The sequence below is a fragment of the Crinia signifera genome, chromosome 7 (assembly GCF_055691185.1).
Source record: "Crinia signifera chromosome 7, ASM5569118v1, whole genome shotgun sequence".
In the NCBI taxonomy this organism is placed as follows: Eukaryota; Metazoa; Chordata; class Amphibia; order Anura; family Myobatrachidae; genus Crinia; species Crinia signifera.
In genome coordinates this window covers 126593406-126704038 of record NC_139223.1, presented here as the reverse complement: position 1 = coordinate 126704038, position 110633 = coordinate 126593406, and the positions used below count along the sequence as shown (strand labels likewise).

Below are 110633 nucleotides of genomic sequence, written 5' to 3'. Positions count from 1 at the left end.
TGCCCTGAGACCAGATCACCACTCCCCCGCCAGAGTGAAATCCCACCCTGTGAAATTCTTGCAGGTCCATGATTAGCTGCAAAATGATTCACAAATCATTTATCATCTAATGATTTTTCTGTGCTTAATCCAGGACCTACTTGCTCTGTGCAATAGAAGCAGGCTGACTGGGGCTGGAGCTAAAGTCGCGCTTCTTCCCCACAAGCGCCTGCGATTGCCCTGACACTCCCAGAAAATGGCTGTTTACCACCCCCAACTGCCGGCTCCCTGTCAATCAACTTGGGAACGGCTAGTGATTAAAAAATATGCTGCATTTTATAGCTGAAGGGCCTTGCGCATGCCTGCTATGATCTGTAGTGCAGTGGTGGCGTGTAAATTAGCAGCCCAGCGATCTGGTCTGAATAACCTCTTTAGTCAGCATCACAATGTTTAAACTGCACAGAAGACCCCATTATTATTACCACATGAGGCAGGGGCATATCAAGAGAGGAAGAGTGCAGTAGGAAAATGGCGCAGCAGCCATTTTTATGGAAACCTGCTAATTAGCATTAGACTTTGAGGGGTATATATTGCAGTGCAAACCCTGAACCCATTATATAAACACCAGTGCCATGAGGTATTCTACCCAACTGAATCTCCTCTACAAAAATGAATCTCATCTACAACTCCCTTCTACCCAATTATCTCCATGAATTACTTTGCATACCGTATGTTCTCTTTCTAGAATCACACGACCCTCTGGCCCCAGGCCAACATTGCTGTTTGACTGGATCATATAGCCCACCACAAATCTCTTCAACCTGAAATACGTTGCCGGTACGCCGAACCACCCCGCATCCCCTGCTGAGCTTCTCCCACCCCTCCGGCGGCTGATGCCGCTGAGAGGCTCCCCCCACCCCTCCGGTGCCTCCAATGCTGCCACTGAGAGACTAGAAGAGTGAAGCGCGCAGGAGGCTTCCCTCACCCCTCCGGCGGCTCGCAGGCATTTCAAATACGGCGTGGCTCCTGAACCCAATCAGAGCTCGCGTACAAGCAGCCATGGTGATTGGCTCACAAATCGGCGCCATATTTGAAATGGTCGAGGGCCGCTGGAGGGGTGAGGAAAGCCTGCAGAGCTGCGTAGCCTGGGGTCGGGGCCCGGGAGTCACTGCCAGTGAAATCTGCACATGACAGTGCTGCTGTGTGGGGAGAGGGGCATGATCTGGCATGGTTGGAGGGAGCCCCCTGGGCAATGAGCATGTAAACCCCTATTCCAACAAGCACAAATCTTTCAAATTCCATCGAGCACGCAGCTCCTGGCAACTATCATGTAGGTAAGCGGCACATAAGTGACATAATATGTAATGGGCATTATGGCATGTGGTATAATAAGTAATGGGCATTATCGCGTGGGGCATAATGTGTAATGGGCATTACGGCGTGTGGTATAATGTGTAAGATTCATTACGGTGTGTGGCATAATATGGCCATGCCCCTATTGTCATGAAACTACTCGTCTAGTTTCATATGACCACGCCCCCTCATGACAAATGGTCACGCCTACAGCGTGCAATTATAGTACCACTAATAAACAATTTCTACTTCCGCCACTGTCCCTCTAAGGCTGGTGCCATCTACAACATACAGTGGGGTGACATCTGCAGAAAAGACTGCTTCGTGGAAGAGTGGGGTATAATGTAAAATGCTGATTTTTCGTTTCAAACAGCAGTGGCGAAAGAACCTGACAATGGATTCATTCGCAACAGAGTGCCTGTTCTGAAGTGTGCCCGCCTCCTGACAGCCCTGCTGCCCGTCTTCCACATAGACATGCCCAATCATAATCTAATAGGTATATGCCTATAAAATTAAGGGGTATATGTATCATATCCACAGGACTGATTAGTTGTCTACAGTCAAAATGGCAATTGGCAGATAGTCTTTACTGTTGCTAGCATGTCACAAGTAAGTTTAATATCAAAGCCAGTAATGAACGGCATCCCACTCTCTAGTAAGGAGGTGGGAGTGGGGGGGGGGGGATTGGGGGGCGGTGGAGTAAGGCATTTTTATTTTATCTTTAGAGGCCTAGTATGAACTTACGCCCCTCTCACGAACAGAGAGTTATGGGGCCAGATTCTCTAAGCTTCAAAAGTGATAAAGTGGAGAGTGATAAACAGCCAGCCAATCAGCTCCTACCTGTTATTTTTCAAACCCAGCCTGTGACATGGCAGGTAGGAGCTGATTGGCTGGCTGTTTATCACTCTCCATTTTATCACTTTTAAAGCTTAGAGAATCTGGCCTATGGTCTTTTGGTTTGGCAGAAACTTTGAGGGCAGTGCCTGTAAAGATGGCTAAAGCCAGACAGAAGTTGGATAATGAGTGAGTGGGAGGAAAGATGCAAAATGTTTGTACTTGCCACACATTGGTGTCCACAATTCATATCACAACACACAGCTGTAGCATTACATCCAAAAATGTGCCCTCCACATTGCTCAGCACCCTGCCCTGGCTGCCAAAAAGCCTTTACTGGGTAATATACTAGGAAATGGCCCAACTATGCCCAAGCAATATTTAGTCAAAATCCATCCTAAATCTAATCGCATATTATTTGCAAAGCAATGCATATTAGGGCCGATTCAGACTGGCATGTGCATTTATGCGCATGTGCAAACTACGGGAGTCAACAGCTTCAGGTAGTTACACAATCGCCGGGCCGTTCGCGCCAGAGGGGGTAGGCGGGGGCTGGAGCAGGGGAACGCCCAACGTTTTATGGGTGTCCCCATAAAAACGCTGGGCATTCTGGTAATGCAGGCGTGGTGTCGTTCGCCCCATATTTGGCGATCAGCAGCTGAAACAAAAGTTACTTTAGACTGGCTTATTTCCCAAGGGGAGAAAAGTCATTCAATGGTCGGCGACTATCAAGTGATTTTCAGCCACAGGTCTGAATCAGACTCATATGAATTTAACTCCATATAACGTTATGAGAGGCATCTGGGACCCAGAGTGAGAATTTTATACCAGTGCGGGATACCCTTTGCTATAACCAGGTCTGAATCAGGCCCTATGTTAGAACTACTTGAGGGTGAGTAATAAAATGAAACGGCCAATCAACTGTGCCCCAGGGAGAAAGTGGCAGAGAAAAAAATACCTGTGGCTTAGCTCCGTTTGACCTGGATACTGAGCACTTCACTGAAGGAAATTGGAGTTCATATAAATCACTAGGTCTACAAGCATTAGGTCAACCACTGAAGGTCGACATGGGTTAGGTTGATGGGGTCATTAGTTAGACAGTCAAAAGGTCGACAGTCAAAAGGTCGACATGGGGTTTATCACTTTTTTTGAGCCAACATGCTCACAGGCGGTATTTCATGCCCTACCATCCACTAGGGCGTGATGGAAGAATAAAATAGTGTGCTGAGCGTAGCGAGGCACCGTGCCCAAAGCAAGGCGTGCACAGCGAGCCATTTTGAAGGACGCAGTGCATCAATACGGTGTCTGTGTTGACATTTGGGACAAAATGGTATCTAGAGGAATGGCAGCAGGGAGGGCAGCAATTTGGCCAGGTGGTGGGCGGCTTCTCTTGCACTCGGTAAGCTGCCATGTTCAATTGTGATATAACCACAGCACAAACCACGCAGCACTACCTACCTGTAGATAGTGCTGCGTGGTTTGTGCTGTGGTTATATTACGATTGATGTGCATGGAGTAATTCTCCTGATGATTGGTCCTGAGAGGACGGAAACCTTGAGATAAACACAATATATTCATCTATGAAGGTTTGAATAAATACCCAGCATTTTTATTGCATATTTGAGACTGGTGAGTGCCTCTTATCCTTTTATATATAAATATATATATATATATATATATATATATATACACACATACATACATACATACATACATACATACATACATAGCTATATTTTCGACTGTTATTCGGAAATGTAAATTCCAACTTGAGGCATAGACCACTCAACGTGTCCTTAAGGACGCTTTAACATTCAATCTTGGGATCTCTAAAAAGAGTGTGACTTGAACCTCAATTCTGAATCATTGCTTTATTTGTGTATAAAAACCCCTGATGAAGTCTTTCTAAAGACGAAACGCGTAGGGTTTTATCATCTTGAAAGAAAGAAATGGATGCAAACCATGGAGTTTTCAATGAAGATTTTTAATAAAATACATACTGTTTTACTAACAATTGTACATATTGTACATACAGCGCTCTCTATAATTCCTTTTTTCTACATGCTTTTCGTCCCCACTGATGGGGGATTTATAGGCAGGTATTCAATGCTGTTTGCGAGTGGTGACAGGGAGCAGGGCTTCCTGCTCGCTGTCACCACTCACCCTGACAGTATTCAACACACCCTCCGCATCCGCCAATTCCCCCTCGCTCCGTTTTTTGAGCGAGGGAGAATTGGTGTATGAGGCTCCAGAAGCAGCGAGACTCGCGGCTAAAAACAGCGAGTTTTCTGCAGTAGCCGCAGGTCTCGCTGTTTTGGGGAATTCTCGCCGTCCTGTGACGGCGAGGATTTCCCCAGAACGTTGAATAGAGCGAGCGGCCGGTGTGGGGGTTAAACAGCGAGGATCGCTGGTTTTCTGCAATCCTTGCTGTATAACCCCCTCGCCGGCCGCTCGCTGCAGCATTGAATACCCCCCATAGAGAAGCTGCTCTTACTCGTTGGGCGCACTTGGGGACACTGTTCATTTCTCTCTCTCTCTCTATATAAAAGCAATATTGGGGCAGCACGGCCACATAACCATCAATACTTTATGGGTATAGGAATGGCCAGTGAGATCTTACAAATATCCACTTGAAGAGTCCCCCTACCACGTTTTTTGGATGAGATCTACAATGTTTTTTTAAACAATGTTTTTATTGTTTTTTTTTCCTGTGATATACCCCATACAAGTGTGTATTCAATTTTTAGGCATTTTAAGAAATATAAAATTTTGTAAAGTCAATCCAACGTAATTGTTACATTTTTTAAATCAGTGCTGCATACCTGTTCTTTTGTTAATACTTTATGGGTGCCTCCCAGGTTCCAAGCGCTGGTCCCAAAGCAGTATGGTGGCACTCCTAATAAATAAACGTCAGGATGCAGGTATATGATAATATGAAACAACGTTTCGAGGTTTATTTTCTCTTCACCAGGTCACTGATCAAACTAATGTAGCATTTAGTGAAAAGTAACAATTTTTAAGACAATTTGCTCTGTGTAGTTTTCATTATGGAGTAACATTTGGTTACCATGGCATTGTAAAAACTAACACAAGCAGCCATAGCCCCAGAAGCTTCTGAATACAGTGATATTAAAAGCATCAAACGCTGTTTGGCAGCAGAACAAGATAAGTGCCGAGAGTGAGATATGACGTCATAGTCCGACGTCACTGGCTGCAGGAACTTATCCCTAAAGTAAACAAATTATGTCATCATGGCGGGATCCTCCTCTGTCCCCTCCCAGTGTCGTCACGGTCAGATCCCGGAAACCTAGTGCACGGAACGGCCTAGAGCGGGCCAGAGACGGCCAGGCCCTGTATGATCAGCGCCCGCACAGTGATCGCGACTGTGCGTGTTAGGCCGGTGTAGCACCTCTGAGCTCCGGGCTCAGTTCCCCAGCAGGCCGCCATGGCACGCAGTCGGATGCCTGGCCTATTGCGTGGTTTCCCACCGCAGGATGAGAACGGCTTCCAGATACCCGGATCTGACTTTAAGGACTTTCATGTGAGTGACATGGAGAAATATGTGTACCATATATATGTGTGTGTATGATGAACGGTGTGTGTGTGTATGTATGTATGTATGTATGTATGTGTGTGTGTGTATGTGTGTGTGTATATATATATATATATATATATATATATATATATATATATATATATATATATATATATATATATATATATATATTAGTGTATTTAAAGCTGCTGTATCACTTACTGTAAATTGTTACCAGTACTCTCTTAAGCCCCATACATAAGCAATGGGGGTCATGGCCGTAATTAACAATATCGGCTGCAGGTCCCAATATTGCATGTACACACTGAACGATATCATTGGGACCCGCTGAACAGGAAGGTTGTTTGTCTATATAGTGTACTGATGGGCGGTGAGTGAGCGCTGGGAGGGGGCAGAGGGAGCAAGCGGGATGAGACTGGACTCAGCCAGCGGCAGGGGAGAGGAAGAGGGGGTTTATGCTGCCCATACATGGTGCGTTTTGGGCTGCAGATGTCATGTGCGCTCCCGTCACACATCACATCGTACAGTCCAAAAAGTATGTGCTGCACTTAATTTTTGAACTAGATTGTATAGCATCTAGCCCATTGCATGCATTTTGAACTAGATGCAATGCAATCAACTTTGAAACGCATGGTGAGCATTGCACCATGTATGGGTGGCATAAATCAGCTGGTGGCGAGTGTGCTAGAGTGCGCACCACTACACAGCAGATCTTCAGCAAGCAAGTTTCCTGATGTTGATGAATGAGGTCCTGGGGGCTTGGTGTTTTCAGGCGGGGGGGAATTTTTTCAAGACTGATCGCATTGTTTTAACCCAACTACTTCAAAAATGCCACAGTTTGGTAATTATTTTGTCTTAAGGGCGCCTTGAAAAAGTCATGGAGATCCAAAGCAAGCCTTGGACTGAAAAAGTTTGGGAACCACTGCCCTAGTGTGTATGGGGCTTTATCTGGAGCCCTTGGGGTCCTATTGTTTTTTTCCCAGGGATTTGCTAGCTGTGTAATACAAGGGCTAGATGTATCAAGCATACAAAAGTGATAAACAACCAGCACCTGTCAATTTTCCAACAGTCTCTAACATGACCGGAGCTGATTGGCTGGTTGTTTCTCACTCTCCATTTTATAACCTTTTGAAGCTTGAAAAATGTAGCCCAGAATCTTCAAATCTGCTCTCTGTCACTTAAAGTGAGCTGGTGTTATGAGTTGCCTGTAATCCCAGTCAATGTATATTCTGGCATATATCATTGTCTCTATTTACATCCCAGTGCTTTGCGTGCTTCCTGTATACAGCTGAATAAGCTAAAAATGTTCCTTTTCCTTTAAAGTTTTTACCTGGGCATCCTCAGCTCAGCAAAAGGGTTCGTAAGCGACTGTACTATGGCTGGGAGGCTGATTGCCCCATGGAAGACTTGTCTAGCCCAGTGGCCGGTGAGTACAAATTATGCAGAATACTTAAATGTCAAATATTGGACTGAAATATATATTGTGGGTATTAATTAAATTGATTTTTTTTTTTTATACTAAAAATGTAGATATTGAGGGCAATCCTATCCAGGGCAAAGGCAGCACCTGAGTTTGCACAAAATTGTTCAGAGCCCTTTGGTGGCAGAGATTTCTTTCATGCAAATCCTGGGCGCTGTCGCGATGACTTGCACCAGCGAGCACATTGCAGAGAATAAGATTGACCCCTAGGTAGAAATAAAGGGTACTTACTTTCAGATAGTGTGCTGTTATAAAGAGATCCATGATTTGTGTTTCCAGTTTTTGATCTTACTTATTTTAACTTCAAATAGGGGTTTTCTCCTACGTTTCGCCTGCTCAGGGGCTGTGAACAAAAAGCTGCAATAAATCCCATTGAGAACTGGTTCTAGTTAACACTTAAGTTGTATCTGAATAGCTAATATACTGTACTATGGAGTAGATGTATGAGTAGTCCCTATAGGGGTGAAGTGGTGATACCGCTTCTCCCCCATGTATGAAGGAGGAGATGTGATTGGAGGGGGAAGGCGAGAGAGCACAGACTGGCTGGGATCACCGGAGGGAGGAGTTTTCACTCTGGCATCTTTGATGTTCATTTAACTTGTCGCTAGTGCTTACTGCAAAGTAGGAAATATTATATCGGCCCGGTGTGTGCTAGTATGATCCATCTACCCCTAGGTCCTCCATAATTGGTAAGTCAGAAGACTGCTTATATGTTAACGTAAGAAATAATTTTATGTGACATTACAATAGTCAATGGTCTTCATTTTGTTGAATACGTAGGAATTTATGTAATTTTTCCCATCTCCCAGACATAGCTGTGGAATTGCTGCAGAAAGCCGCACCTAGCCCTATTCGCCGTCTGCAGAAAAAATATGCAGCACGTGTGTCCCGGTGAGTATGATATATATAATGGTGCCGCACCACAGCCGTCCTGTGAGCATATAGTGCATTATCTGTGCATGAACTCTCTTCTGTATCCCATATGTGATCTTATAATTTTGTGGGCCAAATACTGATGTACAATATGGCTCTGCTCTCACCACATTGTATAGGAAAAATAGCTTTAAAGTCCAATATTGTCCATAAAAGAACAGGGAAAAAGCAGAAGTACAACACAAGTGTTTAGTGACACCGTGCTCCTACAGTATGTTTATAAGAGGTTTTGTGGTGATTTTGAAGGCAACACATTCATGGTGGACGAGAGGTCCAGAGGGGCTGATTAGTTAGTTCTCTGGAGCTCCTGGGTAAGCCTGTAATGTTTCTTTATAAGAATGCAGTATGAAATTTCATAATGCGGGTTGGGATATTCTAATGGACTCTGAGAGAAGTAAAGCAGTATTTTGGTGGCCTTTCCAATGTAGCATGGTTTCTACACCAACTTGTAGATTTGTGTGTAAATTTAGTCTTTTACTTGATCTAATACCATACCATACCATTAATCCCTAATTAAAGGTAAATAGGTGTATGTCCAAATTAAATTAAGAGCAGTGTCTCTACGCTGTTTTCTGAGTTGATAATTCCACTCATAGGGGTATTTACTAAATCTTTTAGAGAGAGGATACAATGAAACGCTTGTGAGAACTTGTGCCTTTTATTAGGACTTATGCACCCTAAAATTAGATAAATCAAATTAAGTCTTTAGCCTTCCTTTTGATGTACAGGTTAAGTATCCCTTATCAAAATATCCTTTATCTAAAAACCTACGGGGTACATCTGTAACTGGCACTAAATATGTGCAAGAAAATGATTTATTGACATTAAAATTCAGTGCCTGAGATTTCCGCTTTGTTTATGTGTTAAAACCTTGTTTTATGAACAAATAAAATATATTTGTGTGTATTTCATGTTTTTGATGCGCTTGTACATCATAAATGCAAGATACCTCATTGAAATATAAAAATCAAAATCCAAAATACGGAATAATCTATTATCCAAAATGCTTCTGGTCCCGAACATTTTGGATAAAGGATACTCCACCTGTCTCATGGAAATTCCTCAGAAACATTATTGTCCTTGTCCAGTTTGGGAATACCTTATCCTATATATCAGTTATTCATCCGTGTTGTGTGAGGTTTACTTTATTGCCATTGCACTTTTATATCTTGTTACTAATGGTGTGTACACACGGTAGATATGCCGTGCTATGCGAGTCCCGACGCGATCAGATCGTATCAGGACTCGCACGGCATTCATGCAGCGGCACAATTTTGACTATATAGTGCAGATCTGCACTATATAGGCAATGCAGTCAAGACTACGCGCATTGGGATCACAAGGGTTAAAATCCTTGCGATCTGCATGCGATGCCGAATATCGTCAACATTGGAAGGCATAGCTTAAGGCCCATACACACACAAAGATGTGTCAGTAACGACCCATCATTAACTACCATCTTTCATTTTCACCCTTGAAGTGAAAATGAACGACCTCAGCATTGCAGGTGATCACTGGTGCACGACGGCTGACAAACGACCACAAACGATGCAGGACCTTTTCTATTGAAAAAACAAACAATGTTAACGACCATAGCCAAATTGACCTGCATGCATTGACGATGGCTATGGTCTTTAACGACCCACGGGTACGCGCATCGTTGGTAGTCGTCCATCGTTCACAGCATAAACAGTAGACGATGTAAAAAGATTCACCTCCTAAACGACCCTGAACGATGTCGTCCTGGGTTGTTCAGGAGGTGATTTATAATGGGGTCGTTCATCATCATTAAGAAGACATCGTAGTGTGTGTATGGGCCTTTACTGTGTGTACACACTATAACTTGGGACTCCTTTCAGTATTCGTTTACTATTGTTATAATAAAAGTAAACGTTGAAATATAAAATATAAATTGCTCTCGTGTGAGTAAATACCTCTTGCATAGTTATAGTATACTAGTAAGCGCGCTCGAAGCTAATGCTTCGAAAGCTAGTATATGTAGTTTCACTTGCTGCCAACAGATGGCAGTGTTTCGGAGACACACGGACAATAGACATACTGTATATATTATAAATATTTTCATTTTAAATGTTTTAAGGAAGGTTAAAGGATTAGTCTGTGATAGAAGACAATGTTGTAGAGTTGGAGTATGAAGTTTGTAGCTCCAGGCATTGCTAATAATGAATCTATTTGTGTACACTAGGGAGGCCTGCATCTCTCCCTGCTCTATGATGCTGGCCTTGGTTTACATAGAGAGACTTCGTCACCGCAATCCTGAATACCTGCAGCAGATTTCATCATCTGATCTTTTTCTCATATCAATGGTGAGTGGTAAATAACCTTGGAATAATGGTCCTGTGACTATCATACAGTGCTGCATTCCAGCACCACAGTCACAGTGTCTCAGCACTGAATGTGCTGCACAATCTACTAATACAGCTGGAAATGCTCTGTGCTTCTAACATGTGACATCCTGCTCAGGACTAACCATGTGACCGGATGTATGACAGGACCTGGGAAAACATAGTGTTCTGGATCTAAACATGAAAAGTTCCCAAGCTGCCAAAATAAATGTATTTCTTTTTTGTATACATATAAAGTTTCATGGATGCAGGTCATTTAAAGTAAATACCACATAAGGATGAATGTCATACTGTACAGCCTCATACGTTGAGTCGTTTGGATTTGATGCTCCTCTATAAACATATTGTTATGTAATGTTGTTAAAATTCTCTGGGAACTGTCTGTAGGCATAATCCTATCAGTGTGACTGCAAACATGCAGCACAATAGCTGGCAGCTATGTTATGTTCCCTACAGAATCAGAAACTTGTACTTACATGTCTGCTAGTTCACTAACTGCTCTGAACCCTTTAAGTCCCAAGTAAATTTGTCAAAATAGGTGTGACAATTGGCAAGCACACATTTGTATTCATCATAATGACCTGCAGTGGTTACCTTGTATAGGAATTATCTTTTTTTTTACACAACATTTTTTATTTGACTTCCTATAACAAATGTGAGCAACACTGTAATTTTTAGCCGATATTTTAAACCTCTCACAGATGTTGGCAGTCAGTGTCTGTTTATTAGACTTTATGGTTCTTGAATTTATTATGTAAAGCATTATCCTCTCTTACCGATCTCTGCTTTTTACCTTTTTGCTTTGGTTAAGATATTGATAAGAATGTGTTATGTTGTAGATGGTCGCCAGTAAGTATCTGTATGATGAAGGTGAGGAGGAAGAGGTTTTTAATGACGAATGGGGAGCAGCCGGAAGACTAGATGTTCAAATTGTGAACACTCTGGAGATGAATTTCCTCCGAGCTATAGTAGGTTCCATGCTATTTTCTTTTTGATTATGTAAAACAATACCTAGTTGCTGCACAGTGTTTACTCATTAATGAGATTCCATTCTCAAACTGTTGGTGTGCATGTTGTCTATTTTGCAACAACATCTAATATGATCCAATCAATCCAGTTGTACACACTTCAGTCTCATCTTTTGTGGCTGAAGAGGTGGTAAGGAGTGTATACACATATCCTGACATGCAAATGGAGTTTGTCTGCAGAGTTTTGTCTATAAGTAAATACACCTGTTTTCTGACTGATCTTCTACTCTAGTTATTGAGATGGTGTAATTGTGCACTGATAAACGATTGTTCTAATTTAAGCATATGTATGAGATTAGGGATGCCAATTCCTGGCCATTTTTATCAATCCTGGGATTGAAGTATGGATTGCTGCTGGGAGTATTTGAAATACAGCTGGCCTTGTCTGTGTCCCTAAGGCTGTCCACCTAAGTGCCATACACACTGATTCCACACAGCCTGGTGACCCCTGTGCCCTCGCATCTCCTCCTCACCCCTCCGGCGACCCGGCAGCCAATTTGAGCTAGCGGACCAGCAGCCAATCAGGATCAACTGCTGCAGCCGTTTCCCTGATTGGCTGGCGGCCAGTGCTACATTCAAAATGTCGCTTTCTGTGTGTCTATAGTTGCCATAGGCACCAGTGAACCACTGCAATATCTCCTGTTTTAGTTACTGGCTCAGAAGGGAGCATAGCATATAGGGAGCATAGCATATTAGCTATTGTCTCCTGAGAACCATCTACTAAAAACAATGTTTAGCGTGCATGTAATCAAACTATGAAAATGGTGTAAATTTCTCTGATGCATCAGCAAATGAAAGAGGGTGCTTGGGCCAGGCAACATGTCTAGGAATGGACAAATGTTGATTTAGACCTTCCTGGTATATTGATCAGAAATATACCAGGACAGAAGGTGTAATGGTTAGCCTTACAGCGCTGAGGTCATGGGTTCAATTCCTACCATGGCCCTAACTGTGTGGTGTTTGCATATTCTCTGGGTACTCAGATTTCCTCCCACAATCCAAAAATATACTGGTAAGTTAATTGGTTCCCAACAAATCAACCCTAGAATGTGTGTGTGTGTGTGTGTGTGTGTGTGTGTGTGTGTACAGGTGGTAGGGAATATAGATTGTAAGATCCATGGGGCTGGGACTGATGTTCAAATATTCTCTGTACAGCGCTGTAGAATGTGTGCGCTATATAAATAACTGATAATATATTTTATGTTCAATCAAAGTAGACTGATGCTTTGTGTGTTTCTGATACCAATTTATTGCATTAAATATGTCCTTTCTACTGTATATTAATATACATTTGTGAAGGTATCACACCATTGTAAAATGTTTGGTGTAGAGACTGCACATCCATGGTTTACAGGCAGCCATACTGTAAGTGGTTTCTTCTCCTTCCCATTTCCAGCATCCTTGTGTACAACCTCTTGCACCTTTCTCCGGTATAGAAGAGGAAATTATTTTCCTCATTTGTGGGCTTTTCTTTTGTTTTTTTAAGGCATTCAGATCAACTTTTATTTACAATTTGTACTCCCTCTTGCCCAATACAGGACTGGAGTCTATACACACATCCAAGAGATTTCTTTGAAGTATTGCGATGGCTGGAAGGGAGGTAAATATATTTAACCATGAATTTAATTACTTTTTATTGTATTTATATTTAACATGGATATTATTGTGTGCTGTTTTTAGAATAATGGTCAGAGCAGTTGCTGGGGACTGCACCCAGGTGTCACCCTCTGAGTGGATGACACCAAAATGCTGTCTCCTCCTTAGTGACCAGTAAATTTGAATTTTTTGAAAACTGATGTTGTAATCCAGCTAATTGCCCACTGTCACAGGGTGGCCGAGCAGCAGGGTATGAAGCGGGGCTGGTTCACCTACACAGACCTGTCTGTTCTCCTTGAACAGGACCTCTGGCAGAAAATCTTCAGTGATTTGTGCCAGCAAGTAAGCAAGGTGAGTGATGCACTATACTCGTGAATAGGCTACCTCATTAGTTTTCTCATCAGAATTGTCAAACGTGTTTTAGGTGGTTTTGTCATTAAGATCTGTTACTTTATAGTGCTCTAATTATTCCAGCCATTTGCCAGTATTCAATGCTGCGGGCGAGCTGTGATAGCTCGCAGGGTTAGTATTTAACTGACCCTCCTGCATACGCAGAATCCCCCTCGCTCCGTTTATGAAGCGAGGGGGAATCGGCGTATGCGGCCGCTAAAACAGCGAGACTTGCGGCTAAATGCAGCGGGCTCCCTGCATTAGCTGTGAGCCTCGCTGTTTGGGGGGAATCAATTCCCCCAGAACATTGAATTGAGTGAGTGGCCGCCACGGGGGAGCGCTCGCACGCCCCGTGGCAACGGAGCTTCCACATAACTTGCTGTTATTTATTAAGAACACTTTATGAATTAACCAGCTTGAATAAAATATGTACATGTTTGTAAAATGGTCTGTTTTCTCTTCCCCAGCTGGCCTGTGTCCTTGGGTTGGTGTACTTAACAGGAGTTGCCACCATATTTGCATCTGTTGCTGTGTTGCACAAGGCTACCTGGGAAATGAATGGCACAGCCCTGCTTCCCTCTGTTACAGATCATACTTCAGACGTGTCTGTGCCACTTTTTGTTCCATTTCCTCCAGAGGAGAACCCCAGCACTAATCCGACTGTTCTCCCACGTTCCATGGAAGAGGAGTGCTTGGAGAGCAGGCCAAGTGTCACTGCTACAGCACTCTATCTTTGGGGCTCCGTTCTGACAGCACTTACTTACAGCGATACAGGGGGCAGTGCGAGTGAGGAATTACGACCACCTGACGGGTATTGTCCTTATTGCTCTAAACCAAAATTGTCCACATGGCCTAAAACCAGCAGTCCCAAAAACGCCACCCAGTGTGGCTCCAACCAACCACTCATCCGTGCCTTTCCCGAACTGCATCACTACGGCTTCCCTCACACACTGCTTTGTTCTGGCTACCCAAACTCATGTACTGTGAAACAACACGACCCCATCCTTTCACCGAGCCGCATGTCAGAGGGAGACTTGTCCAATAACTTGGAGTTAAAAACTTTTATTGTCCCAGGTTAGCCAGAATTCAAGGTACACTTGCTCATTTGGACTCGAGTGCTCTCTCCCTGTATGTTTCGCTTTTGCTTTTATAGGACTTCATCTGCAAATTAAAAACTACTGTAGTTTTTTATTTTCTATATGAATAATAATTTCTGGGTTTAAATGATTTAGGGCTATTTTTTGGGAACTTGTGATGAGCAATATAAGGGACTGTTTTGCAGTAGTAAAGTTAATATATATGCCCTGCATTTGTGCAAAACTAAACCCAATGCAAAGTAGATGATCAATGTTTATAAAAAATATATTCACCAAGCAGTTTAGGTGATTGCTATAAAGGTTTTAACATGCACAAAAATCGGAGTATTTTACACAGCTTTTGAGTTGTAGCAGAAATTTTTGTAATGTAATATTTAGTGCATACGGTCTATAACTTGGGCTTCACTATGTTAACACTAGGGTTATTGTTTTCACCATCGCTCTAAAGATTATCCTGTAGGATCAAATATTTATTTATTATAAAGCGTAGCATGTTAGTTGGGGCAATATAGAATAGGTGGCAGACTAATTCACTGAAATCTATGCGGATCGATACGGCAAGCTTAAACCTGAATAACCGAAATGGGGCTAAAGGTGATAGCCTTCAAGTTCCGGAGGTGCAGGACGTTTGTGCGCATCTGACTGTTTATTTTTTTGTTTTATTTTTTTTTAAAGCAGCAATTACAAGGTTGGTTTGATTGCCACTTTAAAAAAAATGTCCCAGAACACGGAGGCGGTTACATTTAGCCCATGCTATCTTTTTGCACAACTCCTCTGTGCTGGACAAAAGATGTAGAACACTTTACTTTTTGCAGTGGAATGTCATTGGATATTATCACATACGCACTTAAATCATATTGTGAATATACATTTTATGGGTTTGCACCCAGATCCTCACTGTTAATTAGCATGTTGTATGTCATTACTATGCTACTTCTATAAGGCGCAAGTTTTGCATGATGTACATGTTACACAATGACATTGTAACACTGCGCTTTGTGCCTGGTTGCTGATTAGTCAGCCTGGGAGCTGTAAACCTTTGTTATAGTTGAAAGTGATGGTGTGGTGGATGCATGGTAAAGGGTTAAGTGGGTATTCATGTCACAGAAACTATTTGTTGAAAACGTTCCTTGAGGCGTAATCTAATCTATTAGTGAACGTCCCACCACATTTTTATTGAATGCTTAATTGTACCAACTACAATACCTGAAGAAACTGGTATTGGATGTATGTGAAACACACTAGGTGGAATCTAATACTGACAAGTCTTACCATGAAAGACTGGTTATCACACCCGTTTGTCCAGGTGTAAGTACTTGGATCTCACTCCATGCATTTATGTATATTGCCACAGTTTGAAGCATTTTACATGGGATTCTATAACTGAAACACATAGCCAAGGATATAACCAACCTACAGGTGATGACACGGCCATGTCACTATGGGAACATTACACTGGTGCTTTAGAACTTATTCTAAAGTGATGACTTTCTGCAGTGTGACCTCAGAGAATGGGGAAAGCTGGTCCTCAGTCACACCAGAATGATTATGCCGCGGCAGCACAGCCTTTTTAGACCACTGGAATGTCTTTAGTGGCCACAGTAGCCATTTCTGTTTTAAATCCTTTGAGTGAATTTGTCAAAATAGGTAATAGGAAATTGCCAAACATTTTTTTATTCATCATAATGACCTGTAATGTTTACTTTATATAGGAAATATCTTTTTTTAACATAGTTTTTTTCATTTACATTTATATAACAAATGTGAGCGACGCTGGCATTTGTAGCGGATATTTTGAACATCTCTCACAGATGTTGGCACTCAAAGGGTTAATGTCAGGGTGTGCGAGTGATTCATCTCACGCTGGAAAGTCTTGGTTCGGAAACGGCAACCTACCAAACACTCCTTTCCTATACTACCTATGCTGTTTTCTTTTTCCACACTTCTTCTTTTTTTTTATTTTTTTACAAGTATTTTTATTTATGTATTACTATTCTTTTATATTTAGCCTAATTTAAACTAGTCTAATATACAATTAGGGACTGTGATCAGAAAAATGTGTTCATGTTTTTTTACCAGAATGATTGTCCAAAATTGGGCTTCTCTTTCTTAGATAGACTGTGCAGTGCCACTTCCCTCCAGGTCCATCATAACTCTATTACAGGCTAGAAAAAATAGAGCTGATCACATTATTCTAACACCAATGGGAGGATTTATGGGGGAAATAGTAAAGTAACCCTCGGCAACCAACTAAATTCTTTCATTTTTCCTGTTGCCCAGTTTAAGAGATGCATGTGTATTTGTGGTGGAGGTCCCACATCAAACAGGCCAGAAACAATACTGGTCGAAAGTTTGGTTTATAGCGTATGGTGTTTTTACCCCCAAAGAATAACCAATGCTGCAGGTAGCTAACAACTCAGTAACTACATTTGATAATGACATTAGACTTGGTGCAAGTTTGTCAAAGAAAGTGACTGACAGCTAACAACTCAGTAACTACATTTGATAATGACATTAGACTTGGTGCAAGTTTGACAAAGAAAGTGACTGACTGCTATGAGTATTGTATGTGGTGGTTATGTAAATAGGACTTCCTTAAAAGGGCTGTACCTCAACTAATGCCAGGTGTATGATAACCTACCCTTTAAAATCGGCTACCCCATACTCCTCTGGTGTACTTAAGTTGTACCCAATGGATGTAAACTGTAGAGCAGCCGAATAATATCTTCCAAAAACTAATGAGCTCGCTAAGGAATGAGGCACCTTCATAGCTAAGTTATGTCACTAATTTCCTGTGAATTGATAAGGATTCACAAGACATTAGCTGCCATCACCGTGAGTATGGCAGCTAATGTCTTGTTAGGCCTGTTAGGGAGGTTTTGAGAGATTAACCAATGTTGCAATGGAGTCCAGGTATAAATAAGTCGGCAGCAATCGTACGTTAATTATGTATAGAAATAAAGAATATTCTTGCTGCAGAAGTAGATTTCTGTTGCTGAGACTGCATCATGCCTCGGATTAGATTAAATAGAAACTGCAACAATGCTTGTTTTAAACTCTTTGCTTCTGTTACCTTTTTAGTCTTCCATCCTTAACTTCAAAGGGACCATTGTTTTCAAAATTATTCTATTTTAAAACCTCCTCCTTCTTGTCCCTTCTGATTTTGTATTTTGCACTTTTTTTACTTAGAAACTTAAGATTTCACTACCTAGTCCATTCTGGGCATGGCAATTGACAATAGATGGTTGTCCATCATTGATGGAGGGGATAAAATTGTTCTATATTGATGGCTGGGAGGCAGCAATGTTTTTTTCCCCCTAGATACAAGGGGCATCTTGCTTAGCCCTACCCATTAAGCAGTGCCTCCTTCCCTGATTTGCCCATTGACCTGTGCATACCATGGATTGTTTCTGATTGATGTTACACACCAATGGCCATTCCTAGTTCATTTCTTCCTATGTCCCTCCTTAATTCACATTTAACTAAATTTTATTTTCTAATTCTATTGTATATTGATAAATTACCCCACCCAGTGTGTTCTGAAACCTTCTCATTACCTGGTGTTCTTATGCTGGCCATGTACTAGAACAGTGGTCAGGGAACTCTGTCCTCATTACCCCACACAGTGCATGTTTTGCTGGTAACCCAGCAGGTGCACAGGTGTACTAATTACTCAGACATTTTATAAGGTCCGCAGGTGGAGTTAATTATTTCACTTGTGATTCTGTGAGGAGACCTGCAAAACATGCACTCTGTGGGGTATTGAGGACCGAGTTTCCTGACCACTTTTCTAGACCAACTTTCATTCAACTAGTTGGTTGGTTGAACTGAAAATCTGTTATTGTATGGGAGCAATTTGCTCACAAACTCAGGAAAATGGACAAAATATTCTGTCAAATTATTTAAATCAGGCTCAACCACAGTACCTTGTTTGTACGTTTCCAGATTTTGGGAGCAAATTACTGAATTACAAACTACATTTGTTCCCATCTAGTACCAGATTTTTAATCCATCTAACCAGCTAGTTGGATGCAAGTTGGTCTATTGTATGTATGGCAGCATTACTTATTTTTATATTTGTTATTCCTGGTAAAATGACTTTAATTATGGCCTGGTTTAATTTTATTTCTTTGTAATAGTAAAATATTTTTCACTGTTTGCAAAAAAAGCCTCATGTCCACTGTATTACAATAAAAGCAGCATTTATTCTCTCTGCAACACGTAATTTTCTTATTAGTTGTGCATGGAATAGACTGGAAGGGGTGTGGTATAGGGTTCCAACAGTCAGGATCCCGACAGTCATTATCGCAACGTCAGTATCCTGACTGGCCGGACTCAGACAGCATGGTGAGCACAACGAAGCCGCTTGCAGGCTCGCCACGCTGCGGGCACGGTGGCTCGCTGCGCTTGCCACCTATTCTATTTTCCCTCTATGGGTGTCGTGGACCCCCACGAGGGAGAATAGCCGGTGGCCGTCGGGAACCCGTCTGTCGGTGTTTTAACAGTCGGGATCCCAATGTCGGGTAAATGACTGTCGGGATCCCGATTGTCGGTACCCCGTCCGACACACACTGGAAGAGACTGCGTTTATCTTACACTGATGTGGATGTTTTTTGAATGTTGTCTTGCAGGTCTGCATGTACACAGTGTTACTGTACCACTGAACTGAAACCGGTGTATAAAGTTACTGATCTCACTAAAATGCCTGTTACATTTAGTTATTATTTAATAATACAAAACATTATTTAGCTAACATGGAGAACCATTCCTCATTGGTATAAGAAAGGATGGCTCTATTTTAATGGTTATCAAACTCTGTCATCAAGACCCAAACCAGCTTACAGGTGAAGTTAATTACACTGGCCAACAAATAAAAAAATACAAAAATTGGAATCATAAAATTTAAGGTGCGGAAAAAGAAAATAAGGTACTTGTTTCCTAGCACAGCGCAACCGATTTTAATTGTATGAAATCGGGTCGCAAAAATCGTGGTCGCATGCGATGTGATCGACCCGATTTTTACATTGGAACCAATGTTAAATGCCCCCCAGACCCCATTTTTCATTGTATGCCTCCCCCATTGTTAACGCCATGATTAAAGTCAACCCGAAGCGTGGCAATCGCAGCGAGCCCGCGAGGGGCGGCGGTGGTACGCATCCTCTGACCTTTTCATACCCCCACTATCCACGTCGGCGTGGAGTTGATTTTATATAGTATGGCGAGTGGACGTGCATTACTTCAGATGTATTACGTGTCCCCTCGCGGGGCTCACCACGCTATATAAAATCAACTCCACACCGACGTGGATAGTGGGTGTATGAAAAGGTCGGAGGACGCGTACTGCTGCGCTCGCCACGCTTTGAGTTGACGATTGTGGCGTTGCATTAACAATGGGGGGGGGGGGGGGGGGCATTTGACATAATTAACCATCAGGGTGGGTTTACAATTAAAAATCGGGTCTGGGGGGCATTTAACATTGGGTCCAATGTAAAATCAGGTCTCGGGGACCATTTTTGCATTGGGTCCAATGTAAAAATCGGGTCGGTCGCATCGCATGCCATTTTAATGGCATGCAATGCGACCGGTTCTCAAAGTGCGTTAAGAACGTCTTTAAAGCCCGAAAATCGGGTCGGTCAGGTCCTATCGCATACCTTAACTTAAGGTATGCGATGGGAGCCAAGCTAGGAAACAAGTACCGAAAATAATGAGATTTAAAGAGTTGTTACCGTTTTCCAAAACAAATGGCATACATACATACATACACAAAATCAACAATAATACAATTCATTGCTTTTAATGCTGCTTTTGTTGTGCAAGTCACTTATACACTAATTCCGGGGCATCTCTGACAAGTGTTCAACTATTGTTTTCATGCCCCTGGTTTAGCTCTTCCCCTTCTCCTCCATTTCTGTTGTATCAGACTCTTGTTACGCGCCACCTTCTTATTGATTACTATCTCACAGCTGCTGGACTTACAAGAACCCCTGTTGGATGGGGGAGAAGAGAATGTGGACAACAGTTTGTAAGTTGGCGCCCTTTTTTAAACCTTTAGTGATTGTTCTATAATAGCCTTTAGTTAATTCCAAAGTAAATCAAAGTAAATTTATAAACATTTATTAAAAAGTCTCTTATTCCACTCAGTAGTAGTGGTTTTCCAGACCATAAAAAACTTCAATAGTATATTTCAGATCCAACGCGTTTCGTCCCACCAAGGACTTCATCAGGGGTTTGCTACAAACATAAGAATATAAACTTTAAAAACACATAATGACAATACATACATTTTTCATTATAACATGGGTCTTCAAACTGTGGCCCTCCAGATGTTGTGAAACTACAAATCTCAGCATGCCTTGCCACAGTTTTAACACTCCCTTAAAGCAAAACTGTGGCCAGGCATGCTGGGGATTTGTAGTTTCACAACATCTGGAGGGCCACAGTTTGAAGACCCATGCAGTATAACAATAACAAAACAATCCAAGGACTTCACTTTTATGATTACAATTTGATTGGCTTAGTCATCTGAGTAAATCAACTTTTCAATTGTCAAGTACACGGAAGAACAGGTGAAGGAAAATAACAAATTCCTACGGAGGTTGATGGAGGATTGTTTAAATAATTCAGGTAACATACCAAATAACTTTGAAACAATTTCCACGAATCTTTCAAACAGGATGAATCTCGCGTGGCGAGCGTACCGTCCTCCAACCTTTTCATACCCCCATTATCCACGTCGGCGTGGAGTTGATTTTATATAGTGTGGCGAGCCACCGAGCCCGAAGCGTGGCGAGTAGGGAAGCCAATCCCGGGGCATTTTTTCAATCCCGAATCCCGGGATTGAAAAATGCTCAATCCCGGGATTTCCGGAATCCCGGGATTGGCTTTCCTAATAAAAAGACACCCTAGCTGCCCCACATTTACCTTTATTTGAGGGTGCAGCAGGGTTGCCAGGAGCCCGGTTGCTGGGTGGGGGGGACGGGTTGTCCATGGTGCGGGCTGGCATGCTGTCTGGCTTCGCGCTGGCTGGGCGGGCGGGTAGGCTTGCTGGCTGGGCGGTCGAGTGGGCTTGCTGGGCGGGTTCATAGCTGGCTGGGCGGGTGGGCTTGCTGGCTGGGCGGGCGAGTGGGCTTGCTGGGCGGGTTCATGGCTGGGTGGGCTTGCTGGCTGGGTGGCGCGGCATCACATTGCCGGGCGCGACCTCTGCCTGCGCAGCGTGACCTCTGATCTCGTCACGCTGCGCAGTGCTGCCGGGAGAAGTCGGGCAGCGTCTGAGCGATGCTCAGACGCTACCCGGCATTAGACTGCGCGCATGCGCAATCTAATCCCGACATCCCGGGATTGGAAACTCCAATCCCGGGATTGAATTCCCGGCGTTTTGGGGGCCAAATCCCTGGATCCTGCCGATCTCGATCCCGGGATTGGCCACCCTAGTGGCGAGCCCTGCGAGGAGACGCGTAATACTTGTGAAGTTATGCGCGTGCGCTCGCCACGCTTCAGGCTCGGTGGCTCGCCACACTATATAATGTCAAATTCACGCCGACGTGGATAGTGGGGGTATGAAAAGGTCGGAGGACCCGTACCGCCACCCCTCGCAGGGTCGCTGCGCTCGCCACGCTTTGGGTTGGTGTTGATAGTGGGGTGGCGTTAACAATGGGGGGGGGGCATTTCACATACTTATTACCCATCAGGGTGGGGATACAATTAAAAATCGGGTCTGGCTGGGCATTAAACATTGAAATCGCATCGCATGCCATTATAATGGCATGCGATGCGTCGCGATATTAACATTGTACACTCTGCCCGGGAAAAGCCTCAAATCGGTCCCATCGCATACCTTAATTAGTGGTATGCAATGCGATGGGTGCCGTGATAATACACAAGTACCCAAATTTGTACTGTGATCAGATCTGAATAAGGGCCATAGGGCCGGTATATCGCACGCACCCAGCATATGCACATGCGTAGAAATAAGCGACGTTATGTGACCTATTTAAATTGTATTGCTTTTCTCAGTTATTGGTTGAACAATGCAGGGCGCCAGTAAATCACCCTCTCCCTCCGGGTGTGGTATGAATCACCGACAGTTGAGTGATTTATGTATACGAATATTTTTTTTCCGCTTTTCAGTCCTATGCATGCTGAATTAGGCCCATGATGCCTCAATGACTGCTTATTTATTTGTCACCCCTAAGCAATAAAAGCCTTAAGCTTAAAGCGATGCATAAGTCCCATATAAAACACAATTTTTCAAGATCCCCTAATTCCCCAAAACACGCCAATTATTTTCCTTTCACAATGACCCCTTGTGTATGCATATTGTACACCCTAGACCAGGCATTCCCAACCACAGTCCTCAAGGCACACCAACAGTGCAGGTTTAAGCAGGGGCGAATTTAGAGGTCAGTCCGCCCCTAGGCACAACATTTTTTGTGCCCCCCCCCCCCCCTATTTTAATGTAATCATATATGTATAAACATTGTTATTTATATATTTCATTAAAATTTAACTGTAGCCCACCTTAATATTTTTTTAAGCACTCTGGACTGCTCACTGTATGGAGGATCCGGAGGCACTTATTAGTACAGTGATTAGCAGCACAGTGTCTCCATCAGTCTCTCTCACACTGTGACTGACTGAGCGCAGGGAGAATCTGCGCGCTGCTCAGCTCAGCTGCTAGATAGACAGCAGCCAATAGACTGTGTGTGTGTAGAGTAGCCAATGAGCGGGCGTCGGCAGCAGTGAGCCTGAGCCATTTCCGGATGCGCAGGCGGACCGTCGGACCCAGCCTCTAAGCGGTGATGTAATGTGCATGGCAGAGTGGGTGGGCAGTGGCGGGTGACGAGTGGCGCTGCCGCCTACATATGATTATTCATGTCTGCAGTGGCGGCGCTCGTCACTGCTCACCCGCTGTCCAATGCTGCTATTTAACAGAATGTCAGCATGCCTGCCACCCTTAATTGGTGCCGCCCTGAGGCCGATGCCTCATGGGCCTAGGCACAAATCCGGCCCTGGGTTTAAGTGATATCCAGGCTTCAGCACAGATGGTTTAATCAGAATCACTCAGGTACTAATTAAGTCACCTGTGCTCATGCCTGGATATCACTAAAATCTGCACTGTTGGTGTGCCTTGGGAATGCCTGCCCTAGAGGCTGCACACAGCCATCCTTCGCTCATATCCCAGCCTCAGCACCAGCCAGAACGTGTCATCCACGTGGCCAGGAGTTAGGACCGCAGCACACACACACACACACACACACACACACACACACACACACACACACACACACACGGCGCCTGACGCGTCCCCAGCATTCTCTGCCACATTATTAACACACGGTATGTTAGATGCACCAACATGGCAGCTTCCTGACTGTGTCTGTGTCTCGACTCTCTGGTTTAGACGCGAGCCTCCCTCCCCTGGCCCTGTCTCGCCCGTGGCACCGCCCATTGCTTGGTGTAGCAAGATGGCTCCCGACCTGTCCTGTGCCGCATAGTCGCAAACCACACCCCACAGAGGCCAGCGTTTGGCGGGGATTGGCTGGCGGGGAGGGATCAGGAAGCGCTGTAACGCACAGCTTTCCTAAATTGCGTGGTTGCTAGGAGAAAGAGGCCGCCAAGCCCGGGAGCGGCGGGTGGAGGCTGGAGCAGACACGGGGAGGGGGAGACATTGCCGCCATCGAACCACGCTGTCCGGGGTGAGTACTAGACTCCATGAGGATGTTCCGTACGGGGCCGTGACTCGAGCACATGTGTCTGTCTCCCGCCTGAGGAGAAGGATGGGAGGTGTAAACACATCTGGCGTGTGCGGGTTACTGCTGTTTCTTGGAGTAAGATGGTCTCCTGGGCCACTGTATGCGGTTTCCTACCCTCATATGGCATTAAACCCACACCTCCTGATCCACAGTTTGGACTGTGACATTTCCTGATTGGAGTGGGACGCCACAGCAGCGGGGGGGCCTGGTGTGGGTGATGCTTTGTCACTGGCTACGACTCTATACGAAGTGTATAGAGTCGTAGCCAGTGATAACTGTTATAACTGTTTTTGACAGGTTGTTGCTGACAATAAATACAGTATTTAGACTTTCAGACACTAGTACAGAAAGTGTGGGGAAGATGGGAGTATTAATGGTGCTGCTGGGTCCTGTAGTTTGGTTCAGTGTGGCTCTCTTGCTGGCATGGAAGTATAGTATTACAGGTTGAGTATCCCTTATCCAAAATGCTCGGGAGCAGAAGAATTTTGGATTATGGATTCTGTATTTCAGAATATTTTCATATTTCATTGAGGTATCTTGCATTTATGTTGTATAAACACATGAAATACACACAAATATATTTTATTTGTGCATAAAACAAGGTTTCAGTACACAAACTTTGTTTCATCTGAGATACTGAATTTAAATGCCAAGCAATCATTGTCTTGCACATATTTAGTGCCAGTTACATATCATGCCCTCAGTAGTGCTGTAACACACCGACAGTCGGGATTCCGACAGTTAATAGCCCGACGTCGGAACCCCGACTGCATAGGTGGAGCGCAATGAAGCCCTTGCGGGCTCGCTGCGCTCTCCACCTATGTTGTTCTCCTTTTTCCGACGTCGGGGTAAGGACTGTCAGAATCCCGACTGTCGGTAAGTCATCAACAATCACAATTTCATGTGATTCATTACCACAATCGCATGAAAAGAGCCCAAACTGCATGTAAATTGACTAATGTATGGCCAATCCACACGATTTCGATGGATCATGTGCACATTGTGAGGAATGTCATTATGATGTGCAGTCCCATGGGTTGAGAGGTGGGCCCTCAGATCATGCGTGCTGTATGTATGGTCTGTCAGCGTTCATTGCGATTGTAAGCAAAATGATTGCACTTACGACCTGCATACGATTGTTCAGGTGTAGGGCCACCTTAAGTTTTTTTTCTGTTACAAAATTACAGTAATGCTCTTATTTCATCTCGCTTAACAATGTTGCTCTTGGTTTTTGGATTGTCACATGGGACTACAGGTTGAACACTGATATTTCCGGAACCTATTTTAATCCGGACACATCAGGTACCAGAGAAAATAGGATTTGGTGGGATAAGAGCCAGCAGGAAGGCTCAGTAAGGTGGCGAAAGGGGAGAGATTTGCACAGCTGCGGAAGTTTATGCTGCGGACGGGAATCAGCAACAGGTGGCGATCAGCGGCTTTGGTGGCTGTGCAAAGGATACCAAGGGTGACTAGGAAGGTGAATTCTCTCTTGCCTTGAAAAAGACCACGGATGTGGTCGAAACACGTCGGCACCTTTTAAAGACCTTGTGGAACCACTTCAACCCAGAAGCGGCGGATGGAAAGTGCTGCCCGGGACTGACTGCAGAGGTCCAGGATAGGCGAATTGCCGCAATTTTCAGATGCCTTTCTGAAGTCCATCTTTAGTTCTCCACAACTCCTGGTAATTATGGATTCTCTCCCTTGTCTGTTGTTTGGGGTGGACCACTTTCTACTTGTTGTGCTTATTGGAGAACTTACTACAGGTTGAGTATCCTGTATCCGTGCATCCATTATCCGAATTATTACAAAAACCGTGGTTTTTACCCCCCTAACCCTGTTTTCATACTTACCAAGTCCCAGGGCGTCCACAGCAGGCCGCCAGCATCTTCTCCAGGGCCTCCAGCGGTCCCAGGAATGCATTGCGCGAGTGTGCGAGCACGCCGGTAACGTCACCGGTGCATGCGCACACCCACGCAATGCATACCTGGGACCGCTGGAGACCCAGAGAAGATGCCGGAGGCCTGCTGTAGACGCCAAGGGACCACCGGACACCATCGGGGGACAGGTAAGTAAGCCTAAAAAAAAAATATTCTAAAAACCGATAAATTCCCCTATCCGGAATGCTCGTGGTCCTGAGCATTTCGGATAGGGGATACTCAACCTGTACAAATAAGATCTCAAAGCCATGTGGTAATTGTGTTTTACCTTTTTATTGCACCTGAAAGGATTTCCTTCCTTTTTTTTATATACTGTATTAAAACTTGATTACGCTATGGATGTTTTTATATTCTCTTTTTGCGTGATACATATTGACTAAATTTGGAACAAGGATTGACATACTTCATTGCAAAGTGGAATAAGATGAGCTTCTTTTATATTTGTGTATGCACATGTGGAAGGGTTAAAGCGCTCAAGTGTTGGGGTTTTTATTCTTTTTCCTATTGTACTTATCATGGAGGGATTGTGGAAAAACCTCCTTAATTTCCCCTAAACACATCTGCTGCCTACCCGTAAGTGCACTCTGTGGGTCCAAACCCATTTTGTATTACCAATATTCCTGTATTCCTACATATGCAGTCACACTCTGGCCACTTAGTACAAGCTGTCTAATTTCTAATACTTTATCTATCTCTATTAATGGGTTTGTGACATACACATTTGTCATAAGCTCAGGTTGTCTAGACCATAAATCTTGCCCAAAGTATGCAATCCATTTTTAGGCCAGGGTTCATTCAGTACAGTGCACAGTTTATGCTTCTGAGTGCTGAAAGTGGTCTGGAACAACCTTGATACAGATTGATGGAGCAGATGTTTAATTTGTTGTGTGCGAATGTGTTGCCTGTTCATAAATGAAGAGCATTATACCTGGTGAACATTTCAAAAAAATCTGGATAATAATTCAGAGACCCCCACTGTCTAGTTTAGGGTTGAGGAGTGTATAAAATGCACACTGTATCTATATCTAATACAATCTAAATGAAGCAGTAGATCCCCTTCAGACGTGTTCTGAAATTAGGAGAAGCTTAAAAAAATTCTGTAACCCTATTCCAACAAGTAGGCAAAGTGCATTTTAACAAGTCTGTTACTTGTGAAGTTTGTATACTGCATATATTAAATGCATTAGTTATGTGCATAATAACTTTGAACATTGTGCTCTGTACATATGAAGCAGCCTTGTCTTTTTCAAGAAGCTCGTTGACTGAAAGTGCTGTTCTTCTGTTGAATTTACCCAGTATCCATGGTGTGTATTCTCAGTCATAATCCCCAACTTTTGTTACTGTTCGGGTTTTTTTTTTTTTATAATCCTTTTACATTGCTAGATGGGGTTTAAGTGCTCCTTCTGTTCTCATTGTTGCTATTCTAAAGCTGGCCATACACTACTGCTATCTCTCACCGCTGGGAGGGAGGTCGGACTTGCAAGCTGTTCCGACCTCCGACTCCAGTCCAATGTGCACTGGACTGCACATCGGACCTGAGGGACATCACACTCACTCGGTTTGGGCCGATTTCTAGATCTGTTCTGTTGGGAACTAGTGATATCGGCCCAAATTGCAGTAGGGGGCCTTAAGGCTTTTCGGTGCCATTGACTTTATCTTTTTGGTCTTCCCACCTCCATTAACCATTCTTTCAGGTCATTGAGTTATGGTTATTACAGTTCGTTAAATTCTTCATCCAAATCCATCCAGTGTAAGGCCCAGAACAGGCTACCCACATCAAAATTTTGCCGAGTGTTTACCAACGGGCAGTCTAACCTTAACCCAATAAATGAATTGGCATTTATGCATCATATTGATGAAGTCTGTATACACTTCCCCTATATTCTCTAGTCACATGATCATATGAGTGAATCTGGATTCAGTATTGAATCCCGGCGGTCGGGATCCCGACGCCGGAATCCTGACAGCCGAAATGCCGACAAGGGGGGGACGTGGATCGCCCCCCCCCCCCCCTTGCGGGCTTGCTGCGCTCGCCACGCAGCGGCCCGGTGCCTCGCTACGCTCGGCACACTAATTTATTCTCCCTCCAGGGGTGTCGTGGACACCCCAGGAGGGAGAAAGTGTCGGGATTCTGAACGCCAGGATCCCGACCGCCGGGATTGTAACTGCATCCCGTGAATCTGTCCAGATCAGTACTGTAAAATAGAAGCCCACACTCCCAAGCAGTATGAATTTAGAGTGTTCGTGCCTGGGGTTATTGTGTCTTACTTGTGTGGCCATTGGAGCTGGATGTGTGCCGTAAGTGGGAAAACTGTTCTGAATGGCTGCGAGTATCCTGGTCTCCCTTAAGCCGTATAGATAGCAAATACTGGCTTGCTTTTAAGATCCTGAAAAGGTGTCCAAGGGATATACATCTGACTCCTACACAGATCTTTATCAAAGAGTACAAACATTCCAAACGTAAGTATGCTGGGAAGAGGTTATATTTAAGCAGTATAGGGGAGGTTAGGTTTCAGCACCAATGGGGTATGGTTAGGGTAAGGCTGTGGGAAGCATGTTTATTGTAGGGGGTGCCGGGTTCATGCACTGGGTGAATACTATTATGCACAAGCACATAATATTACATTCATTATAGTGTACCATTAAATATGCAAAAGAAAAAAGTTTGGTACCGTGTTAGCCAGTTGATAAGAAAAGTTTTATTGTTCCTTGAACTTCGGATTATAATATTTTTCAGGTTTGCAGGTTGTCGGTAACATAGTAGTGGAGGGTCTCACTGAGGAACAATAAAACTTTTCTTATTAAATATGCATCTACATTAACACTGCAGCACTGTATATTCTATATGCAGAGTATAAGTACTGTTCCTGCCACTGTCATTTTGAAACTTGCAGAAAGTTTCCCATTGAGACACTTGCATCAATGTACAGTGATGGGTGGAATGGGGAGGGATATTGAGGCCCTCAATAAACTGAATAGACCTTTATGGTAACAGAACTGTATTGCCTTGTTCAGTTGTCTAGTGACTGGGTCACATTGTGTGTTGTAACATGATACAGGTATTTGCGTGTTCCTTCAGCCTGATATCAAGTGTAAATATTGCTAAGCAAATGATCAGTTCACTGTCCCTAAAGCAGCTGATATCGATTTATGCACAAAGCCTATTTTCCAAGTGAACAGAATATAGGAAGAAGTTTCTTTATTTGAACAAAGATAACATGGACTGCCTGGAAACCAATAACAGAAAAACAATGGGACTGTGTATGAAATGCCACATCGGTTAATGTTGACTACCCAGCCCTTATAGCTCCTTCACACAAATGTGTGTGTGTGTCTCAATATCTCTATCATCTATATGTTTCTAATGACTACATTATTATATAAAATGTGTGCAGAAAAAAACTAGAGTGAACACTAGTACAGGTATTATATAAAATCAGATTTTCTCATAACTGGAAAGCAGTAGTACCCCTGGAGATGACCAGCATGTGGTTTATCGGAAGGTTATTGCTTGGGGTGCAGTCAAAATACCGCCATATAGAACGTGCAGGTGAAACTGTCAACATGACTGTCGACAAGTCGCAAGGTCGACATGTATTTTTTTTTTTTTTTCATTTTTTTTTTTTTTTTTTTTACCCGAATGTCGACATGTTCACAGTTGGAGGTGAACCGCAGCCCCTTGCATCGCTTTCTTAACTCGCCATGCTTTGGGCACACTATTTTATTTTCCCACCATGCCCTAGTGGATGGTAGGGCATGAAATACCACCTGTCGGGTCAAAAAAACAGTGAAAAAACCCATGTCGACCTGTCGACCCAAAGTCATGTTGACAGTTTCACCTGTACATTCTATATGTCGGTATTTTGACTGCACCCCAAGCAATAACCTTCAGATAAACCATATGCTTGTCATCTCCATGGGTACTACTGCTTTCCAGTTATAAGAAAATCTGATTTTATATAATACTGTACTAGTGTTCACTCTAGCTTTTTGGTCAGGTGGGTGGGCCGTAGGTGCCGTGATGCCATCACTACAGGGGCGAAGGTGCTGGGGAAGCGCCGGGCACCGCTGTCTAAGGCGGCGCTGGACTTCCCCGTGCAAGCAGACGGGGCAAGCACAGGCTGTTTTAGCGGAGCGCTGCGCCCTGCCCGTTTTTTATGGGCAAAATGCGCCCTGCCCTGCTAAAACAGCCTAGCGGGAACACTACTGTACTTTATCTGTAAAACAAACCCCATAGCATAATATTTATACAAGATGGTAATATGTACTATAATAATGTATCCCAATTAATGAACAAAGCTCACCCACAGCCAGATTGTATTCCTCTACAGTCAGCAGGCCTGCCAGTCCTCCGCCCGGTGGGGCATGCGCTGTTGTGCTTCCAGTTTTGCACAACAGTATACGCTGCTGGGTGCAGGCTAGGCTGCCTTCAGCAATTTTAGGGCACAGGACTGCCCTCAATTCATAATACTGCACACACACAAATATGGAGTGCATTCTATGGATGGACATGTTACCAGTGGAGTACCCCAGGGATCTGTACTTGGACCAGTGCTCTTTAATATCTTTGTTAGTGACACTGCAAATGGTATTGAAGGGAAAGTATGCCTTTTTGCAGATGACACAAAGATATGCAACAGAGTAGACACACCAGGAGGGGTAAATCAAATGACTGATTATCTAGGTAAACTTGAGAATTGCTAGATCCTCACAGACGTAAACATCAGTTAGAATACATTACCTAAACCATCTTTGGAACCAATGTTAGACTACTTCCAATAAATTTTTGTAGTCCTTGATTTGGTGGTGCGCCCTACACATTCAGTTATTGTGACTGAATACAAATGGGGTTTGTTTGCAAAGATGCAAACGGAAAGACAAATGTGCCTTTTTGGGCGCACTCTTTTGTATATTAGTTGCTTGATATGATTATTAATTTAAAACATAACTTTTGACTCTTCATATAAAAGAAAGGGAGCATTATCGATGCTGTTTGGATTGGTAATCACTCACATATCTTGATTGTTTTAGCATTTCATGTTCAATAAATTTGGCCAGGTGGCCCCACACTTATTTGGTCTGTCTATTGATACTCTATATCACTCAATACATTTTTGCTATCTTTAGCATCAAAAGATTGTTGTCTATTGGTCATACAAATTCACCCGCGTGTACATGTGCTACCACAACCGGTGGCTCCTATGTATCTGCTGTTTGAGCACCACACCTGTGATACCATGCCAGTTCTTTACCAGGAGTCTCCTCTCTGGTTATTAGGCTGGCCCAACATTGGTGCTGCTGGAATCTAGCCCGAGTTGGGCTAAAGGTAACTGTTCGGAAGTGGTGTCAAATGAGAGTACCCGGTTGGTTGTATATGGGAGCTAAGGTACACATCACTTCTGCTTTCCAGCCCAGTGCAGTATGTCTCCCTGGTGCTTTTCAGTATTGCAGGGATATCATTAATGACTGGGTGGATGAGAGAGTGTTGGATGAGAGAGTGTTGGATGGTGTATCACAGCTGTAGTGTCAGATCGCCAGTAATTGGACTTCTGCTTTCAAGGATCTGCCGTTAGGCATCGAATCCTTGATGAGAGTCTTGTGTTATCTGGTTTTTGTTCTGAAAAGAAATATAGATTCAAGGCAAGTTAGAAACCGAGAAAAAAGGAGCTGATGGTTAAACTCTTATGTGATTAAACATGTGGCGTGAATCACATCTATCATGCAGGTTTAGGGGAAAGCTCCCTCCACTGTAGAAGATATTACATTGAGGTGGTGATATCTGACAGATTGTACAGTGTGTTATCTGTGGGGAAGATTGTTAGCTATTTTCAGTTTGTCAGACCACAAGTGATACCACAATGCCTGGTTCTGTCTTAAACCAATCTTTATTCTGAAAGCTGCCTACACACCATCAACATATGTCTGCACATAACCTCATATATCAGGGAACCGATTTTGCTAGCACTCTAATAATCAGACAAATTTCACTGAGCTGTTTGCAAACTATAATCTGGTCATCGACATAGATGCACAATTTATACACATAATTTGAAGTACCTCTGCTCAGTTATGGTTAATACATAGTGAAATCTCAGTCCCATTGGGGATTGGCTGTGTGAAGTTGCATCAAACTGCTACTGGTTGGAATTACAATCTGTTTTATCTTCTGACATACATCACAATGTTAATATATTTATCAGTGCAGATGATGCAGGCACCCCTGCAGATCCCTCATTGACAAAGTCAGGCAGTACCGCTGGAGATTGGCTATGTAAGACTGTATCAAACAGCTGCTGGTCAGAATAATAATCTGTTTAATATCTGGCATATGCTTAGTGATTAATGTCGCTGCAGTGTTTGCTACTTTCATACACTTGTCATGACTCTGCCACTAATTCCGTATACAATATTCACTGTGTAAATGATATACACATGCAAATCTCCATTTGCTGCACAATAATCTCAGTCACACTGAAAACCTGACTCTGTGAGGCTGCACAAGGCAGCTGCTGATTTCACGTTTCAATCTGTTTGTACTTAGAAAAACTTCTACATGGGTCTCCCCTCAATGCCTGGTAATCTTATGAGTCATTCTATATAACTCCGTTGGTGATTCTAAATAGTTACAACAATATGTTTGTAAATACAATAATATAGGAATTGTGTATCAGACCAAGTGCGGGACACAACAGTGCATACCGCTCGCACGCTCCAATTGAGCTGCGGCGGGTGTTACCTTCCTGGGGCTGCGCTACTATCAATGCCAGTCCTTGGTTTACTGTTGGCGGCTCCGGTGGTGTTAGTGGATATCTCTCTGCTGCACTGCACCCGGGGAATTGCGGTGGCTGGATACGCGTTTCACCAGTTGGCTTCGACAGTCCGCCATCTTCCTCATGGGCACCTGCCCACTTCTTATCCTCTCGCTAATTGTACCTCGTACCTCTTGAGAATTGGTCAAGACCATGGCAACTACAGTTTAATGCTAAAAAAATGCAAAATTATGCACTTGGGACTCAAAAACCCAAAAAGCTCAATATAGTACCAAGGGTACTATAATGGAAACTACTGAGGAGGAAAGGGATCTAGGAGTCACTATTTCAAGTGACTTAAAGGCAGGAAAGCAATGAGGAAGGCTAGTCAGATGCTTGGTTGCATAGGGAGAGGAATCATTAGCAGAAAAAAAAAGTAATAATGCCACTGTATAGGTCATTGGTACGGCCTCATCTGGCATACTGTGTCCAGTTCTGGAGGCCATATATTCAGAAGGATATAAATACATGGGAGAGTGTACAAAGAAGGGCAACTAAATTGGTGCATGGTCTATATCACAAAACTTACCTGGAAAGACTAAAAGATCTTAACATGTATAGTTTGGAGCAGAGAAGGGAAAGGGGGGACATGATAGAAATCTTCAAATATATCAAGGGTTTTAACATGGTACAGGAGGGATTTTCTTCAAAGGAAAAAAAAAATTATAGAACACGAGACAGTAGAACAATTTAAACATGCTTGGGATAGGCATATGAATATCCTTACAAAGAAATGAGGATTAAAAAGGGTTGAGATTACCTAAAGGATAAAGGGGCAGACTAGATGGCCCAAATGGTTCTTATATGCCATATATGTATGTTTCTATATAGAAAAAATATTGAAATGTAGAGAACGTGATGAAAGGTGAATAATGAAACAAAATGTTCAAGAACTGCGTAACCTTAAAAGTATTCAATCAATATGAAAAGATAGATAACGCAGTGGACAACACTCCAATATACACAGATAAACTGTTCTCCGGTGCCATCAAGGTACATATCACCCGGAGTCAATAATCACACATAAACGCCGAGTTCAGTGAGCTAACATTTTCAATGTATTAAACATCTTCATCAGTATAGAAGATATTCTATACTGATAAAGATGTTTAATGCATTGAAATCGTTAGATCACTGAATTTATAATACAGCCAAACTAAAGTTTTAATCCAAGGGGCATTTAGTTTTGCACCATAACCTACAATACAACGCTGAGGTAGCTGCTGAAAACCGATCAGTGGGCACTGTTAACGGAATCCACATGATGTCAAGTTCTTAGAAAAATGCTGTACTCACAGCTGGATCTGTGCCAGGGAACAACATGAATGCAGTGTGCTGAGTCAGAGTACATGCTGTTATTCACTGCACTGTTTGCTATTCTTCAACTGTGACCTAAAACGTCTAATTGTCTATTTCTAACAGGCATTGTGCAAGCTTTCTAATATTAGTCTGTCTATGCAAGTTATTTATATGAGAAAACCCAGTGCCCACACTTTCTGAGGAGGCACTAGAAGCAGCGATTGTGTGATGTGCACTAATATGTAGTACATGACGATGCAGCCTATTCTAAATAGACAAGAAACCAATAGAACGGAGGCATTGAGCACAATAATGTCTGGCGAGTTGATAGACTGTGTGAACATTTAGTGTTCATTCTAGCACCTGCTATCTTTGAAAACCCATGCAGTTCCTCTTCCCTGCTTGGGGTGTCGCTGTCTGCTGGAGTGCTTTTAGCACAGTGTGGTCTGTATATCAGCACTGAGAGACACCCCAGGCAGGGAAGAGGAACTGCATGGGTTTTCAAAGATAATGGGTGCTAGAATGAACACTTAATGCCCATACACACTGGGCGGCTTTGAGCTGAAAGCCGCCCAGTGTGTATGCCCCAGTGATGAGCGCTGCTGCGCACTCCCGCATCCTCGCCGGGAAAGCCGTTCATCTGCTGGTATTACCAGCAGATGAGGATGGCTTTCCATAGCTATGCAAAGCCACCCCCCCCCCCTTTGTCGGCGCTGTGCAGGGGGAATGCCGCTCAGTGTGTATGCATCATCGCTGGGCATAGTCGTCCAGTGTGTATGGACCTTAACAGTGGCTCAGGCCACAGAATTGGTGGCTTGTGACTTGTGCATTTAAATGATCTTCTGCTTCTGTGGAAGATCATTTAAATATGACATCTCCATACAGAATAACTTATGAATGGCTTATTATGAATCTCTCTGCATATTGGATCACTGATCCTTATGACAGAAATAAGTTCATCTGATAAAGGTTAAGCTTATTGCTATAGTAATTCTGCTTCTAATTTCTTGTGGGGTCCTTTAACCTAATGAGACTGAATCCATGGCCTATGTACTATAAAGATGATTGGGTTTCTGCTGACGCATTGTAACTTTTCTGGAAATTTATTGCAGTGACGTTTCCTGTTGATGTATAGCAGCGTTCTCAAACCTGACCTACAGTATGGGGTTGTGACCATCAGGCTGATGACTTTTCAAATCTCAATTGGTTCAGTTGTCTGTTACTTTTAGACTCCACACATAATTTTGTGCCTCCATAATGCTGCCATACATGTGCTGACTACATGAATGCTTTGAAAAACTTCTGTAGTAACTTGCTGGGATCCTGTAATTATTTTAATTGTCTGATGGGGTTCCAGAGCAAAATAGTTAAAGGACCCCTGATGTATAGAAATGGGTGACACTGGGCTCCAATCAGTTTAACAGCCATTTAAGCTTGCTTCTTGAAATTGTATGTTGAACCCTACTTTGTAGAAGCTCTTCCAACTACTACATTTCTCTCTCTTCACCAGGGGGACCTTTCCCTTCATGCACTGGGTCCACATTGTGCCCAGAGTGTTGTGAGCATATGAGGGTATAATGCATCATCGTGGAGATGGTGTTCATCTTTTTAATCTCCTGTAGTTCCAGAGTTTGGACTATATTTGATGTATATGCTAATGTGTCCTACTTTCCCTTGGCCTTCAAGCGTGTTAATAACCATGCCTCCTTTCTATCTGTTTTAGGTGGCATGATCCATTCGAGAACAAGAGCTGCAATGAGGCACTTGAACTGCTTTTTGTGGATGAAGATCTAGTGAAATGGCCACTCATGGCATCTGTCACAACGTTGGAGCATGATGCAGAGTTTAGATGTGACCGCTATCAGAAAAGTCCTCCCACATCCAGAAAAACACAAAGAATCCAAAAGCAATAACCCTGCCTCAAAGGTCACACCCATTTTGAAGTTGGAGGGAAGGAATGTTAATTTGGCCCATTCTCCTCGACCTGTTGACTATGTGGTTCCTCATGCCTACTGTTATCTCTGTGAGCCCAGAAAGAAGACATCCCTGACTAAGTCTGAGCCAAAATGGATGAACGGCACGCTTGAGAGAAAGTGGGCTTTCCATAGAACTTATAAAAACATTGGTGCTTCTGGTATAAGTCCAAAGACAGAAGGTCAAAAGCCGTGCTTCACTTCTTACAGGTACCTGCCAGTTGGGACTTTTATTAAACTTTCCAAAACTGATGGTGCCATGACCACCTCATTGATAGATCAGTTCCGTCTCCGTAGTGCATCAGGGGAGCTCCCTGATAGTATTAGAAGACCTACCACTCCAGTGGCAAAACCAACTTTTGATATTTCCAAGCCAACCCTGATCACAAATGCTTTTCTACGTCCCAGCAGTGCTAAAGTGCCTTTACATCCCCATCGAGATAATACACTGAGCCCCCATCGTGCTGGAGCAAAGTCTGCTTCTTGGACTGTTGAGAAAGGTGATCTTGGTCAGTCCTGTGAGATTGTCCCAGTTATCAATGATATTGGGACAAAAAATATTTCCTGCAGAGCCTCCTCATCCAGTGTATTTCATGGGACAGCCAAAACAGAGGATCCTGCATTACAGATGCCTAACCATAATAAAGTTGGCAGCACCAATTACAGAGGATCCCATGTAACTGAAGCTGTAAGAAGTATTAAAGTAAGCAAAGATATTTTGTCTGCTGGCTCCGAAAATTCTAAACCAGTCTGCCAAAAAGACGAAGTAGCCAACGTTGTTAAAACGGTGCCATCCAGTTCATATCCAGTACACCAAAAAGACACTGTACCTTGCGAACTGCCAACCGATGGCCCTTGCCTTATTGGTAACATAGGTATCTCCAGCACTCATAGTGCCAATGTCTGCACCAAACGAATTCGCACCAGCCTGATTGCCATGGGAGGGAACGCGTGTCAGTCTGTTCAGGCTCCAGATTTGAAAAGTGCTCCTCAGCTCTCTGACATTGGTGAGATGACTCAGAGAGTGAATATAACAGTCATGGCATCTCAGATCTCAACTATCCATCTTAATAAAACGTCTGATTCGGCTGTAAGCACCCAAGAGTAAGTACTTCTTCTTCTTTAGCATAATGGCAGAGATTTTGTAGCTCTCATTTAACATGTCAGTTGTAGCCTCGGCTCCTTCCTGTCATTGGGGGTATTCAATGTTGCCGACCCGTGGAAATACGGCAACATTGCAGCAGTTCTCTCGGAATAGATGGAATTGACATTCTATCTATTCAATTTTGTGTTTTTTTTTTTTTGTTTTTTTTTTTTCTTGTTACTCAGGGGAAGACACCTTGCTGCTTTTTAGGTTGTTGGGAAAGTTTGCTGCACAATAAAATGTATTGCTTTAATATATATATTTTTATTTTATTCCCCCTTCTCCAACATAGCCTGAATGTTGTGCCAGATGGTGCTGAGAAACAGCTTCCTGAAGGCTTGGATGATAGCCAGGAAGAAGAAGAAGAGGATGATGAGGAGGACGATGAAGGTTTGTTTTGACTGATTACCCTTTTAATCTTGCATAATACAATGATCTAAAAGTGTGAAGATGTATAAATCCATAACTGAGGATTATTGTTACTTAATCTATCTGTCTTAATGCTGCAGATGCTGATGACATGTCTATTGTCCCAACGCCATCCACTACTTTGTCAGACATATCCAGGTAATCTGTTCTACTTTGTTTTGTTTATTCAATTGACTGCCCTAATCAGAGAGAGAGAGACTGTTTCTAGGAAACCCTGCCATCTGTTGGCAGTGAGAGAAACTACATCTTTCTCTCACACATGCACAAACACAGAGGTAAGTGTTTGTGCATGTTTGAAAGGTAGCAGACTAGCTTTCAAAGCATTAGCTGCGAGCGGGCTTAATAATTATCAATATGTAAGAATTGGTGACCACTGTCAGGATCTGGTTTATATAGACTGCTGAAAGTTGAGCATGGTAAATACCCAGCTCGCGGATGTTGTATATTATACACTTGGAACTTTTTTTTACAGTTTTTATTGGTTTGACATGCCAACATATTAATGTACTAGTGAGCCCGTTTGAAGCAAATGCTTCCTAAGGTAGTTAATGTGAGAAAGATGTAGTTTCGCTTGCTGCCAACAGACGGCAGTGTTTAGGTGACACAGGCTCTAGAGAGGTATATAGGGGGCTATTCAATGTTGGGTCACGGCTGTCTGGCTGGCCCGACAGCCGTGACCCTGTCCCATTAATTTGCAGGCGGGATATAATGTCCTGCCTGCAGCGAGACGAGGGCATGGCCGCAAGCTGCGGCCGGGAATTGGCGAGCTGCAGCCGGGAGCTCATCAATTCCTGCCCATTTTTGGCAGAACGAGCCTGACTTCTTGTGAAGTTAGGCTTGTTCTGGCAAGATCCCCTGTTCAATGCTTTCAGGGAAGACAGCAATGAATAGGAACCCACAGCCATCTCTCCCATCATGAGATGGTTGCAGGAGATTGAATTTCCCCCATAGATAGATAGATAGATAGAGCTATCTCTACAGTATATCTAATTCAGATGAATTATGAAACTTAAATCTACGGAATTCTAAATTGTAAAACATTTTTTATTTGTTTTTTCCAAAAAGGGTGCAATACAGATAAGTCGTCTTAAACAGATATGCAAATACACAATGAGGGCATTTAAGCATATTGGTGGCAGTACAATGAAACATTTTGAAAATTAACATTTGCAATGTGAGTGTTTTATAGTAACAAATGTCACAGTATTATCAATGAAGTTTGTTTGGCCCTATTTGTTCAATTGTGACCAGCAGGATTTGCCCATCCTAAGACAAGTCCACTATCAATATCTGTTTGCAAAGCAAGAAAAACATACAACAATTACACACTTAGACGGAGACCTAGTGGGGTGAGGGGAAGGGGGGGGGGGGGGGGGGTTATTCAATTAGCAATTGGTCTTTGGGATCAATGCATACAGTATATCTCAGATCTCTGTTTACTTGGTTACTAATTGATATTTTAGGAGTATATGTATATATGAGGTTGTGTTATTAGAAAGAGGGGGGATTAATTAGATATATAATATATAATAGTATTTAGGGTAGACCTCGTACAGCCTTAGAGGGTGTTTGTTCTAAACACTCCTGTGGTGTAGAGTAGGCTCTTATGAGTAGAACCCAGTGTGCCGTTGAAGTAAGTGCAGTTAATCTCAATAATGGTAATACTGTATGCATAGGTGACACAGAATATGGTACATTCAGCATCCAAGAATTACAGAATCAATAATAGGGTTTAACTTTTTAGGCCATAGGTATCTGTCGAAATAGTTCAACACCTGGTGTTTTGAGGTATCATCCAGCGATCGAATGAAGGAGCTGAATAAGTTTGAGTTTTAAGGTCTTGTAGGGGAGGAAGCTGTTTTCTTAATCCAGTGCTGGAGAATCATCTTCTTGGCCACGGTAAAAACTGTGACCAGGAGAGGAATATGTTTATGACCCTGGGAGCAGTGGCGCCGGAACGGGGGGGGCGAGGGGGCAGCTTGCCCCCCCCAAAATTACTGAGGCGCCATATTACAGCCGCCTGTATTAAAGAGTTATCATCCGCCCGGCCGCCTATATTTCATACCAGGCGCCGGGGATGGCTGCTGCTGCTGCCGCCGCCGGGGAGATGTGCAGAAGACGCGCCAGCCAATCACTGCCGGCGCATCCCCTCCACATACACTGTGATTGGCGGGCGCGTCTTCTACACATCTCCCCGACGGCAGCAGCAGCAGCAGCCATCCACGCCACGGCGCCTGGTATGTAATATAGGAGGGGGGGCGGATGATAATACCAGAGGCGTAGCCATCACGCCCAAGTCAGTGCGGCTCCCCCGCCGGCTGCCCGCTGCCCGCTGCCCCCAGGAGACGTGGTATATTTAAAAGTCACTCACATCTCCCTCTGGACCGCGCTAGCCAATAGGCGCTCGCGGTCCAGTAGCCACCAGTTGATTGCCTGCTGGACCGCAAGCGCCTATTGGCTAGCGAGGTCCAGCGGGAGATGTGAGTGACTTTTGAATAGCAGCACTGTGCACAGCAGGGAGCCGGGAGCGGACAACCCCGGCGACAGGGGGGAGGGGGTGCGCGGAAAGCACCGCTGCTGCTTTGCCGATTGTGGGTGGGGTGGGGTGCACTAATCTCTGCACTATCCTCGCCCACCCACCCACCCTGCTGTGCACTATCCTCGCCCACCCACCCTGCTGTGCACTATCCTCCAACACCCACCCACCCATGCACTATCCTCACCCACCCACCCTGCTGTGCACTATCCTCACCCACCTGTGCACTATCCTCACCCACCTACCCTGCTGTGTACTATCCTCACTCACCCTGCTGTGCACTATCCTCACCCACCCTGCTGTGCACTATCCTCACCCACCCACCCACCCTGCTGTGCACTATCCTCACCCACCCTGCTGTGCACTCTATCCTCACTCACCCACCCTGCTGTGCACTATCACTCCCACCCTCCCTGCTCTGCACTATCATTTACTCACACCTTCCCGCCCTGCGAGCAAATTTCAGTCCCCCTTGGCAACGAGCAATTTCAGTCCCCCTTGGCATCGAGCATGAAGCCCATGGCATCGAGCATGAAGCCCCTGGCACCGAGCATGTAGGTAAGTGGCACTTATGTGTTAAATGTGTAATGGACATTACGATTTGTTAAATAGTGTGCGATGGGCATTGCGGTGTGTTAGTATGCGACGGGCATTGCGGTGTGTTAGTATGCGACGGGCATTACGGTGTGTTCTATAGTATGCAATTGGCATCATGTGTGGCCTTATGTGTAATTGTCATTATGGCATGTGGCTTTATGTGTAATTGGTATTACAAAGTTTGCTAAAATGTGCAATGGGCATTACGGTGTGTGGTATAATGTTGGGCCGTGCCCACTTTTCACGGAGCAGGAGCCTCACCTACTACAAATTGGGGGGGGGGGGGGTCGCGAAACATGCCTGGCGGGCGGGTGGGCAGCTGATTAATCAGTAATATAGCCGGGCGGGTGGCAGGGAAGATGTGCGCCCGCCAATGCTGCTTCTCTCACCCTCCCTTCCCCAGTGACTGACACATCCAGGGGTTGTCATTTACCCCTGGATTCACACCCAAACAGGTTTATGTAATTATGTCTGATTATCATAATCAGACATAATCACATAAATCTGTTTGGGGGTGACACTGCCACTTTTTCCACTTTTTACGAGTAAATGACAACCCCTGGATTAATGTCAGTCCTGGTGTCTCTGGCCACATGTATATGCCGCTGCCCGGTGTATAATGCCCACGTGTATATGCCGCTGCCCTGTGTATAATGCCCATGCGTAAATGCCGCTGCCTTGTGTATAATGCCCACGCATATATGCCGCTGCCCTGTGTATAATGCCCATGCATATATGCCGCTGCCAGTGTGTATAGTGCCCGGGGGTAACATATAGCAATTTAGGGGGCGCCAAAATGAGATTATATCTTGCCCCCCCCCAACCTAAAAACGTTCCAGCGCCTCTGCCTGGGAGCCTAGGTCCCAATTATCAAAATGTAACAGCAGGCAAACCTCTGGCATCGGCATGACCGTTGTATTTAGGGTAGTGTTTAGGAAACCTACAACTTTGTTTTGTTGCAACTCCAGAAGCAATGGAGATATTTGGTGTTGGCCATTAAGCATTTATAACAGTGTCCTGGTTCGTCTGGGACCATATGTTCTCGTTGATCAGGAGAAATGTAAAGTCTGAAGAGATTTCAAGTGTCTCTTGAAGGTAGGCCGATTGCAAGTATTTTGAGTAAGAGCAATATTTTTACACTGTTTTCTCTGGGACACAAATCAAGCCCGGGGTGTCGTCTTTCCATTTTGAGGTGATTTGATGAGTGATTCCCGAGGTTTGTTTTAGCTTCCATCAGCACAGGATATAGTAGGTTTAATTTACATTTCTTAGTTCTTAAATTCAGTAAGGTGAGGATATGGTGCGGTTCTCTGCCCATGAGTAGCATATTTGGGAGACCTTGAGCAAAGTGACGAACCTGGAGGTATAAATAGAAGTGGGTGCGAGGAATAGCATAGTCTCTACTGAGTGTGACTAAGGACAAAATTGCTCCTCCTGGGTCAAAGACCTTGCTGACCAGTGCCAGACCCTTTTGTCTCCATTCTGGTTGTGTAGAGAGGGCGGGAAGTCCGGATTACCCCACAAGGGTAGGTATGGGGAGTATCTGGAGTCCTTTTTTAACATCTTGTGGAGGCTTATCCAAATGAAGTAAGTGTCTCTGAATAGGACATTGGACATGATGACTGTAGGTATGTCACTCTTTTTCATATGTAGTAAAGCAGAGGGGGAGTATGGTGCAAAGTATGCTACGTCTAATATACAGTCCGTGCAGACAGACCGTTCCAACAACCAGTCACTAGCGTATCTGAAGAAAACTGAACTAGTATAGATTTTAAAATAAGGGATGTTAAGTCTGTCTTGTGTCTTAGGAAGCATTAGTTTCGAGAGCGCAATCCTAGGTCTATGGCATTTCCCCCCCCCAAAAAAATTTAATTGCAGAGTTGATGCTAATCAAATCTGTTATTGATCGAAATATGTAGCATTTGTATAAATTAAAACCGCATCGGGAATATTATAGATTTAATCGCCGCTGCCCTTCCTAGTAGGGAGATAGTAAGGGGGTTTATGTTGCCATCAAAGAAGTCAGTTTGGTAATAGCGGGGGAGAAATTTGCTCTATACAGGTGTTCTGTTTTTATTTGTAATGTTCACTCCCAAATATTTTACTTGGGAGTGGGCGATCTTAAAATTTGTGAGAATGGGGATTGTGGCTATATCTAATTTACTATTCCCTAATATTAATATTTCTGATTTTGTCTAAATTCATTTTATATCCAGATTCTTTTCCAAAGATATTTATTAGGGTAAGCATATTAGGAATGGAAGTTTTGGGCTCTGCGATGAACAAGATCAGCGAAGAGTGATACTTTTAACTCGTATTGGGCAATTTTTAACCCTTGAAAGTCCCTGGATTGGCGTAATAGAATTGCTAGTGGTTCGATCGCAATTGCGAAAAAAAGGGGAGATAATGGGCATCCCTATCTCGTCCCCTTCAGAGGAAAATAATCAGAGGTCTGGCCATTACAGATAATTTGGGAAACTGGGTTGTGATAAATAATTGAACATAAGATATATATTCAGGGGGAAAGCCAAATCTAGCCATAGTTTTAAAAAGGTTGGGCCATAGAACGAGGTCGAAGGCCTTTTCCGCATCTAATGTTAGAATAAAGCTTAGAGGTAGTAGGCCAGGGATGTCTTGTAGGTGTTGTACAGCCGATATCACTTTTCTGACACTGGTGACTGATTGTCGCCCTGTTATAAAGCCCGTCTGATCAGGGTGTATGATAATGGGCATAAGAGATTTAATTATCTCTGTTAATATTTTCGTCAGGATCTTATAGTCCGAATTGAATAATAAAATCTGCCTATACGAACGCGGTAGTGCCAAATGTCTTCCTGATTTAGGCAGTGTCTTTGCTGCATTAAAATGGGTAGGAAGTTTTGTTTTGAAGAATGTGGTTAAAGGCCTTGGTTAACGGATCTAGGAGATGTGGAAGCCTTAGTTTATAAAAGTTGCTTCCAGAGCCATCCGGGCCAGGGGCTTTGCCTTTTTTTAATGATTTTATTGTAAGGGATACCTCATCAGGGGTTATAAGGTAGTTAACTTTTCTACCTTATCTGGAGGAAGTTTGGGGAAGGATACTTTGGAATATAATTGTTCAATGTCTATTTGCGTGGTTCCGTCTGCTGGTTGCGATATTTCAGTATGTGAATGTAGTGTTGAATAAAATGCTTTCATGACCTCAGCAATTTGTTTATTGGAAGTTTGTATATGAACCATCTGATTGTCTTAGAGGGTGTACTACAGCGAAGGCCTAGTGCCATTTAACAGGTTCGTAAGCAATTTGCCTGACTTATTACCGAAACGGTGATATCTGAAATCTATGTTATACAAGTACTTCTTTCCTCTGTTGTTCGGATATTCATTAAAGTGTGTTTTTAATAATAGGTCATTTTGTTTATTGGATTGAGAGGGGTTTTGTAGATAATGTGAGTATGCAATTGAAAGGGCTTTTTGCAGTTCCAGGTACAGTACGACTCCGAGTACCTTTTTGTTTAGTTTTGCTACATAGGATAGAATGTCTCCTCTTAGGATGGCCTTGGCAGCCTGCCAGTACAAAGAGGGATCCGAGATAACGTGTAACTCGTTGTTGGAACAATAATCCCCCATCTATCAATAATATAATTTTTAAATTCAGATGATAAAAGATGACTTGGGAATCGCCATTGGATTTTTTGTGACTCTTCTTCAGTTAGACATTTTAAACCATAGCAGGGCATGATCGCAGACAGAAAGAAGTTCAATCTCCGATCATGCCAGAACTTTCGTAAACCGGGTTTCAGAGATCGGTAAATCTATTCTTGAAAACGAGCGGTGGGCCGCTGAAAGACAGGTAAATTCTTTAGATGTGGAGTTTAAAACCCTCCAAATATCCACTAATTTTAATTGGGAAACAAACTGTGGGATCCCCAATTTAGGCAATTAGAAGGTGCGAGAATGGTGTGATGATCTATCTAGGCATATATCTGAAATTAAATTAAGGTGTCCGCATACCACTAGAGCTCCATCCATGAGCGGTGTCAGGTCCCGGAGCAGATTCTGAAAAAAATTCATATACTAAGTACTTTGTGAAAGCGTGACGTCGGGTATGGTATCAATAGGAAACGCATCCCTTTAATTAACAATTAACCAGTCAACTAAACATCCGGAGCCTAGCTCCTTCCAGAGCCGGCCAAGGTTACTCATAATAGAGCCAGGTATCACCTTTAACACATGTAAGATTTAGCCTTTGTCTTGTGTTCCGCTTACAGGTGACTTGTAATAATTTCAATTGTATCATTATTGATGGAATAAAGAAGGAGGCCATAAAGGCTCCTTGGCTAGAAATGTCCTTTGTAAAGATCACTTTGCGTCTGCTATATCCTGGGTAAGCGCCTCCGATGGGGAGGTAAAATCATAATACGTGCCATTACGAAAGACTCGTAGCTTTGCAGGCTAGATTAAGGCTAATTTCAGTTTTTAATCTATCAAAATGGTGCAGACAGGGGGAAAAGGCTCTATGTGCCTTGATAAACTGAAGCTGAAAAATCTTGGAATAATCTTATATTATTACCTTCCCACTTGATAATTGGGATCTTCCTGGAGGCTCTCCAGATAGCCAATTTGTGCGTATAACTGAACTCAGTCATTTAAAAAATGGTGACTCTGGGGCGGGAGTAATTAGGTTGGGGGGTCGGGCCAATTCTATGTACCCTCTCCACCGTCATATTGCTGCACTTTTTGGATGCCAAGAATCTGTGGTAATGTTTGCAACAAATTTTTGCAAGGCAGGAACTTTTATAGCTGCTGGAAGGCCTATTATCCTAATATTATTCCTTCTGGAATGATTTTCAATTTCCTCTATTTTATTTGTGAGAGAATAGTTCTTTCTGAAGCCTTTTTATTTCACACTGAGCGTTAGCTAGATTATGAGTTCTTGCTCCAATCCTTTTTTCTGTGGTGTCCATACGCAGTGTTAAATTTTGTAGCTGTAATGAGATGTCACTCACCACTTTTGCTAACCATGGCGCCATCAACGCTGTTATGGCATCTACCATGTTCTCATATGTGATGGGGCTGGAGTGTTGCTGCTGTGAGAGGTCCAGTTCCTCACCGTAAGCTGCATCTCCGGAGGACGGCGCCATGTTGGGTGCAGGGCCGCGCTTCACCTGTTTCCCGGTTTGCTGGGAGCGCGACGGCTGCTGAGCGGTGACTAATTTATCCATCCTCGCTGTCTGGCAGTGCCGTGTGTTTCCGCGTGGCTCTTGGAGGCTCAAAGCCTTGTAAAGTAGCTTCTTTTGGCCAGTGTCTGGACGGAGCTGCGGGGCTAAGCTGCTCTCCCCATGCACCCGGAACCAGGAGAAATTGTAAAACGTATTTAAGGATCTGTTTATTGGTAGTGATTAAGCCCTGTACACACTAGAAGATGTTTCACAATATTTTCTAGTGTGTACACTCCATATCGTTAATGATGCGCACTTTTGCGCATGCGTAAACCCGCACCATCGAAAATGGGTCCTAATTCTGACTTGTCCGAATGCGTCTGAATCAGCCCTTCAGTTGCCAGACAAGGAAGTCACACTAGACCTAGTCAGTGTCTGCTAATGAAGATCATGTACTGTACATGCATAAACCAACTTTCCATAAAAAGGGCAGAAATGATGGATATAGGGTTAGAGATAAACAAATATATTAGATGACTTGTAAAGTAGAATATATTTTATAGAGAAACATGCATAAATGAACAATAAATGCCCAGAATTAACATAATGTATGCCGATTGAGACAAAGAATGGCGTACAGTCCTAATAAAGGATAAATACTGAATAGTTAAGATGTTTTTAGAAAATTGCAGAGCTAAAGCCAAACTAAGAACAAAGTCCAATCCTTAGCATCAGCGAGTTTGCCTTTTTTTAGATTCAGCAGAGATGTTGCAACAAGTCTTGTGGTCTTGTGAGATTACATATGGTTTGCTTGGCAGAATCTATGTATAGTACAACTCTTGCCCACCAGCCAAAAAATCCATGTGTGTAGTAGAGGTAGAAATATATGTTCTTGGGATGTTTTCAATGGCTGTGTTTGGTGATTTTGTCAGGATTGTTATGAAACATTTCTTGGAACAATCTGGTCTTTATTTCTAGGCAATGTTCTGTTAATATGGATCTGACACCCACAGATACGGTTCTGATTGTGAAACCAGCCTTAACTCCCAGTCTGTTCCCCAACATACCTCCGACAGTATACTTTGGCACTCAGGATGAAAAGGGTAAGTAAGATTCGTGCGATTCACTCTTTTTTTTCTTCTTCTATGCTTCTAGTATATGGGCATAGGCCCTTATTCTGATTGAGTCGGACGGCTGCGTGTTCGGTTGGACGGCCGATGTAGTGTTTGCGCTTGTGTGGACGCCGCACACGTTCGAATATGCCGTGAATTCCGTAAGAAAATGATCGTTCGGAACAATCCGAGCAGGGGTTGGAGAGGGACGTGAAGGGCTGTTTGGGCTCATTACCATATGCGTACTCCTTGCGTTTCATGGGCATTCCCATGAAAATGCTCGAGTTACGTATGGTAATCCGGCCGTGATGCACGTGTGGGGGGCGGACAGCTCACATAGCCGGATGTCAGCCGGATATCCCTGCTTTCGCACGGAGAAATGTCTGAGTGGTCTGGAGCACTCGGAGCGGTCTGACCGCTCTGTCCATCATTCGATCATCGAAGGATGGGGGAGGTTCCCACAGATGGGGGAGTTTGTTCGCTCGGCATCTTACCTCATTCGGACGGTGTGAGCGATCCATACGGTAGGAGGGGCTAAGAACACTCTGTGGCCGTCCGAAATACGCATCCGTTCGAGTCAACTACAATAAGGGCCATAGTGAGCATACCGTGACTGACTCCAGGAATGGATCAGTGCAAAGTGTCAGTTTATTTATTTAGTAAGTTTCTTAGGTACTTGTTTCCTATCTGGGCGCCTATCGCGGGTACATCGTATGCCATTATAATGACATGCGATGCGACCGACGCGATTACCGCGATTTTACATAGGGACCAATGTTAAATGTCCCAATTTACCCGCGATGACCGCGATTTACCATAGGAAATAATGTTAAATGGATCAATTTCCCCAAATTATCATATGGAACAATGGGAAATGGGGCAAAAACACCCCTGAACATAAAAATGTCCCCCCAAAAGTAGTTGACGCCACCCCGCCATCAACGTGAACCCGAAGCGTGGCGAGCGCAGCGAGCCCGCGAGGGGCGGCGGTACGCGTCCTCCGACCTTTTCATGCCCTACTATCCACTAGGGCGTGGAGTGAGAATAGAATAGTGTGGCGAGCGCAGCGAGCCACCGAGCCCGAAGCGTGGCGAGCGGATACCTTCACAGTTATACGCGTCCCCTCGCGGGCTTCCCAGGTGTCCATGGCGACGCGGACACCTGGGAAGCCCGCGAAGGGACGCGTTTACCTGTGAAGGTATCCGCGTCCCCTCGCGGGGCTCGCTGCGCTCGCCACGCTTCGGGCTCGGTGGCTCGCTGCGCTCGCCACACTATTCTATTCTCTCTCCACGCCCTAGTGGATAGTAGGGCATGAAAAGGTCGGAGGACGCGTACCGCCGCCCCTCACGGGCTCGCTGCGCTTGCCACGCTTCGGGTTCACGTTGATGGCGGGGTGGCGTCAACTACTTTTGGGGGGACATTTTTTATGTTCAGGGGTGTTTTTGCCCCATTTCCCATTGTTCCCTATGATAATTTGGGGAAATTGATCCATTTAACATTGTTTCCTATGGTAAATCGCGGTCATCGCGGGTAAATTGAGGCATTTAACATTGTTCTCTATGGGAAAATCGCGGGCATCGCGTCTGGCCCATCGCAGCCGATTTTTTTTATCGGCCGCGATGGCCCAGATTTTACCCCCGATGCCCGCGATTAAAATCGTGGCCGCCCAGATAGGAAACAAGTACCGTTTCTTATATAGCACATACATATTCCGCAGCGCTTTACAGAGAATATTTGAACATTCACATCAGTCCCTGCCCCAGTGGAGCTTACAATCTATATTCCCTACCACATGTACACGCACACACAGACATTCTAGGGTTAATTTTGTTGGAAACCAATTAACCTACCAGTATATTTTTGGATTTTGGGAGGAAGCCGGAGTACTCGGACGAAACCCACGCAAGTACTGGGAGAATATACAAACTCCGCACAGTTAGAGCCATGGTGGGAATCGAACCCATGACCTCAGTGCTGTGAGGCAGTAATGCTAACCATTAAACCATCCTTAAGCAGCCCATACACGCTGCTTTATGGGCGTGCTTTCCGTGCTGTACTAGCATCGATCAAATCGCATTGCATTGCATGTGCACACGTTGTGCATGCAATGCGATGCGATTTGATGAGAACTAGGTACAAAACGTATGTGCAAGCACATACTTTTTGTACTGTGCGATGAGGTGCGCGGGAGCGCGCACCTCAAAGCACACATCGGGTCAGCTCACATAGCAGCGTGTCTGGGCTGCTTTACTGCCCCAGTTTGTCACAATCCTAGGCACAGCGATTTCCCAGATAAGTCAATCTGCGAATCCTTGCCCCGTGACACCGTTACTGGATACCCAAGTGTGTGTCTCTTTCAACACTATTTTCTGCTTGCCACCAACAAAAGTACCTTTTGGACCTAGTCCACGGCAGCTCTGGTTCTTCAGACACCAAAACTTATCAATATTATGGTAGCGTGCTTTCAAATATTTCTGAGGCTTGAGCTGTATAGCAACAGACACCGAAACTAAAATGTAAGAATATTTAATTTAAGTTGTAAACTCATGTTACAGAGAAAAGTACACAAGAAAGTTACAAGATATATTGCTAAAAGTTAGTTACAAGTAAAAAACATTTCAAAGAAATTTAAAAATAGGGAAATAAAAACCCAACAATCCCATTATGCATAGCAGGAGACAGTGGGACGAAGTAGAATTTCTCTGGGTTATTGGAACATCAGAGACCGGTCCTAGACCTGTCCCACTCCACGATAATGGGAATATGGAATATTTATTTATAAAGTTACAATTGATGCTCCAGTAAAAACGTATTATAACAGCCTCCTGGGCAATGGCTAAATTTACATAGCCAATTATACATTACCATAAGCATAATGCTGATCACTCTTACAGTGGGTCCACACGGGAGCGCGCATTGGGATTGATATAGATTGTAAACTTGCGAGCAGGGACCTCCTTCCTCTATTTAAAGCTGCTACATCTTAAGGCAATGTGAGGTTGATCCGGTCAGTAGTGTTCAGATCACAATTATATTGTATGCATAAATATGTTTAGAAGATAATGTGGTCTGTATCTACAATTATTTTCCAGACCTGTTTTTAAGTTTGGAGTTTGGTATAGCATTGCCCTACGTGCCCAAATGCTGTGGCTGTTTAATTCCCTCTGTATAACATCCACTACGTGGCAGATATGACTTCTGTAGTAGTAAGGTCTCTTCCTTCTGTAGCTGAAGGACATTAGCGTTTGGAGGCTTCCCTAGAGTTTGCAATTCATATTCAGACTATTGCTTTCACATCGCACAAATAACCAAGTCCGACCTGGGTTTTTGCCAGGTCGACCTGGGTCACTCTGCAGTGTGAAAGAGCCTTTTGAAAAATCCCGGATCCAGCAACCCGGCACACGGGATAAAAGAAAGTTTAATCCTGGGTTACGGTGCTGTTTGAACAGGTACCCTGGGTCCAGCAACCCTGGTCACGTTCACACTATAGGGAGGAGACCGTGTCAGCTCAAATCGCTGCATCCGCCCCCACCACCTGATGACATCATCGACCCGGCTTAATGCTGGGTCGCTGTGGGAGCTTCACCTCGCAAATGTCTGGTCACTTCTGGGTCGAACCAGTGTCCAAATCTCGGGTGGGACACGGCATTTTCTATGTGAAAGGGTATTAGTAGGCTATTTCAATAATCTTGATGTTAAATACATTTTGGTGACTGTTGACCAGCTTATGGTATGATTGACTAGCACATGGGTAAGGGGAAAACTACCACTATATGAGGGGAGCGTTTGATATCGACATACTGCACAATACAAATAGAAGGCCAGATACCTTGTAAGGACAGCAGCTCCACAACATATGAGCGCAGTGCGACCCACCAATCTATGGTAGCTGCTAACTTACATTTCTTGTGATGAGTGCAGATATACACACAGAGCATGGTAAGGAGCCTTAGAAGGCTGGCAGATGGGTAGATCTTGCAGCATCCTAGATGTATCTACTTACCTTGTGCATTGTGTGCTATGAATGAGTGTGACCCTTTAATCTGCTTGTAATGTAGGATTCCTTTTTCGCTTAACAAAATCTTTTGTTTTTAGTTGAGCCGCTGCCTTGGGCCCAACGGAAGCTGATGAAATGGAAAATGAGCACTGTGACGCCGATTGTAGTGAAACAAACTATTGCAAGGTCTCACTTTCGTGTCACCAAAAGTGAGTATGTAACAGAAATGGAGTTCTTCATAATTTAAAGAAAGGAATGTAATTATATCGAGCCTCTATCAGTTCGGTTTCTAGATTGGGCTACGTTGGGAGTGGTTGCCATAAATGACCCCCCCCCCCCCCCCTAAACAGGGGGATTTAAGCTTTATTAAAAGCTGGAATCCATGTACTGGCACCTCGTTTTCTATATTTGGCCGTGTCTGTCTGACATGTCCTTATTTAGTAAAGACCTGGCACTTAATGATTAGGTTTGGTTAAAAATCAAGCCTTTTAAATATCTGTCTTTATATTGATTCAATAGCTTGCACTGAACATCCCGTGGTCCCGTTTTGACAAACAGTGTGGTATTTGCCATCAGAAATTGGATTGAGTCTCCTAAAGCATCTATATTTCACTTCCATCAGTCCCCTTTCCCATAGTGCGTGATTTTCTCCCGATACTCCTTTGCCATCACTTAACACGTAATGGTAGGAGCTGATGCCAGCTCTTACATTGATGTATACATTGAAGGGAAGGCACTAGAGCAAAACTGGTAAATAGCGCAGGTCTTGCCCTGATATTCATTATTAGATGCAAAGTTTGACAAGGATTGCATAAACCAGGAAAGAGTACAACAGCGCTCTTTATTTTCTACACAGCAGTCAGGATATTAACCAATATAGCGCAAAGCAGCATACAGGTAATCAGCAGCACAGTTCCCAAGCTTCTCACAAGTTGGTACAGCCTTCCAATGGCCACAATGCCCACACCCCAGCCTATCACTTGGGCTGCTATTTCATCGTCCAGAGCATTGGATTGGTCTCCAGGGCCCATTTTTAAAAGCCCCTCACAGGTCAGCTTGACAGAGCTGCAACCAAAACCTGGACTGGATCCCTGCTTAACTGCTGTAGTGTGACAAACATTACAAACCTATTAATGCTGTCACAATAGCAATAAGCATACAGTGTTCACAAACTATGTAGTATCAAGCTAAGATTAAGGCAGATGATGTGAACTAAAGGTGCGTACACACTAAACTAAATTGTGATTATCTTAACCATATATTGTAAACACTAGATATTTTGTGTGTGTGGAGTCATGCGACTGGCTGCGTTCTTTGGCATTCCCTTGCAATCCATATCTTGGCAGAGTGCAGCTAGCAAGCAGCAGGAGTGTGCCTGGGTATATGGGTACAGTAGACGATGTATCCAATGTTGCTCCAATCGGCTGGATCATGCGATCGATCTATAGTCTAGTCTAGTGCAGACCTGACCAAACTGGGGCCCTCCAGCTGTTGTGAACCTACATATCCCAGCATGCCTTGCTATAGTTTTAGCATTCCCTAATGGCAAAACTGTGGCAAGGCATGAAGGGCCATAGTTTAGCCACGCCTGTTTAGTTTGTACCCAGCTTTAGACTATTGGACTGGTTTTGACATGACCTTAAGTTTGTATCTAATTTTTGTAGCTTTGGTATTATGGGTGGGAATTGGATTTTTTCATGTGTTGTTTTTTTTTTTTTTGGTAATTGCTTTTTTTGTTGTTGCAGAAAATCATGATTGGTTGGGTTGTTGGGGTCATCACATGAAGTCTACAGCCTTCAAAAATATCAGAGCTTACCAGAAGGTAACCAATATTCTTTCGTAGAGTGCTTTTTCTAGATTTATTGTAAAATACTGTTACGTGGCGTTCACTCTTTGTTTTATTCTCCCCCTCCCTGGACCAGCTGAATCATTTTCCGGGGTCCTTCCAGATTGGCAGGAAAGATCGCCTGTGGAGAAACCTGTCAAAGATGCAGGCTCGATATGGAAGGAAAGAGTTTAACTTCTTCCCCCAGTCTTTTGTTCTGTCTCAAGACATTAAGCTGCTGAGGAAAGCCTGGGAGGAGGGTGGCACACGACAGAAATGGATTGTAAAACCGGTACGTTCCGTATCCCTTGAGGCTGCCCCAGTGGTAGCGGTCTCACTTTCTTGCCTAGCAAACCATTATGTGCAGAGATAATACAAAAGAATTAGCATTTCCTATTGCAGTCAGTGGCTGATTCGCCTTGCCTTGTGTCTTTAGCCAGCATCGGCCAGAGGAATGGGGATCCAGGTTATACACAAATGGAGCCAGCTTCCAAAGAAGAGACCGCTGCTGGTACAGCGGTAAGTTACATGTCCAGGCTTCACAACCATGGGTTATATTTCAGGAGAAGATTCATATTGCTATTTATTGATTTAAAATAAGAAACCTCAGGTGCATTTTTAATTTAATGTATAGTAAATGCCTGAATCACTTCTTACAAATGATGGATAGATTTTTTTTATTTTTTTTAAAGAAAGTGGAGTGTGCAGACATAAGGTTCTTATTGTGGTTTATTGGGGATGTAACAGTGCAGACCAAAGCAATGTAGTAACACTGGTGCCGATAGAATGGGCAGATTGGATTCTGCATTGCACAGCCTGAACTAATAGAATGTACAGTGTGTTGGAGAAACATTCAGTCTGGACCATCTCTTCCTACAGATACCTGCACAAACCCTACCTCATCAGTGGGAGCAAGTTTGACTTGCGAATTTATGTTTACGTGACTTCATATGACCCCCTCAGAGTGTACCTGTTTACTGATGGCCTGGTGCGATTTGCTAGCTGCAAGTATGTGTCTTATACTTTTTTTTTTTGTCTTTCCAGACTTTGTTTCATTCAATAACTTCTGTGTCGGTGCGCGCTCTGTGTATTTTTAGAGCCCTCAAATTGTTCTTCAGTTTGGATCCGCTGAATCAAACCCTGAATTGGGTCTGATTCAGCTTGGGTTGTAGTTGAGAGTATTCCCAAGACCACAACAAAGTGATGGACTGCAGGGGGCACCCAACACCGGGCAAGGGTGCCCTGCATGCCAGGTCCCGCCCTGCAAGTCACACTACCCCTGTCTGTGCAACCTTGCTGCAAAGCCAGATGCAGTATGTCCATGTTGTGGGTTGCAGCAGCTGTGTGTGATATCATGTGGTCTCTACAACCCCCCCCAAATAGTCTGGACACTCCTGCTTTGGGACCACGTTGCAGTCTTTGCAGTGGTCCGCTGCTGCCCCTGTAGCGCATTGCAACTACAGCCTTGCACACGTGCAGATCTGCCAAAATCTCTGTCTGTTGGGTGGTAGATCTGCGCTGCTTGCTGAATCGGGCCTGCTAGATTGATCTACGCTGCTTGCTGAATATCCGATTGCCAGCGATAAATTAATGCGCAGCAAAATGGGCTAATATTGTGATTTTAGGCCAATGATATGGTTGGGCTATCCAGTTATAGCCCATTGTTAGATCTTGCATTGGACCTGGGGATGGTTCTGGACTTGTGGTCCGCTCAAGTATCGGATATTCTGGCACATGGGGCATAAACTCAATAATTGCCCGCAGTTAGGGCTGATTACATTGGCTCCAGGGATATGTGGTGAGTTACTTTTGGCTAATAGGATACTCCCCTAAATCTCATATGTGCATACACACTAAGCGCATACAGACCCATTACTAAGCGATCAGAGTGCAAGGAGAAACATAGAAACAGCAGGCAGATAAGAACCACTTGGCCCATCTAGTCTGCCCTTTTTTTAAACCTGTTACCTCAAACCATATTTGATCCTTATTTCTTTGTAAGAATATCAATATGCCTATCCCAAGCATGTTTACATTGTTCTACTGTCGATCCGTGTGTGTGTGTGTGGCCCCGGGCCATACCTATTGTGGCAGAGGGTATCCTCCATAATTGGGGAGGCACTTGTATGTAGCTGATCCTAATAATAATATCAGTTGGGGATGTTTGGCTCAGAACATCTAGGACAGTGATGGCTAACCTTGACACTCCAGATGTTATTGAACTACACACCCCAGAATGCCCTGCATCTGTTTTATTGATGGTGGTAAATCCTCTGCAAGCTCACCTGTATGTTTATCTTCTCTTTTGATCAGATATTCATTATTTTTTTTTTTTTTTTTTTTTTTTTTATACAGGTATTCCATGTCCATGAAAAGCCTAAGTAATAAGTTTATGCACTTGACAAACTACAGTGTGAATAAAAAAAATGCGGATTACAAGGCCAACACGGATGAGACTGCTTGTCAGGGGCACAAATGGTACAAAGATAGCCTTGTGTTTTAAAGTGTCTGTGTATGTTGCTGTACAAAATACTATATATAAATATACACTCGTAGTTGACATATACATTCCTGAGACTTCATTTCATGGAGTGGAAGCGAATGGGTGTTGGAGTACAGAGACCCAGCATTAATGTGTTGTCACTAATCAGACCTTTGTTTGTTTCCCCCATTGTGCAGGGCACTAAAGGCATTGTGGGCCTACCTCAACCAGAAGGGTTTCAGCAGTGACAAGATCTGGGAGCAGATCAAAGAGATGGTTGTGAAGACTATTATTGCGTAAGTCTACTAACACTTGGCACACATGAGTCTTCTGTCTGTAGCATTAACCCCTTCCTGACAGAGCCAGTTTTTGCGTTCCTGACAGAGCCCTTTTTTTCAAATCTGACAGGTATCACTTAAGTGGGGATAACTTTTTTTTGCTTTTGCTTATCCCAGTGATTTTGAGATTGTTTTTTTCGTGACACATTGTACTTCAAGTTAGTGGTAAATTTTCGTCGATACAGTCTGTGTTTTTTTGTGAAAAATACCAAAATGTCGGAAAAAAATGGAAAATTTAGCAATTTGCAAAATGTTAAATTTTCTGCTTGTGAGACAAATAATCATACCATTAAAAATAGTTAATAACTAACATAGACCATATGTCTACTTTATGTATCCATCATTATTTCAACTTCCTTTTAATTTTTTTTGGACACTAGGAGGCTTACAATATGAATAGCAAATTCTCAAATTTTCAAGAAAATTTCAAACACTGATTTTTTTAGGGACCAGTTCAGTTCTGATGTGACTTTGAGGGACTTGTAGTCCGGGTCATGGCCATACGGTAAAGTGGGGTGCTGTACAGAACATCTGTACTCCAATATTGCCTAATTTCTGGCTTTTTTACTATGCCCATATGAAACACCAGACCCCAAAACGTCATCATCTCTACTGCATCTACAGGGGTCCACCTAGCAAATGATGACGTGGGGTTTTGAGCAATAAACTGCTAGGCATATAAATTAGTTTGGTCCACCATTAAATTTATAAAATCATCAGAGAAAAATGATTTGAAAGTCAATTTCTCTGAGACCTGTGGAATCAAATTGGATTCCTGGCATGGCCAAAAACTCAGGAACCTGGGGCTCAAAATTGTCTGGTGGTGGGGTCCATACGAGATCAATTATTGGGGGGGTCTCAGCTGCTCTACGGGGGCGTCTTTGAGGGGGTCCCTCATCACCAGAGGAGGAAGAGGAGCTTAAGACAAATCCTTCAAATTCCCCGCTTGCATCACTGGCTGTGTCAGAGTCAGAGGCAATCATGGCATATGCCTCCTCCGCTGAATACATTCTTCTGGATGACTGGGATGACATTTGGGATGCCATTTTTATTTTTGTGTTACTGGTAGTGAAATGTTTCAACACGTGTATAGTGTAGGGGGGGGTACAAACTTTATTTCAACCCGGGGGGTATGTAGTGTGTAGTGTGTATGTAGTGCAGAAAAAAAAAAAATACTTTATACAGGAATTTGATCCCAATAAAAAAAAAAAAAAATTGAAGGGGTTAAAAAAAAACAAAAAAAAAAGGTCCTGCGCCAAAAATTGAGCACAGATGTTGGTCAGTAACGTCCGTCACTGAACAGTGCTCAAAGGCAACAGGAATTTGATAAAAAAAAAAAAATAGATCAACCCTGTGCCGAAAAAGCTGATCAGTGATGTACGTCACTGATCAGCGCACAGTGGCCACAGGACACCCACAAAATCACAGTGTGTGTAAAAAAAAAAATTAAAAAAAGACCCCATAGCACTCTCAAAAAAAAAAAGGTGATCAGTGATGCGACACTGATTACCAGTGAGGGGCAGCAGGTGCACAACCTTTGGTGCAACTGACAGTGCAACTGACAGTGCAACTGGCAGCAACTGACAGGTATATATATAAAAAAAAAAACCTGCGCCCCCAAAAAGTTGCTGATCAGCACAGATATACTGATCAGCACAAAAGGGGGGGTAGCAGACACAAAATATACACTCTCTATCACTCTCTGTCACTATCTCTCACTATCTATCACTATCTATCACTCTAGGACACTGCAGCAGCAGCACTGACAGTTATATGTATAAAAAAAAACCTGCACCCCCAAAAAGGGGGGGTAGCAGACACAAAATATACACTCTCTATCACTCTCTGTCACTATCTCTCTCTATCTCTCACTATCTATCACTATCTATCACTCTATGACACTGCAGCAGCAGCACTGACAGTTATATATATAAAAAAAAACCTGCACCCCCAAAAAGGGGGGGTAGCAGACACAAATCTCTCTCTCTCTCACTATCTATCACTATCTATCACTATCTATCACTCTATGACACTGCAGCAGCAGCACTGACAGTTATTTATATATAAAAAAAACCTGCACCCCCAAAAAGGGGGGGTAGCAGACACAAAATATAGCTCTCTCTGTCACTATCTCTCTATCTATCTCTCTATCTCTCTATCTCTCTATCACACTGCAGCAGCAGCAGGAAGTCCCAAGAAGTCAGATCCAGGAAGCGTCCAGCACGCTACAAGCAGTGATCAGGTGATCAGGTAAGGTATTTGCAAGGATCAGGTAAGTATTAGCAAGGATCAGGTCAGTATCACGGCAGATAGGCACGGTGACCGCTCTGCACGCTATTCCAGACCGGAATGGCGTCTGCAGCGCAGTCACCGGTAGTTTAAATGTCGCGCCTTGGCTGTGATTGGTCCGTGGGTCCCACGGACCAATCACAGCCTTGGGGGCAGGTGGGGTGAGGGTGGGGTGAGGTGTCATCGTCACCGATGACCCCCTCATGCCCCCTGACGCCCGGCGGTGATTGACACCTGTGTTACCGAGCGTCTGATTCGCTGGTAACACAGGAAAACGCTGTGAATGGCTGTACACACTGAACAGCCAATCACAGCGATCGCCGACGGGGGGGCGGCATCGCAGCCCCCCCTGGGCATGCAGGGACATGTCTGCTGTCAGGGACAGCAGACATCGTCCCTCTGTCACTGCGTCTCTAGACGCAGTGACAGTTTAAAGTCATGACGTACATTTATGCCATGTGTCGGGAAGTACATCCCGGCCATGACGTAAATGTACGTCAAATGTCGGGAAGGGGTTAAGGGACAGATATGATTTTGGTACAAGTGCTTTTGCATGTTTGTGTTCAGTGTGAAACCAGAGTGTACATATACAGATGGTATACGTCGTTAGGTCGACACATGACGTGTCAAAATGTCAACACAAGCATTGGTTCAACAATGGAAAGGTTGATGTGAGTTTTTCACTTTTTTTGGGGGGGGGGGGGGGGCACTGGCAGGTGATATTTCATGGTGTACTATTTACTAGGGTGTCGAAAGAGAAGAGAATAGTGGGCAGAGCGTGGCAAGTGCAGTGCAATGGGACGCGGCGCACAGATACGTTCGTGTCAACATTGGTACAAAAAAAGTGAAAACATGTAAACCTTCCCATTGTCTAATTAATGCTTGTGTCGACCGTTTGACCCTGTTGGCGTTACCCATGTCTACCTTTTTTTCACATGTCAACCCAATGACCCATACAAGACCTCCTGTCCACTTTCAGTTGAAATGATGTACCTGGATGGAAATAGGACATAAGCCAGTATTTTAACTGACTGGGTATTGATTGATTTGTCCATACAGCTACCTTCAGATGGATCCTGTGCCCCTATTATAGAAGGGGGATAATGAGCACTGTAGTAAAACCAATTGTATAAGTAGTTTGGCTGCAAAGATGTGTACAAGCCTACATCCTGGTGACCATGCTCCTTGTCTGTCTTAATACTGGCCATCATTTTTGTATAATCCCTCCTGCCCCTTGCACTTAAATGGTTGCAGGGGAAGTCCTGCTGTCCTCTCTATGGAAAGCACTGAGGATTAAAATGCCTTGGTTAGTTTTCTATGTGGAAACAAGTAGTAGCTTAGTAGTCACATTTCAGCCGTGTTGTGCATGTCTGCAGCCTATAAAAGTAGCTGACAAGTTGTGCAGATAACATTCTCAGATCAGATTGCAGTACAGGGTAGCCTGGACACTGCGTCAGCTAAGTGCCTGCTTCTTGCCTTGTCTGTACAACTATGTGCGTGCAGGGGGTTATGGAAGAGGGAGAGAAAGCTAGATCTGTCTGAGGGAATGTAGGAGTAGATTTGCTGGGCATGGGATGTGATTAAGTCAATTCATTTGCACTGAGAAATAGACTATTTGAACAGGGACTGATTGCAGATGGGAAAAGCCAGCTAGCAGCAGCCTATTCCTGGACATTTTATAACTCCACCACTGCGGATGCCAGTCTTAATTACCGGAGTAATGCCGGACGGGTGGTAACCCTACTTGTACTGCATGATAAGGGCACAGATAGTGGACTCCTTTGTGGCAGTCTGGCTAGGATGATTTTTATAATGCAATCATTTTTATTGAAAGTTTGTTAATTGTACATACAACGACAAAAGAAAAAATTGTAAATAGAACAAACCTATGCTTAAGTGTGTCTGTTAACAATCAGTATGTTAAGAGGGATAAGTTTGAACAAGTAGATATGACGTGGTATCATGGCACGAGAGGTAGATACAATGTGGAACAGTGAGAAGGCATAGAAAGTAAAAATACAATCTCAACATAGAATCAATTAACTAATATAAGTACATGTAGACAATGGTCAGTGGCGATCGTGCCCATTCATTGACAGAGAGGATCTATGTAATGGGAGTTGCGTATTGCAAGTCTGTCCATCTGGACCAAATAGCATTAAATCTGTGGCCAGGTTTTCTAGCAAGATATGTAAATTTCTCATGAGATATACTTTCATTGACCAAGTTAAGCCAGGCTTGTATGTTGGGAGTTTTTAGCAAGCCAGGTTCTGGCAATACACACCTTAGCTAGAGTACATAAGTTTATTATAGAACGATTAGTTGGTGTCATCCTCAAGTGAGGCCAGTAAACATACTGTAGGTGTAAGGGTTTCGCTCGGGATACTTGTATGTATCATAATGTTGATGACTCTTCACCAAAAGGATGTTATACGGGGGCAAGACCAAAGTAGGTGCCAGAAGGAGCCATCTAGAGTACCACATTTAGGACGGGTTCGGGCAGTGATGCTACCTAATCGGTATAACTTGTCAGGTGTGTAATATATACGATGGAGAATAAAAAAACTGTATTTGTTGGAACCGAATAGTTAATGTAGAGATGCGGGGGCCGGCGAGTGCCAGTTCCCAAACTTTATCATCTAGGGGGCCCAAATCAGATTCCCAAGTAGCACGAAGTCGGGACAAATTTTCTGAGTGGACATATAGTAGAATACTAGAATCCATTAAGTGGACTTTGGGGGAATTCACCACCATGGTTTTCACTGGGGAATCCAATAGTCGGTTGTGTGGCTTAAAATTGGGCAGAAAGGGCATGGCGCAGCTGAAGATATCTAAAAAAGTAGGAGTTTGGTACAGAAAAATCAGCGTGCAGTGATTGAAAGGTTTTGAGGACACCATCCATGTATATATCGCCTAACGATGAGATACCCCACTTAGCCCAGACCGCTGCAACTTGTAGCTAAGCTAATTCAGGTAAGCAAAGATGGTTGTGTAGTGTGGTTTCAGGGTCCCAGCCCCTCCCACCCAGCAAGAGATGGACCGGTTTCCAAATCAAGATTGCTTGTCTAATTAAGGGGACATTGGTAAAGCTAGTACCAGCACTGAGTAGTATTTGTAAGGGGAGAGAGTGGGGCAAGTTTGTAAAAGAAGTTGGGTATGATGGGTAGAGGGTTCATCTTCAGTAAGCCATTGTCCAATGAACAACAATTGGGCTGCATAATATTAGATCCTAAGTGCCGGGAGTCCTAAACAACCTCTGTCTCTAGGGCGCGTCAGTACAGTGAGCTTTATGCGTGGACGTTTGAGCCCAAATGAGGGAAGAAAGCAAGCCATTAATTGTATGGAAAACTTTATGGGGAATGTACATCGGGGATTGTTGTAGAATGTACAGTAGTTTGGGCTGGAAAACAATTTTGACTAGGTTTTCCCGATCAGTCAACATTAGCGGCAACTTAGTCCAAATATGTATTTTAGAACGGAGATTTGTTACCAGGATCAAGATTTAATGGTATAAATTGTCTATGGTCATTAGAGATGAGAATACCTAAGTATTTGAAGGAGTCCGACCACTGACGAGGCAGCAAAACCCCAGGAGTGGATGGACATTTCCCGGATAATGGCATAATACAGTAGTGTTCACTCTAGGATTTGTTTAGGGCAGGGTGCTGACTACCGAGCGGGGCACATTTTTCAATCGGGAGGGCACTTCAAAGCAACACATTTTAGTATTGCACATTATAGTACACACAGTAGCGAACTAGACAAAATGCCACCAGTAGCGCCCTGCACAAAATGCCCCCTGCAGTGGCACACACACACACACGCAGGTACAATGCCCCCAGCAGTGGCACACACGCAGGTACAATGCCCCCAGCAGTGGCACACACGCAGGTACAATGCCCCCAGCAGTGGCACACACGCAGGTACAATGCCCCCAGCAGTGGCACACACGCAGGTACAATGCCCCCTGCAGTGGGACACACACACGCAGGTACAATGCCCCCAGCAGATACACATATGCAGTTGCCCAGTAATACTCACTGCCCCTGCTGCCACCTTTATTGAGGTGAGAAGCCGAGAACGCTCTTCTCCCAGCACTGGATGGATGACTGTCCAGTTGCCATTTGAAATATGGCGCCAGCCTGTGAGCCTGGTAGCCAATCAATGGCCCCGGCTTCTGGCACCCGTGCTCCAATTGGCCGCTGCATTTAAAATAAAGAAAATCCCTACAGCTGGCTGAGCTGTGCCGCCCCGCAAACTGCTTAGCACGGGGCTGTCTCTCTCTGTGCGCAGTCAGAGCAGATGCCGGTCCGGCCCTGCTGAGCAGCTGTCAGCAGAGGGAATAACACCACGCTGATACGCCGCTGAGGAGTGGCGTGTCAGCGCGGCAAGGGGCACTGGGAAGAGCTGACAGTCATTGTCAACGGAGACTGTCAGCCCTTCCAGGTACCCCCCTGCCGCGCTGACACGCCACTGATTCCCCCTGCTGAGATCGGCTGTCAGCTATTCCAGCTGGCCCGGAACAGCCACTGCTAACCGCCTCCCACAGGTCAGATCCCCCGGCCGCCAAAGTCACTGTATTGGGAGGTGGCGGTGGCACAGAATTAATATGTGCAGGCCCGCTGATGTCAGGGGCTGGCCCGGCCACCACAGTCACTGTGGGGGGCGGGCACCACCGTCACTGTGGGGGGGCGGACCCAGCCCCTATGGAGTTGCTGGGCTCCTTCCCCCAATCTCTACTTGCCTGTTTGCATTGGCAGTGACACCGCATGCGGTGGAGGGGACAGTCCCGGGCCGGCTGTTTTGCTAAAACAGCCTAGCGGGAACACTAATACAGGATTTTTCCTAGTTAATCAAGAGGCCAGAAAATTTCCCATATTGATCGATAAGATGAAGAATGGTGGGCATAGAGGAGACCTAATCCTGTAAAAATAACAAAATATCATCTGCATATAGTGCAATTTTGTCTTCTCTTGTACCCATTGTGAGGCTGCGTATAGCAGGGGATTGTCTAATCAAGCATGCTAGGGGTTCAATTGCAATAGCAAATAGGGCAGGGGAGAGGGGACAACCCTTTATAATGCCTCGAGATAAGGGGAAGGAGGAGGATACAAAACCATTGACCAAGATCCTCGCTACCTGCCTAGAGTACAGAAGTTTGACGTATCTAATAAACATAGGCCCAATACCCATCCAGCTCATCACATCCCAGAGGAAATCCAACTCCACAGAATCAAACGCCTTAGTGGCATCTAGGGCTGCTATACCAGAGGAGCGGGAGTCCCCACAGGATGACTGCAAGTGAGTAAATGCCAACGTAGATTAATAGAAGTTGATTTATGGGGCATGAACCCAGTCTGGTCCGAATGTATAAGATGTTCTATGACACAGTTCAGTCTGGCGGCGAGTATCTTGGCAAGGATCTTAACATCTGTGGGGTGTAGGGAGATTGGACAATATGATTAGGAGAGGGGTCTTTGCTCGGCTTAGGAATAAGTACAATTAGTGCCTCAGACATAGAGGGCGGGAGGGAGTCTTGTGTTAGTTGTTGAAACAAGGTTAATAGACGAGGGGCGAGGGAATCTAAGTGTTTTTTTATAAAGATCTACTGAGATGCCGGCTAGGATGATTTTACACATTTCATTTGCCAGGTTGTTGTTTTTTTTATTTATTTTTTTAACAATGTTTCACTGCACTTAACTGGCTGTCCCTATAGACCAGGGCTGGGCAACACCGGTCCTCCAGATGTTGATGAACTACACATCCCAGCATGCCTTGCATCAGTTTCAGCATGGCCACATAGCAAAACTAATGCAAAGCATCCTGGGATGTGTAGTTCATTAACATCTGGAGGGCCGGTGTTGCCCAGCCCTGCTATAGACCTAAGAAGTCGCTGCATTGTCTGACACCAGAGCTCAGTCATATTGCTTCTGTATCTCGCCTATGTGGCACTAACTGGTGAATTACGGTTTTGTCTCCTAGCTCAGAGCCTTATGTGAATAGCCTAATGAAGATGTATGTGCAGAACCAATACAGCTGCCACGAGCTGTTCGGCTTCGATATTATGCTGGATGAAAACCTGAAGCCATGGGTTCTAGAAGTGAATATATCTCCCAGGTAATTTTGTGTGTGTGTGTCACTACAGCACGGGACGTAAATAGACCTTTGTGGGCCCCATACCAAAATTCTGAAAGGGCCCCCCTTGCACGCTGTGATGGGGAGCAGTGTGGGAATGGTGCACTGGTTCACTTCTGCCAGGCTCCTCAGCAGGAGAGTTACTAAGGAGGCGCTAACATCATGCAGCGTGAACGTTCCAGTTCTGACATGGAAGAGGGGTGTGCCACGGACTGCATTCTGCAGCTACCAGGGAGGGGGAAGAGTTATTCCATGGGCTGTGCTGCCACCGGTCTGTAAAGGGGGGGTAATGCTTGGCGCAGGACACAAACAAAACTCTGCAGCCGACCAAGGATGGAGAAAAGAGGTGCCGCTCACTGCAGGACACACACTGCGCCACACTCTGAAAGGGGGTGAGAGCCCCACAGGCCATCAGATGGGTGCAGCATAGGGTTCCGACAGTCGGGATCCCAACAGTCCGGATTCAGACAGCATGGCGAGTGCAACAAAGCCCCTTGCGGGCTCCCTACACTCGCTACCTATTCTATTCTCCCTCTATGGGGGTCGTGGACCCCCACGAGGGAGAATAGCTGGTGGCCGTCGGGATCCCGACTGTTGGGACCCCGTCCGGAACCCCATCAGATAACTGCAGGTCACAGTGATCGGGATGCAGCAAATAAGTCTGTTAACTGGAAGGAAGAGGAAAAGTCGCGTTTTTTAGCAAATCCGGCAGGTAGTAGCAGCGCTGGTGGTGAGCAGCTGACTGACTGTAAAAGTAACCTCAGAGCCCCTACTAGCTCCGGAAAATAGATTGAACAAGTGGCTCCTCCAGCTTGGGGCAGCAGTAATTACAGGAAAAAAATGTAGAGGGTGCAGGGGATTCCGTTGGGGTGCCTCCAGGCCTCTCTTGCTAAACCAAAAGGTACTGGTTACCTAGAACGGTGCCCATCGCGGGCATCGCATGTACATCGCATGCCATTATAATGGCATGCGATGCCTGCGATTTCACATAGAAATGAATGGTAAAAGGTAAATCGCGTCGGTCGCATCGCTTGCGGCCAAAAACGCATGCGATGCGTCCGGCGCGATTACAGCGATTTACATAGGGAACAATGTTAAATGGCCCACAGACCCCAAATAGCCACCCTGAAGTGTGAAATGGCCCCCCCAATTGTTAACACCACTCCACGATCAACGTCAACCCGAAGCGTGGAGAGCGCAGCGGTACGCGTCCCCCGACCTTTTCATACCCCCACTATCCACGTCGGCGTGGAGTTCAGAATAGAAAGTGTGGCGAGCCCGAAGCGTGGCGAGCACACGCGGATACCTGTGAAGCCCTGCGCTCGCCACACTTTCTATTCTCAACTCCACGCCGACGTGGATAGTGGGGGTATGCAAAGGTCGGAGGACGCGTACCGCTGCACCTCGCGGGCTTGCTGCGCTCGCCACGCTTCGGGTTGATCGTGAGGTGGCGTAAACAATTGGGGGGCCATTTCACACTTCAGGGTGGGTATTTGGGGTCTGTGGGCCATTTAACATTGTTCCCTATGTAAAATCGTGTCAATTGGGCCATTTAACATTGTTCCCTATGTAAAATCGGGTAAATTGGGCCATTTAACATTGTTCCCTATGTAAAATCTCGGTAATCGCGTTGGTCGCATCCGATTTTTTTTTTTTTGGCCGCATGCAATGCGACCGACACGATTTTTTTCCTTGCGATGCCTAGGATCAAAATCGTTGGCGCCGTTCTAGGTAACAATTACCCACCAAAATTCTCTGTAGTTTCACCGTCATGGAATTTCACTTTTATAAGTTGAGAGTGTGGTATATAGCTTTTCCTATACCTTTCCTTTTAGCATGTTACATGGAAAAAGCCACAGTAAACAATTCTGGTGCAGTACTGCTTTTATTCAAAACCAACTACAGTGACTCACATTTTAAAAACATTTATACCAAATGCACAAAGAATAGAACTGCTAGCTTCCCATATAGGCTGTTGAATCAGCTTATCTTTTTATTACAAATAAGTTTCACTCCCATTCCCTTCAGTTGGGAGTTCTGGCCTCATGGAAAAAATCATATTGGAAAGATCAAGACGCATCCTCTTTCATGATATTTCAAACTCCCTCTTGTGGTGGATCTTGGTGTCCCACTTGGACCTGGGCCACCATTTTTTGGATTCAGGGTTTGGTTCTTTCTGCCACCGATTGTAGGCTTCACACGTAAGTGTAGTGAAAGGTCAACAGTCCTTTTTCATGGTTGGTGGACAGCTTAAGGACCAACTTCCAATCAGCATCTGGAACATTAAACAGTCTTTTAGAGTGCTCTGCCACTTTCTCCACCATACGGGTCCAGGCAAATCCAACAACGCAACAGTTGTTGCCTATGTAAACCATTAGGGACTGCTTTTGCCAGTGACATGACAGAGGGGAGTGGCAAAATTGTAGTCCAAAATTGGTAAGTTGACTTCCTAAAATGACAAGCTGTTCAGTTGGGTGAGTGGTATTTTTATATAGATGCCTTTTTGGCTCCTTGTTCCTTACTTCGGTAGGCACTGTGGATCTGGGAGCTCTTTTTTGCAGAAGCCTTAGCTGTTCAGTTCCATCTCATGTACATATATGAGCACATACATCTAGCCTAATTTAATTTTAAACTGCACTTCCAGTCACGTCATGCCATGGTGGAAATCTGTAGAGCCAAGCATCTTTGTGCGCAACATTTCCTATTGCAATGCATCTTATACACAGTGTTATGAATTTGGATGCACAAGCAGCTTCTGCTGATTAAGTTATATGGGTCATGTCTACATTCTGTGGGCAACCTTGCCTGTATCTGCATACGAAATACTACATTACAGGATTTTTCAGTAAAACTAACTTAATATTTGTATACATATACACCAGTAGTCGGACACAAAATGTAATAAGATGCTAGTGTTGCACAGAGCTTATGTGTAATGGGACTTGTAGCACATGGAAGATAGATGTATGTGGACACATTTGTATATCTCACCCAATCTGTCATCAATCCAGTAAGGGTGCCGTCTAGGAATTTTTTTTATTATTTTACATTTTCTAGTAATGGGTATTTGTGCCCTACTACCCTCTGCAATCTATCATCAAGTTTGGTGACTACTTTATCTTGGTGTTCGGCTACTGGTTTTAACTCTCCAGACTCCTCCTTTCTGCAAGTGGGTCTGGATTTGTGTCACCGCCTCTTTTGAAGGTGCAGGTCTCATCACTCTTCAGTGTTGATTGCCTTGATGCCAGATATCTGGAGTTTCCTACAGGTTTACCTCCACATACAGCATGCTCAGCAGTGGTACTCAACCTCGGTCCTCAGGACCCCCACACAATGCACTTTTTCCATGTCGCCACACAATCACAAGTGTAATAATTAGCTCCACCTGTGGGTCTTTTAAAATGTGTCAGTGAGTAATGAATGCACCTGTGCATATGCTGGGTGACCTAGAAAACGTGAACTGTGTGGGGGTCTTGAGGACTTAGGTTGAGAACCACTGATGAACAGGAACAATGAGCCTAGTCCTGCCAAACCACTATTAACCAACCTTGTGCACCCCTTGTCTGCTGTCCACTCCTGAAGATCTGTCCTAAGAAGAAACTTCCCAAAGTGAAAACTTGTGATTGTGGTTATATTATGAGGGTGTTTTTATTTTACAATTATAGCATAGAGGTTCTAATAATATACAGATTTTAGTGATCTGGGTTCTATGGTTTATAGAATTGTAATGTGCAGCTTCTCTGTGTATATATTTACCATAAGTCTTATGGTACCTGGTAACCTTTTATGTTTTCCCACAGTCTTCATTCCAACTCTCCACTGGATGTGAATATCAAAGGTCAGATGATCAAAGACCTCCTGAATCTGTCTGGATTCCTCCTTCCTAACAAAGAAGACATAAGCCCAAGTAATGTGAGCACCAGCAGCTCAGCCACCAGGTGAGTGCAGGTTGGTCACTAACCCGAAGCACGGTTTGGATTGGCTGTACTTTATGCTTTCGTCTATCGGTAATCTGTGTTCATGCAAATTTTCAGATTTGAATTGCCTGCTTTTTTGTTTTTCCTATAAATAAATGTTTAAGTGCCTGCAAGGGTTAGAGCTTTGTTGATAAACTGTGTCTAAATTGGTCTTCTTTAATGTGGTCTCATATATGTAAAAGTGTAACGGTGAAGTCATTGATCCATCTCTCTAACCTTTAATACCAAAATCCTAGGTCAATGAACACAGCAGTTTGGTACCAATTCACATTAGACCAGAGTTATTGCCATGGCTTCTTCGCTGCTGGCGATTGTATTCTTCATGTGCTAGTGAGCTAGCTCTCTGTAGGGTGTTAACAAGACCTGAGTCAGCTGATCCCGGTTACCCATTCACACTGCCCCATGACCAAAGTGCTTCAGATTTGTAACCCTGTCCACTACCTGGGTAGAATTCTCGGGTCACGGTACCCCAGTTATTTTACATGGACCTTTTCACTAGTGACCCGGAATAACCAGAGTTTTACAATGCTGTGAAAGAGGTACTAGTCCTCAGACACTACTACTGTATTTAATGCTTTCAAGTGTTCAAGCTTGGCCTACAGTATATATCTCCTTCCCACTCAAAAGTATCTTGACTTGTCTGTTTTTAAAACCTCAAAATCTATCAAGATGTATTTATTTACCCACCTAATTTTCTTTGTATTTTTTATTTGCCACAATGATCCATAGTACTTTGTTTGGTCCTATGTGAAGTGTTGTGGTTCCTGTGTAATGTGTATTATGTAATTCTGGTGCATTTTCTCATTGCCTTTTGTATATCATGCATTAACCTCCTCTCCCGGCTTCTCATGTAAGTTGGAGCATGTAGTAAACGTCTCGTTACCTTAGCTCCTATATTGCTACTTCTCATAAATGTTATTGTGACACCCAAGCCCCGTGCGTAGGGTGAATTTTTTTTTTTTTTTTTAAACTAAACTCCTGAAAGGTTGACCTAAACAGGCACAACATGTACTAACATATGTGTAATGGTCTGGTCATGACCAGGTTAATACATATAGGAATGCTCTACAGTATATACCAGGCATTCCCAACCACGGTCCTCAAGGCACACAAACAGTGCAGGTTTTGTAGATATCCAGGCTTGAGCACAGGTGTCTTTATTAGTATCTGAGGGATTCTGATTAAACCATCTGTGCTGAAGCCTGGATATCACTAAAACCTGCACTGTTGGTGTGCCTTGAGGACCGAGGTTGGGAATGCCTGGTATATACAGTTGCAGCTGATAGTGCAGTGTCTATATGAGCAACATAAGCTGGAATGGCTGAGCCCCTGGCTCTTGTGATTACATGGTTGGGATTAAGGAGTGCTGCCGACAAACCTGTATCGTATGTGTTAGGGTTAAAGGGCTGCCAGAAGCTACCGCACAGCTGTTCTGACTGCAGGAAAAAATGTGGAAGAGGAATTAAGTCCTTTTTTTTTTTTTTTTTTCTTATGCCAAGTGTGTTCAGTGCTGGGAAGGATCGCGGGCACTCAGCAGATATTCTGAATGAAGAGAAGATGAAACGAGCACATTACCTCAGCCAGAAGATCCCAGATAAGGTACTTGGTGGTAGTACTGTCACAAATGGGTTCAAAGCCTAGAAAACAAAATTGATCACTTGTGTATTTATAATACACTCAAAGCTAATGCTTCGAAAGCTAATAGATGTAGTTCCACTCGCTGCCAACAGATGGCAGTATTTAGGAGCCACTCCACTTTGTCAGTTATGGTACTGCGTATATCTGCACATATAATATAATAATCCTATTGAGACCCCCATATATCTGCCAAATAATATTGCAATTTCCAGATCCCTTGATGCCATGTCAGGGAATTTGGGATATTCCACAAGTTTAAAGATCTCAAACCCATCCCTTTAAAATATTTGGGAATGGCAAATCTGGGATTTTTTTAACATGAATAAATTTCCCCAACAATTAACTGTTTTGGTGGAATCGTGCTATTGGCATTTAAGGTACATATACAGGGTGTGATTATGCGTACCGATTTTTACTATATAGTCAAAATCTGTAGAAAACATACTACCTATTGCACCATGTGTATACAGCTTGTGATGTGGGTGTGTGCCCCCGAGAGATCGGCATCGCAACAATAGACTGCAAGAAGGTAAATGTTGACTGTGTTGTGTTGTACCCAAAATCTTAGGCCTAAGGTGGCCAATCTGGGGATCGGCGGGATCCCGGTATTTGGCCCCCAAAACGCTGGGATTTCAATCCTGGGATTGGCGTTTCCCGTTTTGGGATTAGACTGCGCATGCACAGTCTAATGTCAGGCAGTGAAGTATGAGAGCACGCATTAACGATATTGAGTGAACATATATTTTAAAAGATATCGCAGAGAAGGCCATTTTCTGAGCGATATCTTTTACAATATCCTCTAATGCAGCCCTGGCTAACCTGTGTCTCTCCAGCAGATTGTCAAACTACACATCCCAGCATGCCTTGCCACAGTTTATCATTCCCTATTAGCAAAACAGTCTAAGGCATGCTGGGACTTGTAGTTTCACAGCAGCTGAAGAGCCACAGGCTGGCCCGGCCTGTTGTAAGTGCATATGGGGCTTCACAATATGTTTTGTCAATATCTGTGGTTTCTGGGCTCTGGTGAGTCGCATAGTTAGAATCATACATAGCCAAAATGACACCTTGTGTATGCACCTTTTTGCTGGGTAGTTAACTATATTGGCAGTGCCACAGGAGAAATATGCAGTGCACACACACTGTCCCTACATGGAGTCACTGGCGATCTTGTCAGATTGAATTGTGCGTACAGACACCCGGCCATGTGAATAGTTTTATATAGCACACACTGGATGATATGCACATGATATTGTCCATATAATTATCCATGTGTACCTAGTTTAGATTTGTTTTTGGAGATTTTTTAGATCTTTGACAAAGATGTTTTTGTTTTAATTCGTTCATTGTATCTTATTTTATATAGTCTTCATTTTGCAGTGTCCAAACCAATGCAAAATGTAGTTCTAGAAAACGAATGCCCCGCATTTACTTTGTCTGTTTATACTATGTGTATGATGAACGTGTAAATGATCTCTGCCTTATAAGGTAGAACTATCTTATGCTTAGTCACTTTTTGTCTTTGCCCCACAGTTTTTCCTCTAGTAGTGATCTAGACGAGGCTGAGGTCACATTTTTGGATAACCTCCAATTTAACAACAAACGTTTTGTTAATGGCATATAGCAGTATAGTATGTTTATCTTACACATTATCTTGTGCTTAGCAGCCTTAAACCATGATCCCTTTTGTTAATGCCTTTGCATTTTAGAATTGCATCTCTAAAATGAATCTCCTTTTCGGCTTTCTATTCCAAGTGATTATAAATTGGATCAACCTAGTAACAGGAGGCTCCCCAATTAGCACCTGTGCTCAGGAATAATGTCTTCCTGGGTTTTATCCATAGTAGAATGATTGACATACTAGTGATTTTTCTATGAACAATGGTTTGTCTTCCAGGACCTATATGCCACAGTACTGGATCAGCTGACTCCAGAGGACGTTCGAGTTCTAGTGGAGACTGAAGATGAACTTTCGCGCTGTGGACATTTTGAACGAGTCTTCCCATCCCCAATCTCCTCTCGATACTTGCGCTTCTTTGAACAACCACGCTATTTCAATATCCTCACCAACCAGTGGGAGCAGAAGTATTTTGCAAACAGAGAGAGGGGTTAGTAGTTCTCATTCAGGTAATGCAGGGGCCGCTCATTTACCTGTATAATGTATGGGCTTTATAATATACAGGGTAGCAGATAGAAATTGTGAGATTCATGGTGCTAAAAATCGAATAATGTAACTTGCTCCATGAAGACCATCTCAAACCTTTTTGGCTAATGCTGCACAGGCTCCTGTTCTAGCCTAGGAAATAGTGCAGTCCTTATTCTGTTTCCCTGTCCAGTTATCTTGTGGCATCAGTGGTGCATTTAATACTTGATCAAATATGCAGTTGCCGTAACCTTAGTAAGTGATGGTAGTTTCCCCAACTAGTGTTCAAGTGAAGTCTAATACCATATATACTCGAGTATAAGCCTACTTTCTCAGAACATTTTTTATGCTGAAAAAGCCCCCCTCGGCTTATTCTCGAGTGAGGGTCCCACTTGAGTCAATACGTTTTCCCAGTTTTTTTGTTGTCAAATTAGGTGCCTCGGCTTATATTCGGGTCGACTTATACTCGAGTATATACGGTATGTGGAAAGTCCCCTTTGAATATGCTTTACATGTGGATTGCATGCCTTGTCTTTTATACTCACATTGCTTTATTTGTTACTTAGGCCGGGATATATTGAAAAAATTGTGCTTGGTAAATTTTCACACTGGCTCTGTTCCACAATCCCCCGTGGTAAGTACTATTTTTTATTTCTCTATTTCATTTGAATACTTCTCTTTTCTCCCAACATCCTTTACTGCTAAATGCTTCTTTTCATGTAGTGACTCTGGTAGGGGGGAGTACTGAGAACCACAGCTTGTGTAGTTGCTGCATTGTGGACTTGTAAAAAAATGCTACCAAGGAACTGAGACTGGGTGACTTCATTGTCACACTGCAGCCTGAAGGATTAATGTCCTCTGAAATAGTTCTCCAAAATTGTTAGACAAAATCAGGTATTAAAAATTGATGCATTGTAAGGGTGCCCATACACCAGGTGGCACAATCCTCAGACTCCTAGTGCAGTGATGGCTAACCTTGACACTCCAGCTGTTGTTGAACTACACATCCCAGCATGCCCTGGTACAGTTTTACTATTTGGCCATGTTACAACTGATGCAGTACTTGCTGGGATCTTTAGTTCAACAACAGCTGGGGTGTCAAGGTTAGCCATCACTGTCCTAGTGGCACAAATCCGCAAATGGGATCAGCTGACTGACAGCCATTAATGATCTGTCGGGGGATTGACAACATTAAGAATGCCCCGATTTCATGAATACTCGCTGAGGATTGCACCATTGTCCCAATATATATAACTGATGTATGGGGGTGTGGCTTTATGGGCCCTTGCTGCCCCTACCAAGCTATCAGAATGGGTTTGGGGGTTTTGGGAGCTGGTGATACCCTCTTACAGGCAGTAACCGCCTATTACTGACTCCACTCACTGCACAGTAGGTGGTATGTTACTGCTACCACATAGTACCTGGAACTATGGTGCTGCTTTGGCTCCTTCCGTCCGCACCTAAATACCACAAACCTGTGTATGTGTCAACACCACTGACACACCACCTGACTAGTATCTGCTGGTTACCCACTGGCCGTTGACAGTTTACCAGGTCCTATTTTGATAGTTGACAGAGGGTGTAGCTTGGATATGACTATTTTTAGCCAGGTTGTACTTGAGCCTTTAGATCAGGCACGGGCAAACAATGGTCCTCCAGCTGTTGTGAAACTACAAGTCCCATCATGCCTTGCCACAGTTTTGCTATAAGGGAATGCTAAAACTAATGCAGGCATGCTGGGAAGTGTAGTTTCACAACAGCTGGAGGGTCTTAGGGGCAGATTTATTAAGCTTGGAGAAGAGATAAACTGGATATAAAGCGGAGAAAAGGTAAAAGGAGATAAAGCACCAGCCAATCAACTCCCAACTGTCTTTTTCAAACACAGCTGATTGGCTGGTGCTTTATCTCCTTTTACCTTTTCTCCGCTTTATCTCCAGTTTATCATTTCTCCAAGCTTAATAAATCTGCCCCTTAGTTTGGCTCAAGTGTTTAGAATATATACTGCTAAACACTGGTATAATGTGATGTAGGGACTTCACAAAGAAGAAACCCTTCTCATAGCTTTGTTAAATGGCACAATTCTGTATCTGGCAACTGTGCTGCAGGCGATTGTGGATAAGCTGTTATACTTCAGTTTTATTTGTAGTTATCATTTGTAACATTGTCTGTCTGGTTTGTTATACAGTGGTCGCCACAGAGAGCACCTGGGCAGATTGAGACTCCTCTTAACGGCCTTATGAAAGCAGATGTTGCAAAACCCAGGTCAGTGGCTTACCAATTTGCTGCCTACACTCATGTGCTGGGTGCTCAGTTCTCAGGAACTACTTTCTCTGGATTCCAACTTGCTGAGTAGTAGATTAGTTTTGCATTTGACCTATACGGGCATATTTATTTAAATCCCCATGTCTAATGGTTGTGATAAAATTGCCCCAATCCGCCATGTTATAAATAAATACATTGCAGGAATGTGACAGTTATCGCATGCGAGGACAGAGCTTGCAAGAAAGCTCAGTCAGGACAGAGCTTGCAAGAAAGCTCAGTCAGGACAGAGCATGCAAGAAAGCTCAGTCTTTGTGAATGCCTTTCACAGCCTTCTCTGGGTTTCTTCACAAAAATTTTCAGAGTATGTGCTGTGCATTTGTTAACACTGCCGCTGCCACTGGTTCCATATTGCACTTACCTGGTAATATTCTGGTGCGTGGCTTCCAGCTCTTTGAAACCATAAAAATGTCTGCTGTAAACGGTGTCTGTTTACAGCAGACATCAGGAGACCCAGGTCACAGTGCATGAAGCAGTGATTGGTGGAACTGAGGAGTGGACCAGGGGGGCCTGTAAGTAAAGATCCTTTTAGACAAACATGGCTGATCACTGGCTTGTGACTGATTATCTGAGCAGAAAATGGGGCAAGAAACTGGAGGGCACTGTAAATAACATGGTCTCAGGATAGCGTTCTAATCACAGGGCTTCTTGATGTGTGCCCATTTATAAAGCGCAATGCAATTTGCTGCGCTGTATAAGAAACTTTTTAATAAATGAATAATTTACCTTTTTATCAAAAAACAAAAAAAACAGCGGCAGCGAATTTGTTTTTAGAGGGAAATACCTCACTGAATTCATCTCATCCCTTTAATTTATAAAGGGTTTACAATTAAATTTGGATGGAAATGCCGTCTGGGAGGGGAAATCGCCAAAAGAAATTGGACAAAAGAAATAATCTGCCTTGTAACAAACCTGAAACATATGTAGGTTGCTTGTCCAATATATTGCAGTAGATAATCTTCAATTTAGACGGCGATGCTCTTGTTTTATATCTGGGTAAACCCCTACAGGTAGAGGATTGGTAGTGTGCTGATAACAGGCTCATCAGCAGAGACTCAAGCTATAAAGTAATAGAATCCTTTATTTTTTATTTTTTTTTAAGTATGCGTTTAATATGTATTTTCAGGGATCTGTGGACAGACCTGTATTTAGTGATTGTGTAATTACAAATGAGTATTTTAATTTGTGTTTATCATATGAACAATTTGAAGCTGCCCGTATTATATTAAATCCATTCTAATTGGTGATTTATGGATTAATTCAAGCTTTCATATTCTTGGCACAAATACATTTTTCTAGCAGCTGAACTGGACATTCCTGTTTGGAGCTTCCTACTAATTATTACTTTTGTTAGAACATGAATTCTAGTTGGGAATAAAAGTAAAAGCAAGTCAGTGCACCGGGGCCAGACATCATGTAATGCAAGGGATGCAAAAGCTGCTAATAACACATAGAAGGGTACTCTTTACTTAGAACGGCGCCCACGATTTTGATCATGGGCATCGTTAGTAAAAAATCTCGGGCATTGAATGCACTAAAAAATCGGGTGCGATCAACCGACGAGATGCCCGCGATTTCCCATAGGGAACAATGTTAAATGTCTCAATTGACCCAATTTTCCTGTTCAATGCCTCAATTGACCCGATTTTTCCATAGGAAACAATGTTAAATGGGCCACAGAGGCCAAATAAACACCCTGAAGTGACCCGAACGCCACCCCACGATCAACGTCAACCCGAAGCATGGCGAGCGCAGCGAGCCTGCGAGGGGCGGCGGTACGTGTCCTACGACCTTTTCATACCCCCACTATCCACGTCGGCATGGAGTTGAGAATAGAAAGTGTGGCGAGCCACCGAGCCCGAAGCGTGGCGAGCGCACGCGGACAGCTGTGAAGCCCGCGAGGGGACGCGGATACCTGTGAAGGTATCCGCGTCCCCTCACGGGGCTCGCTGCGCTCGCCAAGCTTCGGGCTCGGTGGCTCGCTGCGCTCGCCACACTTTCTATTCTCAACTCCACGCCGACGTGGATAGTGGGGGTATGAAAAGGTCGTAGGACGCGTACCGCCGCCCCTCGCGGGCTCGCTGCGCTCGCCACGCTTCGGGTTCACGTTGATCGTGGGGTGGCGTTAACAATTCGGGTGGCCATTATTCACTTCAGGGTGCCTATTTGGCCTCTGTGGCCCATTTAACATTGTTTCCTATGGAAAAATTGGGTCAATTGAGGCATTGAACAGGAAAATCGGGTCAATTGAGACATTTAACATTGTTCCCTATGGGAAATCTCAGGCATCTCGTCGGTCGCATCGCACCCGATTTTTTTTTTAGTGCATTCAATGCCCGAGATGGCCATGATGGGCGCCCTTCTAAGTAAAGAGTACCCATAGAAGCCTAGGGGCTTCGTAACTCATCCCCCGTGCGGACTCCTGGCACTCATCCCTCACCTGTGTCTGGGCAGCCTCCTGCTGTGCTGTCCAGACCAGTAACCACCTCCTCCCTAGCCACGTACTTCCCCTTCCAGTTGCAGGAGGGGGAGAGCCGCTGGGGATGTGCTCACCCCCTGCTAGCTGCTTTGCAAAGGGCAACTCTTATGCTGTGTACACATGGGGGCGATTTTGTCTAATATCGTGGGCAATATGGTCGCTGAGCGACCATATTGCCCGCGATGGGAGTGTGCACCGGCGATATATCGCCGGGTGCGCGCTCCCGTTTTCTCCCCATAGTGATCGCTGGTCGCAGGAACATGCTCCTGCGACCATCTGATTTCCACTGCCGGGCTCCCCCGGCAGTTTCTTTTTCATCAGCGACCATCCCGCCTAACATCTGCCCCACCTGCCATGCAGCATGGCTTTGCCAAAGTGAAAGTTTACTTGCTCTTTTGCTATATTCCCAAATTAGAATTTGGACCAGTGTTTATAAATTGACTTTTAAACATTGTATTGCCCAGCTGAATGGCTTTATACTTTTGTTACTGCTTCAATTACAGTGGTTGTTGTTGTTGGTTTTTGTTTTTTTTATGTAATCATTTAGGCTGCTCTTTGTTTTTCTGATGTATGTTTATTTGTTCTGCAGCAAATTGCTCCCCTTATCAGAGGATCGACTGAATACTTTCAAGACCTCATCCATTCCTCAGAGTTCTGGGGTCCACCAACATCAAGACTTTGGTGTGATCCCATTATCCCAAACACTGGCTAATGTTCCAGAATCTGCCTTGGTCATGTAATGAACATTGTTTCCTTCAGTTTTACCACCTTCACCCTGTTTTATATTTAAAAAAAATCTACCTCAATTGATATTCGATCGGAGCACTGACCAATCCATCTTTGAGGAGGAGGCAGCAATACTGTGCTGCTGGTAGAAGATGTAGTAGTACTACAGGGAACAAAGTAAACCCCTCTTAATAGATGAAGTGCTTTGATGTGGTAGAAAATCAAGAAGTGCCTGAGTTTGAACTCCTTTTGGAAGAACTTGTTGTGAAAACTGTTCCACCATAATCATATGGGGTTTCTACAGAAGGTTTAGGGGTGTTTGGTGCTTGTATTCAATGTTCAGTGTTCTGCTGAGACCTTAGACCTATGCACAGTGAGTCCAGGGGCCTTAGTGTTGGGTGTGTTACAGGAATACTATTGTCTGTCATACTCCTATAAGGAATATTTTTGTGCTTTTTTTTTTGCCAAAATAATATATTAATAAAAAAAATTGAACATTGTCAAGTTTTATTCTGTTACTAGCAATATTGAGAAGTAGACTGTCCAACAGTTACTTCTGTACTCCAACATGTGCTATAGCAGTAGTTCCCAACCTCGGCCCTCAAGTACCCCCAACAGTTAACGTTTTCCTGGTCTACACACAGAATTGCAAGTGAAATAATTAGCTCCACCTGTGGATCTTTAAAAATGTCAGTGACTGAGTGCACCTGCCGGGTGACCTGGAAATCGTGAACTGTTGATGGTACTTGAGGAATGAGTTTGGGAACCACTGTGCTATAGCCTGTCGAAAGTACATCAATCAGCAACAAACACTTACATTCCCTTTTTGTCGTCTGAATCAATAATCTGTGTAGTTTTTCACTGATCCCTAGAGAATTGCAGTACGGTGGCAGCTACAAATTTTCCTCACGCTGTCATTCACTAGGAATCTGTCTTTCTTCTGATTGGTCACTTTGTGCTTAAGTGTTTTTACAGGCTTTATCAGGAATATTGGTCCATACCATAGAAACGTCACACCGGTTAATATTAACACTGTTTTTGTCCAGGCGATGCAATAATATTGGTTGTGAAGACAGAAGCTGGCATCTTCGCTATCAAAACTATTTTGCAATACATTCATAACTGTTTGCTATGCTTTTGTTAAGAGAACAAAGTACATCAATATTTTTGCTTACACTGCGAGGAGCTGCTGTGTGTATGTATGTATGTATGTGTGTGTGTGTGTGTGTGTGTGTGTGTATATGTATATATGTATATATGTATATATGTATATATATATATATATATATATATATATATATACACTTGTGAACACATGTGAGTCTTGTAAGAGATGGCTATTTGGTGACTTATGGAGTTACAGGAAATGCACTAGATATGGCCCCTACACACGGGGTGATTTCAGTGCATTTTCTAAGTGAACTGACTAAAAATGCCCCTACATCACTCCTTGTGTAGGGGCCATAGAGATGCGTAGCTATCGCCTGGCGATTTAATATCCAGCATGCTAGATAAATCTAGTAATACTGGAGAACACTGGCCCTGACCAATCGCTCAGCACACAGTCTGTGCTGAGCGATCTACATTGCTCAGATCACTCAGCAGTGTAGGCCCTTTTTACATTTAAATGTATAAAAATATAAATCTTGTTAAAGAACTATTCAGCATGTTTACAACATAGGAGGGGTAAATAACAGTGGTAATCCGATATTATGCAGCCGGACACCAAGCCAGTGATCAGGCATGTTTATTTCAATGCGCCTAACGTTTGTAATCGAAACTTCTTTTTCTGCGTTTGATTGCACTCCTGTTTCTGGCAGGTTTTGGTGTCAAACTGATGAAATCATTGAACTATCCAGACTGCTTTTTATTGTATCTGTGTGTCTTCTGGTACACGAATAGTATTACGCTGTTACATTACAACATAAGGGTTTATATTCCAGATGCTAATGGCCTCTCTTCTTGTACAGGGTAACAGTGGTATAACTGCAGTACCTCCATTTAGAATGAACAGTCCGGTACCAGCTTGCAGCATCCTAATGACGTTTATCATACATCCCTGCACACAACATAAGTGCAGAACATTTCTTACTAATGTTGGTTCTTGTGCTCTAGTAGAAGGGTCTGTTCCACCTTAAACAGGGAGCAACCTGTGTAATTGGGAAACTTGAGACAAAATTAAAAAGCCATATTTTATAAACTGCAAGCTCTGGTAGAAATTTCTTTCACTGTTGGCCTTGGATCAGTCTTATTGGCTGGCTGCTTATGCCAATGTTGATTAAACAGACTCCAGTACACACATAATTAGTGTCATCCTACTCGGTAAACACCACCCAACAGTAGTTCTAAAGGGCTGATTTGGAAGTCATTCTTGAAGCCATGAATAGGTTAAGTAAAAGGTCTTCTGCTGCCAATATTTAGCAAGGACTAAAATAATCCAGAGCACTTGTCGCCTCCCCCTCCCCTCTGAACTTGCTAATGCACAGCTGGGGTGTCATTTGGAGAGTCACTAGGACGCCAAGTCCTCTTTATGAGCTAAGGCCTGGAATCCTGCAGCTGTCACAGTGCTGGGACTCTGAATTCCACAGTCAGAGGATCCGAGGCTGGGGAAACATGATGAACATTTTAGAAATTAACTGATATGGTACCCTTTTTTTTTTTTTTTTTTTTTTTTTTTTTTACTAAAGTGACTACACTCATTATAAATGATTTGCCATTAATGCCTTAAATCATACCCATATATCTTTGGGGCAATTCATTTAATTTGGGATATGCTGTCGCAAACATCACATCATGGTCCGCAACATGGCATAGAGCAGTCCACAAGTACTACCCACGTTACGTGTGTGTGTGTGTGTGTGTGTGTATATATGTGTATATATGTATATGTGTGTGTATATATATATATATATATATATATATATATATATATATATATATATATATATATATATATATTATTATATATATTTTTTTTTTTTTGTGTGTGGAAAAAGACAGTAACACAAACTATACTGCATTTTTTTTTTCCCCCCCCAGAGTATTTTCTGGCTATACAGAGCCTTATTCTGGTTCACTCTTTCTGGCAAATTCCTCCTTAGGTGGACAAAACCATATGCACTGCAGGGGGCAGATACTTGTGCAGAGAGAGTTAAGGCCCCCTTACTCTTGTCTGAGGGACAAGTTGTACCTTATTGACTTGAGATTTATCCTATGTGCAGGAGGATCAATCTCTTGGTTAGACCCAATGTGCATCGGGTTTACAGCATCAGATTTTGTCAGATAAATTGGCCCAATCCATCTGAATTGGGTAAAATCTGTCAATCTCACAAATGTAAAGCCCTGTACACAGACATCGATTTGCTTTTGATTCGATGTTAGATTCGATTTTTCTTCTACGATCCCCATGGCAGCCATAACACTGGGATGTTCCCTTCCCCCATAGAATTAGACAGGATAATTTTTCTCTAGGACCGCCCACCTTGGGTATAATAGCCTCCTCTTCCTCCTCCTCCTCCATGTCTTTTTTCCTGTCTCCGTTAGAGTTAGGACAGAGTAGGCTGTTTTATTTATTTTAAGCAGGGTACCTCACGCAGCATGGAGCTGAAGGGGTGGCTCCCCGGGGAGAAGAGGTGCCTAACTAGCTTTAGCTATGTTAGTGCAGTTTCCTGCCTGTATACAACGAGGGCTGCAGCGCGACGCAATGGAGATATACATATCAAAGGAAAGTCCCACGTGTGAGCAATATGTGAGTACCTGTTGCTGGGATGGCGCAGGGCTGCAGCGGGGCTGTGTGCGTGCTCCACGAGGAGTAGATGCAGACCGGCTGGAAGCCGCGTCTGTACACTCCATACATATCAGGCAGACGGGGCGGAAGTGTGCGCGCGCGTCACTTCCGCCTGAGACGCCGGGGCACGGGCGTTAAATGCTTCCCCACGGAAACAAGGGGAAGCTTATTGGTTCCGCTCGGCCATCCTGAATTAAGGTGAACCAGGGAACTTAGGGTTAAGGCGCCATATTTAAAGACGCGATGGACAGCGTGTGTTACACTGTGTTCTCAGTGCCTGGCTGTCTGACTGCTGTTTGCATCATGGATGAGCCTTCTCCCCATAAGCCGGATAATGCCCCTCAGAGGTAAGCCCTTGGTTTTTGTGGGCATTAGTTGTTTTATTTTTAGCGTTTTTTTTTTTCTTTTGTAGTGTGCCTATAGAACAAAATGAGGATGTATCTGCTATTCCTAAGAAAAGAACAGCCAAAAAGAAATTTATACAGACTAACTGCATGTCATGTGATAGAACCTTTGCATCTGCCCAGAAGAAATCTTTATGTGAAGAATGTGAGGCAGGACAAGATAGATTGGAGAAGAAAGAGAAAAAGTCAGATGTCCTTAGAGAACTTATGGACTGGATGAAGGAGTCCTTTGTGTCAAAGCAGGAGTTTGCGCAGTCTCAGACTCAGAAAAGGTCCAGATCCCAGGCAGAGTTCAGCCAGGAGGAAGGTTCAGCTGAAGAAATAGAAGGTGACAGAAAGGATTCTACAGATGAAGGCGAATTGGAAGATGTGAGATCTTTTTAATTTAGAGCTGGTTGAAAATGTACTAAAAAATATTTATAAAGCAATGAATTATAAAGAAGAACCAGGTACGTCAGAGGCAAAGAATCCCTTATTCGAAGATAGAGAGAAGGGGAGAACTTTCCCAGTTCACAAGATGGTCAGGGAGACCATTTCCAAGGAGTGGACGAATATGGATAAAAAATTGACTCTGGGGAATCGTATTGAGAAAATGTACCCATATAAAGATGACGAATTCCTGGGATGGTGCTCTATCCCTAAGGTAGACGCTGCTGTAGCGGAGCTGACCTCAAAGTCAACAATCCCGGTGGAGGACGCAGCAGCGTTTAAAGACTCAATGGATAGAAAGATTGAGAATGGATCCAGTGTCCAGGGCGCTGAGAGTGTGGGCATCTAACCTGCAGACAGACATAGAAGAAAGAATCTCTAAACACTATGTATTGAAAAGTTTGGACGTTATGCAGAAATCCATAGATTACCTGTGCGAGGCCTCGCTGGATTCGGTGGCTTTTGCGGCAAAAACAATGGCGGCAGGGGTAACAGCGAGGAGAGCCTTGTGGCTGAAGCCCTGGAGCGCCGACGCAAATTCCAAGAACAAACTAACTACCCTACAGTTTGAAGGAAAAATCCTATTCGGCTCAAACCTGGACACAATGATTCAGAGATTGTCAGGAGGGAAATCTGTACGTCTCCCACAGGACAAGAGAAGTCGGTTTCCTTATCCAAGCACGGCTAAACAATCCTATAGGGACTCCAGGAGCTATAGGCCTGGTAGGCCTTACTATAGGAGAGGCGGAGCTAATACGTTGCGGCAAGCCTTTCGTCAGCCCTTTCGTGGGCGCTTCCAGCCTGACAGAGGAAGATCATGACTATGTCCAAGAGACAGTGATAGGAGCCAGACTTCTCTGGTTCAAAGGTCGTTGGGAGAATACCATAACCGACAGATGGGTACTAAAGATAATCCAACAGGGTTATCATATCGAATTCATGATAATTCCATGGCAGAACAGATTTCTGAGATCCAGAATACCTACAGAAAAAGAAAAAAGGTCAGCTTTATGCTCCAAGATAAATCAACTACTGGAGCAGGGAGCGATCGAGATAGTACCCAAAATTCATCACAAGAAAGGGTTCTACTCCAATCTATTCTTGGTGGAAAAGAACAGTGGAGGATTCAGGACGATCCTGGATCTCAGAGATCTGAATTGTTTTATCAAGAAAATAAAATTTCGCATGGGGTGTCTGTCGTCCATAGTGACGGGCATAAGACAGGACGAATACTTAGTGTCAATCGACCTCAAAGACGCCTATTACCATATTCCAATTTGTCTAGAACACCGAAGGTTCCTGAGGTTCTATGTGGCCGGTCAGCATTTTCAATTCACATGCCTCCCGTTCGGGTTAAGAACGTCCCCAAGAGTCTTCACCAAAGTACTGATTACGCTGGTGGCGGAGATGAGAAAGCTGAAGGTCCAGATCTGGCCATACTTGGACGACTTATTGATAGCTGGGAGCTCAGTGGAAGAAGTGAAGCAAAGTCTGAGTTTGGTCATGAAAACCCTGCAAAGCCACGGATGGGTGATAAACAAGGATAAAAGCCAACTGATACCTACCAAAAATATTCTTTTTTTGGGGGTAAGGATAGATACCAGAAGGTATTCTGTAGCTCTATCACTCGAGAGATGCATGAAAATGAGGAAGTTAATCCTAGAGATCTTGCAAGAAAAGGGGTGCAGTTACTAGGAATGATGGTTTCCTGCATAAAAGTGATACCGTGGGCTCAGTGGAATTCGAGACAACTTCAGTGGTTCCTTCTGCCTTTGCTAAAAAGAGGCCTAAAAGATCATCATATGATAGGGCTACCGAGTCATGTGAAACAGTCTCTGAGATGGTGGATTCAGGACTTGGAAAACAAGACCTCAAGCTTAGAGAACCCACAGTTTCTGGTTCTGATGACGGACGCCAGTTTAGTAGGGTGGGGAGGTCATCTCGGGAAGATGTCGGTCCAAGGAAGAAGCAAGAAACTCTTCCAATCTCAGAGAACTGCAGGCAGTCTGGGAAGCTATGTGCCAGTTAAAATCCAAGATTCGGGACACACATCTAAGAATTGTGTCTGACAATGTGACGGTAGTCGCACACATAAACCATCAAGGGGGGACCAGAAGTCTGAAATTGATGAGGATGTCAGAAGAAATTATGACATGGTCAGAGAAGAACCTGAGGTCAATCTCTGCAACCTATATTCCAGGCAAGAAAAATGTGATAGCAGACTATCTAAGTCGCAAGACTGTTTTGCCAGGGGAATGGGAGCTGAACGGAGAAGTTTTTCTCCAGATAACAAGGATCTTTGGGACGCCAGAAGTGGACCTGATGGCCACCTATTCGAACAGGAAGGTGAGCGAATTCTACGCAAAGTATTATCATCCACAAGCGAGGACATTAGACACTTTCTCAACCAGATGGGAGTTCGAACTAGGATACCTGTTCCCTCCATTCCCTATGATAACCAAAGTGCTGAAAAAGATCAGGGAAGACCAAGTACTAGTACTGATAATTCTTCCACATTGGCCAAGAACAGCTTGGTTTTCGAATGTCTTAAGGATGGCAATACAAGGGCCATGGCGGTTACCAAACAGGCCAGACCTCCTGCATCAGGGGCCTATGCTGCACCCAGAGCCGGCGACTTTACAACTAGAGGCATGGAAATTGAGCGGCAGATCCTAAAGAGACACAATTTATCACCAAGTGACTGAGATGATGCTGAGAGCCAGGAAGAAAGTTTCTTCGGAGGCTTACTATAAAACCTGGTATAAGTTTATCAGTTGGGGACAGTTTAAAGATGGCTTTACGGACATTCCTACTGATCAAGTATTACAATTCTTGTTTGAAGGCTTTCAGATGGGGTTGGCCGCAGCAACGATTAAGGCACAGATCTCTGCATTAAGTGTGTTATTGGACAGGCCTCTAGCAGAAGAGAGAATTGTTAAGAGGTTCGGCAGGGCGATGAAGAGGATCAGACCGCCGATTAAATCAATTGTGGCCCCCGGGGACCTAAATCTGCTCCTGACGGTGTTGACAAAAGATCCTTTTGAACCACTGGAAGATTGCCCGCTAAAATTTCTAACCTGGAAAGTTGTATTCCTAGTAGCTGTGACTTCAGCTCGACGAGTCAGTGAGCTTCAAGCGCTATGGATGGAGGAACCATACTTGATAATATTCCCTGATAGGGTAGTATTACGGACACATCCAGATTTCATTCCTAAAGTGGTGTCAGCTTTTCACCTGAACCAGGAGATAACCTTACCTGACTTCTACCCTCAGCCGAAAGATAGAGATGAAGAGGCCTGGCACACGTTAGACCTGGTGAGAGGGATAACGCTGTACCTGGAAAGAACAAAGGCCTTTAGGTTAACTAAACACCTGTTTGTTATTCCGGAAGGAATAAAAAAGGGCAAAGCGCCTGTGAAGCAGACCATATCCCGTTGGATTAGAGAGACCATCTTATTCGCTTATAAGAAAGAGGGCCAAGCACCACCTTCTATTGTGCAGGCACACTCTACCCGGGCAGTGTCTACTTCATGGGGGCGAATAAGGCGAAGGCGTCAACAGCTGAGATCTGTAAGGCAGCAACATGGTCATCTATCCATACTTTCTCGAACCATTATTCTCTTAACGTTTCTACTGCCCACTTTGGGACGCATGTATTACAAGAAGCCCTATTGGGCAAGTAACTTCTATATATAAATAAGTTCATGCAGTATTTAGCCCTCCCGTGTGTTTACTTGGGTATGTCCCAGTGTTATGGCTGCCATGGGGATCGTAGAAGAAAGAGTTGAATTATACTCACCGATAATTCCTTTTTCTTCCCATGGCAGCAACTGGTTTTTCCCTCCCTATGTTATGTATTTTTCTCCAGGACATATTTCGGAGACTGAAAAGCCATGGAGGAGGAGGAAGAGGAGGCTATTATACCCAAGGTGGGCGGTCCTAGAGAAAAATTATCCTGTCTAATTCTATGGGGGAAGGGAACATCCCAGTGTTATGGCTGCCATGGGATCTCTAGGAAGAAAAAGGAATTATCGGTGAGTATAATTCGACTCTTTCTAGTAGATCTGTACTTTTGCATTAGATATCGAATTCGATATACATTCATGGTACATTGTACACATTCGATTTACTAGATCAAATTCGATATTTTAGAATGACACAAAAAACGTTCGATTTCGTTTAGGATTCGATTTTGCTTCTATAAGCAAAATCAAATCGAAAATCGGGGAAAATCGAAGCATGTGTACAGAGCTTAAGAGGCCCTTCAGATTTGGGTGGGGTTTTATTTCAAAGTGAGATCTATATTACAGTGTAAAAATAAAGCAGTCAGTTTTTTTTTCCCTGGCACAGAAAAAAAAATAACTCACCAAATCTAATTCTCTGCACATTTTACATCTGCCCCCCTGCAGTGCACATGGTTTTGTCCATCTAAGAAGGAATTTTGCCAAAAGGGAGTGAACCAGAATAAGGTCCATAATCTGTAATAGGACAATAAGGGAGTGATGACACTGGGGGAACTCGGATGCAGATGGTTTGGTATGGGGTCAGAGGTGTGAATTACTGGAGAGCCTTCTGCTTTAAGTGTTTTTAGGTCACCGCTCCGCTTGGTAGGTACAGTACGTCATCGACTTTCTGCTGTTAGAAGGTTACTTGCGCAATATTTTGTCTGTTGCAACATGCAGTACAATTTTTTTTTTTTTTTTTTTTTATGTTTAAAAAGTCACATGTTAAGTACAATTTATTCAAAATCCGTACCAGACAAAAACAAGAACCACCCTTCCTGAACTATACACTGGAAAGTTGAAGCAAACCTCTCATTTAAAAAAAAGGCTATGAGTTATTAACGGTTATCTTAGACTTCTGTTGATACCATTGATTAGTTATGCATCCTCCATATCAGAGTGAAGATGCTTACACACAATACAATATTTTTAAAGGATATGCATGATAACCATAATGTGCATGTTGTCTATTGTGTACGCACTATATCATTAACTAAGCTTGCTCCGGGTTAGGGGTTTGGACATGAGTGTTAGGGACGACTTAGGTTTAGGCTTTGGATGGGGAAGGATAGGTTTAGGCATCACAGAGGAAGGGTTAGCCACTAGAGCAGGGCTGGGCAATTGCGGCCCTCCAGATGTTGAGGAACTACACATCCCAGGATGCTTTGCATTAGTTTTGCTATGTGGCCATGCTGAAACTGATGCAAGGCATGCTGGGATGTGTAGTTCCTCAACATCTGGAGGGCTGCAATTGCCCAGCCCTGGGAACAAAAACCTGGAAATGTATGGGAGCATATGACAATCAAACCTTTCCACCCAAATGCAGGAAAACAAAGAAAAAAACTGCTTTGATAAATTTGTTATATCAGAATGATTTACACAATCTGTCTGACTGATCACTGTCTGTTTTCAAGTGTTTGGGAACAATTTCTTGATTGTCAGTTGCTCCCATACATTTCCAGGTTTTTGTTCCCACCAGATAGATCAGACAGAAAATCTGTACGTGTGTATGCACCTTTAGATTCAAATTTCTATTAGATCTTCCCATTCAATTTGGCATTAGATCTGTACTTTTGCATTAGATATCGTTATCGAATTTGATTTACATTCATGGTACGTTGTACACATTTGATTTACTGAATCAAATTCGAGATTTCCTTGGTCTATTATTTTCGATTTTGAGAAAACGGGAGGGTGCATCAAATTGAATGCAGATCGAAAGTGTCCTAAAAACCATTCGATGTGGATTAAATTTTGTTTCTTTAAGCAAAATCAGGGAAAAATCGAAGTGTGTGTGTGTGTGTGTGTGTGTGTGTACCACAGCTTAAGGCTTTATCATCCCCTCCAATGCCAGAGGAGTGACATTGTGGAGGACCAGGGCAAAGTCATTCCTAGAAAATGAGAGTGTGAAAAAAAAGCATGAGTACTGCATTAGTTCAGGATGGTGATCCAAACTACAAATATCCACTTGGTCAAGTTCTGCAGGAACTTTCTGCCAATATTTGATCCCACTGCAGATCAGCATATGGGGCTTGCCTCCAACAATCCATGGAATGGTCAAGGACGTTGTTACTATTCCCAAGACAAATCATTGGGGTTAAGGGAGAAATGAATAGTTCAGCACTTTTTTCAGGACCTCACTACAGGGGAAGGATGGAGGGAGGGGTATATAAACAGCCTAAAAATATCAGGGAGGAATGGATTCTTTCACAGAGAAAACTAAACAGCCCTAGTGGTAAAACTAGACCCAGTCCAGTGCCAAACATAAGGTTATTCCCAATAAGAGGAGACTCCTCTAAACTTAAAGGTGCTGCATAAACACAACTAATGCAGGGCTTCTTATGAAATAGTATTTTACTTCGCACCAGGTGTGTGCCTGTTATATTATACCAGTGCAGCATTAGCTGAATGTGACAAAGCAGCCTCCAAATATAAACTTGGTCCAGTTCTGAGAGAAGATCTCCCCATTTTTATCCCCTGTAGACTATCCGAAGAGGTTTACCTCCAACAATTCAGGGAACTGTCCAGGACATTGCTAATCTCTCCAAAATAATTTATTGGGTGTCAGGGGAGAGAGTAATGAGCAGCCTAACCCTAACCTCCCCTACCCTAGTGCCTAGCCCTAACCCTGAAATTGGGGATTCTCAGCACCAGGAAATTAACTATGGCCCTTATTCTGGTTCACTCGCAAAGGCAAATTCTTTCTCAAATGGAAAACAACATGTGCACTGCAGGGGGGCTGATGTAACGTGCAGAAAGAATTAGATTTGGGTGACTTATTTTGTTTCTGTACAGGGTAAATACTGGCTGCTTTATTTTTACACTGCAATATAGATCTCACTTTGAAGTAAAACCCCACCCAAATCTAATACTACCTGCACATGTTATATCTGCCCCACCTGTAGTGCACATGTTTTTTCATTTGAGAAGGAATTTGCCTTGCGAGTGAACCAGAATAAGGGCCTACATCTCAACAAGACAGTAGCTTGTAGAATTATTATTGCAATAGTTTGATATAAACCTGAAGAGGGATGCAGTCAAAATCCTGACAGGGTCAAAATCCAGAATGGGTCGTAATACCGACAAGGACAAAATGCCGACATTTAAAATCCCGACAGGGTCAAAATACTGACATATACAATGTACAGGTGAAACAGTCAACATGACTTTCCGTCGACAGGTTGCAAGGTCAACATGGGTTTTTTTCACTGTTTTTTGACCCGACATGTGCCGACAGGTGGTATGTCATGCCCTACCATCCACTAGGGCGTGGTGGGAGAATAAAATAGTGTGCCGAGCGCAGCGAGTGGCCGCGGTTCACTTCCAACTGTGTCCATGTCGACTGTGTCGACATTTGGGTCAAAAAACCCATGTCGACCTCGTGACCTGTCGACGGTAAGTCATGTTGAATGTATCACCTGTACATTCTATATGTCGGTATTTTGACCCTGCCGGGATTTTAAATGTCGGGATTTTGTCCTTGTCGGTATTATTACTTATTCGGGATTTCGACCGTCGGGATTTCGACCGTCGGGATTTCATACCGAAACCCCTGAAGGATGTATGTTTTTAGGAAGGTAACATTAAACTTGAATAATACCTGTACCTGTGCGAGCGGTGAAGAGATAGTGAATGCTGCTTGGGGATCGAAGGTTCACCAGAGTGAATGAGGGCACAGGTAGCCTAGTATTGTATCCATGGACTCCTCTGAGAACGCGTTTCGCCGCTCTCTGGGCGGCTTTTTCAAATCAAGAGTGGGAGTCTGTCCACTCATTTGGCTCAGGTGTTCATTGTTAATTAGTCAGTGTTGGTTCTTTGTGAGCTTTATATGTGTCCAGCCCACTTAGAAAAGTATCCTTATTTGTATTCCTTTTGCGCCATAATATGCACATATAAAAAAGCATTTCATTCAGCATTGTTTTTTTAAAAAACATCCAAAAACTAGTCCGGCATTCACCATCACTTCAACACTCGCACTGTGGCAGAGCTCCAGGCGGCTTGCACACGCTACATACAGCCGCCCGCAGGAAGACGGCAGCCACCGGTAGGACCTGACAAGGTGATTATTGAAGGCGCTTATATGAGAGGCACGCGGGACACTGTTGTAACTAAATTATTGCCTGCCCGACACATTGAACCGTGCGAGTTCACAAGTGCAGGAGCACTCATTACAGCAGATACCGCTGCCTGCCAGGAACTGGCGTAACTTATATCCACTACCACTGGAGGTAATATAACAGTCTGACACTGGTATAATTTGCATGGTTTTCTTGTTACCAAGAGACATTTACCATCAATTGAGCTGATGCTGAGCAATACAATTGAGCTATTAATGCAAATAACAGATTACCGATGTTCCTTAAAAAAAGGACTGACAACATCATCTGGTTCATTGAATGTCTAAGTAAGATTTGGCATTTGCATCAATTGATATATCTATATTTTAATATATGTATTGTTCTGCTCCCCTTGAAGAAGTCTATAAGTGGACGAAACGCGTCTGGAACACCTTCCAATCCTTCCTGCTATTGAGCCCTGGGACTACTGCTCTGCCTCCTAGTTTCTAACTAGAAAAAAGGACTTCCTTTTTAAAAAAATAACTGCTTGCTCTCTTTTACCCAGCTAAGTACCAACTCTGGTTCTATTTTTGTTACCAAAAATCCTCTCGTATATATATTTTTTAATATATATTGTTTTTACGTATATATCATTTGTCATTCCCCATCTGTTTCTCCCCCCCCCCCCCCCCCCCCAATCCTGACCAATCTTAAAGTTTTGTATACGTATGTTTTTTATATGAAATACTCCCCTTATTTTATGTATTTTTTGATTATATATCTATACCTTTTATCTTCACTTCGATGAAATAAATACAGTTTTATGATAAATACTTGGGTATATGTATAAATTCTTTTCATAAGATATATTGTACTATTTAAGGTGCCTAGATTCTCCCCATACTCTCCATCTAAAAAACCTATCTGAGTCACCAAGTTGGTACACAGAGAATTGGCTTGCCACCCCTTAGATTTGTCAGCCATACCCTGAAAATCCTAAGGGTTTCTCAATGTTACTTCCCTCTCTGTACATAGGGTAACTCAATGCGCCAGTGTCCTAGAGCTTCTTTTCAAACCATATGTATTGTTATGTCTGTTTTTAATCTAGTGTGTACCTTTGAGCGCCCCACGCTTTTTCTTTTTTGTCGTTTTTATATTTCGAGGTTGGCATCCCTCCAGCGTGGTGGCTACAGGGTGACACAATACACTACCCTATCCCCTAGCGCCTAGACATCTGTCTTCCGTCTCTATTAAGAGGGAAGTCCAGGAACAGAGCATTTTGTACCTAAAGGAATGAGTCATGTTGGGGGGTATGGAAATCCTTAATGTGAGCGGGATCACATCGGCATCTTGGAGCATGGGCATCGTGAACGCAGCACATGCATAGTCTGCCAATAATCCCTCCATTGCGTTAACATAGGCCATTGTGTGCAAACAGGACTTAAGGTGCGTACCCACGGTACGATTCATGTTTCGTCCGATATCGTATGCGATTTCACGGGAACGCAGTATAGGCTAAAAACCATCAGATTTGGACTGAAAATAATGTACGATCTGCAAACGATATGGTATACGATCTGACGTCACAGCTTTTTGGCTAGATCCTGAACGATCACAGTGTTTGCATAATGGGCAGGGATTTGAAAAAATAACAAAGCCCTCATTGGCAGGCTGTACAAGTGGGTGTTTGCAGGGTTGTATAAAGGCTCAGCAGCCATTTTAAAATCATTGCATTTCTGCAGAGTGACTAGTTTGTATTTCCTCATCAGGTTATTGCAGCTAGTGTGCTAATTAACATTTTCCAAGCTCAATAATGGATACTTTCCATTGCAATATGCTGGCAGCATATGCAGGAGCTGCTGTGATAGCAGAAAGGGAGAGCTCTAATGTTGAGAGACGAAAAGGCCCCAATAGGGCAAAGCGATCCTGCTGGACCAAGCATTGGCTTCTACAGAGGGAAACTCTCTCTCATATGCCACTACTTGTCCAGATTCGTGAAAACAACCCTGCAGACTACCGTAACTACCTGCGGATGGATGACAGTACATTCCAGGAACTGCTGGGACTGGTGAGGCCCTATATCCAAAGACAGGATACCACCATGCGGAGGGCAATACCTGCAGAGGACAGGCTGATCGTCACTCTGCGTTTCCTGGCAACAGGTAGATCCCTAGCGGATCTGAAGTTTGGGTCCTTGATTTCTCCTCAGGCTTTGGGCCGTATAATTCCAGAAACCTGCAGGGCCCTATATGCTGTCCTCAAGCCACAATACTTGAAGGTAAGGACAATGTAAAAGTCACATTAGTTGTAAATATGTATTCACAGCATCCTCTGTACAGTATATGCTAATGCACATGGTCCCATTGTGTTCCCACTTAATTGCTTTATTTGAAGTGTCTTTTGTTCTCTATGTGTGCTCCCCGCATGCTCTGAAAGCAGCAGCAGACATATACCTAGAGAAATGAGCACACACCGAATACATTGTTTAATGTTGTAAAATCTGTAATAATCCAGACGCCGCTTAACATTGCTGACCACCCCAGCGGCAAGGCTTACGGAGACGAGGAGGGGGAGAGTTGGGGTGGGGTGGCCCGTAACTGTGTGGTGGTTTTTTTTTGGGGCAGGAGAAATGTGGCCAGGTTGGTTTGTTGTACCCTAGTAAAACACAACAAGCATGGGCTTAATACAGGCCTGCCCAACCGCTGCCTCTCAAGATGTTGTGCAACTACAAATCACATCATGCCTTGCCACAGTTCAACAATAAAGAAAGGTAGTGTTTAAACTGTGGCAAGGCATGGTTGCATTTGTAGTTTGCCAACATGTGTCCATCCTTAATATATATCATACATGGTTTAATTATGTGTAGAAGTGTGTTCTGCCAATCAAATGTCCTCCTTGGAAAGGCTCAATAGTGAGCATCAACAATGAAATATGCTATAAAGTTATGTAAATATAAACCTCAAATGAAATTCATTTTTCTTCAAACTTCTTTTCTAGTTTCCTACTACCCGTGAGGAATGGCAGGGTATTGCGGCTGATTTCGAGACCAGATGGAACTTTCCAAACTGCGGAGGGGCCATCGATGGGAAACATGTCCGCATTACACAGCCACCCAAATCTGGTTCCTTGTACTATAACTATAAAGGGTTTTTTAGCGTAGTACTGCTGGCGATAGTGGATGCCAATTATGAATTTGTTTATGTGGATGTGGGTAAAAATGGCAGGGCATCAGATGGAGGTTCACTGAAAGACACTCTATTTTACCAGCACCTTGCCACAAAGCGCCTAAACCTCCCTTCCAGTGATGAATGCAAAAATGGACTAAATTTTGTATTCCTAGCTGACGAGGCATTCGCACTCCATGAGCACATCATGCGGCCCTATCCTCAGAGAGTGCTTAATCAGGAGCGTCGTATTTTCAATTACAGGCTTTGCAGGGCGCGACGCACTGTGGAAAATGCCTTCGGCATAATGAGCAATAAGTTCAGGATTTTCCACAGTGCAATCAATATGCGCATTGACAAAATCCAATGGATAGTGCTTGCAAGTTGTGCCCTGCATAATTTTTTGAGGCGCAAATCAAGACACGAATTACCTGTAGTGTCAGAACCGGAACCAGCACAGCAGTCACAGGACATCGATGGGTGGACCTCGCTTAATGCAAACCCACTGGCACATGGGTCATCACAGCGTGCAAAGCAGGTCAGAGACCAATACCTGGCCTACTTCAATGGAGAGGGTGCATTGGACTGGCAGCTTCAAGCAATTGCCTGATACAGAACCTGCTATTTGTACATATTTGTTCATGATACATTACTTTGACTGAAATGTCCACAAAAGTTGCGTGTGTTGTATTTTTTGAACAAATGCTATGTTTCAAGTATTAAATAAGTTTAGCTTTGTATTTTATGAAGTTTGTTGTATGTTACCCAAATGTATATTGTTTTTATTGTAAACCCAACTGTGATAGCTGAATGCTAGTGTACACAGATTATCTCGTAGTTATGAATACCTTTGAGGAAAGCACTAATTTATGAGAACAACAAAATTTTGCAGAAAACAATATTTATTGCCCTTTCCACATAAAATTGCAACCAGGCAATGTAGATTTTTTCTTTACAAAATAAAATTAGGTCCTTTGCACAAAAAATTGCAGCCAGGCAATGTAGATTATTTCTTAACAAAATAAAATGAGGTATGATTTGTTTTCGGATCATAAAAACAAAGCTTCAAAGTGAACTTTCCATCAATCCACATATCACTACTTTTTAACCGCTCAGTATTAACTTCAAGATATCAGGAACAGAGATATCTTAACTACCCAAAGGGACTGCATATATTATAACATTTACAACTTGTACAGATCAGGCTCACAAAGGAGAGTGGCCTGTGCACCCACCCATACAGAGGGGGTACCACTCGGGCCGGGAGTGGAAGTTTGATATTGGGGCTGTGATGAGGTAGCACTGGGGCTACAATACAAGGGTGGGCTTGTATGTTCAGTAAAACTTGGTGGTGGGTATGATGTGCGAGATGGGTATTGGTTAGGGGGAGGACGTTGGGCTTGCTGCGTTGTATATGATGCTGATGATGCAAGGTTAATATCACGCCTTAATTCGCCACTGCGTCCCCGTATCATCAGATCATATACAATCCTCTTGAAATGGATGCGCTGGTCTGGTACCATTGCCTCCAATTCCTGTGCAACATGTGTACCAAAAGCATTGAATTCATTGGGTAACTTATGCAGAACCTCCTCTGCACTTTGGAGAAACCGCTCGGCACGGTTTGGTGCTGAACTTGAGGAAGCTCTAGACTTGATTGTGGTGAGGGTCCTCTTGGGTCTTGACGGAGGTGTGCTTTCCAACACCACAGCAGTCTGCTCGGCTTCGGTTTGTTGGGTGTTGGGTAGCTCTGTCTCCGCATCCGAAAGAGTGACCTTGAATGTGCACAAAATTAAACTGTCAATAACAAATTATAATCAAGCTAAATAACACAGTAAATAATATTATGTATAAACTCACCACGTTGCCATTATCTGTTTCCTCCTCTGGCAATAGCCCTGGAGAGACTTCCATCATTGAACACTGTGACTGACTTAGGGGGTCTTGATCCTGTAGGAAATGGAGCTGATCATAGTACCATAAAGATGGTTTTTCAATCTCCTCTACCCCGGCTCCAGAGCGTTTGGAATCCTCATATTTCTTGCGTTCTTTTAAGTATACTGTACGGAAATTTGGAATCTTCTTTTTCACAAACTTTATGTCGGCAGAAGCATTTATGCCTTTGACGTATGTCAGCATTTCCTGCAGTGCCTTGTTGCGTTTCTCCTTATTAGCATAATTTTTGTCCTTGACCCGCCACAGACACTCATTCGCCTCATACATGTCCAGAAATCCTGTCCAAAATTCCTGGTTTGGGGTTGCCATTTCTTAAACAAAAAAAAAAAAAAATTAATATAAACACAACACTGACATCACATATACTGTAATAAAGCACTTTCTTCACGCAGCTCTCCATCCCCTGTGATAATGCAGCCAAAGCCTCCATCCCCTGTGATAATGCAGCCTCAGCCTCCATCCTCTGTGATAATGCAGCCTCACCCTTCATCCCCTGCGATAATGCAGCCTCACCCTCCATCCCCTGTGATAATGCAGCCTCAGCCTCCATCCCCTTCATGCAGCCAGGTCTCCCATCCCCAACCAAGCACCATTTTCTTGCAGGCACCCCCACCTGCCCCTTGATGTATGCAGGCGACCCCTCACAAACAAGCACCATTTTCATGCAGGCACCCCCACCTGCCCCTTGATGTATGCAGGCGACCCCTCCCAAACAAGCACCATTTTCATGCAGGCACCCCCACCTGCCCCTTGATGTATGCAGGCGACCCCTCACAAACAAGCACCATTTTCATGCAGGCACCCCCACCTGCCCCTTGATGTATGCAGGCGACCCCTCCCAAACAAGCACCATTTTCATGCAGGCACCCCCACCTGCCCCTTGATGTATGCAGGCGACCCCTCACAAACAAGCACCATTTTCATGCAGGCACCCCCACCTGCCCCTTGATGTATGCAGGCGACCCCTCCCAAACAAGCACCATTTTCATGCAGGCACCCCCACCTGCCCCTTGATGTATGCAGGCGACCCCTCACAAACAAGCACCATTTTCATGCAGGCACCCCCACCTGCCCCTTGATGTATGCAGGCGACCCCTCACAAACAAGCACCATTTTCATGCAGGCACCCCCATGTAAGGATAAATGTGTAGCCCCTCGACCTGGTGGCCCCTTAGGTACCAGTGAGAATGTGATTTAACCCTACACACCAAACACACGGTGGCGAGTCAAGAAACATTCTGGTTTATTAAGAGTTTAACAGTAGGTTAAAAGACATGATACATGGGTGTGGACAAATGTATGGTACTTTGTTATTGGCTGTTTAACAGTTGCTGGGCAGATTAAACAGGAGACATACAAGATATTATACACAAGAGAATGGGTGAGAGAGGGGGGTTTCCATTATAAGGGAGTTTATGCAGGTGCACGCTGCATAGCAATTCCAAGAGGGGGGGTTGGGAGTAGAAGCTCAGTGTCGAAGTGATAAGACACACAGGCTTATTGTCTGTGACCTTGCAAGTAGCGATGGAAAAACAGTCTAACCATAAATGAGAACAGTTCTACGTGCAAATTCTTATATGCTACATGGGTTCAAAATTTTAACCCTTCAATCCCCTCTTAGAATCATGAATTTAGATGATATGATTCTTCTTACCAAATTCCTTATTTCTGTGCTTAGCAAGATATTGTTTGTAGCCTTCAGGGGAATTTGCGTGTGCAGGGGCAATGGATTCATACATAATACCTTTAGTAGCAAGTTTTCTACAACATAGTATAATACAAAAAACGACAATACAGATAATAGTAAGAATAATCAATATATAGATTGCTAATTGAACAAGGGCCTGTTCTATACCATTTGGGTGACCATTTTTATTACATCCCTATGTCCATCGTTTGGAGACACAGGGGTTAATGGTGCAAAAGTCTATCTGGTAGGCGGCTACCTCGGTGCTGAAAAAATTGTACCAGAAAATGTATACGCCTGCCTTTTCAGTCATGTCCACTTCAGTTTTTGTGCAAAGGTATCTGGCAAACAAGAATCAATAGAATAATATACGTTATCCACCATCGTCCAGAATTCTAGAATGACCTCATCTGCTGGTGAGTCGTCTTCTCCATCATGTAGGAGGTTAGGGCTGTCTGCCCCCATTAGTACCTCGCCTTGTTGGGGGTCAGAGTTGTCTACTCTCGTTAGCACCCCTTCCTCGATCTGTTCTCTATCCGGGACGTTACTCGGGATTCTCTTTACCCTGGATGCGTGTATCCACACTGGACTCTCTTCTGTAAGGACAGCCGTCCTCGTTACTGCTACGATCTCTGTTTCTGGACCATGGGTGAAATCTCCTGGACCTTTATTCCTGGGGAGAACCTTCACAACGACCTTGTCTCCGATCTGGAAAGGATGTGTTGATTCCTGTGGATTAAAAAGATTTTTACAAATAACACCATGTTCAATTTCACTAAGTCTGGTGATGAGGGACCTAACATACTCTTCTCTAATCTGTTCTAGATCTCCTTCCTGGACTATCATTGGTTTCTTGGCCCAAGGTGTGGGAAAAAGTCTTCCCATCAGAATTTCAAAGGGTGAATAACCCAGAGTCTTTTGGGGGTCATTCTAATTTCTGCTAGGACAATGGGGAGGGTTTGTTTCCATTTATTAAATGTTCCTCCTGTGGCTTTCCTAAGTTTGTCCTTTAAAGTCCTATTTATTTTTTCCACAATTCCTGAACTTTGGGGATGATAAGGAATGTGAAATTTCCAATCTATTTGAAGTGCTTTCACTAAAGCTTGTGTGATTTTTTGCTGTAAAGGCAGTGCCTTTGTCACTATCTATTTGCAGCGGGCATCCCCATCTAGGGATGATTTCTTGTGTTAGTATGCGTGCAACTGTTTTTGCATCTGTGATGTAAAAATCTTTGTTTAAAAGCATAGCTGTGGTGTTTTTGCTATAAAGTCCTACCCCATGATAGTAAGCAATGAACAATGGGGCGCTTGATTGTGGTATGCATGGCTTCCCCTCTTTGCAGATCAATCCTGTTATAGGATTTTTCTGCAATATTGGAAATAACCAGTCATCCAAGTCTTTTTGTGATGCTGAGTTTTGTAGTTCAGTGATCAGGTTTATCTTTCTACATTTGGCAAGCTCTTGTGAGCGCTATGAGTTCTGCAGCTTGTGCTGATTGATATGGAATGGTTCTCGCTTCTAAAATGTCATTTGGGAGGCGTACCACTGAGTAGCCTGCCTGATATGTCGAGTCATTGGGTCTACTACAAGAACCATCCACAAATACATGGTCAGAACCTGGTATTGGTACAAGGGAAATGTCAAGTCTAGGGGAGGTCTCTGACTCTATTGATGCAGAACAGTCATGATCGTCAGGAATGTCATCCTGGGAGCCCTTTAGTCCTAAAAGTGCATTTAGAATGGGTGCGGGGCCTGAGGATGCGTTTGCATACTTAATGGTGAGTGAGGGGCTTCCTAGCAACAAAACCTCATCTCCACTAAGACGCTGGGCTGACATGTGTTGTGTGTGTAGCCCTTTAAGTAATGCTATAACATTATGTGTGGTATGGAGAACAGTGGGTGAGCCTAGGGTGAGTGTGGTTGCCATCTCAGCTACCATTGCACAGGCCACCAGTGCCCGAAGACAGGCAGGCATACCTTGGACCGACACCGGCATCACTTTGGAAAAGAATGCCACGGGGCGCAGCTTACCTCCATGTTCTTGTGTCAGCACACCCGCCATGGTTTTACATTTTGTCCCTTGCATATAAATGAAATGGTTGTACATAGTTTGGGAGGGTCAATGCCGGACTTTTCATTAACATACATTTTTAAGGCTTTCATATGCATTTAACATTTCTTGTGACCATTGTATCTGTTTAGGTTTGTCATTGAGTGTGGCTTGTCTCAAAATGTTATCATAGTTGGAACAGTCAGAAATCCACTGTCTGTAATAATAGTGTTTGGGCGGACCAGACCCCAGTACAGACTGTATGCGTTGTGGGCTGACTTTCCTTTCCCTTTTTGTCAAGACAAAACCTAAATAATCAACATTCTTTTTGCACCATTGCATTTTTTTGCTTTTTGACACTTTGTGCCCACATTCACAGAGCCAGTTTAACAGTGATATACCATCCTCTCGGCATGCCTCCTTTGTTGAACTACAGATAAGCAGATCATCTGCATACTGTAGCAGGACTGAACCATAGGGGGGGTGCCAGGGGGGTTGTGGCTTGGAGCACGATGCTGTACACAACAGGGGAGTCAATATACTCCTGCATCATGTTAACTGCTGGCCTCAAAAGAAAATGCAAATAACAGTTGTGTCTGGGTGTCCACAGGTATGCTAAAAATGCATTTTTTCAAATCGGTTACTGAGAAGTAGGCGGCATCTACAGGAATGGCTGAGATGAGTGAGTTTATATCAGGTACAGTGGGTGCAATGGGAACAATTAATTGGTTTATTGCTCTGAGGTCCTGTTGACCATATCTGAGGATTTACAGTGTCTAATTCTGTGTTTGGGTCAGAACTGTCAGTCATGAGCAAGTGTGGTGATGAAACATCGATTCCCTTTCCTGCTTCTGATGGACTAATTGTGGTTTCTAGCACAGAGAGAAGATCTCTGCCTAGCAAATTCATTGGGCAGTCAGGTATTACAGTAAATTCATGTTTTCCTATGTCATGGCCCTTTAAGGTCTGTCTCTTTCACAGTCAATCTGAAATCTGGGGTTGTCTCTAGGTCTGGGTTGGCTGGGCTGCATGGGGTTACTGACCTGTCGGGGTTTGTTTGAAGGGAACGGACAGTCTCTAGCCTAATGGCTATCCCTTTCACAGTTATAGCAGCTTGTCTGCCTGTTGGGTGGGGGTCCCGCAGGAGCCCTCTGAGGTAGTCTGTCTCTAGGAGAACGGAATGGTTTATTCTGTCTCCTAGGATTGTTTTGATTTTGGAAGCGTGTGAACAGGGTATGTGATGGTGTGACAGTGTTTCTTTTAACTTCAAAACAACCTGCTGCTTCCTTTTCATACAAATGTTTTTTCAAAATCCTTCACTGTGTCAGAGGTCCAAGTTGAAACAGTCGGCAGCAGATTATTAATGAAAGTAGAAACAAGTAAATTATCATTATGCAGAAGCGGCAGACCTGCTTCCTCGGTCCCGCACTTCTTGAATCTTTTCCAGAAATTTGTCACTATTTCTGACACTTTCTGCTTACAACTTACAGCTATGGGGAGAGATGAGCGTGCTTTAAACACTTCATTCATATGTGCAGCAAGTTGATCCCACATAGCATCTATGCCTTCTTGTGTATTAAGTGGGTAACCTACAGTTGTTTGTGTGACTGAGGGTACACTGATAAGTGGAACTTTTTCCCAGTCTCATTTATTGTAATGGTCAATTATATCATTAACAATGAGTCTCATATCTCCTTGGGTAAAGCTGCGTCCTTTGCATGCTTTCTTTAAATATATTATACATCCTATTGGTGTTATCATTGTTTTGGGACAATTTTTAATTATCCTATCTATCCCGCTAAATTGTCTACCCAAGGGTTAATAAAATAGTAATTTGTGGGGGAGACACGGGCAACATATTCTTTACATGTCTCTCCTGGTAAAAGCGGGGAATATTCTGTTTCTTTACTCTAATATAATCCCATAATATAACAGTATGTCAGTCAATATGGTCACAATAATATCTGTCACAAGTCAAGTCGCAATTGTACTTAGAATCACTTTAAACAAAATGACATTCAGTAGCCAAATCAATTTGCAAATCTACTTAGAATCACTTTAAACAGCAATAACACTCAGTGGCGTACACTTACCACCCGTTCACTGAGTATTCTTAATACAAAACATACAGTAAGGCAGACAGAACACTTCAGCGTACGTACACTTACCATCCGTCCACTGAGTGTTTAAAACAAATACACAGTTGCAACATTAACAGACAAACCTGTACATACATATATTTAGGCGATCAGATCGAGGAGGCTTTCTCTGTGAACCCCTGGTTCAATTGCGGTATCCCGGATACCTGTTTCGTAATCTCAAGTCCCGGACTTGAATTACCTTTACGTGGACCCCAGGTCCTTTTTTATGACGTGGACCCCTGGTCCTCCTTGTATCCCTGATACATTTATGGCGTCATAAATTTCCTTACATACAATTACGTAATATTAAGTCCCGGACTTAAATATTACCTTGTCACGTGTTCCCGGAACACGGAGTGAGTTCAGATCCAGTAGATGGTCGCAATCCCTTAGCGGAAAAAGACAGACAAGTAATTCTCTATCTTACCGATCAGGGGACGATCGTCTGGACCCCGGACTGGCCCCCAAATTGTAAGGATAAATGTGTAGCCCCTCGACCTGGTGGCCCCTTAGGTACCAGTGAGAATGTGATTTAACCCTACACACCAAACACACGGTGGCGAGTCAAGAAACATTCTGGTTTATTAAGAGTTTAACAGTAGGTTAAAAGACATGATACATGGGTGTGGACAAATGTATGGTACTTTGTTATTGGCTGTTTAACAGTTGCTGGGCAGATTAAACAGGAGACATACAAGATATTATACACAAGAGAATGGGTGAGAGAGGGGGGTTTCCATTATAAGGGAGTTTATGCAGGTGCACGCTGCATAGCAATTCCAAGAGGGGGGGTTGGGAGTAGAAGCTCAGTGTCGAAGTGATAAGACACACAGGCTTATTGTCTGTGACCTTGCAAGTAGCGATGGAAAAACAGTCTAACCATAAATGAGAACAGTTCTACGTGCAAATTCTTATATGCTACATGGGTTCAAAATTTTAACCCTTCACCCCACCTGCCCCTTGATGTATGCAGGCGACCCCTCCCAAACGAGCACCATTTTGTTGCACGCACCCACACCGCAGCTGAAACACCCATGACAAAATGTACTTGCTTTTTTCCGTGTCTCCAGCTCCTCGTGCCTCCTCTGGGTGTGCGTGCGCCGTGCTTTTTTCCCTGTCTCCAGCTCCTCGGGCCTCCTGTGGGTGCGTGTGCGCCGCGGAATGGCTGATGGGGAGTGTCTGGGCAGTGTCCAGGAAGTGGCCAGGGCGTGCCGCTGATGACGCGCTTGTTTGCTAGAAAGCATACGATACAGTGTGCCGTACGATATGCACTGTATCGTATGCTTTCTAGCCAAAATTCAGTTGCATGTTCACCCGACCAGCTCCCTCCCAGACGACCGGCGGGAGCGCGCATCGTACGTCGGATAGTGCGTACACACGGTAAGATATAGTGCACTATCTAGCATGCAATTCGAAACTAGCTAGATAGTGTGCTAGATTTTGCACTATATCTTACCGTGGGTACGCACCTTTAGGCCCACTGTGCCCAAGATACACAGTGGAAATACAAACTTTTAGCTGAACTACTGCAGATCATTTGGCTTCTGTCCCAATCTCTGCAAGAACATGACCCTTTCATCACCTTCTATAATTGTGTTGAAAATAGACAGAGCTGTGGTCTTCCATCTGCAAATTAACAACATGAATTACTGCTAAGAATGACATTCTGTACAGAGACACACTGTAACTATCTGTAGGTCTCGTTACAAAGAAAAGCAGCACTTGACATAGGCTACCATACCAAGCCCTAAGTGGAACTAGCCATGTAACATTTGGCTTTATTCCAAATTACTTAAAAAGTTGGTCAATATTTCTCTTCTTTCTTTTCATGTTTATTGATCCAAGTCCATGACACAAGTAGGCTTACCATACTATCCCTTTATACCAGGCATGTCCAAACTATGGCCCTCCAGCTGTTGTGAAACTACACATCCCAGCATGCCTTGCAATAGTTTTAGCAATCCTAAATAGCAAAACTGTGACAAGGCATGCTGGGACTTGTAGCTTGAAGGCAATAGTTTGGACATGCCTGCTTTATACAAAGTCTTCTTAGGCTTAGAGATCTTTATCAAGAACAACATCATCCACACCAGAACTCATCTCAAGGAAGAAAATGGAAACGACAAACAGTAATCACCATCAACAGTGGATAAAGAACATCCCAGGGGGACAGTTTTGATGTCTAAGATGAAACTGTTCTTAAGACACTATCTTCAACCAACAGGGTAAAGACAGGAAAATAAAGTATGTACAAAATGTATTTAAAGAAACACAGTCATAAGTGTTCCCCCATCCTTCATCTTGCAAAATAACAGCAAACAGAAAGACATTGAAAACATTTTGGATACACACTGGCGTATACTGCAACTAGATGAGTACCTTAAAACTAATCTATCTGCAAACCCAAGAATTTTATATAAAAAAGCAAAAAAAAAAAAAAAAGCTCAAACAAGAATTCTTTCTTCGGTACTTATGTAGTAGTTGGGCGCCCACTAATCAATTTGCTTAGTGGGCTATTCTGCGTAGGAAAATCGCATTGCATCGCATGGGCCATTTTAAGAGCCGTGTGATGCGATTTTCCTTTGTAATTTATTCACTGCTCTCTTAGCCCCGGGACATCGCATCGCACCTCCCGCAAAATCGAATGCGATTTTATAGGGTTTGCGATGTCATTAAATGAGCTATACAACAATATCATCATTGTATGATATACAATGATTTTTTAGCGCCCCCCCCCCCCCCCCACACACTATCCGTGCCACCCCGAAGCGTGGCGAGCACAACGTAACGCGTCCTCCAACCTTTTCATACCCCCACTATCCACGTCGGCGTGGAGTTGATTTTATATAGTGTGGCGAGCTCAGCGAGCCACCGAGCCCGAACCGTGGCAGGCGCAGCGAGCCCTGCGAGTAATCCGCGTCCCCTTGCGGGGCACACTGCGCTCGCCACGCTTCGGGCTCAGTGGCTCCCTGCGCTCGCCACACTATTTCCATTACCAAAACCAACAATACAATCCAAGTACACTACTGGCTTTAATTTTTTTTTATTTTTTTTATTGAGTCTTTATTTATAATTTCATTGGCTGTCATTTTTGCACAACATGTTTTGGCTGTAGAAACCAGAAATCTGGAACAAGAACTATTAACAAGATTCACAGGCATCATCGGCAACCTTCCATACCGTTAGTCAGCAAACAGCGACTTTTTATCACAACTGCGACCCACACCATTACCTCAAGCAGCAGCAGTTGAATATGCTACTCCAGATCTAGAGGCTAGGGTAAGCAAAGGGGGAAATCTGATACAGGACTGTTACTTGCTGGGTATTGCCATATACACAAAGAAACGCAATTTCCTCATAAAGGAGCTGTAAACTCATGGTTATATAATACATATATTATGTGCGTTTTAATATTATCTATGCGTCTTTCTATTGTTTTCTATTCCTTGCTCTATAATTGCACACATAGCTGGAATCCAGCTATTTTTTAATATGTTCTGTTCTAAAGGCCGTAGGCTGTGTTTTGTTACATCTTCATCTAAGGAAGATGACACCAATGCCCCGTACACAGTATATTATATGCGGCACTGCCAATATCGTTACAATATCACCGGTGCCACAAAATGAACAATCCGTGGGTCAAATGCTGAATGATATTAACAATAACGCTCAGTGGTATCACCGGGACCCTGACGTACATGCAGTCACTGACGAGATTGTCCGATTGAACTGCATGGTCGGATGATTGTTCATGAAAATATTATAGTGTGTACCCAGCAGTACAGCTTGACTACAGTGGCGTATGTTTGTCCCAGTTGCCTGGAGGCGAGATAAATATTGGGCAATGATCCAACGCAAACAATACAGTCACAGCCCTTAAATAGCCACACTTTGTGGTTGACACATACAATGGCCCTCACTTATAAATAAGGATTTTTTTTTGCATGGTCATTTAATCTTTTGTTAGCTTTGTCAAACTGTATTTCACTAACAGTGGGGGTCTCAGGTCACCAAGTCTACAATGTGGATGGGGACTGCTGTCACTGCTGATGACATATGCATCTAGTTTTAGTTAGAAATTAGAAGTTCAGATTCCTTTAATTCCAGACCGCTCCAAACACAGTGGCCCTGAGTCCACCTGAGCCATGGCTTGTGTGTTCCCGCCAGACTCCACTCCCACTGTGAGGCCAAACTTCATCTTCCTGGTGTTGAATACTCGCGGGACTTGGATTCTTTATAAGGCATCATGGTTGGGACTTGGTGGGATTTCAATCTAACGCACACGCTGCCGTTTGCTGAACTGGCTGTACTGTCTCAAGAGTCTCACAAGTGGCTGTGCGGTAAAGGGACTGTAATTGGGGCACACTGCACTATACACTGTAGTGCTCTTTATTCAACACAGTTTGAACTGAACAGCGCATTTAAAAAAAATATATATATATATATATATATATATATAAGTCGCTTTATTGATTGCAATGTTCTGTGCACTGTACCTTAGTACATTGTGGTGATGTTTAATATATGTGCTATAAACTGTTGTGTGCTTTTGCTGCTGCTCTGCTTCTTACCCTCCAGCTCACTGCAACCTTTGCCCAAAATTGGTAAAAACACTATTGTGAGCTGTGAGGTACAGTAGTCAGAAGTGATTAAAAATGACTGGAAGTTTTATTGAGATACTTAGGAACTACAAAATTATGGATTTTTTTTGCTGTCCGTTTAAAAAAAAAAATCCAAATTAAAAAACCAGTCACAGCGGTTTGGCAAATCCGAAAATGGACAATGGATCAGATCCAAATCCAGCAAAAATGATCCAGCCCACATCTCAACTTAGTAGTACATGTGACAGTGATAGGGAATTGCATCTAATTACATGCTAGCACGTTCCTTCCAACATTTAAGGTTTTTATGCAACCTCATCCCCGCTACTCAGGACAAATGTCCTTATCATGATACTGCAGGACCAGTTTTCCAGAGGCAACATAAATGTTGTCCCCCCATGCAAACTTCATAAAACAAATGACAGAACAGAGACATTCTTATAAAAAATGAGTTGTACCATGCAACTCAATACTCACTGTCCAGTTACAGCCCATTCCCTCACAACCTGTTCCCCGTTGCTTTCACCTATAGATTTCGATCAATGTGACTTTTGACTGCTAATTAGATGCTGAATAAAATCTCGGTCGATGACACAGTAGTGTAAAAATTGCTCATTCCAACTGCGATAATGGTTAGTGCCGGACAATTCTGAGAGCATGTAGTGACTGACTGACCATACGGGAAGCGTTTCAGTGTCCGCTAGACAATACAGAGAGTATTTTAATAGCCACAATACATTTAGTGACTGACAGACAATAATGAGAGAATTTTAATGACCACCATTTAATTCTTATAGCATCTTTGTGACCACCAGACAATACATACAGTATGTTTGTGATTAAAAGCAACAACCCCTTTCAATATACTGTAATTAGACACTTAATAATATTTAACTCCCTCATACCACCAATAGTAAACCCCCACATTATTAATGACATATTCATGACTCAGCTCAATCTAATCAAATTACAACTTTTTAGCTCCCATAAAAACATTAGGGGTTATTCAGACCTGATCGCTGCTGTAACTGCCGGAGTAACATCCCGCCCTGTGCAAGGCTGCAAATGCCTGGAAATCCATTCGCAACTATTTCACCAGTGAATGATTTTTCCACTCCTGAGGAAGGCTCTGAAGCAGCCGAAACGCGTTTGTGGTACAGGAGTTTGTTTTACAACCGTGTGGGAACCTGAATAATTGACTCTTTGTTCACCGACATCTGGATGGTGCTACCACCACCTGATATACGATCACAAACGCCTTTTTTTCCCCTGTTGTGTATATATTTTACTATTGTGTATTGTTATTCAAATAAATTATCCAAGGTTTTACATTATGAAGTTTGCACCCCTTTTTTTTCGGAGGTGACTATGGAATAAGGACGGAGATTTGCTTGTTTCTGTTATAAAGACATGATCAACCCAGGCCTAGGAGAGGCCCATTTCCGCTACGCAGTTATACTCACCTTACCTGCTCTGTTCTATATAAATATATATATCTGTGATATGCACCATGACGGTTACATAACTTTATGTGTTTGGAGGGAAATGTTCCTGTGTTCGCATTTGTAAAGGAGACATTTGAAAAAATGGGTACTCTTTACCTAGAACGGCGCCCGCGATCAGAATCGCGGGCGTCGGGGGTAAAAAATCGCGGTAATCGCGGGCATCGCGGGTAAATCGCGGGTACATCAAAATCGGGTACCCGCGATTACCGCGATTTTCCCATAGGGAACAATGTTAAAAAGCCTGATTGACCGCGATTTTACTGTAAAATGCCTCAATGCCCGCGATTTTCCCATAGGAATCAATGTTAAATGGGCTACAGAGCCCAAATAGCCCCAATTAACCCTTAAATGTCCCCCCAATTTTTGTACGCCACCCCACGATCCACGCCAACCCGAAGCGTGGCGAGCGCAGCGGTACGCGTCCTCCGACCTTTTCATGCCCTACTATCCACGTCGGCGTGGAGTTGAGAATAGAATAGTGTGGCGAGCGCAGCGAGCCACCGAGCCCGAAGCGTGGCGAGCGGACGCGGATACCTTCACAGTTATACGCGTCCCCTCGCGGACTTCACAGGTGTCCGTGGCGACGCGGACACCTGTGAAGCCCGCGAAGGGACGCGTTTACCTGTGAAGGTATCCGCGTCCCCTCGCGGGGCTCGCTGCGCTCGCCACGCTTCGGGCTCGGTGGCTCGCTGCGCTCGCCACACTATTCTATTCTCAACTCCACGCCGACGTGGATAGTAGGGCATGAAAAGGTCGGAGGACGCGTACCGCCGCCCCTCGCGGGCTCGCTGCGCTCGCCACGCTTCGGGTTGGCGTGGATCGTGGGGTGGCGTAAAAAAATTGGGGTGACATTTAAGGGTTAATTGAGCCTATTTGGGCTCTGTAGCCCATTTAACATTGATTCCTATGGTAAAATCGCGGGCATTGAGGCATTGAATGCAAAATCGCGATCAATCTGACTTTTTAACATTGTTCCCTATGGGAAAATCGCGGTGATCGCGGGCATCGCGTCGCGGCCGTTTATGTGCTGCCCGCGATGTCGCGATCACCGCGATGGGCGCCGTTCTAGGTAAAGAGTACCAAAAAATGTGTTACATCATATTTCTACCATACAAACACGTGATCTACTCAGGCCCAACTCTGGTACGCTTATTCACTCATTCGAGCAAAGTGACTTTATTTTTTGCTTATTTGTTCTATCTGATGCACTATTCACACAGGGACTGATGTTTTGAGTATGCGCATGCGCAGCAGCATTTCTGCGCATGTGCATACGCTGGGTGCATGCACCCAGCCTTGCGAACAGGGGGTGGAGAGGGGGCGTGGGAAGCAGATCTGGGCCATTAGCATATGTAAACACCCAGCGTTTCATGGGCGTTCCCATGAAAATGCCTGGCATACACATGCTAAGGTGTCCGTGACGCTGCCCGCCCAATTCCCTACAATTCGACATGCATATGTAAGGGTGGTCTGGATATGCGTGCACCTTCACCATCATTCAATGGTTGGCAACCATCGAAAGATGGGGGAGGTTCCCACTGGCAAGGGAATGGATAATGGATGTGCACAGGGCCGGTGCAAGGCACCTGAGCGCCCCAGACGAGGGGGGGTGGGGCGCCCCGGTGCCTACGGGGGGGGGGGGTACCTGCGGCGCTGTGTGATCTGGCGGCGGGGTCCCTGCAGTGATGCGTGCTATCCGGCAGCCAGGCGGCGGCGCGGGAAGCGCTGATGGGTCTGAAAACTCGCTGCACACTGATTGGCTGAATCTCAGCCAATCAGCATGCGGAATGTTTTCAAACCCAGCAGCGCTTCCCGCGCCGCCGCCTGGCTGCCGGATAGCATGCATCACTGCAGGGACCCCGCCGCCAGATCACACAGTGCCGCAGGTACCCGGCACAGACACCCCTGCAGCCTCCATGCGAGGGGCGAAGTGCCGCCCTCCAGTGGCTGGCGCCCTAGGCAAATGCCTAGATTAGCCTAGTGGTGGCGCCGGCCCTGGATGTGCATGTAAAACATCCATTCGCAAGCCTTGCAAACGCATCCCACGTGCGAATGGGTGGCACCAGCTAACCGTTCACAAGGCGGGGTTAGAGTGACTCGCAAGGATATGAATTTGCATCTGAGCGAGTCAACCAGAATAAGGGTCAATGACAATTGTGTGGCCTTTTCTGTTTCTTTGTGGACAAAAGTGAACTCTGGCGGAAACGTTTGAGCGATCATAAAACCCTGCTACGGATTCCTGGGGGTTTTAGAACAACCTTATAGTATATTCATATTTTTCGGGACTTGATTGTGTTTTATGTGTAGGTGTACATTCCCAATTGGACACGCTAGTGCGGCTGCTTATTGATTTTTCCGCTATGTACAGTATGTGTGTAACCCAGGACCTACTGAACCGGTCCACTAGAAACAGGCTGATCAGGGCCGGAGCTGACGTCACACACCCTCCCTGAATATGCATTTGAACACCTGCATTTATCCTGACACTCTCTGTATATAGTTGGTTACCACTAGGGTGGCCAATCCCGGGATCGGGATCGGCGGGATCCCGGGATTTGGCCCCCAAAACGCCGGGATTTCAATCCCGGGATTGGAGTTTCCAATCCCGGGATTTCGGGATTAGACTGCGCCTGCGCGCAGTCTAATGCCGGGCAGCGTCTGAGCATCGCTCAAACGCTGCCCGACTTCTCCCGGCAGCACTATGTGCAGCGTGACCTCTCAGCGTGAGATGAGGTCACGCTGCGCAGGCAGAGGTCGCGCCCGGCATTGTAATGCCGCGCTACCCGCCCAGCCAGCGCGCCCTCCCGTCCAGCCAGCATGCACGCCCTGCCAGCGTGCCCAGCCGCCTGCCCGCCCAGCCAGCGTGCCCAGCCAGCATGCCCAGCCCAAGCGCCCAGCCAGCAAGCGCGCCCGCCCGCTCACCCAGCCAGCGCGAAGCCAGCATGCCAGCGGCATGGACGACCCGTCCCCCCAGCAGGCAACCATCAAATGTAAGTAATTACATTGTAATTACTGACTGGGGCAGTAAATGTGGGGCAGTTTTTTTATTAGGAAAACCAATCCCGGGATCCCGGGAATCCCGGGATTGAGCATTTTTCAATCCCGAATCCCGGGATTGAAAAAATGCCCCGGGATTGGCTTCCCTAGTTACCACCCACAATTGCTGG

At 44.0% G+C, this 110633-nt stretch overlaps 2 protein-coding genes across 5 annotated transcripts; both read left to right on the top strand.

Moving 5' to 3' along the window:
* Positions 1-5430: 5430 nt before the first annotated feature.
* On the top strand, positions 5431-18822 carry CNPPD1 (cyclin Pas1/PHO80 domain containing 1). Its single transcript, XM_083153748.1, has 8 exons — positions 5431-5707; positions 7046-7148; positions 8012-8093; positions 10339-10459; positions 11338-11466; positions 13065-13126; positions 13356-13473; positions 13980-18822. Exons 1-8 carry the CDS (start codon positions 5612-5614, stop codon positions 14589-14591), a joined length of 1323 nt encoding a protein of 440 aa, XP_083009874.1. The 5' UTR covers positions 5431-5611; the 3' UTR covers positions 14592-18822.
* A 5293-nt stretch (positions 18823-24115) lies between these two features.
* On the top strand, positions 24116-79846 carry TTLL4 (tubulin tyrosine ligase like 4). 4 transcript variants are annotated; one of them, XM_083153745.1, is made up of 19 exons: positions 24116-24304; positions 36130-37483; positions 37816-37913; positions 38033-38090; positions 47205-47329; positions 51434-51544; positions 53081-53157; positions 53258-53452; positions 53597-53679; positions 54040-54168; positions 55516-55638; positions 55840-55938; positions 64252-64386; positions 68205-68342; positions 69881-69980; positions 71914-72124; positions 72726-72793; positions 74345-74421; positions 79654-79846. In XM_083153745.1, the coding sequence occupies exons 2-19, from the start codon at positions 36240-36242 to the stop codon at positions 79667-79669; spliced, it is 3087 nt and encodes a 1028-aa protein (XP_083009871.1). In that variant the 5' UTR covers positions 24116-24304; positions 36130-36239; the 3' UTR covers positions 79670-79846. The 4 variants fall into 4 exon arrangements, with proteins under 4 accessions (XP_083009871.1, XP_083009872.1, XP_083009869.1 ...); XM_083153746.1 differs by lacking the exon at positions 79654-79846 and adding an exon at positions 75299-75991; XM_083153743.1 differs by lacking the exon at positions 79654-79846 and adding an exon at positions 77547-78182 and having other exon boundaries at positions 24118-24304.
* The last annotated feature ends 30787 nt before the right edge of the window (positions 79847-110633 follow it).

What these genes read in the sequence shown, in the direction of transcription:
- CNPPD1 (XM_083153748.1), top strand. Translation starts at nt 5,612, where the DNA reads ATGGCACGCAGTCGGATGCCTGGCCTATTGCGTGGTTTCCCACCGCAG. An exon ending in CTGACTTTAAGGACTTTCAT is followed by an intron (nt 5,708 to 7,045) that starts GTGAGTGACATG and finishes TTTCCTTTAAAG; the next exon opens with TTTTTACCTGGGCATCCTCA. An exon ending in TATGCAGCACGTGTGTCCCG is followed by an intron (nt 8,094 to 10,338) that starts GTGAGTATGATA and finishes TGTGTACACTAG; the next exon opens with GGAGGCCTGCATCTCTCCCT.
- TTLL4 (XM_083153743.1), top strand. Translation starts at nt 36,240, where the DNA reads ATGATGCAGAGTTTAGATGTGACCGCTATCAGAAAAGTCCTCCCACAT. An exon ending in AGACCGCTGCTGGTACAGCG is followed by an intron (nt 53,680 to 54,039) that starts GTAAGTTACATG and finishes CTCTTCCTACAG; the next exon opens with ATACCTGCACAAACCCTACC. An exon ending in GCTTGTCAGGGGCACAAATG is followed by an intron (nt 55,639 to 55,839) that starts GTACAAAGATAG and finishes CCCATTGTGCAG; the next exon opens with GGCACTAAAGGCATTGTGGG.